This window comes from Notolabrus celidotus, chromosome 4 (genome assembly GCF_009762535.1).
Source record: "Notolabrus celidotus isolate fNotCel1 chromosome 4, fNotCel1.pri, whole genome shotgun sequence".
Taxonomy (NCBI): Eukaryota; Metazoa; Chordata; class Actinopteri; order Labriformes; family Labridae; genus Notolabrus; species Notolabrus celidotus.
Genome location: NC_048275.1, coordinates 12,698,057 through 12,842,235, shown reverse-complemented (window position 1 = coordinate 12,842,235; position 144,179 = coordinate 12,698,057). Strand labels below are relative to the sequence as shown.

The 144,179-nt window shown below is 40.8% G+C and overlaps 7 protein-coding genes across 18 annotated transcripts; 5 read left to right on the top strand and 2 right to left on the bottom strand.

Moving 5' to 3' along the window:
- Positions 1-1,015: 1,015 nt before the first annotated feature.
- trmt2b (tRNA methyltransferase 2 homolog B) lies at positions 1,016-2,990 on the top strand. Its single transcript, XM_034681671.1, has 2 exons — positions 1,016-2,081; positions 2,244-2,990. The coding sequence occupies exons 1-2, from the start codon at positions 1,218-1,220 to the stop codon at positions 2,859-2,861; spliced, it is 1,482 nt and encodes a 493-aa protein (XP_034537562.1). The 5' UTR covers positions 1,016-1,217; the 3' UTR covers positions 2,862-2,990.
- Positions 2,991-7,852: 4,862 nt separating this feature from the next.
- Positions 7,853-21,531, top strand: scdb (stearoyl-CoA desaturase b). Its single transcript, XM_034681842.1, has 5 exons — positions 7,853-8,419; positions 9,250-9,380; positions 14,051-14,256; positions 15,736-15,968; positions 19,806-21,531. Exons 1-5 carry the CDS (start codon positions 8,167-8,169, stop codon positions 20,003-20,005), a joined length of 1,023 nt encoding a protein of 340 aa, XP_034537733.1. The 5' UTR covers positions 7,853-8,166; the 3' UTR covers positions 20,006-21,531.
- A 1,921-nt stretch (positions 21,532-23,452) lies between these two features.
- wnt8b (wingless-type MMTV integration site family, member 8b) lies at positions 23,453-30,531 on the top strand. Its single transcript, XM_034681243.1, is given in 7 exon segments — positions 23,453-24,480; positions 24,482-24,531; positions 25,716-25,749; positions 26,711-26,849; positions 27,797-27,922; positions 28,009-28,151; positions 29,288-30,531. Coding segments are annotated over 7 exon segments (1,083 nt in total). The 5' UTR covers positions 23,453-24,459; the 3' UTR covers positions 29,858-30,531.
- Positions 30,532-37,698: 7,167 nt separating this feature from the next.
- On the top strand, positions 37,699-49,071 carry hif1an (hypoxia inducible factor 1 subunit alpha inhibitor). Its single transcript, XM_034682568.1, has 8 exons — positions 37,699-38,127; positions 44,140-44,390; positions 44,959-45,107; positions 45,199-45,344; positions 45,512-45,618; positions 46,354-46,417; positions 46,522-46,632; positions 46,945-49,071. The coding sequence occupies exons 1-8, from the start codon at positions 37,948-37,950 to the stop codon at positions 46,999-47,001; spliced, it is 1,065 nt and encodes a 354-aa protein (XP_034538459.1). The 5' UTR covers positions 37,699-37,947; the 3' UTR covers positions 47,002-49,071.
- On the bottom strand, positions 44,892-54,288 carry cuedc2 (CUE domain containing 2). 5 transcript variants are annotated; one of them, XM_034682573.1, is made up of 10 exons: positions 54,153-54,285; positions 53,292-53,374; positions 53,044-53,187; positions 52,558-52,619; positions 51,921-52,054; positions 51,619-51,786; positions 51,437-51,501; positions 51,221-51,281; positions 50,976-51,138; positions 44,892-45,116 (listed from the first exon to the last, which is right to left on the bottom strand). In XM_034682573.1, exons 2-9 carry the CDS (start codon positions 53,363-53,365, stop codon positions 50,992-50,994), a joined length of 855 nt encoding a protein of 284 aa, XP_034538464.1. In that variant the 5' UTR covers positions 53,366-53,374; positions 54,153-54,285; the 3' UTR covers positions 44,892-45,116; positions 50,976-50,991. The 5 variants fall into 5 exon arrangements, with proteins under 5 accessions (XP_034538464.1, XP_034538461.1, XP_034538462.1 ...); XM_034682570.1 differs by lacking the exon at positions 44,892-45,116 and adding an exon at positions 49,084-50,684; XM_034682571.1 differs by lacking the exon at positions 44,892-45,116 and adding an exon at positions 49,084-50,681.
- On the top strand, positions 53,551-124,047 carry LOC117812036. Of its 7 annotated transcripts, none has more exons than XR_004631117.1 (6): positions 53,551-53,753; positions 61,285-61,381; positions 62,088-62,151; positions 70,586-70,689; positions 71,125-71,416; positions 75,225-75,536. XR_004631117.1 is itself a non-coding variant. In XM_034682577.1 (6 exons), exons 1-6 carry the CDS (start codon positions 53,578-53,580, stop codon positions 123,392-123,394), a joined length of 537 nt encoding a protein of 178 aa, XP_034538468.1. In that variant the 5' UTR covers positions 53,551-53,577; the 3' UTR covers positions 123,395-124,047. The 7 variants fall into 7 exon arrangements, 3 of the variants coding, with proteins under 3 accessions (XP_034538468.1, XP_034538466.1, XP_034538467.1); XM_034682577.1 differs by lacking the exons at positions 62,088-62,151; positions 70,586-70,689; positions 71,125-71,416; positions 75,225-75,536 and adding exons at positions 93,999-94,117; positions 115,860-115,914; positions 116,043-116,098; positions 123,326-124,047 and having other exon boundaries at positions 61,320-61,381; XM_034682575.1 differs by lacking the exons at positions 62,088-62,151; positions 70,586-70,689; positions 71,125-71,416; positions 75,225-75,536 and adding exons at positions 93,999-94,117; positions 115,860-115,914; positions 116,043-116,098; positions 123,326-124,047.
- pax2a (paired box 2a) lies at positions 112,216-142,334 on the bottom strand. Of its 2 annotated transcripts, none has more exons than XM_034682567.1 (11): positions 141,732-142,334; positions 140,142-140,307; positions 138,887-139,084; positions 135,276-135,361; positions 135,001-135,120; positions 133,988-134,032; positions 127,080-127,255; positions 124,271-124,391; positions 116,934-117,035; positions 114,994-115,080; positions 112,216-114,832 (listed from the first exon to the last, which is right to left on the bottom strand). In XM_034682567.1, the coding sequence occupies exons 1-11, from the start codon at positions 141,772-141,774 to the stop codon at positions 114,756-114,758; spliced, it is 1,221 nt and encodes a 406-aa protein (XP_034538458.1). In that variant the 5' UTR covers positions 141,775-142,334; the 3' UTR covers positions 112,216-114,755. The 2 variants fall into 2 exon arrangements, with proteins under 2 accessions (XP_034538458.1, XP_034538457.1); XM_034682566.1 differs by having other exon boundaries at positions 112,216-114,813.
- Positions 142,335-144,179: the final 1,845 nt, after the last annotated feature.

Here is a 144,179-nt window from a genome sequence, read left to right as displayed (position 1 = left end):
TCGAGCCAGAACCGAACCAAACTCAAGTAAACAGAACCAGAACCAAACTAAGGCAAACAGAACCAGAACCAACTCAAGCAAACAAAACCAGAACCAAACTCAAGCAAAAAGAACCAAAACCAACTCAAGTGAACAGAACCAAACTCAAGCAAACAGAACCAGGACCAAACTCAAGCAAACAGAACCAGAACCAACTCAAGCAAACAGAACCAGAACCGAACCAGAACCAACTCAAGCAAACAGAACCAGAACCGAACCAGAACCGAACAAGTATCGAACCAGAACCGAACAAGAACTGAACCAGAACCGAACCAGAACCGAACAAGTATCGAACCAGAACCGAACCAGACTCAAACCGGGACCGAACCGGGATCGAACCAGAACCGAACTAGAACCAAATAAGAACCAAACTAGAAACTAACCAGAACCAAACCAGAACCGAACAGACCCAGAACCAAACTCAAGCAAACAGAACAAGAACCTACTCAATCAAACAGACCCAGAACCAAACTCAAGCAAACAGAACAAGAACCTACTCAAACAAACAGAACCAGAACCAAACTCAAGCAAACAGAACCAAAACCAACTCAAGTAAACAGAACCAAACTCAAGCAAACAGAACCAGATTTCTCCTCTCAGTGAGTATTTGCCCTGTCTTTGTTAAAACTCTCTCGGAAGGAACAGATGAATCCACTACACACAGCCTCCCCTCCATCACCTGTATCCTATATCCTCACATGTGATTGGCCGCATGGCCGCCATGCTAACCAATCAAAACAAAGTTCTGCTGTGAGCAGAGCTGGGGCTGAGCTCTGTGAGGGCTAAACAGCGAAAGGAAAGAAAAAAAACTGGGAGCCGGCTCTTCTGACCAACTATAAAGCATCGTCTCTGAGAGCCGCAGGTTTTGATCATGACACATCACTACTTCAGAAACAGATGGGTGACGTCACGGATACGACGTCCATAATGTTATAATTCCATGCTCTTGATTCAGGGATGGAATAATAATGGCACCCTTGGCCTTCCATACATGACAGGAGCGGTCGCGTAAATTATACGTCACAGAAGTTGAGGCGAATCTTCAGCATGCACTCAGGACAAATTCGTTTTTGATTTATTCTCGTATTTTATATTCTATACTTTTAGCCTCTCGGACACTTCCCGTCACGTATACAGCAGTGTATAGGAAACTCATACGGCGTCATTGATATTGAGTAATGGCTTTATCAGCTACATGTTGTCGGACAGTCATGTTTGTCAAACGTAGGATTTGTGTTGCTTCAAGGATGAAATGTTTGCCATTTTCAACCAATGAAACCATTTCAGCTGACCAGAGGAAGCAGCCATCGAAGAAGAAGCGGTTGAGAAAAAGTCAGAGGAAACCCACTTGGACTGATAATGTGTCGTGGGAGGACAGGCTGGCTGACGTAGTCACCCCTCTGTGGAGGCTGAGTTATGAAGAGCAACTTGAAGTCAAGCTAAAGCATCAGAGAATGATTCTGTCTCAGCTCTGTGGGTATCTATCTGCTGACTCACAATCCTCAACACCTGTCAAGACTAGACTCAACTTCCCTGTCCTTCCTGTCTTACCATCACCAGTGAGGGACGGCTACCGCAACAAGTCTTCATTTTCTGTGAACAGGGGAGTGGATGGAAACCCCAAAACTGTTGGGTTTTACATTGGCAGAGGCAAAGAGGGAAACATTATCTGTGTCAATGGTGACCACCTGCTCAACATGCCAGAGAAGCACAAACTGGTGGCCAGATGCTACCAGGATTTTGTGCGCCTCTCTTCCTTGGAGCCCTGCCTGCTGTTCCACACGGGGGGCCACTGGAGAGAGGTGACAGTGAGGACCAACGCAGAGGGCCACACCATGGTTATAGTGTATTTCCATCCACAGACGCTTACACCGGAGGATGTGGCGCACCACAAGGCTGAGCTGGTGGATTACTTCACACGGGGGCCTGGATCCGTCTGTCAGCTGGACTCGTTGTTCTTCCAGGAGAGCAAAATGACTCGCTGCACTCATGAGAAGTCTCCCTACCAGCTCCTCTATGGTCAGCCACACATGTATGAGGAGGTAATCAGAACCATGACCGAAAAACTAGGGACTTTACACCAACAGATAAACTTAGTGGTGACCTTTAAGTATTAGATTTAAGATGATAACAGACAGAAAAGAGTGGAGAACTTCTATTATGTGCATTTTAAATTGTTGTATTTGATTTATTGTCATTCACAGGTGTTGGGCTTCAAGTTCCGTATCTCTGCCGACGCCTTCTTCCAGGTGAACCGATCAGCTGCTGAGGTGCTGTATCGCACAGTCAGAGACCTTTGTGTCCCAAACCAGGAGGACTGTGGAGGAACATCTAAAGCTGGTGGGACTCTCCTGGATGTGTGTTGTGGGACCGGTGCTATCGGTATCACTACGTCTCCCAGAGTGGGCAGAATTATCGGTGTGGAGCTTGTGGAGCAGGCAGTGGAAGACGCCAGACACAACGCAGCTCTCAATAATGTCCTGAACTGTGAGTTTATCCCCGGAAAAGCAGAGGTGGTGCTTCCTGGTCTTATGTCTCAGTTGAGCTCTGCAGGTGGAGATCTCTCAGCAGCTGTGGTAAATCCCTCTCGAGCCGGCCTCCACTACAGAGTGGTACGAGCTTTACGAAATCAACCAGGTATCCGCAGGTTGGTCTTTGTCTCATGTAAACCAGATGGAGAGGCGATGAGGAATTTCAGGGAGCTTTGCTGCCCTCCTGAGCAGAAACTCACAGGAAAAGCTTTTACCCCGACTCTGGCAGTGCCCGTGGACATGTTCCCACACACTCCTCATTGTGAACTGGTGCTACTGTTTGAGAGGTAGCAAAAAGACTTTGTTCAGGGGTGGGGTAGAACTCACTGAAAACAACTCTCAGGATTGAATAATGAAGTGCTGGATGATAAATGAAAATGAAATCTATGTAAACACATAAAAAAAGTAATCCTCTTGAAATTGCCCCGTACAGTTCTCTTATTTACTTGACCTTGAGTTTGACCTCATTTCAGTTATGCATGATCAGAATGCAGCAAACATGTATTTTAAATATTACTTATCTCTTCTGTATGATATTTTATTGTCATTTTGTGTGTAAAATACCAGAAAATACAGGCACATGTTATTTATTTTTACTTTTATTTTTCAAGATTTATTTTTTATTGGCAAAATGCAAACTTTACAATACAGGTCCATTATTTCAAACATCTTTTCATGTTTTAAACAGTCATATGAAAGCATATATATACACATACAAAACAAAACAAACAAACAAAAAAAATAAATAAATAAATACATACATAAATTGAAATGATAACTATATATATATCGTTTATACTTACATACATTCACGCATACACAAAAAGATAATATTAAATAGAATAGTTGTATTTATGTACTTCCAACAAGTAAACAGGTAGATAGCTGAATAAAGCAATGTGTTACTTTTTATTCACCAAAAAAACATTGTTATCTTTCAAAATATTAATCTTATATTTTATTTTTATATTTGAAGCCAAAAGAAAAGTGGAAACTCATACTAGTGGAAAGTTTGTCCAATAAAATATTGGTGATTTATTTTGTGCTAATCAGCCAATTGGCAAACCATGTTAGCAATTACATGATTTTCTTGTCGGTCCTCTTCTCTCCAGTTCATGCAGACACCTCGTACCTTCATTTTTCCTCAGAGTGCATGGAGTTTGGTGAACTCACTTATACCCCAAACAGGGTGATAATGATTAACATGAAGGCCTTTCAACTCTTTGGCAGGCTAGTATTAGTTTTGGCATTTAGAAAAGTTATTGCAATACTTTATTGATTTGGTTATGTAGTCATTTTTGTATTATGTAGCCTCTCCATCTGAGTATCACGCTCTGAAGAGATGACAGATTTCTGCCAGACTTGATCCCGGATATGACCAGTACTTTCTTTCCGCCCTGCAGTACCTATACTTGAGCAATAGGTGGTACCGTTGCGATATATAATGGAACTTTTGGACCACTTAACGTACATTTCAGTGTGCTACATGTCATGACATAAGTGTACAGCAAGAGTTGCCAAGTTTTGTTCTTCTGAGGTTACTGCTGTTCATGTGTGGTCAGTCATTGCACCAAGGTGGCCTTGACCTGTCAGATATTATTTTATCTCTGTGACAGTTTACAGAATGTCAGGGAAATTAACTATAATGACCCCAAAACACAGCCTGGATGCTGACGATGAGCAGTCTCAGGTCACATGCCTGTATATTTTTATTTATGGACAACATTTCTAAATATGCAGCATATTTAAACAGGAATAATGTTTCACCATACAGCTCGGTGGTTAATGACTCAAAGCATGTTTGGCAAGGTATAGGCTAAGTATTCTGTTAAATGTAAATATCAAATCTCATCTAGTTTTCAAACTCCTGCATATTTATCACATTTTCAGGAATAATTGGGCATGTGCACTCTATCTTTGAACTCTGACGTCAACATTTTGGGGAAATTATTAATTATTTTTATCAGTCTCTAATAAAGGTTGAGATATTTTGGGTGCAGTTCACAACCAAGTCAGATAACACTTGGTTCAGATTGAGTTTAAAATTGTCGTTGAACTTCACAGTGTCTGCAGTATTTGGAAAAAGTTGGACACGTTAGTGGGGGTTAAGTAGATGACGGATAGTCTGTAGCATTTTAATCCTTTATCTCACTCTGACCCAGTCAGTGCTGCATGATTTCATGATGTCAGTTGAGCTGACGTGACTTTGCTAATTCTTACAGTGTGTTACAAGGTACAGGAACATCTTACATTACGTAGTCATTATGAAAGTTTGGGCAAAGGTCAGTAGATACTTCTTTTGAAAGAGCTCATTTTTTGTTCCAAAAAAAAGGGGATGGCAAACACACAGCCAATGGGATGTCCAAGGCCTGTATTCTCAATTTCAACATCACCAGTTGCTTTAAAATGCCCCTTTGATGAAGCAACAAGGAGACATCTGTTCCACTGAGTCATTGGGACAGTGTTACTCCCATTATTCTTCATCTGAAGTGCATCGGGACCCTCTGCAGCTTTGGTCCCCACCTCTTTAGGGTTGGGAAGCATCACCTGGGTAAGCAGCTGTTCACACGTGTTTTTACAGACAGTGATTATCATATGCAAATTATAATATATTTGCATTGTGGTGAGTGTTGCTGCTGGCAGCAGATGTCCACATTTGCATGGCAATGCTGTTCACAGGCATATGGGCCTACCAGTTTTAAAATATTTTTTGCACAGCTAGCTTCAGTGGCCAAACCATTCAGTGAGTTCAACATGTTTTTAGCTTAGCTCAATGTGGCTCATTCACTGTGCCAATATTGCACAGGAGGGAGTGCTGTTGTACTGAATATTAGCATGGCTGATTCGATCTGATATTCAGTTACACATAGAGATCCCGAGAGTGCTATTTATTTTATACAACAACTCTAAAAGTGAGTAAAAGCAAAAGTTTAGATTTTTTTTGAACTCAACTTACTCCATAACTTGACTGATAGCCACTGTTGCCAGGCAACGCACCCACATTTAATTGCATACCTGCTATTGTATATCTTCAATTTACTACTTCTTTGTATTTTGTACATTAATCAGATATAAAGAGGCATCAGTTTACATAATCTAGGCAAAGACTGTCTGCTTAATGTTGCTAGTGTCCATAACACCTGAGGCAGTGTGGTATATGTCGTGGTGGAAAAAGTACACAGCTTCATTACTTAAGTCAAAGTATAGAAACTCCAGGTCAAGTGTTACTCCAATACAAGTGAAAGTTGCTGTGTCAAGTTATTACTTGAGTTAAAGTGCTGAAGTACTTGCTTTTAAAAATATTTAAGTATTCAAAGAACAAGCACAGAAAACTTTGTTTGAAATGTTAATCTGGAATGAAACAAATGTCAGGTTGGACTATGAATTTTCGTATGTTTGGGCAGAGTGGGAACCAGGGAGACCATTTCAAATGACACGTATCATTCTTCACTTCAAAAACCTCTAACACCGGCTGAAGATATGGACATGGGTGCTCAGTTGGAAATTATAGACATAATTATCACCTCTAAATGAACTGTCTGATCTGAGTGAAATTTGCTCTGTGTTTGCTCCACGTTCAACTGTGGAGACGCACGATATACAGGTACGGCTAAACCACTGAGACAAACAGAACTACACAAACACATTTTACTGTCTGAGGGATCAGATTTCAGGAAAGAGAAGGAAATGAATGAGCTGACTTCAAAACAAAAGTAGTGAGTAACTAGAGCACTGATAGAAATGTAGTGGAGTATAAAGTACAATAATTGTCTTCTGAATGTAGTGGAGTGAAAGTAATAAGTTCCCCTCAAAAATAATACTCAAATAAAGTACAGATACTTAAAAAATGTACATAAGTACAGTACTCAGGTAAATTGACCTTGTTACTCTCAATCACTGTGAGTAACTAGAGCATTAATAGAAATGTAGTGGAGTAAAAGTAATAAGTTCCCCCCCAAATAATACTCAAGTAAAGTACAGATACTCAAAAAATGTACTTAAGTACAGTACTCAAGTAAATTTACTATGTTACTGTCCACCACTGTAAACAGATATTGCTAAACCACTGAGACAAACAGAACTACACAAACATATTTTACTGTCTTGGGATCAGATGTAAAAAAAGAGAAGGAAATTAATGAGCTGACTTCAAAGCAAAAGTAGTGAGTAACTAGAGCACTGATAGAAATGTAGTGGAGTATAAAGTACAATAATTGTCTTCTGAATGTAGTGGAGTAAAAGTAATAAGTTCCCATAAAAAATAATACTCAAGCAAAGCACAGATACTCAAAAATATACTTAAGTACAGTACTCAAGTAAATGTATTGGTTACTGTCCACCACTGTGAGTAACTAGAGCATTGTTAGAAATGTAGTGAAGTAAAAAGTATGATAAATGTCTTCTGAATGTGGTGGAGTAAAAGTAATAAGTTGTCCCCAAAAATAATACTCAAGTAAAGCACAAATACTTAAAAAATGTACTTAAGTAAATTTACTTTGTTACTGTCCACCACTGTGAACTAGAGCATTGTTAGAAATGTAAGGGAGTAAAAAGTACAATAATTGTCTTCTGAATAAGTTCCCCCCCAAAAATAATAAAGTACAGATACTCAAAAAATGTACTTAAGTACAGTCCTCAAGTAAATTTACTTTGTTACTGTCCACCACTGTGAGTAACTAGAGCATTGTTAGAAATGTAGTGGAGTAAAAAGTATTGTCTTCTGAATGTGGTGGAGTAAAAGTAATAAGTTTCACCAAAAAATAATACTCAAGTAAAGTACAGATACTCAAAAAATGAACTTAAGTACAGTACTCAAGTAGATGTATTAGTTACTGTCCAACACTGTGAGTAACTAGAGCATTGTTAGAAATGTAAGGGAGTAAAAAGTACAATAATTGTCTTCTGAATAAGTCCCCCCCCCCCAAAAAAAAATAATACTCAAATAAAGTACAGATACTCAAAAATGTACTTAAGTACAGTCCTCAAGTAAATTTACTTTGTTACTGTCCACCACTGACTACTTCGTTGTATTTTGTACATTAATCAGGTATCACATATCATGCATATTACATCATCTAGGCAAAGACTGTCTGCTTCAATGTTGATAGTGCCCATAACACTTGAGGCAGTGTGGTATATGCAGTGGAAAGTCCCCCGTGCGGTTAAAATGTATAGCATAAATATTGTCCAATCAAAATCCTCAGTCAGAGCTGCAGTTCAACATTCACTGTTTTTTTACCCTCTCTATGGTGAAGGGTAATACCATATAAGAAGTGTGTCAGAACAAGTACTGATATGCCTCTCGTCACAAAAAAAGGCATTACCACCAAGAACGCGCCCATGACGTTGAGAAGAGGGGCACTGGCTTCCAAACGCACCAGTGACATAACTCTCAGATTCTTCCACCAGAACAAGAGAGGCACGCGTTTAAGCATTACGCGATCTCGGCTCTGCCCTGCTGCTTGTTCACAGCCAGCCGCCGTACTTCCCTCTCGTGTTCGTGCATCCCCTGCTGTACGCATTTCACTGAGCAGCAACATTTCTGCCTTTTTTCCCCTTCTCTGCGCACTGCTGTTACAGAACCACTTCAAGCAACATGAGCAAAACGGAAACCTGGACTCAACAACACGCAGCCGGGAACGGCGACGTGAAGCAGCTAAACGGAGGCACCGTGGAAGCAACATCGTCGGTGGAAGATGTTTTTGACGACACCTACAGAGAAAAAGATGGTCCCAAACCGCGCAGGGCTTTGGTGTGGAGAAATATCATACTGATGACCCTCCTACACATCGGTGCGCTTTACGGACTGGTTCTCTTCCCCTCTATATCGCTTTCAACTCTTGCATGGAGTAAGTATATTCAATAGGAGGGCGTTGTTGTGCAAGCCTGTGTTAGTTTTCATCCCTCTCAGCCACATTTAGAAAACAAAATGTGCCGATGTTGTAGGACTACTGCTAACCACTGTACAGGCTGCTTGCAGGGAGGGGGTGGGGGTGTGGGTCATGCCATACAGGAATAATGGAGTATGAGTCACCCTGGGCTTGTCAATTTAATTATCTGTGCTCCTGAATCCATTGCTCTTATCTGTTGGGTATTAAATTGACCGGTGATTTTAAAGTATTTGAGAGAATAGGGTAAAAGTGTCATTCCAGTGATTAAAGTCAGATTGGTTGCTGAATGTTTACAATTTGTGCCCTGTACATCTAGTCTATTGCAGCATGACTTGAATTCCTGAACAGTCCCAACTTTGTTTCCACACTGCATAATTTTCCCCTCTCTTTGCAATGCTGAGCTGCATATTATTCCAACGGAGAAGACAAAGCACAATCAACATTCCCATAGACATCCCATTGTAAGCTGTGTGACACCACAACAGACCGCTCTTTGCCAGCCAGAAGCCCCCGGTTCTCAAATCCTGGGCAGTCTTGTCTGGGCTTCACATAGAAACACATTCAGCAGTTTTAGAACAACAAAGAGTGTGAGGGCAGACCTGTGTGCTCCCACCATCCCATCTCTGCACACAGATAACTTTTTCTCTCAGTAAAGAGGCCTGGCTGAAATGGAAAGGACACAATGTCCCAGTGACTCTGCTCTCATGAGGGCAAAATTAATCTTAGTGCAGTGGTGACAGTGTTCCCCTAAGATTTCTGTCCTTTTAACCTCTCTCCCTCTCTTCCAGCTGTAGTGTGCTACCTCTTCAGCGGGCTCGGTGTGACTGCAGGTGTGCACAGATTATGGAGCCACAGATCCTATAAGGCCTCTTTTCCCCTGCGAGTCTTCCTTGCCCTCGCCAACTCCATGGCATTTCAGGTGAAACTGAGAAATAATGTGCTCCCATTAATCCCATGTCAGCTGCTACTTTGAAATTCTGGTTTCCACCCTCTCTCCGCTCAGGTGTAAGTTTGTGCAGAGTTTGACACAAGGAAGCCGTTTACACATTAATCCTCTGAACAGGGAAGGGTTCTCTAATTACACTTCCATTTACCCTGGGTTTAACAAATGAATGCTCAAGCAGGATGTTGTGACTTAAAAACAAGCAACTGAGATGCAGTTTTCAACTTACACAAGGGAGAGGTGGAAACTTGGAGCCTCTTAAAAAGAAAGAGGGAGAGCTGAGGAGTGACATGTGACATAGATTTGTTGACCAGTGCAGTATTTAATCTTGCTGACTGTAAAACAATTAAATCAAAATCAGAGAAATGTCCTATACCTGTTAGCAAACTGATTGGCCCTGTGAATCATTAGGAAGGGACATAAAACTTGATGAGGTGCGTCATTGGATGCAAAATTGGCGAAGGCCACTATCTTGATGTATTCAAACACTGATAACACTCTAAAATATCACTCTGATTACCTATGAAGTAACTTGTTCGTCACTGTTAGGCAAGACACCTGCATAGAGGTCAGTGCAAGTCAGATGTGATAAAACCAACTCCACGTTTTTCAATATATTCTGTATTCTATCATAAAGTAGAAGGTAGGAGTGTAAATAGTTTAGATGAAATTCAAATCAGAAATTTCACTTTGATTAAGATAATTCAAACAAGACTTCACATTTTAAAGCTCCTGTGAGGAACTTTTGGTTTGTGTTGATTGTGGTGCCCCCCCTGAACAAGGTGGTACCACTACTTCCACTCTATACATGATGAGGTAGTGTTTTTTTCTTATTTGATGCCTTTATTGAGAGGATGGATATTGGATAGAGCAGGAACCAGAGACTATAGAGTGTGGAATGACATGTTAAAGGGCCGCCTTCTTTGAAGGCTACAGCCTCTGTACATGGGGTGCATGATTTAACCACTAGGCCAAACTGGCACCATGGGGTTGTGTTTTCTAAGAAATATGTCATCCTGTTTTATTTTGACAGTCAAATGTATCACTCTTTGTTAACATGTGCTGTGGAAAATGTGAAAATAAGGCTGCTTTTTGGCATGCCAGTCTGACACCTACCTCTTAGCATTGGTGACAGGCGTTAAAAGAATCAGAATCAGCTTTATTCGCCAAGTATGCTTGAACACACAAGGAATTTTACTTTGGTAAACTGTGCTCTCTTTGTACAAGGCATAAGAATAGGAATAAGAATAAGAATAAGAATAAGAACTACAATAAAAAATAAAATAAAAATATAATAACAATAACCTTAGCTATAAATACAAAGAAACAACAAATAGGCTTGACTAATATGTACAGGCTAAAATAATATGATAAAGTGCAGTGGTGAGTTGCAGAGGTAGTTTTACATTATAAAATAGAAGTTAAATAATACAAAAAATAGAAATATGGAATTCTGCTTGAGAATTGTTGCATTGTATATCTACATGTATATTTACAGAGAGTATTTATCTGACAGGTATGACACTGTTATAGTTTAGTGTTCATCAGAGTGACAGCCTGGGGGAAGAAACTGTTCTTATGGCGGGTTGTTTTGGCGCACAGTGATCTGTAGCGCCTGCCGGAGGGGAGGAGTTTGAAGAATTTGTGTCCAGGGTGTGAGGGGTCAGCGGTAATGCTCCCTGCCCGTTTCCTGGCCCGGGACCGGTACAAGTCCTGGATGGGGGGCAGGTCGACACCGATGATTTTCTCTGCAGTCCTTATAGTCCGCTGCAGTCTGTGTTTGTCTAGTTTGGTTGCAGAGCCAAACCAGACAGTGATGGAGGTACACAGAACAGACTGGATGATGGAGGTGTAGAACATGATCAGCAGCTCCTGAGGCAGGTTGAACTTCCTGAGCTGACGCAGGAAGTACATCCTCTGCTGGGCCTTTTTTCTGATTGTGTCTATGTGGGAGGTCCACCTCAGGTCCCGGGAAATAGTGGATCCCAGGAACCTGAAAGAGTCCACAGTAGACACAGTGCTGTTCAGGATGGTGAGGGGGGGGAGTGGGGGGGGGCTTCTCCTGAAGTCCACTGTCATCTCTACCGTCTTGAGCGGGTTCAGCTCCAGATGGTTCTGACTACACCAGAGGGCCAGCTGTTCCACCTCCTGTCTGTAAGCAGACTCGTCTCCGTCCTGGATGAGACCGATGACGGTGGTGTCGTCTGCAAACTTCAGGAGTTTCACCGAGGGGTCTCCTGAGGTGCAGTCATTGGTGTAGAGGGAGAAGAGCAGTGGGGAGAGAACACATCCCTGTGGGGCGCCAGTGCTGATGGTCCGGGTGCTGGATTTGATGCTCCCCAGCCTCACCTGCTGTCTCCTGTCCGTCAGGAAGTTGGTGATCCACTGACAGATGGAGGCCGGCACTGTGAGCTGGGTGAGTTTCTGGTGCAGGATGTCTGGTATGATGGTATTGAACGCAGAGCTGAAGTCCACAAACAGGATCCTAGCGTAGGTCCTGGGGGAGTCCAGGTGATGCAGGATGTAGTTCAGACCCATATTGACTGCATCCTCCACCGACCTGTTTGCCCGATAGGCAAACTGCAGGGGGTCCAGCAGGGGGCCTGTGATGTCTTTCAGGTGGCTCAACACTAGTCTCTCGAAGGACTTCATGACCACAGACGTCAGGGCGACGGGTCTGTAGTCATTGAGTCCTGTGATGGTGGGTTTCTTTGGGACTGGGATGATGGTGGAGCTTTTGAAGCATGAGGGCACTTCACACAGCTCCAGCGATGTGTTGAAGATCTTTGTGAAGATGGGGGCCAGCTGCTCAGCACAGACTCTCAGGCAGGAGGGGGACACGCCGTCTGGTCCTGGAGCCTTCTTGGTCTTTTGTCTCTGGAAGAGCTGGATTACCTCATCTTCACAGATCGTCAGCGCAGGTGGGGGGTCAGAGGGGGGTGGGGAGGGGCTTGTGGGGGGGCCAGGTAAATCAGAGTGTTCGGGTGTGGGGTGTGAAAACCTGCAGTAGAAGCTGTTCAGGTCGTCAGCTAGTCTTTTGTTACCTTCAGGGTGGGGGGAGGGTCTCCTGTAGCTTGTAACTTCACGCAGGCCTCTCCAAACTTCTGAGGGGTCGTTGGCAGAGAAGCTCTGTTTTAACTTCTCAGTGTAGCTCCTCTTAGCTACCTTGATCCCTCTCGTCAGTTTGTTTCTGGCCTGCTTGAACAGGTCCCGGTCCCCACTCCTGTAGGCCTCTTCTTTGGCCTGACGCAGCTTCCTCAGTTGAGGTGTGAACCAGGGCTTATTGTTGTTGTATGTACAGAAGGTCCTGGTCTGCACACACATGTCCTCACAGAAGTTGATGTATGAAGTCACAGTGTCAGTGAGTTCATTGAGGTTTCCTGATGCAGCTTCAAAAACACTCCAATCAGTGCAATCAAAGCAGGCTTGTAACTCCTGCTTTGACTCCTCCGTCCACTTCTTCACAGTCCTAACTACAGGCTTAGCTGTTTTTAACTTCTGCCTGTAGGTCGGGATGAGATGAATCAGACAGTGATCAGATAGTCCTAAAGCTGCACGGGGGACAGAGCGATATGAGTCCTTTATTACTGTGTAGCAGTGGTCCAGAGTGTTAGACTCCCTGGTGGGACACTTAATATGCTGTCTGTATTTAGGTAGTTCGTGGGTTAAATTTGCTCTGTTAAAATCCCCGAGAATGATGAGCAGAGAGTCAGGATGTTTTTTCTCCACGTCTGTAATCTGGTCAGCCAGGTGCTGTAACGCCTCCGTTACGCAGGCCTGAGGTGGGATGTAGACGCCGACCAGAATAAAGGAGGAGAACTCCCGCGGCGAATAGAAGGGTTTGCAGTTTATGAAAAGAGTCTCCAGATTTGGACTGCATGACTTCTTCAACACTGTGGTATCTGTACACCAACCTTCGTTTATGTAGAAACAGATTCCGCCTCCTCTCGCCTTCCCAGAGAGTTCCTTTACGCGGTCCGCTCTGTGGAGCTGAAAGTCCGGTAAGTGCAGCGAGCTGTCTGGGATGTGTTCACTGAGCCAGGTTTCAGTGAAACACAGGGCGGCGGATCTGCAAAAGTCCGTGTTTCTTGAGTTGAGGAGCAGCAGTTCATCCATCTTGTTTGCCAGGGAGCGGACATTCGCCAGGTGAATGGACGGGAGCGCACTGCGTAACCCCCGCTGTCTCAGTCTGACGAGCACGCCTGCTCGCTTGCCCCGGCGCCGGCGTCTCCGGCAAAGACCATAGAGAGCTGCGGCTCCACCAGCAAGAATCTCTGTGTAACTTAAAGGTTCAATGAAAACCGGTGTAAAAAGTTCGGCAGAGGACTGTCCAATGTTAACAAGTTCTTCTCTGGTAAAAGAAACCAGAGAAGCGGAGCATAAAGATACAAGAAAAGAGAAAAACGCAACAAGTACGAGAGAGCGCAGTACCAGGGCGACCGTCCGTGGCGCCATCTTGGATGACCATTAAAAATGACTATATTGAAATAACCAATCTTGTTGCTGATGATATGGTTTGCTTAAAGAGGAGTCTATAAATTTCAGTCTGTTTATTTTGCATCCCAATCTGATGATCTTTCCATACTGCATGCCTTTTGTGTGCCTCACATAATCCTCTCCATCTCTGTCTGGTCTCTCATGATCAGAATGACATATACGAGTGGGCAAGGGATCATCGTGTCCACCACAAGTACTCGGAGACCGACGCAGACCCTCACAATGCCACGCGGGGGTTCTTCTTCGCCCACATCGGTTGGCTGCTGGTTCGTAAACATCCCGACGTCATCGAGAAGGGCAAAAAGCTGGAGCTGTCAGACCTCAAGGCAGATAAAGTGGTTATGTTCCAGAGAAGGTACGAAAAGAATCACCTCGAGTTTGTTTGTTTGGAGGGGATGAAGCGGTTCCTCTTAGCAAATATGTCTGACTTAGATGAGCTCAGAAGATTTGAACAAACCGTGCAGGTTATCAGCTGCTGCCACTGCTGAATATTTACTGCGTTCACAAGGTTGAACTCTTCATTAGTATTCTGCATTAGTCTTCAGTGGAGCTATTCTGGATTAAAGTGTGTTTTTTGGAGGTAAAAGCACTGCCAAGGGGGTTTTGATGTGATATTCTATTTGCACCTACCTCCAAAATATTAGAACCACCTTTTATACACAATACTGCAAAATATTTGATAGAAAACATCAACCTTTTTCATAGATGAAGATCTGAACTTTGATGGTAGGGCTAATTTTCCTTCCTGGTTGGTGACTAGGTTGGAATCTTTGGAACAAAAAAACTCCATAGTCACCTTTCAACAACAAGAATGTGAACACTGACTATCATTCTTGTAAAATGGTGATCAAAGTGACCAAGCCTACTAGATCGACTGACCTCCACCAGGCACCAAATCATGTGGTATCCACTGACTGGTCATTTGTCGACTTCCTTTCCTTTCTGGAAGCAGTCCCAGATTTTGTCCTCCGCTCTAAAGCAAAGGAGATTAGCCATGGAGGCACACAACCAGCGGCCCTATCAAGTGATTACAGTGATTTTATGAGTAAAAGATAGGGACTATCATGTTAATATGTTCAGATATTGAACGGAAATACTTTTATGGCCTTTATTTTAATCATTTTCCCCACATAGATGAAGATGTGCGTGTTATGTTTGCAGACATAAGATCCAAAATAGCTTTTTGCACCAACTAGGAGTACACTGCCATGGCTAAAAAGGTATTTGAAGTCAAAACTACAGTGAAGTACTTATTTTGTCATCCGTTTGCAAAAAGTGGTACCTCATATATCTGCTAAATACATTTTGTGCACATTTAAGTAGAATTTTCTGATGGAAAATATGGTTCTACTTTCTTTTAATTGTCAAAGTTGTCACTGACTTGAATCCATGTTGTGGAAAATGTCATCTGTGGCTGTTTCTGTAGTTTACTGATAATCGCCTCTTCTGACACCTACCCCGCAGCATCTGGTTTGCTTTTGTAGATCATATAGAAGCATCAGTATTGATGTGTTAGTAATGTTTCACAAAAAAATCTCATCCTTCTTTCTTTAACAGTCAAACGTATCACTCATCCTGAGTCTTCCAGGCTGTTTTGACAGCATGCAGTTAGTCACTTCTTCTGACACCCGCCCCCTGCCAGGAGTTTCAGACATGAAACAAATACAACATAGAAGTAACCAAATGAGTGTTCCTGTTTGCTTCTGTAGGTTATAAAAAAGCATTAGTTTTTGTTTCAGTCTGTATCATAACCTCCAGAACTGCTGCATATAAGATGTAAAAAAAACTGTTTTATTTAATTGATCTGTGTAAAATACATATTCTTCCATCTCAGGCACTACAAGCTCTCTGTGGTGCTCCTCTGCTTCGTCGTGCCCACACTGGTGCCCTGGTACTTCTGGGGGGAGTCCCTGGCTGTGGGCTACTTTGTCCCTGGACTGCTGCGGTACGCCGTGGTTCTCAACGCCTCCTGGCTGGTGAACAGTGCTGCACACATATGGGGCAACAGGCCATATGACAAGAGCATTAACCCTAGGGAAAACCCACTGGTCGCTTTCAGTGCCATAGGTAAGGAAACACCATCTTTATTATTCACCTTCACACAACAGTTGGTTCCAATCGAGTCATTTGATTGGACGAGAGCCATTCCATTAATGCTGATAACAGCACTGGGATTTCTAACTACATGCATCACTCTGCTTCAGGTGTTCTGATTACTGTGACTGGTCTGGATTGATCCTTTAGAATCACAGATAAATGGACATGAAACAAAGTTGCAGGTCTGCAGTATGCAGATGTATGAAAAGAAGCAAGTCTTGTAGAAAATGTTGTGCATTGCAGAACTCCAGTTAAGCTGCAGAGTTTACTTTTGATGAATTTTAGAACAAAAAACATCATGTTCTTATTTATTGTTGAGTAATGTTGCTTGTAGAACAGTTGTATGAAATACATCTCTCACTCCGGGTAATGCTGTTTTACAGCCGTGCTGATATTCAATAAATTATCTCAATCAATCTTTATTTATATAGTGCTTATTTACTACAAATGTCATCTGGAGACACTTTACAAACAGAGCAGGTCTAGACTGTACTCTGTTATATTATTAACATAGACCCAATATCAAGGCCTGATAACATCCAGTCCCATCCTACAGGCAGGACTCAGTCTTGTCTAATCTTAATCCACCATGAGCGGAGCACTTTGCAGCATTTAGCAAGTTACAGCGGCAACGACAAACTTCCTTTAACAGGCAGAAACCTCCAGCAGAATCAGAATCATGTAAGACAGCCATCTGCCTCGACCGAGTTGTGGTTGGAAAGAGGTATAGAGGGAGATGACGAGGCAGATAGGTGATGGTGTGATGGATAGTAGTAGATATAGCAGCTGGATTCTGGCTTGCCACAGCAGCAGACCGTCTACCGCAGCGATGCAGAAGAACCTACGAGACAAGGTAGCTCAGAAAGGCCTGTGGTTAGTAACTTTAATGGGACAGGAAGACTTGAAGTAAGAGATATGCAGACAGAGGAGACAGTGGAAAGATAGGATCCCAGTGTATCAGTTCTCCTGGCAGTCTAAGCCCATAGCAGCATAACTAAGAGCTGGTCCAAGCCTGAGCCAGCTCTAACTACAAACCTTCTCTTAAAAGTAGAGAGGGTGTCTGCCTCCAGGACTGGTAGATGATTCCAAAGGAGAGGTGCCTTATAGTTGAAGGCTCGACCTCCCATACTATTTTTAGAGGCTTTAGGTACGATGAGCAGGCTGCATGTTGGGAGCGTAGTGTTCTAGAGCGGTGATAGGGCACTATGAGCTCTGTAAGATACAAAGGTGTCTGACCATTAAGAACTTTGTAGATCAGAAGAAGGATTTTAAAATCTATTCTAGATTGTATGTGGAGCCAGTGTAGAGAAGCTAACATGGCACGCATTAAAACCACTAATGTGGGAGGGCAAAAGCAAGAAGTTTGATTGGACAAGAGGCACCCCATTAGTGGTGATATAAATTACAACAGCACCAAGCTTTTAACAAGATGTTTGACGGCACTGAGTTCTATTTATGAACATCACACTTGCAAAACAAAAATGACAAAGATGTTGTCTTACTTGGTAACAGTCCAGTGAAGTTGTGGAACGACCTGTATTGACACAGCCAGGCAGTACAGCACCACTCCTTCTAGTTTGTTGTACTTCTTTTTACTTTTAGGTATTATTTTTCATCTAGTGTCTTGGTGCACCGCTACAACCAAGTGTACAAATGTTGTCATCACTTATTGAAAGGATTTCCTGACAAGTCAGCCACAGAGGAGGCTCCCTCAGCTGGTGCGGTGTGCTTTTAAACTTTGTGTTTCTCAGCTGTTACTCAACTGTGAATTTAGTCATTTGATGTTATTTTCAGTATCATTGTTTCCTGTGAGTCAAGGCTTTATTGGTGGTGGCTGACACTGTGGGGGCTTGATGCTGCAAACAGAACTGAGTATTGTTGTCTGAAAAACAGCACTAAGTTCACAAGCTAACTGATGATTACGTAACTCTGGGGGGATGTTGTTTGACTATAACTGTATTACAGGCAGTCTTACTTAAACCAACATTTCCCACCTATTTTTCTTACCAAGCTTGGAAGCAGGATCATTGTTCTGTTCTGTACCTTGTGCATGCTGTCTTGCAGCCGTGAGAGCAAATTGCAAGAACTGTGCACAATTTTCACCTTGTTAGTCTCACCTCGGTGCCATCCTAATTAGTAGCAGCAGTTTTTCCATGTACCCTGCTTGTTCCAAAGCACATAGAGAAGCTGCAGAGATTATATCCTTAGTGAGTGGAGTCTTGGAAACATGCTATAGAAGCAATTCTTTACTTATGTGACAGTTTTTAACGGGAAACTAAAAGCTTACCAACCCCAAAAAGTACCTGAAAAGTTGAAGCATACACAAGTGATCACTGAAACACGAGTGAACTAACCATAAGGTACTTGTGCTTTAATGAAAGGAACAAGCGATCAGTGAGGAAGCCCTTAAGACTTATGCCCTAGTGATGAGTTGCATCACATGGCCCGCTGTGGAAACCACCCAAACAGCACTGCATCTTTCAACAGACCTAACCTCTGATGCTACCTACTCTGCCACGGCTCCCCACAACCCAAATATAAAGACGGATGGGCAGCAAGAGCTGGCACATCAACAAGGTTGTCAAGTGGACTGGTGTCGTGTCAAGTCAGACCCACAACACCATGAGGAGGCTCAACAGCTAGCTCCATCGCCCCAGAACCAGCCCCTCCATGCAATAAAACAATCTCAGTTAATCTTACAGGCTGTAAAGAGCTTAATCTGCAATATTACCTTTATGGGTGACAGACTTTGAGCTTGTTGACTGAATGCTTCCTACTAAAGTGCTTAGTGAGATATGGAGTTAAGGTAGCTTGAGGTGAGATTTTGGTTACCTGCAGTCAGCATTTACAAATCTCTCCAACCTATACCTCAGTCCGCCTAGCATCAGATCACAGTATTGGTCTCATGCAGGGGCGTGTCCAGAACTTTTTGACCAGGGTGGCCCAACTGAGGCTCTCACATAGGCAGGGGTGGCCAGTGCATTTACAAATAAATAACATTTACCCATTTTGTCTTCACAACATACTTGTATTAAAGTTTTAAACAGTTGTTATATTCCCTTTGACTTAAAAAAAAACACAACAAAGTGGCATAAATCTTCTAAGCTTCATTCTTTAAGGACTAACAAAAGATGTTTTTTCAAAGTTACATTTGAGGGCAGTGATAAAGAAATCTACTGTCAGTCTTTTAACTCACCCCAAATTATAGATTTTAACAGAAACCCCACCTCACGGGGCGGCTATGGTTCAGTGGGTAGAGTCGGTCGTCTGTCAATCGGAAGGTTGGCGGTTCACTCCCCGCTCCGGCAGTCACATGCCAAAGTGTCCTTGAGCAAGACACTGAACCCCGAATTGCTCCCTCTGTTGTTCAGAGGTGTGTGAATGTGAACGAATTAGATTAGCTAACACTGATGGTCCCTCATTACATAGCAGCCTCTACTATCAGTGAGTGAATGGGTATGAATGGGTGAATATGACAAGTAGTGTAAAAGCGCTTTGAGTGGTCAGAAAGACTAGAAAAGCGCTATATAAGTACAAGTCCATTTACCATTTACCTCTAACAAGGCAAACAGCCAATGATGGTTTAGGATTTTGGGGTGGCCCCTGGGGTGGCCAATTGGATTTCAAGGGGTGCCATACCCTTGGCCACGCCTCTGGACACACCACTGGTCTCATGCTGCTTATAGCTGTTCATCAGCACACCCCAATCCTTAGTCGTGTTGAACACATGCTTACAGAATGACTTCGTCCACCTTGTTGAAATGTTCTAATACATTACATCGTCTTCTTTTTGGTTTGGTTTTCCAGGTGAAGGCTTCCACAACTATCACCACACGTTCCCCTTCGACTACGCCGCCAGTGAGTTTGGCTGCAAGCTCAACATCACCACCGCCTTCATAGACCTCATGTGCTTCCTGGGTTTGGCCACGGAACGCAAGAGGGTGTCGAAGGAGATAGTCCATGCTCGTGTTCAGCGAACAGGTGACAGCAACTACAAAAGTGGCTGAGTGGCACGACCATTAAAAACTCCATTCTAAAACCAACATGTAAAACCAAGACAGTACGTAGCATCAGGCATAGCAGCATTTCAGAGGTTCAGGAGGAGGGAGGGTCATTATCACGCTTTTGATTATAAGTTCAACCTCTTCCTGGGACTAATATTGGCTTTCTATAAATTGTATGGGTCTTGTTTAAGTTTTGAAGTGTCCTCACCAACAGTTAGCCATAGCCCACCTACTTGGCTACACGTGTAAGCACAGCTTTTTTTTTTGCCAAAACCGGTACAAAGAGAATAAAATAGGTTAATTGCGATTTAAGTCCCTCTCTGCAGTAGAACGACAACCATCAAGTCTGTGTGAGAGGTGTGTAAAAGCAGTAAACACAGAATAATCTTCTGTATGTCTAATTTGTCAGCGTGCTACTTATTACGAGTCTTTGGCACTTTAAAGCTTTATTCAAACCTCTAAACGCTGAGGTTGCTCGACAGGCGAGATTTAAGGCCTATGCTCTAACGTCTGTCAGATGTGCTTTGTTTCAACCTGATTTTGTCTGTTTTAAGCTACGGTTCTCCTCATGTTTGGTAAGCTAGTAGACTCACTAAACCATTAGATTGCTGTGTTCAAAGTAAACCACCAAGGCAGCACTCTATATCATTGCCCCAGTTTGAGTACACTTTAGACGCTGTATAGGGTCCTTAGGTTACTCTCACACTCTACCACTGCCTCTGACTGTCCAAGAGGCTCCTCATGAGGATGACATTTTTTGGGTTTATGCTGAGTATACCTCTTGTTGAGTGAAGCAGCTGCATCATACTTATCATAATCCTTCTGGACTGAAACACAGAAACACACTTCTTATTCTCATTCCAAAAAGGAGAGATTTTTTTCATATTATTATCTGCATTTATTTGAAAAATACTCGGATATCAAGGTCTCCCTCTCCCTCAGATAGGGCCTTAGAGGCATGAGCAGGAGGTGTGTTTACCTTTTGTACTGTGCAATATTATGACGTGTCAGGACTTTTGCCTGAATGCCTTATGAAGGTTTTGCGCCTGTTTGAGAGATGAAAAGTGCAAGTTTGGGGGAAAAAAACAAATTAGGGCTTAATTTTATTTCTGTAATTCTAGTTGTGTGGTCACTGTCTCTATTTATCCTGAGCTCATTTATTTAAAATGAAAAAAAAACAGGGACCATTCAACAATTCCTGAAGTAAACTATTGGTTACTGTCATTTACCTTTTTTTGTAACCGAACACCTTGCTCTTTAATATCCAACCTTGCTATGATATCACTAATCAAACTGTTGTAATATGTGTCAAACTCCCTCTTTTACAGAGCAACAATTTTTTACAGTGTTAACTTCTTGAAGTTTGAACGCCTTAAAAAATGGCACATTTTTCGAAAGAATGTTTTTGCCCGCTGTATGTACCGTAAATAAACCAAATTTTTTACTTGTGACAAAGTATGCTTTGTTGGTTTTGTTGGAATTCTGTAATACTCCTTGTTTGTATACTGAATAAAAATATGATCATACTATCTATGCTCAATTCATACTTTAGTAACAACTCAATATTTAATGAACAACTACTCATTTATCACCTCTTCCGGGCTGTATAGCACTTTGCACACTGAAGCATAAAAGGGAAACAAAAGCCATTAAAGAAATCATCACAAATATTGCAGCTGGTTATTAAATGCACCACTTAGGCTTTATTATAACTGCAAATGAACACACAACTTTGCTGAGGAAGTATGTATGATGCACTCTACTTTTAGAAATAACATGAGTAAACACCTCAAAAAACTCCTTTACAGATGAGACATCTCAAAAGCACATGCTTTTACTTGTACACACTGATGCCACGAGTTTGTCCAACAGGTGTTATGAATATTCTGAATGTTTTTATCTTCACCTTTGTACAGACTTAATAGTGCCACAGCAGCTCTGACATTTCTTGTCTCTCCTGCCTTACATGCCAGGACTGATATGAATCTACCTCTGCTGCTCATGTTGTCCTCACTTGTCTCGCCCACATATCACATTGTTTCAAGTTTTGCTGCCCCAATGACATCCGCATACTTATTTGAAAAAAACTGCACATGTGCTTTTGGTCCCCGGCGTCAGATTACAGTAGATATTGAGAGGTATGTTTTGCTGCTTCATGCATCCACTTCTGCATATTTCAATGTTGAATCAGACTCTGAAGCTTAGGTTGCTTTTTTTGTGACAATGATAAGGTCACATTTCTTCAGCTGATTTGTGAGGTGCTAGATGAGTATGAAATTTCCTGTCATCAGGGTTCCCTGCAACATCCTTGTATGTAGGCCTAATTTTGCCCATGGGTGGACCTGCAAAGTTAGACTTCCATGCCTTTTGTTTCAAATATCACAGTTTTTTCTCAGCTACTTTGACCCACTTTTCTTATGACTAGAATATGTCAAATGTCCTCATCACAATCACACTCAATATAAGTTTCTTGTGCATAAGAATCATTTGTTACATTTACAAATGTTTTGCACATTTCCACAGATGCATAGGTACAGTTTACATTTGAACAGTTTATTTGTTGTTGATGCCTTTGAGATAAATATAAACATCACCTTGTGTCTACATCATGCCATGAGGACATTTTGGTGGCAGTTACTCGCTCGTTGACACAATGGTTTCATTCTGACACACACAATAGTGCTGCCATCTGAGTCACCGCTTTCTACAGGTTAGTGTTGCTGCATTTATGGTCTGTTTTAGGGAACCACTTCCTCTATGTAAGGAACTTATGATAAAACATTTACCCTTCAATGTGCAAAGCCAGTTTGACTTCACGTTTAACCTTTTCATGAGTCTGTGCACTTGCTCCCTCTGCTGTTCAATTCCTTTACTGCTATTCAACTAGACATCTAACACAGTACATCTTTCCTGTGCTCTGTGTCAAAGCACTGAATGTAATGTGCATGTCTCAATTGGTGTTTTTCTACCAGGCCGCTGCAGTCTGTTACAGAGTTACAGCCACCACGTCCAGCTCTTTGTAATGTCGCATCTGTAAGTGGCCCCACCACTGCTGATCTCTGCTGCCCAAACAGTGACATCAGCCCTCTGTCCATTGGCTGCTGGCTGTCAGGCCACGGCTCTCCATAGCTTTAACACCTCAGTGTGGCGACGGTCACACTGCCTGTTAGAGCTCAGACAACTCTCTGTGGTCAGCCACAGTTTCAGTTCAGTGCCTTGTTATTTAAATAGTGTTGCTGCCACTATGTAGAAAAATTTGTTATTGTATTATAAGTTATTAAAATTGCTTAAACAGCATGCTGGATCCTGCTGTTCTCTCTTTTAACTTCTCATTCCTCTTTAAATCTTAATCCAAAAACATCCCTTAGAAGCCACCTCATCCTCCCCTCTTCACCCTCCAAATCACTTTTTTCTCTAATCCTAATTTGCACACAAGAAGATTGCAAAAGGGCTGCCTGAGCCTAAGGGAAGGGTCCTTACGGGTCAGACGGGGTTAGTGGGGAATAACCCTTCATCCAGTGTTAGGTAGGGACCGTCTGGATTAGTGATGCAAATGTCCCCAATAGCCAATCTAATCAATGGCGTTCACTCCATCCCGAATCACGTTACATCTTGCTTAGTGGAAATTACTCTCTCTAATCTGTAAATAAATGAGATGGAGATTTCAGGGTGACATGAAATACTCATTTGTTTTTGTTTCAAACCGAATAAAAACAAAGTCAGACATTTTTATATAGAAATAAAAGTGAAAATGTAGTCAAATCAGATCCTACGAATCTAAGTGCGCAAATCTTTGACCATAATAAGTTACGCATCCTCCTCTGTGCGCGTAAAACCTAGTATTCTAGTATGGCTGAGTTCTGAACTCATGACGCGTCTCAGTCACAAATGAAAAAAAGCATTTGACTGTCTTTAATCTCAAAAATACTCCTCGTGTTTCACGTAGTCAAACATTGATTAAATCACACCTTTGTGAATCCACGAATTACTTCCTCAGGAACAAACTTTTTTGTTCCTATCAAGCTAACAATTCGTCATCCAGATGACTATCTTCCCCTAATCTCCCTGCGTTAGATAGCTTAAATAAACTCTTTTTTCTGAGCAGGAATTCAGGGGATCAGTGTTACACTTTTCCTATAGGATTAAACAGATCTTCCTTTGCTGCTGAATGGAGGCAGGGAGCCCACCGTTGGCCGGCCCTGAAGGCCCAGGGTGCCCTTTTGATCATTTCAGTCTCTCCTCGGTGCAAAACTTCTGATTGGCCCAGAGAGTAAGAAGGGGGAAAATCTTTAATTAAGCAGATAATCTCTTGTTGGGGACGAGAGCAGCTCCATTTCAGAGCCCCCTCCTTGAATCCTGGAAGCCTCCTGAAGAAGTTTCATGTGCTGCTACCTCAGTTTCCTCTCCATCGTTGGACCGTCTGCAGGCTCTGGACTGGATCCCCCTCACCTGTCAGGATGTTCATGCATTTGGAGGTTTTTCTATTACATCTTCATTCTGCTGGCTAACATGAGGTGCTACTGCTGCTGGTAAGTTTCATTTATCATATAATATTAGGGTTTTTGCAGGTTCATTTTGTTTGCTAATGATGTGCATCGACAGACAGACCGTTTCTGCAGTGGCAAGTGTCGCCATGTATACAAAAATAAAGTTTTGTGTTCTTTAATAATCCCTTTAATCATTACAGAAACTACTTTTATGACCAATTTTATATAGATCCTGAACATTTTGTGAATGTTATTATGAAATTACTTGAATAGAGGACTCAGTTTAAAGAGTCAATGGTGCATTTAATGTTTGATTTTTAGGCCTACCATTTTTATAATGTTAATGTTTCATTGATATCATGAAGTTATGTTTATAAATTGTTAATTAGTCATCTTTCTTCCACTTAAAACATTAAGGACTTTTTTGGGGGGTTGCCAGATTGTGAAAAGTCGTTTTACCCTGGTTAAAACATCTGACTGTTTATTTCTAGAGAGTATGGACCAAAATCTGTTAATTTACTACTCAAAAACACCAACAATTTGACACCAAAGAGATTTAAACAATTTTTTGCTGAACTTAAAATTCATAACCAAAGATTTCATGTCTTTTGTAAACAAATGCATGAGAATTTTTCAAGGTTTCCAACATTTTTCACCGCATTGAACACCAGCCAGCAGCTTTTGGCAACCCTGCATTAAAATGCTATTTAAGTCTCAATAACAAACACTCTTTAGCCTCTGTAAGTGCATCACTTTTTCCATTTCTAGAAACATAGTTAGCAGTGTTTTTCAGTAAGGTTAGTAGATGTGTCCCCTCTTAAATCAATGTAAAGAAAAATGCAAAAGCTCTCCAGATATGTTGTGAAGCATTTGAAAGAACGACTTTTGGTTGCAAAAGCTCATATGAACATCTGACTGCAAACATAAACAATTACAAGTAGGTTACCAACCTTTATATCTACATTTTCAACTCCATTTAAAGGCATTTTTCACAAACTGGCAACCATACATGTTAAATAATTAAGTCCTGCAACCATTTCCCTCATTGTGCCTCCTGTTTTACATCCCTCAAAATGTTTTAAAACAAATGCAGTTATATTTTCCTTGAGGTTTAGTCTGGTGTCATGGTTTAACATGTTACAAAGCGCACTAATGAGAGATGTTAGTGGAGGAATTTGTGGAGGACACTGAGCTTCCCTGAGTGAATAAGCTTTCTCCTTTTCCAGGTCAGTGAATAATTTCCTGATGACTGGACCCAAGGTAAGCCAACTTTCTTTTGATCTATGTCCCCGTCCTTTTCCCCAAAAGAAAGAGAGAGAGAAAGAGAGTTGGAGTGTGGGGCTACATGTTTTCCTTGTGATATCTTAACTCAAGTGTATTGGCACCTGTCTGTTATATCAGTGATATACTCGGCCCCTTTGTGATCTCCCCCTCCCTCTGCCATACACTTGACCTTATTCAGAGGCTCTGTGTATCTGCAGGGTTGAATGTTTAAGAGGCCGGGGTAGGCATGGCTGTAGTGGGTGGTCATCATTAGTGAGCCGGACCCCTGTGAAAGAGGAGGTACTCCATCTTCCCAAAGGCCACTTGAGACATATTAGTTATATTATCGTTCACACAGTCTGAAGAAGAGCAGAGCGCTGGGTGAGAGCCAAGGACACATAGGACTGGTTAAAGGGAGCCCCAAACCGTATTAAGTCGAGAGAGTATAGTGTTGTTGTGCACAGTTTATATTGGTTCACATGGATTTTCTCAATGTTGCCTACAAATTATATTATATCAGTCTCCAAAATAGACGCAGTTATAGACATGTTATTTACTTATTCTTGAAAAGTGGCAAAGTGACACGACACATTTGAAAACTAGCACACTCTTTCCCTTTGGCCTTGTTGTCCTGGTCAAAAAAATACTTTTCTCAAGGTGAGGAGGAAAAACAGTGACACCAGTGAGAGGTTGAACTCAGACAGAAGGCTCCTGGTTTTCTTTAACATCTAAACATACGCAAATTCTGTTTTCTGGTCTCAAGCTCGTGCCCCTTAAAAAAAATCCCTTTAAATTTCTGCTGATTGGTATGGATGTATGAGGCAGGATGCAGTCGCTCATATTTTCTGCTATCTTGGTATTAAACTGTGCCAAATGCCTCTAAACCTTCTCATCAGTGATGTGTCTTTGTTGCATATATTTTGTGTTTTCTAACATCTCCATCTCTCTCTGTCTGCAGGCGTACCTGATCTACTCCAGCAGTGTAGCAGCAGGAGCTCAGAGCGGCATCGAAGAGTGCAAATACCAGTTTGCATGGGACCGCTGGAACTGCCCCGAGAGAGCTCTGCAGCTGTCCACGCACAGCAGCCTGCGCAGCGGTAAGTCCAGAGTCCCCCTGGGACCCTCAAGACCCTCAACCATATCTCAACTGCAGGGAGAGAAGCTGAGGGAGACGTGCTTTGGAAAAAGGGAAACATGGCTGATAGAATTTCAAAGATTGTTTTGTAACTGTGTGCTTCTGTTTGTTGCAAGATTTTGGGTTAGAGAGGAGAGGAGGGTTTATCTCTCTTTGTGAAAAAGAGATGTTTGCTTATCACCCCCTCCCTTTGGGATACTTACAGTGGGTACGGTTGCTGGAGGCAAAACAAACACACTAATCCGTATCACAACATCCCCCAGAATCACTGCCTCTGTTTGCAGCTTATTAAAGCCTAATGTGTTCGGCACGACAAAATGAACTTCATGTAGGCACAGCTTAGAAGAGCGGATGCTTTTAGACTGCTTTAATAGTGCTGAACAGAATTGGGAAATTTACTTAGTGTATCTTCAGCTGCTCTATTAAAAGTATGACTAAATGTGTAATATGAGAATTGATACAGATCACTGCAATTAGTAACAGAGGGAGATTGTAATATGCCAGATAAAATGTATAACCTATAATGAGTGATTGATTGATTAAAAACACTGCATTGTCTGCAAAGTCTAATGTTTGTCTCTACATTGCCTATAGTTTCAACATAAAATACAAAACATTACAATCAGCGAAGAAATAATTCAAATCCTTAGATGTATTGTTAATCTGGGATTAAAGTCTATAGCTTATTTTAGGGATAGACTGGTGAACAAAGGGTTCTATAATCTGACTTCATTCAAATATGGAATCCTGTATATCTCAGATTTAATGGTTCTACATTTTATTTTGTGTTGAGGGCAGCCATAACGTGCTCTTGGCCTACAAACCTTGATTTTATTCAGTGGATCACTTTAGACTTTAAAGTCGACTCATCTGTGTGATGTGATGATGAATGTTTGTTTGTGTTGACAGCAAATCGTGAGACGGCGTTCGTCCATGCCATCAGCTCCGCCGGAGTCATGTACACTCTAACAAGGAACTGCAGCCTCGGAGACTTCGACAACTGCGGCTGTGACGACAGCAGGAATGGACAAAGAGGTCAGAGGAACACGCAAACCACAACAGAAGTGTTATTGCCTTTAATTGCACAATATCTGTAACTGGGCTCCTTCTTTGTCCGACAGGTGGTCACGGTTGGTTGTGGGGCGGCTGTAGTGACAACGTTGGCTTCGGAGAGGCCATTTCTAAACAGTTTGTGGACGCCCTGGAGACTGGGCAGGACTCACGAGCAGCAATGAATCTCCATAATAACGAAGCTGGTCGTAAGGTAGAGTAGGTGCTCTTAATTCAGTTAAATGTTTATGTCTTTATTTGAAATCTTACTGTATGTAAACTGGGTGGCAGCTCCCATTAAATGTTGAGAATCTCTCCCAGCCCTCCAACTGATTCCACAGTGTGAAGCACCTTTTGAATCATTTTTCCCTGCTCAGAATAACCCTGAGTGTGCCACCCAAGCATCCCTTTCACGTCGCTATAAGTGAGGTGCCACTCGTCCCCAATCATAACAGTGTGTTCGGTGTACCAGAAGGGCCTATTTACCACCGCTGAATGCCCCTTACGACAATACCTCTACTCCAGAATCTGAGGATCGCTGGTGCAAGCTTTAATTAGAGATCCTGCAGAGCCAGACATCGGCCAGCATTCTGTATTATGCTGCTTTTTAAAATAAGTGTTTAGTTTTTATTCTTGCAATAAGGATCCCACATTTATGTTGGTCTTTGTTTGGCCCCAGGGGGGAGTCTGAGGGGACCACAGGCGTGCAGCTGAAGTGCTCTTTGTTTACGGTGCCTTTGCTCCCCCCTGTCGGGCCCGGGGATCCCCACGGCACCTGGAGCATCATTGTAACAGAAAAAAATGGGGATAGAAAGAGAGAAAAACTCCTTTTTTCATTTCTCCCCTCAATAGGACTCTCCATTGGGTCTTCTCGCACTAAAAACATGTTGATAATGAACATGCTAAATAAATACTCCTATTTCTTCTAGAGGGACAATACAGCTCAATGTGAAACTTTGATTCAGCCTCACCTCAAGAGAAAGTTCATACCGTCCTCCAGGAAAGAAAACGTTTTCCTTTTCAAACAGCAGATGTTTTTGTGTTGAGGAAAGTCAGGAAACACTGAGGACAACAAAGACACTCGGCAAAGGCCCTTGAAGCTATCATTTCTCCTTTTCAGTGTATTCATCCCTTTTTTACTGAACTGGAAGACTTACAATCAGTTAATTTGACAACACATCAATCAAGAGACAATAGACATCCTGTCTTTAACACATACAGAAAACATACCACATCCTCAAAACATAAAGAACGTCTTTGTTTTGAAACTTTTTCTTAATATGGAGGTGATATATATGCACACTATAAATACATTTAAATGATGTTAAAATTACCTTTCTGTGTCTGCAGGCTGTAAAAGGAACCATGCAGAGGACGTGTAAGTGTCACGGTGTCTCAGGTAGCTGCACCACTCAGACCTGCTGGCTGCAGCTGCCAGAGTTCAGGGAGGTGGGGATCTATCTGAAGGAGAAGTACCACCGCGCTCTGAAGGTGGACCTCCTCCGAGGAGCGGGCAACAGCGCGGCCAGCCGGGGAGCCATCGCAGAGACTTTCAGCTCCATCTCCCGTAAGGAGCTCGTCCACCTCGAGGACTCCCCTGATTACTGCCTGGAAAACCGCACCCTGGGCTTGCCGGGCACAGAGGGCCGAGAGTGCCTCAAGAAGGGCAAGAACTTGAGCAAGTGGGAGAAGCGGAGCTGCAAGAGGCTGTGCGGGGAGTGTGGGCTGGCTGTGGAGGAGCGCAAAGCCGAGATGGTATCAAGCTGTAATTGTAAATTCCACTGGTGCTGCGCGGTGAAGTGCGAGCAGTGCAGAAAGACAGTGACCAAGTACTTTTGCGTGAAGAAAGGAGGTCAGAGGGGAAGGAATGAGAGCGCAGGGAGCCGCCGGAAGAACCTCAGACTGAGGAAGAAGCACTGAGCATCTTCACTTTCACCTTCTGTTGTCTTTTTTTGTACCATTGCAACTTTATTTTGGACAAAAACTTAGCAAAAATACACGTTCAGAACATCTCCTTTGTCAGTTTTATATCGAAAGTTAAAGACAGTGGGATGTGCAAAGACACAAGATAGAGACGATGAGAAGCAGAGGGTCAAAAACGTTGTAGATTTTTGGTAAATATGTATTTAAGATTTATTTTTATACTTTTTACAACATTTTGAAAAGTCAGTAAAGAGTTTTTCTTCGAAGTCAAAATTCCCCTCAACTGGTTTATTTATTTTTACACAAGAAAACTTTTGACAACTGTTGGTTTTGATGACTGAGCATTATCATATTCAGCTTTTACATTCACAACTGTCAAGAGGATAACTACTACTCTGTCAGCTTAGCAGTAATCCTTGAGCATTTTAAATTTCACTGCCAAGATTTCAATTCATTCAGAATTTTTGGGATTTTTCCTGGACAGTCTGCCCCCCCTGACCCCTGCTGCCCTCTTGTTGTATTTAATTGTATATTAAATGAAGCACTTTGTACTGTACATTGTTAATTTATTTCACAGCATTTGCTAGTTTTCCTTGTCGTTAGTTGCCCTTTGTGGTTTGTCTTCTATTAAAATGTATGAAAAGTAATAAATCCTTCAACCTTACTCATCATTCAGTCTGTAGAAAGTGTTCATCCTTCTTCAGCACTCTCTTTGTGACTTTAATACCTGATGGTTTGCAGTAAACACAACTTTCTCTTCACACGGGGCCAAAGCAACTAGAACAGAAAACTTTCCAGTGTACTCTTCGTTCCATCACGCCTTTCTCAATTTCGCCTCAACAAATACCTCCCGTTCTCCTCCTCATCATGGTAATCCTCAAAGAGCCCCCTCACTCCTTAGCGCTTGGAAGTTTCTTTACTGTTTAATACTAGTTTAATTAACTTTGTCCAGGCGGAGCAGGGCCGTGGGGGTGGAGGGCATGAGGCAAGTTGCCCTCAAAAAATCATCCCGCCTCTAATTTTGTATGCTAATCTCCTTTTTCACGCCGCACCTCCTCAGGAGTGGGGGAAAGAAATGTTGGGAAAACTTTGGGTTGCCTGTGCAAGGCTTCCTGCGGCTGTTTTATTTCTGGGCCCACCTATTTGGGTCCTTTCACTCCTCTAGGGCCTTCCTTTGCTCGATTTAACAATGAATGCAGAGCTAATCAGCTCTCTCGGAAATGCACCACTGTCGAGGAAGGTAATCCCTTCTTCTCTGCTCTCAATGGGCCGTCGCCTTCCAAAGGACTTTGGGAAAAGGCTTTGCACAGATTCACACTGTTCTCTCAAAAGAAGTTAGTTCAAGTATTGTGCCCAAACAAGTGGGTTTTATAAACACATGCTTGCCAGGATACTCACCCCACCTGCGAGTAAGAGGTGCCAGGCCCAGGCAAACTCGCACATGGCAGCTGAGGCTGAAACCCTTCAGACGAGATGGGACATGAAAGAGGAGATTAGTGGGCCCATTGAGAAGGGGGCGTTCATTTCTGCACCTTCCTCCTTTTACTCAATAAGGTGTCAAGGAAACACCTTGTTGACATCTTATTTACCGAATAATGATCATAATCAAAACTCCGCCCTCCTCTGATGACCCCTGTGGGCTGTCTGGATTGCTCTGCCTGGCATGTGTGAAAAAAAACCCTCTCAGGAACAAAAGACCTGGCATACCGAGAACTTTGCCTGCAGCTCTGTGCAAAAGCTGAAACTCACTGTCTGCAGAGTACAGCAGTCAAAATGTTCAGTCACAGTGTTTGAAGGCAAAATGATGTTAAGGATTTACACTTCGGATCAAACTCACCACCACTTAAAAAGGTGAAGTGAATGCTTTGTTTCTTATTTAGATGTACTTGTTGGTGTCCAACATGAGCCATGCTGTCATGCTCTGCTCACTCTGCAGACAGTTCCCTGTGTATCAGGATCAAAACACATAGAGCAGCTGCTGACACAGGGAACTAGGGATTGTGTGGGAAAGTGCAGCAGAAAAACAAGTTTGGCCAATTTAAATTTTAACAGTTTGACACGCCTTGCGACACTTATAGCTCACACAGAGATCAGTTGTAAAGAGGCAGTGTGTGGTTGGAATACTGTGTTTACCCTGCCGATCTGGCAGCAGGTGAGAGAAGCAAAACAACCACAGATTACTACAAAACAGAGTTAGTTAATGCTTTTGTTGCTCAAAATTACCCCTCAGTGCTCATTATTTACCATTATTGCTATTGCTATTTGCTCATTATTTATATCAGAGATCAATACAGATCTAGCTACACTGGATTGACCTGACCTAGAATCAGTCGTATGCTGCAGTTGGGGTTGTTGCGTATTACAAAAGTGTTGGGTTAACATAAGCATTGGGTGACTTTCTACCCATGGATAATGCTGTACTTGGTTGGTGCCACTAGTAATCCAACTGAGAACAATATAGCCTGTTGCACCCCAAACCTGGGGGTCCTCCTCATCCAGGAAACTTTGAACACAGAATGCTGCAAACACTTAATTTCCTGCATTTTGGTGAGTATTTAACATTTTGTAAAGGCAACCCAATGATGAAAAACAAAAACACAACATTATTCAAATTAGAATTTCAGAACGGATGCTTTTTCCTTCACAAATTTTACATTCTTGCAAGATTCAGTCTGTAATTTTCACATGGTCATTTCAAAACTGAGTGGTTGTATTTAACTCTTATACAGATGATAGACTTATTTGTACTTATGTAAGAATTACATTAAATTCAGTCTTCCAAGGTTAATAAATGTACCTCCAAGCCTTACTTAACAACCCAAAAAAAAATTTGTTCCCAATGATTCATCGAGGATGCCACATTTTTTCAAACATGAGGGGATTGGGGGTAGGGGGCTGCTCCTGCCCCCCTCTGAGTACACCACTGGCTTGTTGGAGCAACAGACAATGTTTTAGGTCACCGGTGTAGCCAGGAGATGTGCTAATGAGGGATAACAGAGAGCCTGAGACTTCCTTACACTTGTCAATTTTTATCAAACAGTAGACGGAGCTCATTTGCAGATGTGTGTGTGTGCAGAGATTCATAAAAAGCTCAGTGTTGTCAGTGGGTTCTGCTTGTTTTGCTTTTCACAAAGACTGTTTTCTGCAGATAGCCACAGACCACTGAAATACCAGTGGGGGATACTACTCGAACTGCAAATGGAAACTAGCACCCTTCTGAAACTAAAACTCTGGTACCATCAGGTTATTCATTCAAATGCACAATCTGGTTTTAGTGCTACAGTGATTAAAGTAGAGTCAGCTGTTAACCTTAAGACTCTTTATGCAGTTTGAGATCTAAACCTGAATCAAAGATGGACAAAAGTATTCACCGTGTCTATAAACCATCTTTTCCTCTTGTTTCCTCCGTTGATATGATTTGCTTAACTTAACAACCACAAGAGTGCAAAAAGTAAAGGGAGCCACGCTGAATATAACACACCTTGTAGCAGCGTGTGAAACAGCACATAACATCGATCATGACACAGACTACATAACTTTCCCCCACCCAGAGAGTGACACGACCTCCGACCGAAGGCTCTGAACTTCCGTCTCTCAGGCCGGCCCTGCCACCTTCAATTTGACAAAACACATGAGCCTGAGGTGGTGGAGAGAGAGGCGACACCAGAGAGGAAGAGCGAGGTTTTAGGCAGAGGCCTCAACCTTTGAGTTTTGGTAAGAGGTGTGATGGAGCTTTTCATTCAAATCAAACTTTTGAGACTCTCTAGACAAACCTTGCTGACATCTTGGTTATGTTGAGAGTGAATACTCAAATCCAGCAGCTCTCTCTCAGGTAGCGAGTGATGATGCAATCAATGAAAAGATGGGAAAACGACTTTAATGCTTCACAGAATCCCTGACTAATAGGATTTATGGCTTAAGGGTTCTGGACCTACAACACCTAGAGGGGCGAGGGTCAGAGTGAATGTGAGAGAAAGCCAACACTGATGGGTAGAGAGGGGAGGGACATACAGGAAGTGTTTGAAAAAATCAGTTGTATGTCAATTTGTTAGCAATTATTGTGCTTGCTGAAGCATAGGTGGGGAGAAACAGTAAGTCCAAATACTTTGCTACTGTGCTTCAGTAAGCTTTTAAGAACTTGTACTCTGCTTGTCTGAAAATATTTTACTTTTACCCACAAAATTAAAACACAGATATCACTGCTTTCTACTTTGTAACTCTAACTTTTTTTCATGCATCTTCCTACTGACAAAACTCATTTCAGCCTTCATGGAGGGGACAACACACTTGAATTTATGATTCCTTTGTGTTTCCATCAGTACATTTCACATGCAGAAAACAACATGAAAGGGAATATCAAATGAAATGGACAAGAGAGGAAAACATGATCAGAAGATGAGGCTCCTGGTGAGTGTGATGTCTGACTAACAGAGGAAACTTGTTGCCACATGGATGAAAATAAACCAGCAATCGCTGCGGACAAGAGTTGCATCATGACACTCAACAAAGCAACTGATTTGCAAACTGGTGCAAAGTTCTGCCCTTTTTTTAGACATTACATAAAAAATGAAAATAAAAAATCCAACAACTTGAACACTGTGATTGGCTGTTACATTTTCTTATTTCTTATTTCTTTCTTATTAAGTACTTTTAAAATGTAATTTGAAGATTGAATAATTTATAGGTTAAATAGCCTCACAGATATTACAGGAGGTTCCATGAGGTTTGCACCGAAACAGCCCCTTAGAAATAGGAGGCTACTTTTTACACTAATACAAGTGCGTTTCAGAGCATTTTGCATTATCATGTATTGAGTTTGAGTACATTTAACTAGGACAATGCATATTAATCAACATTTCAGCAGTATGCTTCAATGTAAATATGCCGGAATTAGCTAAATCTGTAGTCCTAAGGCAATCTGTATTTCTACTTAAATAAGATGTCAGTGGTGGTTCTCAGTCATCCAGGTCTTGGTAATTCAAAGCTTGATGCATTATTTTCTTACATGAGTAAATAATGCTTGCACTTTTGTCATCTCTGGCTACAAGCTCAATTAAGCAGTCAGATGTCTGTAGCAGAAATAGGGAAAGGATTTGGTTGTAACAATAGCTCCTCGAGAGAGTCTTTGTTTTGACAGCAGTTGTGGAGAAGACAGCAGTGGTGTATGTGTTTGCTCCTATCAGCAGGATCGAGATACAGGCCTCTGGAGACTCACCGGGGTGGTCGATCTCCTGGCTGAAAGAATGGGCAGAGAAGAGCATCGGAGGGATCAGCTCAGCTCAGCTCACTGATCTGCACAGGAAACAAAGAGCATGGGAACTCACCAGGGAGCCACAGTAGTCCCTGGTGAGGAAATCTGCTGATAAAGCCTGACTCAAGAGAAAACATACAACATGTTTCCATGTTTGGTGGCAAAACTCAGGAAAGGCTTTTGTACTTTCGAGCACAGTCATTAAATGGTTCAAAATAAACAGTGCTAATGATCAAAGTGATTGATAAGATGTACTGCAGCAAGGTTCAATACCACTCTGACATTGACTGAACACAGCTGATCAGTCCACTGAGCAAGGTACAGTGTACACTGCTATCTGATGAGGAGTGATCAGTGTATGATCAATGCAGTGATGCTAACCAATGATAACGTCAGTTAAATATTGGCTCAGGGTTTCAAACATGTTTGCTCAGTCACTCATTACAGCTTTATAAAAAGACAAAGAGCGAGGACAACTTCTCAACCTGCTGATAAATAAGTCATCTTGTGGGTTAGACTGAATTAGTGGTGGCTTCTAACTGTGCTGTGTTCAGGGGTTAGATTTTAGTAGATTATCCAGATTACAGTTTTTTCATTTATGTGAGACAGTATTTGCACAGTAGAAATACTTTATCACAGGCACAAAAAGTAGAGTCAGATGTTAAAAGACTCAAATGCAATGTACACATTTTGCACACCATTTAGTGTTTATATGTCGTTTTTGTTATTGCGATAGTTAAATAATTTTTTTACATACCGCAAAACTACAATACATACATAAAAAAAATAATTTGAATAGAACTGATTTCTGCGGGTCGTCTTTAATTTCTTGTCAGCCATAACAGTGAAATCAAACACTTTTCCTACAGGACCTGATACAATGCTAGATAAAACAACAAAGATCAATGCCTGCAGAGAACAAACTAAGAGTTCACAGACACATGAGCTCAAGGAATTTGGGCCCTGTGAAAAAATTTAACTTTTGGGCCCCACCACTTCACTACTGCAAATGCTCAAATACTTTTTCCGGAACTCTATCAGTCACGGGCGTTAGAATTGTCCCAACCTTTGACCCCCATATGGTGACACTGCTCAGACACAAGACTACAGGATTTGCATTAGTGACGCAGTACAAAAATACCACACAATTAAAAGGACAGAGCAAAAAAGGGAAAAGAAGTAAAAATTGTTGCAATTATTAACATGAGCTTTGCTGAATGAAAACATGCTCATCCCAACAAGCAGTGCAAGACTGTGCAAACATACCAAAGATAGATTGATTTTTAAGTGAAAAACTGTTGTAAATATAAAAATATGCTGCAGTACTGTAAACACAACAGTATTTGAGGGATAACCACTTCCAAGGGGAACAAAGTCGTGCCCGGTGGTGTCCCCTATGAAATATAATGATGAAGTAGAGATATAAACACAAGATGGACACACTCAAGAAAAGTCTGCACACTTGAAAACCGTACTTATGTGCAGCAGTTTTTAAAATACCCCGCCCCTTTTTAAAAAAATAGAATCTTATTGTATTGAGTGCGCAAGGGTCTAAATACATCAGTACATTCTGTGATTCAAATAATTAGTCATCTTAATTCCCCCAAAAATAAAAAAATAAAAACACAACAAATAAGCAAAAAACAGAAACAAAAGAAGAAAATCATATTTCATTTCAAATATCCTGTTTGTGTTCATCATTCACATTACAATCACATTAAATTGATCTCACAGGTAGTTTGTATCCCTCACACCCACTCTGACATTTTTACACTTGTCCACCATACACCTTCACAGACTTATAGACACACACCAACACACACACACACTTGCTTAATACAACAAGTTTGAGGGGGGTTCCTTTGAGTTTATGGTAATCGGGGTGATTTTGTGGCTTCTATCAGTCTACAGAACTTCATAAATCTTGCTCCATAATTGGTCAAATAGTTTTCCTTTGTAGCTGTCCTCCGATATTGTCCTTTAAATATACTCAGATAATATTTCATGAGTGTTTTCCACATTTGAAGCGTAGATGCATCCTTATTTTTCCAATTTTTCAGAATAAGTTTCTTAAAAAATAATGATGAAAACAGAATTTAGATTCCAGGCTGGTGTCTTATTTTGCCACAGTTTTGGAAAGACAAATCACTGGTGAGAACTCAATTTTATAATCACATATTTTAGACATCCATGTTTCAATATCATCATTTATTTATATTTTAATGTATGAGCAGACACTGAAAGTAGGGACACCTGGTGTTGTTTATTTCCTTGTGACAATAAAACAAGTTATCTCCTGGTTAAATGATATAGAATCTCAAAGGTGTAATGTTAATTAAAATTCCCTGCATATATCTGAAATACATATATAAAGGACTGCATTAATGTGTCTCTTAATATGTTATTCAGCCTATGGTCGTTGATGATTTCATAGCTTGTCTTTTATTCTCATTACAAAATAAGTACAACAGCTTCCTCTTGTGGTAGAGTTGGGTTCTTACAATATGAGAAATTACTCACCCAGCCCGCTAGGTGTCGCTGTCTGATATTGTGTAAATAAAATAATGGAAGTGTTTCCTTGAATATCTGCGTCGTTTGTTCTGTGGCTGTCAACACGGTGTGTAAACACCTTCACGGAACAGAACCTGGAGAGGGTTTCAGTAGTTGGCAGTGCACAGGTCTGCCTCTAGTAATTAAATAGCTGTGAATGGGAAAGGTTTTATGATATTCTCCCCGCTGTCCCTGGAGCATTGCAGGGTAGAGCCCGGAAGAAAAGCCAGTCTCTGGTTGTTTCATTGTACGGAGGACGGAGGCGGCTAATCGGCGCTTGACGACCATGGCAGCGGCAACCGTTGTGGAGGCTGACCCGGCAGGGAGCGAAGGAGGTGCCGCCTTCACTGGAGGGGATAACCGGGGCTGGGATGAGTCTCAACTCCGGACATATTCTTTCCCTACCAAGCCCATCCCCAGGCTGTCTCATACGGACCCCAGAGCAGAGATGCTCATAAATAACGAGGTAAACAAGCTGAGTTAGCTTGTTAAAACTTCTTATGACCTATATATCATTACACAGCAATAACCACAAAGGAGGGCTGAGAAGTGCCACTGGTTTTATTAAAAAGTTGACTTATTAAGATTTAAATTTAAAGTTATATTTGATCATTTCACATTTGTGTTCATGTGAAACTGAAAGTGAACTTGTAGTGAACTTGATAGTCTTGGTGTTTTAGAAACCAATGGTTCTATTTGTAATGGTAAGATAACAGATGGGACTGAAAGTTAAGAGATAAATAAAGCTAAAGCCTACATGCATTCGTCTGGAAAAACAGCACATATATTTTTTTTGTATACATTCATTCTTATTCCATACACTACCAGTCAAAAGTTTGGACACAACTTCTCATGCAATGGTTTATAATTATTGTAATTATTTTTGACATTGTAGATTAATACTGAAGACATCAAAACTATGAAATAATATGTTTTTGCCATAATATGGATTACAAGAAGGCAAGTCATTCTACAAATGAACTCTTGACAAGGCTCATGTTAATTCAGAACCATTCCAGGAGACCACTTCATGAAGCAGACTGAGAGAATACCAAGAGTGTGCAAAGCTGTCACGAAGGAAAAAGGGGGCTACTTTACAGAATCTAAAATATAAAACTTTTTCTGGTTTGTTTAACACTTTTGTGTTAATTAAAATAATTCCATATATGTTATTTCATAATTTTGATGTCTTTGGTATTAATCTGCAGTGTTTCAAATAATTAAAATAAATACAAACCTTTGAATGAGACGGTGTTTCCAAACTTTTGACTGGTAGAGTACATGAACAAGACATAAATCTTATGTTACGTACATACATTACCTACAGTATGCACAAGAATGTAGCCCTATAAATGTGCATTACTGATATAAACATGCAGTAAATGCATTGCTTTTGTGGAGTTGGTTCAAGGCCGAGCCAATGTTTAATATCACAGCAGGTAGTTAGTGTCAGTTTAATTGGTGTGTGATGTTAAAAGATGTGTCAGGCTACCTTGTTGTATAAGTGTGTCGTTTGTGGTGAGGAGAGAAATCAGGTTGTAGTTCTCATAATTGCTGTCCCCAGAGGACAATGAGTCTTTACACACCCTGCAAGTTGTTACTTTCATTCACGAGTGACACTCCAGGTTGTGTTTTGATAATATTACCTATTAGCCTAAAGTACTTTGATGTAGATTCTGACTCAATTGAAACAGTTTTATGTTTGTCATACGTAGAATTTGTTCTTCCACTGCTTGTTAATGATAAGTTGTCCTGCTTTCACTTGGTTCAAATTAGTCTGTTGCACACAAACCTATAATTTCAGCTCTTGAGAACAGGTTTACAACAAAAGTCACTCAATAGCTTTGTTCACCAAGCACTTATACTACAACCCCAATTCCAAAAAAGACAACATATCAAATTTTGTTGCAAGAAGAAGAAAATGTTTTATGAAAAAGATATGCTCCTTTTAAGATTTGATGCCAGCAACATGTTTCAATACAGGTGGGAAAATGATGTGCAATGCTAAAAATAATAACCCACGACAAAATATTTGTTATTTGCAATGCATTCAATGAATTAGGTTAAGTTGCAACAGGTTAGTAACATGACTGGGCATTCCACAGAGGCTGAGTCTGTCAGAAGGAGAGGTGGGAGGACCAAGAATTTTCAGTTTAAAAATGAAAAGAATTTTGGATTTCATCACCGACACTTCATGATACATTATGAATAGATTGACAGAATCTGAGAAAATCTCTGTACAAAAGTGACAAAGACAAAGAAACAATATTGGATGGCTATGCTCTTTGGGCCACCAGGCAGCACTGCATTAAAAACGGACATGACTCTGCAGTTCAAATCACTGCATGAGCACAAAATCAAATGTACCAAATGCACATTAAAATGGTACTATGCATAGAGGGAACCGTATATTACCACCATCCTGAAATGCTGGCGACTTCTGTGTGTCCATATAAGATGGAATGAGACAAAGTAGCAAATTGTTCTTTTTGGGAAATCAGGGTCTCTGTGTCCTTCACTCTAGAGAGGAGAGAGACCCCCTAGCTTGTTATCAGTTCACAGTTTAAGAGCCAGTATCCAAGATGGTATGGAAATGCAGAATAATAATAATAATAATAATAATAATAATAAGTGCCCATTGCATGAGTAGCTTACAATGTTTTGATTTGTTATGTTTTGGAGCAACATATGCTGCCATTCAGACAATGCTTTTTCAGGGAAGACCTCACATATTTCAGCAAGACTATTCCAAACCACATGTTGCACGTATTGCAACAGCATGACTTCGTAGTAGAAGAGTCCAGGTGCTAAACTGGCCTGCCTGCAGTCCTGACTTGTCACCTATCCAAAACATTCAGTGCATCATGAAACAAAAAATGCAACAAAGGAGACTGTGCATTTAAAATGGGACGACATGTTGCTTTCAAAACTCCTGAAACTGGACTCTTCGTTCCCCAAACATACACAGACAGTTGTTAAAAGAAGAGGTGATGCAGTGTAACAGCCCCTGTATCAGCTTTTGTTTTTTGATACATGCTGCTGGCATCAAATTTAGAATGTTAAAACAGTGAAACAGTTTCAACATTTGATGTGATCTCTTTGCTCAATTTTCAGTGAAGTGTCTGGTTTAAATAATGAAATTATGTTCTCATTGACAACATCCAAACTTTTCTGGAACTGGAGTTATACATTGTTGTGACATTCAAAAATGACAAATATGACAATTAACATATAAGCGGGCCTGTTCTTTGTGAACCATGTGAAGGAAATAATACCTTTCATGTGGGTTGAAAAAAAAAGTTAAATACAATTATACCCTGAGAAAGTGCTGGCTTCATTGATTTTGTTCTGTCTCCTTAATTTCAATTTCAAAAGGTTAGAGACATGGTTTTGATAAGTGATTCACTTTAAATAGAGTATAGAATTTCAACTCTTCGATGCTTTAAGCCGGCTTTGGTGGGTTTGTTTTTGTGATTGGAATATGCAGACAAATTTTCTTCTGATGGGCTCAAAATCATTGAAAGGCTATAATATTAAATGGGTTTATTGCAGTGTACTGGTGCATGGGTCAAAATGGTAAAATAATAACAATAAATGCTGTACTCAAATAATCATCAGGGTATGATAAAAACTCTTAAAGTTGTGTACAAATCTACTTGAATAACATAACTTTAAATTTGATTATATTTCTTATCTTATATTTGAAAGATTGTAATCGGTGCAGGCAAAGTGGTCTATCAGTCCATTCACTAACATAAGTTGGCTTGCTTTGCACCTCTGTCTATAATTAAAAGCAGGCTTACAGTGAATGGATTATGGTTGCAATTGAATCGATGGATTAATATAATATCTGTGTTTTAACCTTTGGAGTGTGGTGACACTTAAGGAGTGCCCCCCCCCTCTTTCCTCGTTAAACAGTCTTTCTATTTTAGAACACTCAGCAGCCAATCACAAACGCGCTCGTGCAACAGTGCTATAAGAAGAGCGTGGATGTGTACAAAAACGTCATGTTTCATTGTTCACACCGTCAAAACATCTCAATGAAACATCCTTATTAACGTATTGTGTACACGTGTCATGTTCCAGTATGTCCCCTCCAATTCGCATCAAGTGAGATTCTGCGTAAAGAGACCTTATTTTAGTAAATTAAATGTTAAATAAAGCCGAGTTTATGACATGAAACTAGCACGGTAGAAGTTGTTGCCGCTGCGAAGAAACAAAAGTGTTGAAGCGTGAAAACAGACGTCTTATGTTGGCTGTTATAACTCCTCGGGTCCACTGAGACTATCCACGCGCTCTCCTGTGAAAGTGAAACGGAGAGGCGGTGCAGTGAGGCTGGAGGCGAGAGCGCGCACAGCAGTGTACGTTCAGTCAGTCACGTAGCCCTCGCTGCAGTATATGTACTGTCATAAACTGAACTACGCTGTACTGCACGGGTTAATATTAGGACTTCTGTTCGGGTTTGTTTAAGAAGATAACAGACATAGAAATAGATTTGTTTCTGAATGTTTTAGATAAGTCTGTGACACAATCCAGGGGATAAACATGCTGAATCTCTTGTACGTGGACAATCTTTCTGAGCAGCTGAAAGCTTGTAAGACTGGCTGTATGGAGGGGGGGATAGCCTTGTTAATCATCTGATGTATGCTAATGACTCAGTCATCCTGTCCCCTCTATAGTGCTGGCTTACAGCAACTGCTCAGAATATGCATCTAGCTATGGTGTGCAGCATGACATCAAGTTTAACACCATAAAGAGTGGGATAATGATTGTGAAAGCCAAGGATGATCAGAAGCAACACTTTGCATCTTTCTGTATCTCTGAACAAGTGCTTATAGTGTAGTGGACAAAGTCAAATATCTGGGGCACATTACCAGAAATTACTGATGTGATGATGATGATGATCTGCAGCGACAGTGCTGTAAACTTTATGCACAGGCAAATATGCTGGCATGTAAGTTTCCAATGTGCACAGATAATGTTAAAACAGAGCTTTTTAGGGCTTCCTCTTTACACTGCTCATTTGTGGTGCACTTACAGTATAGCTAAAATGAAAAAGCTTCAGGTAGCATATAATGATGCATAGTGAATCTTCCTTAAACTACCAAGATGGACCAGTGCAAGTTTTATGTTTGTATCAAACAATGTCCCTATTCATGCTGTACTGATACATTTGATGCACTCGCACTGTCCTGCTCTACTCTGGGAATCTGTGTTCAGCTCTGGAGTGACCCAGCACTTGGTACTTAGGTAATTATTGTGTTGATGACAAGTTAATTGTTGATGATGATAAAAGAAGGTCTTAAATTGTTTGGTTGCTTCATTGTAGATGTTCCTTATTTAAAAAAATAAAAAAAAATAAAAAAAATAAACCTTATTTACTTTTGTGCATTGTCTTTACACTGCTTGGCAGTGCCTGCACCCAAATGGACTTGAAGCACTTTGTTACTCTTACTGATCTTGTTTCCTCTTGTCTAGATCTTTGCTTGTGTTGTTCTTGTTAAGTAAGTAAGTAAGATTTATTTATAGAGCACTTCTCAAGAACGCTTTGGATAAAAGTGTCTGCTAAATGACATTGTGACATTGTATAAATGTATGTGTTGCTTAGCTGATTCAGAAAATGAAATTTTAAGGGGGCTCACTCAGCCCACATTAAGTGACACAAGGTATTTTTCTTGCTTTTGGAAACATTTGAACAAATGCATTTTTATGTTTTAATCAAAATGAATGTATAAATTGTAGTTCTGTGATCTTTTTATTTCTTGCTGGACATGTATTTTACTTATTTTTAGTCTTTTATATTACTCTTGTGCTGATTTGGACCTATGGGTCTGAAATAAAATCTATCTATCTATCTATCTATCTATCTATCTATCTATCTATCTATCTATCTATCTATCTATCTATCTATCTATCTATCTATCTATCTATCTATCTATCTATCTATCTATCTATCTATCTATCTATCTTATGTGAACAAGTGTTTTACCCACTTATGTTACATGCATCAGAAGTTTAAATAATGTTTCTATTGTTTCATGACCCCTATTAACAGAAATGTAAAAAAAAGGTACATCTATTTGCAGTCACTAGAAATAAAAAACCCAACTTAAATGCAAGAGTAGAGTCATGAGATAACCACTTGTTATAGAAATAACAGATTTTAAAAATGGTATAACATTTTAACATACATTTTTATAATGATATTTGTATTTCTTACAGTCAAAATAAATCATTTGTGCTCAGTTATTATTGTTATTTTTTTACATTTTATGCAAATAAAGGAAATAAAGACCCAAAACGTAATATAAATTATAATGGAATTGGAATTCACAGCACAGCATTTTAGCATTCTTGCAGGGATAACTCTGTGCATTATTCCTTACAGAGAGTGTGCTTGTATGTAAGTAGGCTCATTCACTTGAAACAAACATGTTTTTCATATTACTGTAATGAATCTTCTTTTATCTGTTCTCAGGAACCGGTGGTTTTGACGGACACAAACCTTGTCTATCCAGCTCTCAAATGGGACATTGCATACCTCGAGGAGAACATTGGGAATGGGGACTTCTCTGTTTACACTGCAGAAAAACACAAATTCCTCTACTATGACGAGAAAAAAATGGCTCTTTTTGAGAACTTTGTCCCCAAGTCTCGTCGGACAGAAATGAAATTCTCAGAATTTGTGGAAAAAATGCAAATGGTGGAGGAAATGGGAGGAGAGGAGAGGTAAGACAAGGACATTTTTCTTGGAACAGGATTATGATTAGGCTGTGTTTATATAAACTGAGCCTGGTCTAGTACTCAATCTAGACAAAATTCTGTCTTTAAAGCTGCAGCAGGCAAGTATCTCAAGTGTCGGGAACAAGATGTGACTGTGCTGCAGGTGTGTGACAGTGAAGGGTGTTTTCTCTCATGAAACGTTATACAGCACAGGAAAGTGGAGTAATGACTAAGCATTAACACAGGAGACGCAGGGGAAAAGCCTTTTGCTGTGACCTGACTTGGCCTGGTGGCACACAGATCACTTACATATGAACTTGCCGTTTGAGTTACTCATGCAAAGTTGCAAAGTTGTCCATTTGCATTGATATTGTCCATTTCCATGAATGTCATATTGATGTTTGTGGTTAAATGAGTTGTCTACTGGAATGCAAGTACCTTATGGACAACCTTATGCCCTGCCAACATATTTATAGCACTTATGAAAAGTAACTGCTCTGGGACATGTTTCAAGACTCTGATCGTGGAACAGTGGCTCACTTATTTTACACGTCTTTTTTAATGTGGTTTTAAGGGTTTATCTGCAGCAGACCCTGAATGACACAGTAGGCAAGAAGATAGTTGTTGACTTTCTTGGTTTCAACTGGAACTGGATCAACAAGCAGCAAGCGAAGAGAAATTGGGGACAGCTGACATCCAACCTGCTGCTCATAGGCATGGAGGGTAAGGACTCTGTTGGAGTAAAAAAAAAAAAAGTATTTGTCAGCAATGTTTTCCCACATCACATTCAATTTAAATATTCTGTTAATCACAGGTAATGTGACGCCAGCTCATTACGACGAGCAGCAAAACTTCTTTGCACAGATCAAAGGCCAGAAGAGATGCCTCCTCTTCCCTCCAGACCAGTTTGAGTGTCTTTATCCATACCCTGTGCACCACCCCTGTGACAGACAGAGCCAGGTAAGCTATTGAACAGTCTCCATATGTGGATGACACTGTCAGTAGAAAAAAAGAGCATAGGTTTTATATAATAGTTGTTGGTTTAATATCAGAAATGAAAAAGGAAATCAAATAAAGGCATTTTATGTTATATATCTAATAAATATACCTCTATTTTTTATTTACAGGTCGATTTTGATAACCCTGATTATGAGAGCTTTCCTAATTTTAAAAATGTGGTTGGCTATGAGGCGGTTGTGGGCCCAGGAGATGTGCTCTACATCCCCATGTATTGGTAAGACATGCTAATTTTTGGGCTTTCTGGGTGAATATAGGAGCCAGAAGATATTCTATTGTGCTTTCTGCATTTCAGGATAATATTCTTTAATTGGACATGCTGTAAAAGAAAATCCATCAAAGCTTTTTATTCATTGGAGGTGTATCATGTCTTATTGGCAAGAAGGTACAGGTTGCTCTGTAAAGGATGATTTATGTACAATGCAGCTGTAATAGTAATAGTGATAGTTATTAACAAAAGTGCATGGTTGGGAGCAAGAATCACCAGCAGCTGGATGGCATTAGAGTTATGATATGAATTACTCCTAACTGGTAAGAAAACAAAAGTAGCACCTCTGTGTGCTGATTTGAGCCGTTTACTTTGGTAGCTTCTCCTCTGTTTGCAAGCCTGTACTAGTTTTACTGAAAACAAAGGTCATATTGCTTCTACGACTTAAATGTACAATTGTGCATACACACTGTGACACTGTGAGGGGATGTGTGAACAGTCGTGTTGGGTAAAATTCAGGGGCAGTGCGTGTATGAAAACAGCTTATATTGCTTCTCTCTATAGATGTTAGGTTATTTATACCATGTCCCGCCCTTTTTGTTTCCTTTTGCTTAAACTGAGTGTTCAAACTGATCTCTTCCTCCTGTTTTTGATGCAGATACTTTTTAAATCATGCAGTAGCCAGAATAACTTTACAAAAGAGTAATAAGAATGATGTTGTTCATGTTTTCCTTCTTCCTTCAGGTGGCATCATATTGAGTCTCTGCTAAACGGTGGAGTGACGATCACTGTAAACTTCTGGTACAAAGTACGCATATCTGAGTCTCCTCCACAGTCATTACATTCCTGCTGACTTTGCCACATTATATTTCTTTATGATAACTCACCTGCTTTGTTGACAACTTTGATCAGGGTGCACCAACACCCAAGAGGATAGAATACCCCCTGCGAGCTCATCAGAAGGTGGCCATCATGAGAAATATTGAGAAGATGCTGGGAGAAGCACTTGGAAACCCACATGAGGTAAAATCAAATGCTTTTATAACCCCTTCACAATACAAACCCTTCAAACTTCAAACCCTGCACTGATTGTATAAGTCACTCATAAAGCCACACTGCCAGTTTCTAGAACATGAAATAAGATTCACATTTAGGTCACCTGTTACATGAAATCCCTGCGGCATACTGGCCCTTCTAGCAACCTAATTACTGTGAATATTTATGGCTTACCTGATTTAGTGCAAAGGAAAGATATATGCAGTCTGGGACTGTGAGTTGAGCATGTGATATGACAGACGTTTCTTTTTCTGACCAACAATCTTTGTCTCTCTGTAGGTTGGACCTTTACTGAAAACCATGATCAAGGGGAGATATGATCAGGATCTCAGTTAGAGTCCACTACCCTGGAAGCTTGAGGAACTGTTTGTGTGTGTGCAAGAGAGACTGCTGCGTGTGGTTTCCTCATTCTGACTTTGGAGTTAGGTAACGCTGCATGGCAATAAGCGGCCATCTTGAAACCTGTTCTGCTTCAGTCTTCGAGTGCCATGGTCGTTGCAAATGTGATCACAGAACAAAAATCTTCTCATGGAGATGAGTCCTGCCTGAAGAAGTCTTGTTTTTTTTCTTGTGTTTTTGAAGAAGAAGCTGAATCTGGCTTGAGTCTGAATACATTTGAATGAAAATCTGTGTTCTCCAGCATTATCAGAACTCAAGCTTATGGGTCTTTAGTTGCATTCTCTAACCTGATGTTTGAGTTTTAATATTTGGAACAACCACGATATTTTGACCACTAATGGATGAGTTAAGGGGGAATATGTGTACAGTACATATTGGTTAAAAATGAGGAATTTCTTATTAACACATAGTGCCACAGTTGTGGATGGAAAACACATAGAATGACCAGACTTTGCATCTTTACCACAGTCAGCTTTTCAAGGGATTTCATTCCAACCTTTAAAGATGATGAAAGATGAAAAGATGAAATGTCTCTGTGTAATCTGGATTATCTCTCCTCCCACCTTAAACAGTTAAAGTGAGTGATCAGTGGGAGTTTTTGTTTCTAAGAAAGGTTGGTTAAGTAATAAAACACAGAAGTGCAGTGATTAAAAACTCATGTGATCAGGAACATGATCAAACATATGTGTGGGTGTGGAGAAAGAGAGCTCATATATTCATCTGAAGGAGTATGTGACTGCTTACAGCTAAGTTATTTTAGCTGAGTTATTGCTTTGTGTTTTATTTATGCGTTTGCTTGTTTGAATTCTATTTCAAGGTCTTTCTTGAATGTGCTTCCCTGCCTTTTAGAAGTACTTGAGTTGGTGTGGACAACAAATGCTATAATGCAGTTTCAGTTGCAAATATGGTTACATGAAACATGAAAGGAAAATACTGTAAGTTACTTGTCTTGAGGAAAACTAATCAAAGTATTTACAGGCAATATTTTCTTGGGAGTTTGATGCTTCAATTATGAGTTGTTAAAGTCAACTGCTTTAATGATTTATTTAATATTTACAGACTGATCTAGGATATTCTGCTGTGGTTGCACCTCCATCTTGTGGTCAAGTTTGCAGTTGCATGCTAAGCTTGATGTGTCATTTAGCTGGTCCATGCACAAAACTGCTACAATACAAATCTTCAGTATGTTGTGATAAACTGAGCAGATACAATTAGATAATGCTGCAATGTGTAGGGAAGTCTAGCTCCTCTGCTCCTATGGTTACTGTAGGTTCATGAAAACGCACATATTTTAACCACCATGCAGCCATATTGTAAAGACGTGAAGGTGTTTACACTTTGAAGTGCTCTCTTGAACTGATGGAAAATTGACTTTAAACAAAAGAAGAGGGTAATTTAAGTTTTGCTGTATGTGCCAAATTGGTATATAGTAGGTGTCTCCATTTCATGAAAGCTTTGTTTGCCCATGAAACTAGATGAATCAGTGGATTTAGACTGCACAATAAAAAAGAAAACCAGCTAGCACTTAATGGTTGCTGTTTTTTCAGACTTTTGTTTTGTAGGAATAAGGTTAAACCTCTAAACTGCTGATACAGCATAGATCTAGCCCCACTGGCTGCTCTATATTGGTTATAATATGAGTTATTTGTCATTTGCTTGGTTGATTCCTGTTTACAATTATGTGCCTTGCTTGAGAATAGAATGGCATGTCATATTGCAAGAACTTGATTTTTTGAGGTTTTATTAAATGGTTTAGATGTTTGTTTTCAATCTGGCATTAAAAAAAAAACAGCTTTAAAGTTTGCAAAGACAAGGGTTCATAGACATAGAGGCATGTTTTTAAGTGCTGAATGACTGTTTTTGTTGTGAACATACAGTATGTGCTCTCCTTGTTCCTCTGAGTAAAGTTTGTTTGTCAAGCTCTTAAGACCTGTGGGAACATGTGATTTCTGAAAAAAGGTATGACATTTTCTGCTTTTGAATAAAGTAAGAAGAGTGAATATTCCACAGAAGACGGTAAATGATCTACAAAAATTAGTTTTATTTACTATAAATTGTGCGTCAGCAGTTGTTTGAAGCACATGGTTGATCTCAGTTGACTTAATAGCTTCAGTAAATCCATCCAAGCGTTACATTAACACCATGATAAACTTGTTAAAGACCATTGCTTCTGATGATGACAGGTATCAGTAACAACATATCTTTCAACGCTGGAGTGTGTCACACCTACAGTCAGGAAAAATATACCACCAATCAAATCAAAAACATCTGCTTATAGCTGCTCCAAGTGGATGCAGATTAACACAAACACAGTATATCAGTAAAAAAAATCAAAAGAAACCTGAACATCCTAATACACAACTAACAAGAATCAAAGAGGAATCCAATCAGAATCAAAAGTTCACAACCAACGACCACAAGCGAAGCAAAATTGCACACAACACAAATGAGAAACATGGAGCTGTGACATTGAACCACGTCAGATACATCATGTGAACAGACCCTGAAACCACGCAACAGGCCTCTTCACAATAAATACATGATTTGAGACTTTGCAAAATCTAAACATCTATATCAAAAATAAAGACAATGCTTTTGGAAATAACTTCTCCAGCAGCACATTGCACTCACCTTTAAGGGGTAACTACTATCCTCTGCTTTAGTATGCCAAAAAATTAGAGTGCTGTATTGGTTTGTGATCCTCTTGTGAATTGAATCGGCTGTGCTACAATATTAACTCCAAATGAATCATGATGGTTATACAGTACTAGAGAGTAATTTTATTTACAGTGAGTGAAAATGTATTTCAGGATCTGATTTATCAGGTTGTGTCAGAACAATAAGGACCATGGCCTCCTTTGCATGTAGATGCTAGCATTTTCTGTATCTATTATTATAAAAGAAAAAAATACTTCAATTAAGGAAAACAAAAATATTTTGACATTAACTAAAGTTATGAATAATTTGGCTTCAATCTGGAACATGGACTAAGGACAAAATATGTGTTCATGTAGGTCAAACAGATAACTCGAAAAACAGAAATTGCTTATTGTAGGTAAGATATTTTATAATGATCAATCGGTAGAGTAAATACTATTTTCTTTGTATATTAACAATATTGAGTGTATCATGAGTCCTAAATGTCTGTAGGTGTGGGTTTCCAGTCTAGTGAGGCCAACCATTAAAACCCTACGGCTACACAAACCGGCTTTAAAAATAGTGAGTATGTTGCATGTCAGTTTTTTAATGTGAAAATAACTTTGTAGCACAACAAATTGTCAAAAACACAAGTATACCAAATATTTCAACAGCACTGTTTTTCTTGCATGATGTAAAAATAGATCTTTAAATCAAATTGGCGTCATTGATTTTTTTTGTGTGTTTGTAAAAGAAGCCATTGAGACTTGTACTGAAACAAACCCCAAACTCTACAGCACCACTAGAATATATTCAAGGATTATAATTAAATCGTGTTTTTCAGTAAATGTCATGATAATGATAAATCTATACTGGACCAGTTAAAGCAGGTACAAATAAACAAATAAAAACAAGAAACAGCTGGGATAAATAAAAGGCTAAGATTTTAAAATAATGAGAATGTCAGTGCAACATCAGACCTGCTGAGATGGCAAAAAGTAGAGAGGTTAGGATGTTATACAATCCAGAACACAAGTTACAACATCCACACCAAAGTATCACACAAATCTTCAAAAGCTCTCAGGGGAAATACAAAGAAAAATCAAACACTGAAATTTAAAGTTTCAACCAAGGCATATAACGGTGGGAATTCCTTAAAAATAAGCCACTGACAAATACCATCCTTAACTTGGGTAAACAAATCTCACAAATTCAGGCTAAATAAACACAATAAATTAAATAGTGTAAACAAAAAGGTCAGTAGCTGCTCTTACAGTGTTGTGCTGGTCATCAATGAAATCGGTACTTTCGTGCAGGCTTGAGGTTGACGTACGTCTTCTTCATGTCCTCTGCCTCGTTTGTTTTCACGAGCTGATACCGCTCCCCTTTCGTGGTAACCACCTGGTTACTGTGGTAACGGACTAGCTTCTTTGGAGCCTGTGAAAAAATATACAGTTTAATTTAATGTAAACAATTTACTGAGGCTACAACGGGAGAGTGAGTACAACAGGATGCTTACGTCTTTGGGGGCAACAGGCCGGTGTGTTTTTTTGTCATCCTCCCTGTCCACTAACATGTACCTGTGGAGATGAAACATGAAGGAGCAAGCCCCAAAATGATTATATTATCTCTCAAGATTTCTTAGAAGTATATTTAAGTTAAGATAGTAATAAAACCTTAAACAAAAAAGTAAGGTCAGTTCTGCTCTCCAACCAATTAAAGCTATCTTACTCACTTTTCAAGAATGCTCTCTTTCAGTTTATGGTCTGCCACAACGGAAATATTCTTCCCTTGGTTTACCTGTGGTTATAGGATACCGTCAAATAGATATCCAGCATACAGTAGTATACACATACACATGTAGTTGAAGTAACATGTTAAGTGAAATGAAGTTTTCTAAATGTAGCAGAGACTCACATTGAGAGGAGATGAACTGAGTTGGACATCGCCCTCTATGATAAGGCGCACAGCTTCCTCCATGTCTCCTTTGGCAATAGACAGGGCGCTACGAGCCTCGGAGAGACTACATTTGGGAAACATCTCCAGCAGGTGCTGCTCCTGAGCCTCCCATTCAGACACTTGTGGCTGGAAATGTACACATAAAGATATAACCTCTATTTGATGGATGTAAAAAAAAATAACTGAAGAACATAAAATGTGCATAAGTCAACAACTTGTGTCTGAAATTAAAATGCAGCTGTCAAATGAGAAATGATAACCTTGGCAGCGGCGCCCTCTGTCTGATTTGTAAGGCACTGCGTTTCGCTTTCAGGTGGAGGTTCAGCGGAGATGGTCACGAGTTTAGGTGAAGTCTCTTCGGTCTGCTCTTTAGACACTTCGTTTTGTTCATCAGCTAAAGTTGAAACAAATTAATATCAGCGCATAGGAGTATGAATGATTTGATCCACATTTTGAAGCTCCTGTGAGGAGATTTTTTTTAGCTGGTTATGAAACTGACTGAAATGAAAACTTCAAAAGCAAGAGATCATTGACAGGCAGATTGATTATTTATATACAGTTATTTAAATGCCTATAAATGCTGCAGTGGGGTAGGTGTCAGATGAAGGGATTAACAGCCTGCTGTAGGAACAGACATTTTTCTTTGAGACATGTCTGAGGCAAAGATTCACAGAAAGTGTTTGATTATTAAAAGAAAGCACAACTTGAGCATGTACAGGACAAGATCAGTAAAGAGATTAAAGGCTCCACTTAGTCCTCAGGGATCATGCAAAATAAACATTAAATAAAAGTTCCTCACAAGAGCTTTAAATGAGTGACACAAACAAAATTACTTGTTTTCATGACTCTTAGAGGATAACAACAACAACAACAACAACAACAATAATGAAGTGATACCTGAGGTCCGAGCTGTGGCGAGTTTGGAAGCCAGAATGAACATCATCTCACAGACTTTGACACTGCAACATGGAAAAAATCATGACAAAGTAAGTCCTGGAGGTGCCTGGTACTCAATTCAATTCAATTTTTTTCTTTATTGGCATGAACAAAGGCATGTTATTGCCAAAGCACATACATTCATACACATACATTGCATATATATCCACAAGACACTACACTCACCACATATACATTGATCACACACCATATTCATCACATACATACCAACCACATATTATATTACATATTCTATACGCATAAATGAACGATCACCCATACAGCATATCTCAATGTCCTCACCCGATGCGGCACGCTCACAAAACCCCCACCCAAAATCAAACACCATGGGATGGTGCGTCCCTCAGGCTTTGACAGGCAGACACTACTAGATACTCTTGATATGAAACATTCAAAGTAGAGGAAAGAGCGTAACTGTTTGTTTACCTTTCAATTTCAGCAAAACCAGGTATGTAAGCTTCTAACATCTCTCCAAAGACTTCCACATCAAAGTTCTCTTCAACACTCTGCTGAGAGCCCAGATCCTCCAGGACGCCAGTGATGTAAGACAGAAGAACATCATCCAGTGTGCTGTATTGAAGGTATAAAAAGAAAAAAATTATTATAACACTGTTTGAAGCACACCTTTCAAGACAATGCAAAAAAAAAAAAAAAAAGGAGCAGGGCTGTTTTACCTGAGATCTGCGTCAGGAATATAAGTCTGGATGAATTCATGCATTGCATTGTGGATGATCTTGTGGAGGTCCATTGCGTTCTCCTGCAGAGGACACAGAGTGCTTGAGTTGAGGAACATCAGATATAACGAGAAGACCTTACCAAACACTTTAAATAACCAAGTTGTCATCCGCGCACCAAATATGGCTCCTCCTCAGTTCAGACGGACATGGAAATGTTACAAAAGCATCTCTTATGAAAGCTTGGTTGTGAAAGCAAGCTGGAGCTGCAGCAACTTATGATGTCATGGTGAGATGCCATAGGTGGTCCGTGTGGACTCGTACGCATGACCTGCGTGAACTTCCAAGTAGGTGGACTTTAAGGTTCATTGCAGCAAACACCTCGAGCTCTGTTATCCAGGATGCAGCACTACCTAACATGTTTACCGTCGAGAAAACTCCTCCACGCCTTCGTTTAACACAGTAAGTTATGTGATGTAGAGGGACTTGACTGTCAAATGAATGCAGTTACATCAAGCACCTAAAGTAAGTTCTAGCCCAGTGCTGGACATTACCTAATGCTGGTTTTAAGCTAGCTAATAGTTAATTACAAACGGGGCAACTACATTTTTCATTAGCCAGCCCGTTATAAAGGGTTGTCATGTGTTGTAATTAGTTGAGTTCAAAATTCCTCTGTTTGATTAATAACAAGGTTAGTTTATCATCACTGTCACATCTCCGTAAGTGGGTTGATAGCTAAACAGCGCTAGCTAAGTGGGCTAAATTGCTAACAACAACAACCTCGATGTAACGGTTAACGTTCACAGGCTCACAGACACAGGTTATCTATACCACAGCGACTTTAAGTAGAGTCAAACTTACTGTGACAAATTACAGGAACATGAAGATGCACTTGTTCCCCAAATGTATCAGGGGGATGCTGGTCAGTGCAGTGGTTACAGGATTTCGGTCCCTGCTGCTTGTTAGCCCGCACGATTCAAACATTAAGACGTCACTTCCTGTGATTGTAAACAGTCTGGATATACAGTCTATGGGATGAATCGAATAATAATATTTATACAGTCTATGGGATTAATGCAGATTATAGTGAAAGTCTCATTTGAAGCCCGTCTCTTTCAGAATGATGTGAACTGTGGTGCTTCAATAAGAATTAAAATGTCAGATGCCACCTTTTTTATTCTTTCTTTAAATTATCCTTTGGCCAATTGAATGCAGAATCTCTCTCTCTCTCTCTCTCTCTCTCTCTCTCTCTCTCTCTCTCTCTCTCTCTCTCTCTCTCTCTCTCTCTCTCTCTCTCTCTCTCTCTCTCTATATATATATATATATATGTATACTTTATTTTTCAAACATTTTTTAGGATACAAGATACCAAACAGCTCTGTTGCACTGTATTTTTTACAAGCCATAGAGAGCAAAGAGTAAAAACCCAAAGTAGAATAATAAATAAAATATAAATACATTAAAATGAATGGAAAATAACAACAGTAACAATAATAATAATAATAGTCATTATAATATTAATAAAAATAATAATGATAATGAATTAGAAGGAAGTAGCTACAGTTGTATGTTCTATCTATACAGGTCACAGAGCAACAAAAACAACAGTATTAACAGTAACAGTTTGGAGGGGAGATGCATATGTGACAGAAACTACTGCAATAACAACATTGTTTACATAAAGCAAAGTATATTGAATGTAAGTTAGGTTATCACCTCTTTGTGTCAGATATGTATTCCATTTATCCCAGAAAATGTCATATCTGTCCCCCTGTAGTCTTAGTTTGTAAGTCATATGCTTCATGCTTTGGATGTTTATCACGATGTCTATCCACTGATTAGTTGTGGGTGGATCCCTACAGAGCCATTGCCTTGTTATGGCCTTTTTGCTTGCCAACAATATAAACATTTTCAAGAGGTATCTATCACTTTTAGGTAACTTTAAGAGTATGTTTCCCAAGTAAAAAGTCAGAAAAGAGAAAACAAAATCATAGCTCAGGACTTCTCTGGCTATTCTATGGACACCCTCCCAAAAGGTTTTTATAGCAGGACAACCCCAGAATATGTGTGTGTGGTCTGCCATATCGTCGCCACATTCTCTCAAGCATTTGAGTTGTGCGTTGGGCTGTCTAGATTTTTGTTTCGGAGTAATAAAACATTTGACACAATTTTTCCATGAAAAGTCCCTCCACATCTGTGAAGCTGTGGTAGAGATCTGAGTATTGATTATATTCATCCATTCTTCCGGTGCAATAATAATTCCCAATTCTTTTTCCCAGAATCTTTTTTTTAACTTTATAAGCACAGTTTCAAAACAATAGGCAATTTACGAAATCCACAAAAACAGTTTCACCTTGAGATTGGGCTTCCGACACACAGACAGGTATTAGCTGAGCAGTCCCACACAGGGTGGAACATGCACACATCAGCCATACATTGCCACTCACAACCAAACTCATTTACATATACAGGTACACACAGGTAGACCTACCATTCACATGACACATAATACATACATACCTACATGCATATAGACATACATATACCTGGCTTAACATGCACACATAAAGATTGACCTTAATAAAACCCATCTAGCAAGATTTATAAAGATGAACATCCAAATAATAAATAATAAAAGTCCTAATTAAAATAATCAGTAAATGTTCTCCATCTTCTTGCAGAATCTTTAAATCAGTCATAAGAAAACACAACAATTCAAGACTGATTTTGACACTAAAGCATTACATTGGAAAAAAAGAAAAAAGACAAAACAGTTTAATTTAAAGATCTATTGACAGAACCTGTTTTTTTCATTGTCTTGCACATTTATTGCAGGTTTCCTGAAGACATTCTCATTTTAGTTGCTCTTTAGATATTAAATTTAATAGATGTTTAATAGTTTGAGTCATTGTAAAAGTGAAAATTCACGGAATGTGCTTAGCCCTCCCTTCCCCCAATGTAAGGATCTTTAGTAGGTTATTTGTCGATGTGTCATTGAAAACTGGATCTGTTTGTTTCAAACTGTTGATAAAATATGGCATTAACAATATCTTCTTCTGTGGCGGTAGCTTCAATTTTATAAATCATCATTAATAATTTAATTAAAAACATGACTGCATAGCATATCAGTCAACTATGGAAATAACAGCAAGTTGCTGCCCTTTTACAAAACCTGTATTTCCTCACTTTTTAAAAATTAAGTGAAATAAATTAAGAATTAAGTGAAATAAGTTAACCATCATAATAAACTTATACAACTTATATAATTTCCTGCTACAAGTAAAAGGAGACCATTATTATAAATTGTGGCTGTTTCACAAACAATCTCATAATCACAACATTTTTATTTAGCTATTTGACACATAACCTGTAAGGCATTTTTAAGTGGATACATACATCCAACAGACAGTATTTAAGTGAATCAATATAACTATTTTTTTTTAATTTAAGGTAACAAAACCAGCTTTCATCAAATAATTTTCATGTAAATAATGTCTTTTTTTCTCATGTTTTGGTGCAGATCTAAGCTTTCATATCTACAGGGAACACATTTGTTTAATATTTTCTCCTCAGTAAATGTGAAGCTTTGGAATCTTGGTTCCTGCCTCAGTCTCTGAACACCGGTCTTGCATGCATCAGGCCAGTAAATAGTCTACTCTCACTTGGACATTATCTTATATCTTTTGCCAGATCCATACATAGTTGATGAACAAGGTGTTATCTGAGGCAGCATCGATGATGTCATCAGATCCTGCTCTCAGTTACCTCCGCCTGTGTTGGTATTATAGCAGATATGTACCTGTAAATCATTAATGCCCATTCAATTGTTTCCCTGCTCCCTTGGCAGTATCTCTTGCCGGCTGTAGTATTTCATGGAGAAATATGGTACACGCCGCTGATAAAACAAGCAAGAACAATTCTCAACTTGGCTGAACTCTGTTTCAACTCTGAGCTCATGGCTAGACAGGTGGGGCTGAGGTATCGAGGCAGAGCGTGTACAATGTACTGTACAGGGGAGCATCTCAGTTTTCTGTGTGTGCTAACAGCTGACATTGAGAACATCCTGCTGCAGGAATATAAGACAAACGAATTCACCTGAACGTATTCATTCCCATTTACATACTGTAATTATATGATCACACTTCAACTCAAATTGTCACATCACATGGTCCTAGACTTTTATAAATAGGTCAAACCCTGAACTGCAGGGTCACATGTAGTCCCAAACAAAATAACGTCAAAGCCATTCATTCAAGCCATTAAATAATCAAGTTATTAATTTCAACAAATGATTATTTATAAGTAAATGATACCTCAACCTCTGACTTGTTTCCCCTTCTGTTGTTTTCTTTTGAAAGCAGCCCAACACTAGATGGCAGCATTGAGTTATAAGTGCCAGCAGGATCTCACTCGTGTCTCAGGGAGATGGTTTTGCTCTTCCTCCCTTTAAGCCAAAACGCATCAGAAAAAAGATGAATCACCAACATAAGATTCAGAAGAATGTAAAGCATATTTCTAACATTCAAATGCTTCATTTTCATTTTTGAAATTGTGTTAACTTTCGCAGGAACACAACTTAACCTTAAAACACAAAGGTCAAGAGTTCACTAGTTCATGAGCAACATACTTGTTCTTAACTTTGGTCTATGACAGTAAGTTTAGCTCATGTACTTTAGTACAGAAGATGCTGTTTTTTGTTTTGTCAGTCCTATCAGGGAACACAAACCCAGTTATTGAAGCTCGGTCATTTTCGCTGATTTGCCCTCATGAGTAAGGCCGTCTCAGCTTTACATGCAGTGGTTCAGTAGTCGGCATACGATTCCATGGATTCCATGCTTTTGTGTGAGTGAAAGAAGCGGACATACATGACTGCACCGGCTATCTGAAGCACCCTCGACCATAGACGCACTTACCCAGTTTAAAAATTCCAACTTAGTTTAAATAAGAGCATTATTACATACTTAAAAAAAGACAATATAATCAGATGAAGATTTTCTAATAGATATCTTCCAGGTGAAATTAGCCAAATTCTGAAGATTGTAGCATTAGATGATGAAGTTTATAATATTCTTGTGGGATGTTTGTCTGTCACAGAATGTCTTAACCACAAGAAACAAACATCCTCCTGAGAAACAAACATCATCTAGTTGTTTTACTGATCTATAATCCGTTATAAACACACAAAGAGAAAGCTGAATTAATCTATACATATATTGGATACCTTTAATAATAACAAGGAATATATCACATTCTTAGCCTCAAGCAGCATTGATACTTAATTTCCCAGTAAAGGAGGCTCAAGCCAGAAGAAAGATGAAGTTTAACACTGTGACAACACCAAGTCTTTGTTATTGGGTTGTTCGTGCCTGTGAAGTGAAATAAATATAGATATTCAAATGACAGCGGAAGAACTTTCATGAAGGGAGAATAATTTGGAAAGTGATGCATTTGTTGTCTTTGCTTTAAAGTATGAAAACAAGACTGTTGAAATATCTTACATGTTTTTTTATTCAAACACAAATGAGATCTATAACAACATATAAACTCATGCATTACACATTACTGTAAGAGGAAGCCAAACGTTAATATGTGCTAATGGTATGTTTACTCATTTCTGCTCCTATATGCCAGCGTACAATCAAGCATGTCATGCAACAATGTCGAGGCAGGGCACATAATGTGGATATTGTACTGGTGGCACAGATTTCCATTTTCACACAGACAATGGGGAGTGGGGGGTTGGCTCAGGGGATGTCTGAGCAAAGAGATTTTTTTTTTTTACAATTCTCATCAGAGTCACCAAAACACTGAATGATTTATTGCCAAATTAATTACCCTTTACCCAACTTTAGACAAAAAATGCTCCAAGCTGTCTGTCAGAGCAGCATTATTCTATTAACGTTCGATTTGCAGTTCAGCCAGAGTGACTTCATATTTAGATTTTATTGTATTTTCTAAGTGAATGTGTGGCTTTGCATCCACAATAGAAAGGCAAAGCATTATCAGAGAGTTGAATCACCTGTGCTGCAGAGACGGAGCATTGCGTTAATTGGAGGGACGAATTTGTTAAAAATTTTAAACACTTAACAAATCTGTATCTCTAAAGCATCACAAAAGGTGCATTTATAGAGTGAATTCAAGCACAGAACAGTTTAATTAATAGAAACTTTTTACAATATGAGGCCTGCTTCACAATCATAGGCCATCTTTAATCAAATGTAAGACTTACCAATAGTTTCACCTCTTTCTGCTGGGCTTTAAAGATATTTTCATTCAGAGGGGTTATTGTGTTGGTTTTTGAAAAGTACAGTATTAAAAACACTCGTAGGATCAAATGCTTTTAATTAAATCTCACTCTTTCACTTTTTGTTCTTTATGTATTGTCAAAAGGTGCGAGTTAGGGCCTTAAAGGGGCTTGGAGCGTTAGCAAGAGATAAGCTGGCTGGTTCTTGGAGGGCGTGGCTGACCTGTTCCAGATCCGGGCCACCTGTGTGGGCTATAGCCGGCCCTCCCGTCTGCCTCCTCTACCGATTCCAGGAAGTGGTCAGAAAGACCATTTAGCCCTTTTTCCCACCTTGTAAACTTCCCCAAACAACCAGACAATTACAGATTTACTACGAAGAAGAAATTAGATAAAAATGTGGATGAACTTCCAGAAGATAAATCTCTGAAAACAAACAAAGTCAGATGTTTAATTGCAGACAGAGTAAGGTGTAACTAATCAGTGCAGTTCAACGACAACCACAAGCTTATGTTCAGTGAGTGTTTCTGTGTCCCTTGTCCCCGGTCTGTGTGTCTCTGTTCAGCAGTCGATAGGTTAACCTGCCCGTGGCATCCATCTTGTGTGGCCCCCCTCGCATTACCATTGATCTGAGGGAAATAAAGAGCACACGTGTTATTATATACAGCCCAGAAAAACAGCCTCTCACAGTGATGGAGTGAACAGGCCAAATGTATGAAATATTGCCCCTCCGACATATTCCGTCTTCCTGTCAATAGTGCAGCCTTTGCCCACAAAGCGGATCAATAGGGACTTATCTTTTCATGATAACACATAACGATGTTGTCTGTTGTCTTTTTCTCATATTGAAGTTCTAATTCCACCCCTCTGCCCTTTTAAATCATCCATGCTGATATGTATATTTGGATCTGCCTTTTGTGTTTTCTCTCCCTAAAGGAAGAAATAAATCGGTGCGGGCCTGTTAGTCAGAGACGTGGCAGTTACAAATTTACATGTTGGTTTTCTGGACGTTTCTCTGAAGCTTTTGGGGGTCTCTCATGTGTGAGACTGCTCAGCGGAGAGAAGACACCCCTCTGTAAAAACATCTGTTGTGGAAATGGCTGTCAGACTCCCTTTTGTGGGCTCCGTCTCTTCTTTGCACAGAGATTGTCATTTGTTTTGACCATTTATGAGGGTGAAAGAATAATAATAAAAAATCTGGAGGATGTATCTGTGCAGCAGAGCAGTCTGCAGTGTGGCTTTTGTTTTTCTTTCAATGCAAAGGAACATTTCTCTCTGATTTAGAGACTGTATGGTCTGCACATTGAGGCATGTCATGAAACCATATTATTTAACGTGGGTGTACAATATGATGCACTGAAAGAAATATGACAAAGTTATGTTTTCAGAAATATTCCTATTCTACATGCCCCCGTTACTGAGTGTTTTGGACAAGCTGCGTAAAGATGATAACAAAAACACTCTTTAATTATTCATGATGTGGTGATCTTATCATGTGTGGAAGAAGTCACTGGAAAATAGAAAATTGCCATTGTCTCTTATTGTTCAGAATAATTTCATTGTGGGTTTCTTTTTGGGTTAAAAGTAAAACACCCTTGTGTCGTCTGTCAGCTTTGTATGAAGGAATAAACAGTCTTTAATTCAGCACAAAGCTGCTTCACTAAATGCTCTAAGTAAGTAAAATATCATCCATGGGTTAGGTGAGGCTGCTTGAATCATTAACTGAAGCTTTATTGTTCTGTCTTTTTTCAGCATGGCCCTCAGTGTTTTCTGTTCTCCACCTACAGGATGTGTTTGGAGATCACCTGTCCAGCGACGCCATGGGCCCTTCACCTCCATGTTCTCTCAGGTCAGCTGTCATCTGTCTCAGTCAAGCTTCTCTTTAATCTATTCTTCTCAACTGATCCACGGCTAAACTACAAGTTCCTCTCAAGAGGAACTCCAAAAGAATGAACTTTTGGTATGGAAGTTTAAGGCTAAATTTAATTAAACTTTGAATATCTTCATTCTGATGTTTTATGGAGTAATCAGAGCCTCATAGAGCAAACTTAACACCTCTTTGTTGAATGCTTGGGGCCAGCTAAGGAAAAACTTTAACCTCTGACTACACTGTAGATGTAGGTGTTAATTTTTACCACCTTTTTTCTTTGATAGTTTTGGAAAATTAACAAACTTCCTGTTTGCACATACTGTACACTGTTACGAGCTGGTTCCTCTGATTTTGAGGCAGAGCATCAAGTTGCAACAATGTTAGATTTAAGGTATTTTCTCAGTTCACACACAGGATGAAACCTGAATGTCATGTTGGTTTACAGTGAAATCTATTTTCATTTTTGGGGTATCAAGTTTTATTTGACTTTTAGAGAAATAACAAGACAGATAAAAGAAAAAAAAAAGAAGAATAAAGGAAGCAAAATTTGTTAGCAAAGAAGTTAAACACATCTTACAAAAGAGAAGAAATTCTGCTGTAAAACTCTTCACATTCTGCATGAGACCTTGTGTAAACGGTGTAAGAAAGGTGTAAAACCAGTCTGCATCTCTTTGACTCATAACAGTGAGATTCCCTGTGTGAATTAATGGGCCGCCTGTTTGTGATTCTGTGATTCTCCTGCAGAACAGGTGAGTGTTTGAGCAGAGTGACACCTCATAAACTAGCTGATAACCTGTTCCTGTGTCTTCTTATCTGTCTTCCTGACAATCCCTGGTCCCTGAGCGCGTTGTCGTTTCCCCTCGGGCCCATTATCAGATCCCCTCTGTAGGCTCCCTCAGCAGCTGCAGTTATTGTGGAGGGCTTTACTTTTATAGCACCGTGATGTGTGTGACAACAGTGGCTTTTTATGAGTGAGTGTGTTGTCTTGTTGTCTTTGGCATGATAGTTTCCCTTTTCTGTCTTTTCCCTGAGAGGCCTCCCTTCAGTTCTTTTTCCTTTAATCTCTCCAAATAAAATCTAACCAAAGAGAAGATTCGAGAAATAAATACTCAATTCAATGTTGAGGTTAATTTAAAATATTATCATTAATCATCTTTTTCCAATCGTGTTTCAGCACCTGATCGGCTCCTCGCGCTATCTGTGGGAAACGTGTTATCTCCCTCTGCCATTCATGTACACATTTATTGGATTCCAAGTCTGTGGGATCAATCTTTTGGCCACCAGAGGAGCATAACTAATGGCAACATTAGAATGGCTTTGTGAGAGGGACTGGCCGGATGCGGGTTAACCAAGCAGGAAATAATCTAGGATTTTATATCCTGCATGAATGGCCATAGGATATGCTAAGAATAAATTAATCCCCCCCAAAATTTTTGCAGAGAGGTTATCTTTTGAATGAAACAGTTGCAGTGGGACGGGAGGTTCGTTTGGACAATTTTTCCTTAAAGGGGGGTGTTTGCTCCCAATGTGCACACATGTGGAATTTCTTGGCAGATAATGACCGTCATCTTAATACTCAGCCAGGGTCAGAGTATCCATTCTGTGTCTGACTGCAGGTCTAGACGGCCTTCCTCTGCAAAGCCTTTTTTTCCCTTCCTTTTAAAGCCCCACTTCTATTTTCCTGTTGTGCCCAAACAAGGATTTTATAAAATGGGTGACATCGCCACACAAGCTGTCTGCAGAATCCCCCTTAATTAAAGTGACTTTTAAAGCCTTCCTCAGACACTAATAAACCCCCTCTCCATTAAGATCCTCCTAATTACTGTGTGCAAAGGAAAGGGGGACACACAGAGACAGACAGTGTGGAGGTAAGCCTGCTGGCATTTGGCCCCATAAGCTGAGCGCCACACAAAAGAAAATGTCCCCTGGGTTACCCATCCTACCAGAGAGAGTCCTTTTTTTTTTCATCCATGCTCCCCCTCTCCTGTTTTCTCCTTTATGAATGAAAGTATATGACATGTGGGGCTGACAGTGTCCATTCATGGAGTGGCTGGAATGTGTGAATAAGGGCTTTGAATGAGGCAGGAATCACAGCCACCTGATAAGTCATTAAGCAGTCTTTTGACGCTACCATTGTTTAAATGTGCATGGTGGAAGTGAGAGTGCTGTCATCTCTAAACAGCCGCTCACTCATGTGAGGCTGATTAGAACAGATAGATATTCAGTGTATACAGAGAGATGCAGCGTCCTCTCTGTAAGCGTTATTAAAGCATGTTTCCAGCTGAAACTTTGCTATCAGTGGACCAATTAAAACCATGTAAGAAATTTTAATTTTCCTACAAGGTGACTTTAACCAGCATGGACACGAGAATCTCCAACCCTTCCACGTCACACTGAGCCACAAGCACAGAGAGTGTGGACAGTCACTGCAGCGTCGGTGGCAGAGGCCTGCCCAGAAAGGTTAAACGTGTTTGGTTCATGTCCCGGTCTGCAGATTAATGACATTAACGAAGTTTCCATTAGTCCCTGAACCGAGGGAGACATGGGCGTCCATGCGGAAAGCCACATGACCGAGGCAGAGATAAGAGAAAATGAAATACGTCTTCGCGGAGAAAAGAGGGGCCAGGAAGTGCCACTCCAAATTAGCCGTGGGCCCAGTTTGTTGTTACTTCATTAACCCAACAGCCCCAGGAAAAATAAAAAGCAGGGTCACAACCTTTAGCAACAGGGGAGGCCTGAGGTTTGTAAAGAGAGGCTTCTTCAAACTTTGGCTGGGTGCAACTATTGACACATTACAGACAAGTGTGTATCATTGAAGGAGAAGTCTATTCAGCCTCTGCATTTTAACCTTTCAGTGCTTATACTTTGGAGGTGGGAAATAATGAAGTGCAAACTTAATAGGGGAGTGGAGTTTTTAGGTTCCTGCACTTTTCTTGTGTATTTATTGTTCTCATAACCTTTACTTCAACCTCTGACATTCAGACACATTTTTGCACTCTCTACTTTCCATGTTTTTAAATCAGACCTGCTGATCAGCTTTCAAGCATCTGAGGAGTATTATCCGGAACTTTCTTTTGCATATTTCCCATCGCCTTTTCAACCCTCAAGCTAGAATTTAGCACATTCGAGCAGACTTAATGTTTATCATTTTCAGTATGTTCTGTTTAAATTTTCACTTTATTTAAATTTACATCAATTTAAGTTTAATGGCCAGGAGTTTGAAGTGGTTCTGCTGGCCTTGCTTATACACAGCTGCTGGAATTGTCTTTGTGAGAGCTAATATCTACTTTTATACTCTGAGTACATTAAAAGTTTTCCAGATGTACTCCAGTAAAAAAATGAAACCAGTTAGTTTACTTTAAAAACAAAGTAAACTAACTGGTTGTACTTATGTAAATAATGTGTGTGTGTGTGTTCTTTTACGACCTCTATTTACCTCCAATATGTCTTTTTGCTAACCTCAGATTAATTCCCAAACTGACCACTTTAAAAGCAACACCATCAAATTTGACTTTTATATGTATACTTTTCTTTGTTACGTGTGCTTAGAGTTAATGATACATTTACATTTTGTACTTGATGTATGTTTTATTCAATTTAACAGTTTCTTCTTTTCCTGTAGCCTTGTCTTGTAGTATAGTGATCCTCTTCTTTACATTGCCCCAGCAGGCTGTTCCTTAAGAGATGAACCAATTGACCAGTCGGTCTCTCAAAGTCTGATCTTTCATATTTCAATTTTAATGTTCAAGATAATAATGTGAACTATTCAAAGAAGTGTTATCTACTCATATAGTTTATCTACCCCTCAACTAGGCTAACCAATCTGTCTGTGAAATATTGTATAAAATATATTGTCATAAAACACACAACATTAAAGTTCCTAGGGAGGAAGGAGAAACTTTTTCGCAGTGCTACAAAAAAAATATACTGGACAGTAACATGAATAATGGAGATTCATTATCAGCTGTTCCACAAATAAGAATACTACTTTATCATCAGTATTATAGAGTATGTATAGTAAATACACATCGTGCCCTGTTAGTTCCTGTCCAACATTTGGCTGTGTACTTCAAAACAGAGCTGAGTTGTATAATGCCGTCCTTGTTGTTGTAACGCGAGCTGCACAGTGGCTCTTTATTTGCAGGCAGTGACTTTATTAGAGTCTATGGTTACAGACCCTTGGAAGGAGGGCTATTGTATTCTCACCCCTTCTCTGGCAAACACACCTCTGCTGCTCTTTTCCTTTGCACACTCTTCATAACAAACAGGCCTGATGGACTCTGCAGAGGGTTTTTAGGAAGTTCATTTATAAACACTTTAATTCTTTAAATTCATCCTCACAAAACTGATATATGTGTTTTCTTGGATGCAGAATCTTAGTTTGTTTCTTAAAACAAACAGCAGAATTATCCCAACTTTGTCTCTAGTTTCTCAGACCGAAACACACACACACGTTCTCATATACCTACTCAGCAACATGGATCGGCAGCAGCTGACTTGGCTAGAAACTCTGTGGCACAGGTAGACAGAAGCAGGGTCCAGCGAGTGTCTACTGAGGCTGCAGACACATCTGCCTGCTTGATTTCACCTGGTAACTGAGCATGTAGTATTTACTTCTCGGCTGAAATGCAATCAGGGGCTGCTAGCTGGCAAGGAAGCAATGAGCCAGCGATTAGGGGCTGTTTTTTTTCTCCTTTCCGTCTTTGAAGAAGTAAGGAAGAGTTTGAATTTGAAAAACTGGGAGGAAAAAGTTGTAATAACTAAGATTCTTATTTCAAATATGTCAACTTTTTTTTTTACATATGTAAGGTCAAAAAGAGTTGCATAGATACTTTTCATGGTTTTGAACCAATTTTCTCTAACATTTAATACCTGCACAATGATAGTGGTAGCATTTTGGAGCTGAGTTGATATTTAAGTCATGACCTGCAAAGAGTCAGCAGATGATAATTTGCTTTAAATTAACTCTAGTCAGATTCATACATATTGCTGTGCATGTAACCTTTTCTATTTTCTGTTTTTTCAAAGTGATATTTTCTGGGATTTCATTTATTTGGAGAGGACAGGATAGTGGATTGAGCAGGAAACCGGCGGGGAGAGTAGGGAATGACATGCTGCAAAGGTGCCGCAGGTTGGAATCCAACCTGGGCCGCCTGTTTGAGGGCTGTAGTCTCTGTATATAGGGCGTGCGACTTAATCACAAGGCCAAGCCAGCAACCTTTTCAAATACAAAAAAAAACCGTAAGTACATTTTAAGGTGTCACATTTAATTAATACAAGATAAAAACCCTATGCATTATGATTAAATGTAGATTATGTATTATAATGAGCTGTTTCATTGCATATGACCAGAGCCTCATGAATTCCTCATGATAATCGTAATAGTGACACTGCTGAGGTTTCTACGGTAGAGTGCTCCTCTGTGTGTGCGTATAAACATTTACATCCTCGAGACAAGAGTCACCTCTCTAATCTGGTTGAAGAAGTGTGTGGAGAGGCCCTTTATCCCTCCCTGCTTTAACCGGTTGCTCACAGAAGAGGCATTTACCTCTGCTAATGGGGAGTGAGTCTTTCACCGGGGCCTGTTTGCCTCTCAGTCGTCTGAAAGAAACCTCGCCAGAGAGGAGACATTAAGAAAACCAGTTAATCTGGAGCAGTCTGTGTGTGTCTGCCCAGGGAGTGGACCCAGCTCCTTGGTGCCTTCTCAAGAGGTTTCTGTTCACAGCAGCTGTAGAAGTGTCAGATCAGCACTTTTCTGAGTCCCCCCGATGAAGACACAGTGGTTTAACAGATGAGTGGGCAGCCTCTCTGGTCATTTTGTGACTTTGTAGACTTTAAAAATGTAATTTTACACAGATTGCACATTTTGTAAGTACTGCATTGTTTGTGAATTACTCAAGACCCCTGACCTGACCAGGCCTTTTTATAAACCCCTCCAAGTGTTGTATTTACAAGCTTGATAAATCAGATGATCCCACCATGAGTGGTGCATCACTTTCAAACCATTACTTGACCAGTCACAAGCTCACAAATAATATTGTGTTATTTTATTGCAAAGCAGAAACATCTGATACATTTTGCATCTGAGTGCAATTGCTCTTCTTTGATTTCCTGATTCAACATTCATCATAAATGTACAAAACAGTTTAAAAAAGTTGTTTTTTCTTTGCCTGGCAGCAATCTTGTATGCTAACACACCCATATTAGCAATGCTAACATGTTAATATTATGCAGTGCTGCAGGGCTGAAATTTTAGAGAAAATCTGCTGTGTGTGTTCATATTGTTCAACATTATGTCGGGGATAAGAAGTGATATAAATAAACAAGTATTAAAGTGTGTATGCTAGCTTAAATGCTATACCTTTCTACTGTTAAGGAAGGCTTATACTTGTGTTTATGATACAATCTCTTTAAAGTATTCATTCTTTCAAGTTAGTGAAAAATCACATTGATTGTGAAGATCTTTGTTCTATGTTCTCCATTTTCCTTTCTCTCTTAGCATGATAACATTTTCTATGTTCTATTTATGGTTATAAAGTTTATCAAAAATCATCTGGAGATAACCATCATATTGTATTAATGTTCCAAATGTATTAAACTTCATGGTAATATGCCCGATAGATGTCAAGATATTCTTCTTAAAGCCGGTAATGTCAACCTGCTGGTGGTAGAATAAAAAAGACAGAAAGGTTTATCCTGTGTGGGCCATCACTGCATGAACAAATTCAGTTACAATCCATCCAATAGTAGTTGAAGTATTTAAGTCTGTGCTTTGTCATCAAATACAGCCCTTGACATTTATTTGGGACAAAAATATTAAAGAACAGACCAAAACAGTTACATTAAAGTGGCATAAATAGTGCAAAAGTACTCAAGGAATAAAATAGATTCCTTCTTTCTCATTTGTGTTTTGTCCAGTTCCTGCTGAAGACTTTACAGAGGAGACTAATTATTATTATTTCTCTCTAAATCAAGCAAAATCAGGCCTTACTTTCTCCTTAAAATAACCAAAAGAAACAGTCATACAAGAAGCAACAGAAACCCGACTACAGCCTCACCCTAGCCAACATAGTAGACCTTTGTTTGGGACAGTTAAGGCTTAACTCTTACACACTCCAGTCTTCGCTCACTGTTTATGGAGCAATCAGACTGTGGCAGGAGTGTTGGTCCAGGGTCATCAGTGGCTGTAACCAGAGGGACTTGTTGTTTGAGATGGGACAAATAAACACAGGGGGAAATCTGGAGAATGGGGCTTATCAGTTAGAGAGCCACTAAAGCAGGTGGATGTCAGGAGAGCAAAAAGTGTGAGGGTGGAGTAGGAGGTTGGGAAGGGTTTGGGAAGATTATTGTTAGGAAATTCTGAAGAGGAAGATTAAGTTGGCAGAATCAGGCATGTAAAATAAAACACACACACACACACACACACACACACACACACACACACACACACACACACACACACACACACACACACACACACACACACACACTCATGCACAATCACTCACATTAGTGTTGCCCTCAGGGACATGTATACCCACCCATGCACCCACGCACACAAACGTGCAGGCTTGTGTTTCAGTGTGTATGACAGATGCCGTATGGACTGTTGTATTCTCAGCAGTAAAGGAGGGCCCTGAGGGTCTCCGCTGTCTGACAGTACACCAGGGATCAGCTGTGACACAGTGACACCGATCCCCTCATGTCATACACACAATGCTGCCCTAACACCACTCGCTGTGTGTGAGTGTGTATCTATGTGTGTGTTGTGGGATTTCATTATGTCAAACATACTACAGCGAATTCATTCATGTCTTTATGGTGTGTCAGTGCTTTGACGGCATTGTTGCACCTTTTAAGTGAAACACATCCACCAACCTAATATCCCACATTTTTTAAACTCCTTAAAATAAAAGCATCAAAAGTATTATTTATTTGTATAATTTACAGGCTTTCATTCAGTCATGTCAGTGAGTGTATGATCAGAGGAGAAGCTGAGTGGGGATGTTTGTTGCACTGCTCATGTTTGGCCAGCTGAGGCCATGCTTTCCTCAGGGTGAGCAGAGTCTGACTCCAGTCTCAGCATACACTCTCGCTCCATCCCACTTTCTCCTCACTGTGTATGTGGGTCATGCAAAGGGAATCGTTTGTACAACATCTCTTGATCTGTACTCTATACAGCTATTGTATAGAGTTTTAAAGATTGACCTCTTTGTCATTATATCATTATTAATATCTTCATTTGGTCTTTTGGTTACATTTATTCAATTTTACCACTCATGTTAATCAAGTTTTGTTTTAGGTCAGAAAGACTATTGTTCAGGGCAGTCAAAACAATGGCATTGTTGTAAAAGAAAAGGTGTAAAGGAAGTCTCTCCTGAAAACGTATTTGTGTACCAAGAGTCATTTCCCCATTTCCTCTCAGTCTTAACAAATCTGAGTTTAATTCACTGACAAATACTCAACAAAAATGCAACCCATCTCCTCTTCAAACCCCAGCATGTTACTCTCTCAGCTGAATGTTTCCAAAGTATGTTTTTTTATATAAAACATTTTGGTATTTATGTTTACTACATGAAATCATTAGAAAAAAAATTACAACAAAAACTAAAGTCATAAACATTCTCCCTCATTTTTTAAAATCATGATTAATCACTGAATTTCAATAGTTAATTGCAATGATTGAAATTTTACTTGCATGTTTAGAATTCCATTATTTTGCAGTTATGATGTCCTCATTAATGACAGCAATTCCCACCAGTGACTTGGTTTGGGAATCAAATGAGTAGGAGCTTTCCAAAATGTTGACTGGCCCGCAGTCAGTTGCACCCATGTAGCAAGCGCTTCAGTTTAGTTTCATCCACAGATCTGTGATGATTCACACACTCCAAAATCGTGCTTTGCTGGCTTTTGTGTTGCTGTTGCCCGCTGACATCAGTCCGATTAGCTGCACCTGTATGCTTAGCTTGTAGGTGGTAGCTCAAACTCAAAGTACTTTGATGATATGTTAATTCTGAATGACACAAAGTGCATATTAGTTCTGACTTGTCAACTGAGCCGTCAGAGAGATTTTTTTAAAGTGAAATATTTCTCAGCCTGTAGACTTTTAAAACATTTTTTTTTTAGCCTTGTTGAATTTGTGCACAGGTTCCTCCTCTGACATCTCTTTGAAATTTCCTCCAGGCGCACCCAAGAGTCAACTTTTGATGCCCTGAGTGGGCACAGTTCCACAGCACCCTGACCCTTGACCCCTTTAAAAAAAACCGATGCCATTCAAAAGCTCAGAGGTAATTTTTCATCAGCAGAAAGCAGGAAGACACTGTGGTGGCTTGACTATGGTGTGCCAAAAGGGACAAAATAGCATGTGATTCAAATCCATGAGGGGGTTGATTCTGGACCTTAATTGTATCCCTGTTATCTAGAAAGTGTCTTTTTTACATTTTACTGGACAATGTTTGTGGTAACAAGCTGTTTTTTTTCTCTAAATCAAATATGGTCTCAACCCACTGTGATTTAGTTTTAAGCATAGATCTAAAAAAAACTGCAAACACATGTTCTTAAACATCTGCAATGTTGAATTTCTAAACCAAATCATGTTGGAGGATTGACTTTAAATGAATAGTTTGCATTAGATAAGAGCGCATATTTACTTTAAAGCTCCATAACACTACCTCTGTGTCTGAGATTAGTACTGATTCTGGTGTCTGCTTCTCCCCTGGCAGCAGAGGTCCATTTGCTCTGCTGGTCAGCGTCTCTCCAGGTGCAGACCTTCTCCCCTGAAAACCCACCATGAGCCTGTCAAATAAGTAAATCCAGGGAGATGTGTGGCCTGTGAAAGGGATATGCTTCCCCTGCTAGTGGGCGCAGAGACGCTCCTTTGTTTCCTGGCATGTCTCACATACTTTCAGAGGCCAGATAAGCCCCCTGCACCATGAAACACTGCTTTATGTTTGGCCCCGGTAACGTCCCAGAGAGGGCAGAGTGGACTCAGAGGAGAGACCAGTCAGTGAGCAGGTAATATGTCCCCTGTGTCACACCTTGTTAAAGGGCCAGATGCACATTAGAGCTTTGGTTATGTATTCCTGAGGTATTTAAGCATATGCTGAAAATACCCCAATAACCAAACTCCTTCTTAAAATATTCCTCCCTCTGGCTCCTTCACTGTCACTCTGTTTTCTTTTATTTCCTCCACTCTCTGAGGAGAAGGGGCAAGCTTGGATGGGGACAGGCGAAGGAGGGGTTAGGGGGTAGGGAGGTGGGGGCTTGGCTGTTTCCTGAAATCGGATTAGCAGCTACTCTACACTTACATTGCAGGGACTGGGGCTTTAGTTTAGCCCGGCTCAAGACCACCCAAAAGGTAAACAGGTACATTACTGTGGGGCAAAAAGGAAAGTGAATGGTGAGGGGATAGAGGGAAAAAACTGATGAGAGATGGATACAGATTGAGTGAAATAAATACGTGACTAGTTGGCAGCCTGGTGCAAGAGGATTACTTGGTGCGGTTAATCTGAAATTAATTCCAAAAAACTGCCTCATAAAGTGGTGTGAATTTACAAATTTTGTGCTATGACACAAACAAAAAAGTAAAAACAGGAAAAAAAAATGCTAAACCCAACTTACTTCTTTAAATTTATTCTGAACTCCCAATTTGTGAACTTCCTCTCCTTGAACCAACTCTCTGGACCTTCACAAAAGACCTACATATCTCACCCCCAGCCCTCCCCGCTCACCAAGATATCTAAACCTCACACTGTCATGCTGCTGCCACTGCATCCCACAGAAAACCTCCTGAAAATTAGTTTTTGGCAAGCTGTTCGCAAACACACTCTCCTGTCTGCTGCAAGCCACCAAGGCTTTGTTAGGCAGGCCCGCTCTGAGCCCAGAGCCTTCAAGACCCCCATTATGCAGCAGGACTCAGCGGGGCAGAAAGAGCAGGAGTGTTTTCGCCAGTCATGTGGGCACACAGGCATTATACACTCTTCAGTGGCACTGTAGCTATTTTGTGAGTCTTACAAACAGAGAGGAGGCCTGCACAGGCTGCAAGAAGTTTTGATAATTGGGAGTTATATAAGTTCCAAGATCCTCACAGGAGGATTGTAAGTTTTTTACCCTCCTCTTCCCCCATTGTGTGTTTTTGAAAAGCCCTGTGTGAAGGCCCCACTGCGAAGGTGACAAATCCTTTGACATAAATCATTGTGTAAAGGTTAAAGGAATACAGTCAAGTGCTCAGGAAGAAGAGCCTCTAATTGCCTGCTTTGCTCCAGCTTTGCTGAGCTGTGTTTTACAAATTAAACAACAGCTCCTGCACACGGCAGAGCATTTGTCAGAGAGCGCACGCATCTCAGGCATGCCTGTTTGTGTGTCTTTGTTTACATCAGCCCTTGTGTTAGTCCACTTACATCTTATTGTAAAAATAAGCTTGTTCAGAGCTCGTGTCAAGATCCACCGGCGTGCATATCGGCTGCAGCTGGGCAGGAATCGAGCTGGAGTTTTTACTAATCAGTGATGGACAAACTCAGGGCTCCCTGCATCTCAAACATCACTGCTTCTGTCAGGGGCCCTGAGTGCGAAGCAGGCGGGCTGAGCAGCTCTGATCAGCACTGTTGTGTTATTTTTTTTCTCCCACTGAATCACACTGGGGAACACGTGTGTGTGTTTGAGATGCAGGGATGCATGGTGCTAACCCTCCCCTGAGTGGTAATGCATGAACTGTTAGCAAAACATTGTTGCTACTGCTGTTGCCTTCTATGTTAATAAGACGTGGATTGAGGTGGGGGGGTTGGGGGTGCACAGATGTAATTCAAGGTTGACATCACAACATTCATAACACACCTATAGTGAGGAGGATCTTGCATTGAGCAGACCTGAGGTGAACTTTTAAAGTCAATACAAAAGAGACAGGGAGATGATGATTTCACAAGAGGCAGCGTAGATAAATGATGACAAATTGATTTTAAATTACATATTTAAACTTAATTTACAAAGATGGTGTTTAGAAAATCAAAACCTTGTCTTGAAATAAATGTATTCTGTAACATTTTGACACAGAAAGCCCTGCAAGCTCATTACAGGCCAGCTGTATTTGTAGTCGCTGCACCTTTTATGCAGCATCTCAAGCTGTCAAGCTGCCTGCGTCCATGTCACTCAGTTATGTGTTGTAGAGAGAAGAGTTCAGGCTGTGTAAATGTATTTATGAATGCATGATTTTGTGAAAGTGTGTACTTGGCTCTCCTCTTGCTGTCTAATAACTGGTAACCCCAGCTGTGAGTGTGTGTGTGTGTGTGTTTGTCTGCCTGTGTAAAGCTGAGGCTCGCCGGGGCACTGAGGCGAAACTTGGCCCCAGTCAGGCCAGTGCGCAAAGGGCAGAGACCAAAAAGCCTCCAGCCGTGATTTCTCTCTCTCCCTCTTTCTCTTTCAATCTCCCTCTTTTCCACTGGGATTTGGAAATAGGTAGCCCGGAAGATGTAACATGTATTTATTTTGTACACAACACTCAGGGATTCTTTGGCCTTGTGTAAATGCACATGCAGTACATTTTTACTGATGGTGCAGTGACAGAAGAAAAAACTGTTTTGTGGATTATATATCAGGTTCTCTAATTTCACAGCACACAATTAGGCTTCCAGCTTTAGTGTTTATGTGCCCCTAGTATTTTAGTTAAAAGAGAAAATACATCTTTTTGATCTGGTTGCATTTCAGCGAGGTTGGTCAGTGCCTTCCATAACACTGACAAATGAACAAACACAGATGAAAAAACATGGTTACACATTTGAAGCTCAGGTTTGGTGTTTTGATACAAAAGCAACTTGGTTAGAATAATGTAGGGGGTTAAATCACTTTGTTCACTTTAAGGGACCTTTGTTGTCATTGTTACAGATATTATTATTATTATTTTTCTATATATATTCTTGTTGAAATTCTTGTACTGTACACCTTCTTGTTTGCTGCTGTAACTCCATGAATTTCCCCATTGTGGGACGAATAAAGGAGTATCTTATCTTATTACATCCCCACTAAGATCAAGTGGTGATTGTAATCCGGAGTACAAGGGAATCATGTTGAATATCTTAAGGAAACAATAACGTAAATTTGTGACCTCAAGTTAACAAATCACAGCTTAGAAAATTGTGTTACCCAGTTAAAATTCAGGTTTGCTTATGTTTGGTTATAAGATGACAAACAGGAGTGAGAGGCATCATGATTTGTCAATTGGACTTTTGAATTTGTGCCCTTAGGCAAGAGATACAGATTACCACAGACAAAGTCCGACAGGATAAGTTCATCTTTTGAAACTTGGGCCTCCAAACTTTTAAATTGAAATAATGACTCAGTAGATAAGGCCTTTTCCTGGTCACCTCTGATGACTGATAATGGTATTAATCACAAATTTAACTTACACAGTGTCTCGTTGTCACTTCCTGTATTCCTGTATTCTTGTATCTTTATGATTTTGGCAACTGAATCGTTGTGTCTGGTTTTTTTTTTTTGTATGATTTTCATTCTTACCTGGCTGCAAATCAAATTCAGGGACAGGGAACTTCCTTAGGGACAACAAGGCTGAAGTTGAGGTTGAACAATTGAAACAGTTAAAATCCTGCTAAGGTCAAAAAATACTTGCAGTCATTGCACAAAGAAAGCAAAAGTGCAAATTAGAAAGAAACAAAGAAAAGTTGATGTGATCCCCTCCCTGTCTACATTTGACAATTATTTCTTTGCTTCTGTAAACAGTAAAAGTTCCTACAACAACTACAGGGAATTACTTGTGTTGAGCATTTCTAACTTGACGAATGTGTCCATTTCTTCTTTTCATGCTTCTTCACAGTGTGCAGTTATCTGTATACCCTCGGTCTGTGTTCCCTTTCCCTCTCCATCCTCCCTCACTGTGGCTCAAAGAGGGAATACCAGCATGAAGCCAGCACCACTGGTTAAGTATTTTCATGCTGGATTTGAAATCAGATTATATACGGGCCTTCTCAATTGACTTAATGGATTTGAAGCGACTGGATCCTATTAATAAAGGAATAAAAGAGATGGAGGGAAGGAGAAAAGGGGTGACTTTGCCCCTGAGGCTGTGGCCCCACCAGTGGGATTTAGAGGCTAATCTGCCATGCAAATTAAATCCTGCCTCTATGTGCTGGCCCCTCTAATGTCCCCCATTACACACCTTTTATTTGTTGTGATCTGCAAACAGATATTGTTCCAGCGACAGACAGGGACATTACACTGGTATGGGAGTGATTACTGGGGAAGATGGGGTTTGCTTCTTCTCTCTTTCAGGCAGCTCTTTGCCTCAGAGGGATCAGCACTGGGAATATTCCAGGATGGTTCTCAGATTGGGGCTGACACTCATCTGGTATCCTCTCTGGATGTTTTTCTACTCCTCAGGAATCCGCCTTCACAAGTTCCGGGCAGGATTATGATGCAGTTGAGACTGAGAGGTTTAATCAGTGTGAGTGGCAGTATTTGGGCCGTAACAGGGCTTACCTCACCGTTTTCTCTTTTGTCTTAATGAGGTTGTACTTTGCTTCATTCCTTGGAAGTCTACCTCTCACACTCTGTTCCTGTCGGGCTGTCAAAAGTAGCTGTATAAACACACATATGTCACATATGCTAATCCGATTTGCTCTTAATCATGACAGGGATTATACTGTACATACAGTATAAAGCTGTGAAACTTCCAGTGAATATTCTGTGTTTTCATGCAGGAAAGTTCACTCCCTGTGGTCTGGCACAAGTTTACAGGGCAGACAATTTCCCTGATTAGGACTTTAGACAATTAATCAAGCCAAGTATAAAATACTGAGAACTTTTACATAAGTAGCTTTTAAGGTTTCCTGTTAAGGCTTTGTATTTGAATAATCTCTGCAAATGAGTGGATGTTTTACTGGCTCAATTGTTTGTTTGCTTGTGTATTGGCCAGTTGGTGGGAAAGTTTGCCTTCTTAGCTCCAAACAGTGTGATTAGAAACAATTAATTTCTTCTGGGTCAACAACATCATTAATCCTGTAAATAAGAGCAACTGTGAGCTCACAAATCCATGCCTGCATTAAGTAAGGGGTAATGCTCAAGGTTCGGTCAAAGTTGTGGAGGCCAGGAGGCATGCTAATTACGAGAAGTCCAAAAATCCTGGTATGGACACCTCAAAGGACTTTATCCCGCTCTACGTTAACTTGTAAAAGAAGAAACAAGGTTATTACTTTGTGTTTCATGCAATTTGCACTTAAAACCCTACGTTTTTTACAAGCCATAAATTCTCATGTTTTCCTGGCAATGCCTCAAAGGTATGACTAACACCTAAAAATGATCAACATCCCATTAATGACACTATATGAATTGATATGATGTTATACAATACGACAACACAACATGATACGGTAGGCAAGGACATAGGAGATCTGGTACGATATGGTTTGATACAAGATGATATAATTCCATTCAAAACATTTCGTTACACTTATTGGTCTCCATAAAGAAATGTGTCATGGACTTAAATGATGCACACATTTAGTTGGCACATATTGATCACAGTCCTGAATTACTACGGTGGCCCTGAAGGACTAAACAAATTTCCGAAAGATGAAACACTTTTACAATGTTGGAGACAAATTCACATTTCAGAAAACATTTTTACATTTTATAAAACAAAATTACATTAGCAAAACACTTTTACCAAGGCCAAAACAAATTTACATTTCAGGAAAAAAAATTACAAAAGATTTAACACTTTTACAAAGTTGGAGACAATTTTACAAACGACGGAACACTTTTACCGTTGAGTCTGAGGCTATGTGGTCTGAGGCCGATTCGTCTGAATTCTGACACATGATGAAGGTTTTGCGGAGATATGACGGAGCTTTTCCGGAGACATGATGCTTTTTCATCTGAGGTCTGACACCTCTCTCTGAGACCCGATGATGTCCTAATTTGTAAACCATGTCCATCTCCCTTCCGTTTCTCTCCATCAAAACAAACTAAATGACCCCTCACTCGATCACTTCCGGATCAATTCTGGCATTTGGTACATTCCCTTTCCGTAAAAATGAAATGTTAATTTGGTTCAGAAATGGTAAAAGTGTTCCGTCGTTTGTAGAATTGTCTCCAACTTTGTAAAAGTGTTTCATCTTTTGTAAATTTGTTTTCTTAAATGTAAATTTGTTTTGGCCTTGGTAAAAGTGTTTAAATTTTGTAATTTTGCTTTATAAAATGTAAAAATGTTTTCCAAAATGTGAATTTGTCTCCAACTTTGTGGAAGTGTTTCATCTTTTGTAAATTTGTTTTGTCCTTCAGGGCCGATGTAAACAGTTGAATCATGCTAATGCTAAGCACAGTTTCTAGCTAGGACTTGGCACTCGGGGTGCTTTGACTCAGCCATGAGCCAGAAAGCTAACAGTGTGCTTGTAAGATTGACTGTTTTTATATTGCATGTTTGATATTAAGTGAATACACTTTGAAAGTACATCAAACAACAAAACTAGCTAGCTAACTCGCCATGGCATTGTCCTCAAATCAACGTCAAGATTGGTACTTCAAGTGATCAGCCATATTTGCTGTTGGTCGCAGCTCACATGCCAAAACGTCCCTGGGCAAGACACTGAACCCAAAATGGCTTCTGGTTGCATAGCCAGTGGTGTGTGAATCTGTGTAAATGGGATTAGTTCACACTGATGGGCACTTCACATAGCATCCTCTGCTATCAGTGTGTGATGGGTGAATGTGATATGTGGTGTAAAAGCACTTTGAGAGGTCAGAGGACTAGAACAGTGCTATATGAGTGCAGTCCATTTTATCATATACATACTAGCGACTTTGAAGTAAATGAAATGTGATATAATTGTTGACATGATTTAAAGTATAACTTACTGTAGAGCAGGGGTTCCCAAAGTGTGGGTCGGGACCCTCTGAGGGGTTGCGATACACTATTGGGGGGGTCATGGGACGTCTTCCAGAATTTTTATATGTTTTTTAATTATCTCAAATGTCATATTTAAACCATTACTGTAAAAAATATTGACAAAAATAGTAGTTCAATTTGAAATAAACTTTGAGATAAAAATGCTTCATTAGGTTTTTTTTGTTCCTTGTCGACACAGAACTCCTGAGGTTAGGGTTAAGTTCATTAATTTTCTGCAGACCAGCTAAATGAAATATGAAGCAATGTTTAATCACTTTGAGGAACAGTGGGGGTCGCATGTCTTTGGCACCTATATTTTGGGTGTCGCAGGCTGAAAAGTTTGAACTTTTAATTTCCAGCGAAGATGAATTAGATGTTAAGTTTTCTCCAAGTTGCATAACATGTTGATAAAGGCTTTGATTGAGGCACAGGTGGATAACAGTGCAGTGACAGTTTCACCAGAGCAACTTAAAAGGCACTCATTGCCAGAAGTTAAGCGACACCTTGCAGTCAATAAGAACTGAGGGTCCCCCAGACGATGGAAAAGCCAAAAATATGTCTTCCATTTGTGCAAAGTGATCATAATTTTAGGATCATAAAACTGTTGTGTTCGTTACTAAACAGAAGAGATCTTCCTCTCACTCTTCTTTCTTCATTATAGAGGTAAACAGAACATTTGACTTTCACTTAAACTCTGTTACACAAAAAGAGAATTTGGAGCTGCTGTTTTCCATGACATGATAAATACAATGCTGGCTTCTTTCTATTGCCTCCTTTCTCAGTGTAGGAGGAGCATTATTTCTGCCCAATCACAACTGAGAAAAACACTCGAGCTCTGGTGTTCTCCAGGCTATTATCAGTGTTTGACTGTTTGACCAATCACTGCAAGAGAAACTGCTTCTGCAGGATAAACATAAACTAAATATAGAATATATCCTGTGTCTGTGATATCAACATCCTGCCAAATAAAAATGAATATCCACCTTTCAAACAAAGGTATGCCTGGGAGTGTGGACCTCATTTCAAGCACAATTAACTTGAAATGGAGTGCTGCAAGATCAATAGTCCCCAGTTGATCCAGAGGGAGCTGTCAGTCTATGGAAATGGCACACATATGGTAATATCCCCAGCTTAACAACAACTTAGAGGATTTACTGTTGCTGTTTTCAGACCCACATGAATAACAAACAGTGGGCCACCCCCTGGGAACCATTTTGTTTTATCCCAGCTTCAATTAATCTTTAAGGGGGAGGATACCATTCTGGAGAAATGGCAGGGGGGATATGAAGAGGGCGTTTGTAGATGTGAGAGGTATACTGCTAATTATGAAAATCACAAATAGACGATTGACTCATGCAAATTCAATGATGTGTGTTCCAGTTTTTACCTAACCCGCTTTTCATCATCTAATTTTCTCTCCCTCCGTCATCACACAGACAGATAAAGTGTGTTTGCACTTTCCTTTTCTAATTAGGACACTTTTGTCTCAGTGAGAGCTGCTATTGACAGGCACGCAGACATTAGCAGGATTATATGAGTTCTTACACTGATGAGTGTGATGAGATCTCCGGAGATGTGTATGGATTTTACCTCCTGCTGACTGCACTTCTCTCGTCTTAGCCTCGGGGCCAGAAACCTGTGGCATAAAAAGACTCACAGAGAAGAGATGAGAGCAAGGATTTAGCTGGCAAGCACGTTACTGACACGCTCCAGTGTGATGTCATTAAGTCAGATTCGTTTAGCAGAGTCAGGTGTGGACGTGCAGCACGTATAGACAATGCAGTGTCACCTGAGAGAGCGCTGGGACTCGGGTCAATTCAAAATTGATTTACCTCAACTCTGCGATTGATGAAGTCCGTTCAGGTTAAACTGCAGAGTTCTCGATTGGACATGCACTTTGAAGAGCTGCTATTGGAATTGACTTCTGTGTGTGTCGCCCTCAGCTCAAGCCAGGTGGGAAATTGAGTTACAAAAGCACGGCATGAGAGGGATAGATGACCTCTGTGACAGTTATACAGTGTGCGACTGCTGTTCATAACTCCAGCTGGAGAAAGTGAGATGATTGAACTGGAGAAAACTCAGTAAAAATCCATAATACTCTCTTCATACTCTTGTTATCTTGAAGCAAGTTGAGTCCTCTTCAAAATAAAAGGACTGGAGAAACTAAGGCATTTTTAGCACGAGAACTGCCCCATTAAAAAGAGGGTTAGGTTTGTAAAAATGGGTCCCAGTTTTCAGAGTGTCAGCATATCGCTCGTTTACACATGACAGAAGGGGTTGTGTTTTTCAAAAAATTCTATTCTGGAAGAAGTTTGTGTTATTTGCAAGCGGCAACCTCTGATATTCAAATATGAAGCCCATGCAGAAGTGTTATAAACTGCAATTCATTGAGAATCTACTTGAGGCTGCAGAAACACCGGAAACCACATAGACACCAATTCAAAAAAGACGATCTTTGCAGCATTAATAAACATGTTTACAGCCTGGTTCAAAAAACGGCTTGGCTCTACGTAGCTAATTTCTCTATTGGCACACACTGTACAAGGGTGAATTTTTTTCTAACACAACGGTTCAGAAGATATTAAGATTACGAGTTTTTGCCCAAATAGGGACATGACTGACTTGACTCCTGGACGGGAACACATAGCTGTTGGCTAGGAGGCTCAAACTCCCCTTCTTACGCCACACTGTGCCTGGTTGAGTTCCGCATTTCCGATATGGCTGCCGCCGACAGTTGGCTTCAAAACAGCGCTCAGGAACAGATCGGTGACATCACTGATACTACGTCCATATTTCATACAGTCTATGGTTATTTGTCACTCCAAACGGTTCCAAGTAAATGAACGGCCATAACACAACCCTAGTTTTGAAATGTTTCTAAGACGTGATTGTAGAAGCCCTCTTGAGGGCAAATCACAGGATGATGGGGCACTAGATGTATGTAAAACACCCTCCATCCCTCTGATTCAGGAAGGAGGAACACGTGACAGGCACAGGCAATTCCCTGTCCTGTTTCCAGGGAGTGTGTTGGACCAAATCTAAATTGCTACTATCATTTTGTCACGCAAAGAAGAAGTGATGTTGGTAAAGAAATGAATACATGGTGGGGAAAAAAAAATACACCACAGCCCCGGCGCCTGTGGCTCTGCCTGACTCCAGCTTTTATCATGTAAATAAGGCGAATGGGACTGGGTTAGGGGGACAATTCCCCAGCCGCCACTTGGGCCAAATACAACTTTCCTGTGCTTTAGGCCCACAATGAGGAATGTATTTGGAGGCCTCAGTTTTAATTTAACTAGAGTGGCAGCTGAGAGGGCACCAGGGACCTCATCTCATGACTGCTACGATCGCTCGGGTGGAAGGAGGGGAAGCCTCAACCTGGTGCCGTACATTTCAATGTGCAATATCCCTTCTTCCACAGCTCCTTCACTGCTCACGTGTGTGTATGTGTTTGTGTTTCCGCGTGTTTGGCTGTTGCTCTCGCTCTGTAACACCTCTCTGCTTTTCCAGGGAGGAAACACGCTTCTTGCTCCGCTGTAACATTTGATTCATTAGGATCAGAAACAGCACATCAGCCTCGCTTATTATGTCTTAAAAAATCCTCCCAGCGTCCCAAAGAGCAAGGGGGAAAAATCCACCAAAGAGGCGCTGCCTTGAAATTGACAGCTGTTATTGTGCTGTGCCATCTGGTGCATTTGCCAGGGAACAGAAAAGGGTTAATATTCTATGATGTGTGGTAGCAGTGGCACAGCTTCCTCTGCACAGCCAGAGTGAAATAGCGTGTGCCAGGAGTCTGTGCACCCGATGGAGAGAAACCCTCAACATTAGCATGGCACCATATCAACCAATGTGGCTAATTTAATGGGTCAAATACGGTTGGGCGGATGCCAAAACAACAGCCGTACCAGCAGAATTTCTAACAGGGCGGAGAATCACAAAGGAAAGTTGCAGCTCTGTTTGGTGTCGCAGCTTTTTATAATAATTCTCTGCACATGAAGCCTTCTAGCTAATTTTATTTTCCTTTTTTATTAACCCTACAATCGGAAAATCTGTGTTTAGCTTGTGTCTGCACATGGCCTGATACATTTGTGTGCAAGTATGTGTTTTGCCGTGTTGGAGCTGTCATTATTCATTGACCACAGATGTAAATGGATCCAAACAATGGGACGCGCGTGCTGCGGGTAGCGATCGCCCCTGGAGAGGACAGGCCCTGCTGAAATTAATAGGCCTCCCGTGGCTAAATAAGCAATGGCGAAATAAGCCTAAATGTCCCCCGATCGCATGACAGACAGGGCCCAAGAATCCGAACAGCAGGTAGTTATTATATGAAGTGCTGGAGAGGGACATATTGCAGACCCAACATGCCACATCAAAACCATCACACTGCACTGGATTTGAATCATTATGTGGGAGGAGGAAAGCTCATTTGCCGTGCAATGTTTTCTGTGATTTTTGTGTAGCAGTGTATTTGAATATATCTACTTCTTTCTTTGAAGCTTTACTTTGAAATCCTAAACGCTTCCTTCCATTTCAATTTTTTTGTCAAACTTCTTTAGAAAGAAAGAAAAGAGGCAAATTATTAGAAAATTCAACTTATGACTTTTTATCAGAAAATACCACATATGGGCAATCATATGCCCGAAGCCCTAATAGAAAAAAAACCCAAAGAAGAATATGGGTATAAATATGCTTCTTAGCTGGAAGACTCTCTTCTTTGGGCCACTGGCTCATTTCTTATTCTGTGTGCTGGTTCACAAAATGGTCCAACATTTAAAGCAACTGGCAGGGGGTAAATTAGTGCTCCGAGATGAATTATCATACAATTAAGGACCCTAGAATGTGCCAAAAGACAAAACACACAATATGGAGGAAAGACCTACTTTTCTCCCTGAATTCATCAGAGAGACCAGTGTCGCATCCTCTTTTAAAGGAGCAGGTTTTGTAGCTCATTTACACTCATACTTTCTTCGACACTGGTCCACACTGTCAATACATTTCTGTTCATAATGTGCTGCAGTTCATTTTTAAATGTCAGACTGATTGTTCTGCTTGTTCCCCACCACTCAGGTATTGACATTAACTCTGGAAAGCCATTACATTTGATTATAACACAGGTTATTTTAATTTCTCAAACAGAAAAACTCACATGCAAATAACACTGATGCTTGTATTCACAGTATTAAATGACATTCGTCTTAAGGTGCTCGTTCCCTTGTCTTTCTTTCTGCTTCTCTGTGGCTTTAGAAATGGTAGTGCTGGTGGATTTTAGCTGTGTGGAGTGATGGGACCGCTGAGGTGGTCAATAATCTATTACGGCACGTAGAGTGACAAATGTCTGTCAGAGAAATGGGTCCAGAGAGGTCAAAGCTGGGCTCCTGACCTCAGCCCTCTTCAGCCAGAGCACGCAGATTGAGCGGACTGATGCAGGCTACAGTGAAATTCTCACTTTGAAGGCAGGTGTCTGTTTCTCTGTCTGTCCTTTTAAAGACAAATAGACTTTCAAACATGCATTTACTTTTGCAATGAGTAGTATAAACCTCCAGCTGTAGTCTTTTATTTTGAGGAAAATTGCAGAACAATCCCAAGGATGCAACTTTAAGAGAATCAATATAGTAGAAAGGTAACATGAGGCATCATGCATTTTTCATCCACAATGAAGTGGTGAACATTCAACATTTTTATGACAGCAAAGATTTGGCAATGACCTCAGTATGAGTGATGTCAGGATTTTTCCGTTTGGATAGAAAGAACATTTTGGACCTTGACATTCCAGTGTTGATCAGGCATTTTGAAGTATTACAGCACATTGTTGTGGGTGTAAAGGTCATCTTCTAGTTTGTAAAACAGTGTAAGAGCCACAGTTTCAAGTATATACAGGAGTACTATAATCAGAATTTGTGACTACGTAAAAAAGAAAAAAACTGGACTGACCAGAACACCGACTTAAGAGTTAAAACTGGGGTACCATTGTTCAGCCTACATGAACTTATAGCCCATATGAGGACGTTTTAGGTTGTTATGAAGGAGACTGAAATCAACAGTGATGTCTTTTTATAACCAACAAAAGCAAACTACACCATCAGCAACAACACTGACATTCTCTATAGTGCAATTTCTTATGCCGGTAACCGCTGCAAGGGGGTAGATGTCAGATCAGATGACCAACAGCACACTGAATAAAAAGCATTTATATAGCAGATATTCACAGTAAGTGATGCATTTGACAGTTCAAAGATATCAGGATGAGATTATTTGTAGGAAAACACTACATACGCATGTACAGGACAAGTTTTACAAAGACATATGGGGTATTACTTTAACCACAGGGGGCGCTTAAAGCGGCACAAACTGAAAGTTCCTCACAGGAGCTGTGGAATAAAACAAAACATCTTAAAGATAGTGTTTGGAAAGAAGAGATAATATTGCATCCAGTGTAGAATTGTAATACATATGTATGTGTTTAAAATGCTTTTAGTTAGAAATAGATATGTTTGAAAAAAGATAATCAGATAAAGAAAGAATCCTCCTGAAAGTACAGATGTATTGGTTCCTTGGTTTTAGGCCTGTGTTTACGTTCTATAGACATCAGTTCTTCACATTTCTGCAAAGTGGATTTAAGGATGTGTTTGCTTTTGTTGAAGTCAGAATGACGATTATTTGAAGAATTAAGCTGCATATTTTACCAGGCAAAGTGAGATCCTCAGACTTCATCTGACTGTATTAAAAAATCTCCCTCACAGCAGTTTGGAGTCACCCTGAGAGGAGTCACTGCTCTTTGTGTATTGACAGCCCTGCTTCCATGTTATCATGATGGGACTGGACGTAGACCATTTAAGTATCAAATCAATAGCAAATTAAATTTTTTAGCAGTGCAAGCTACACTCAGAATCACCTGTAATTATCCCTGACAGACTCTGGCTACTCTGCTCTCATGTCACTTTGCAGCTGCTGCTGCTGCGACACAATGCTTCGATCTCCATAGATGCATTTTCTCATCATTAAAATAGGGGAATGTATATGACTCTTTATGGATGTGTGATCATCTGTATATTCATTTTGACTATCAGTGATTCCAGTTTGATCTATCCTGGAACTCTACATGTACTCAAAACACTTCTCAAAGTAGGTTAAACAGAAACACATGCATCCCGCCTGCTGGTGTGGTTTTATAAAACGGTCTGGGACCTGATTTAGATAAAAACACATTGACCCACAGGCACTTTTATAATAAATAGTGTGTCCTCAGAGCCTTTGGTTTTCCTCCAGCTTCCTACATTTGTCATCTTCATATGAATAAACAGGCCTATTTAATCTCTCTGTCCTTCCCTGGGATTTGGCTGCACATATACACAAACAGCAGTCTATGTGTAGCCTACAAACATGCTTGTTTTCTCCTCTTTCCACTGAATGGTTATCAACAGAATCTCCATTGCAAATGAACTGCAGAGAGTGCTGTACCAATCCGTCATTCTCTGAATTTATGTGCAAACTTTGACAGTGTTTGGAATGAGATCAGACCTGAACACGTGTTGGATGTTTTTGCGACATAAACCTCAGTAAGAGCTGTAGCTTAAGTGAGGTCTTAAAGGTTCACCTGAGGCTGTGAGGAGAAGGAGTGAGATGGTAGATGTTCTGATGCTGACCTGTCAGTCTCTCAGCGCTCACCTCAGCAACACATCTACTGTTGATCAAGTGGAAATTAACTTTGCCTGAATGACAAGCCATAGTGGTGAATCTGCACATCGGCTCTGCCTTAATAGACTTACACCTCATTTGGCCTCTAAAGCCTGTGAAGCCTCCCAGGGGAAGGCCTGAGGCGAAGACCCACACACACACTCACACACACAAAATGCATGCACATACAGAAAGCTAGAGGGAGAAGTGTGAACACCAGAGGGATAGTCTGGATATGGAGAAAGAAAAACAAGGAATTTTTAAATTGTAAAGAGAGAAAAAGAAAGATTGCTTGCAGGAGAAGATGTGAGTGAGGTTTGGGATGAGAGAGAGAGAGAGAGAGACAGAAACGATGGAGACAAGGACAGACAAAGAGACAATGGTACATAAAAGGGAAGACACAGAATGAGCTTGTGCTGTCCATGTCGGGCAGCAGCGACAAAGCCTGATTAGGCCGTCGCTGTTCAGTCAGAGAGGGCTGAACAATGCACACCGCTTCCCCTTCATAACAACAGACCTTCCTGTCTGACCCCCTGACCTCTGTCACCGGCAATACGTGTCACAGCCGGGAAGACACCCTGTCAAACTCAGCCCTCCCTCCCTCTCTCCTCTTTCTCTCTCTTGCTCCTTCTCTCCATCACCCGCCTACTTTCCTCCCACCCTAAGTCTGTCAGTCCAACCTTGTCAGATGGTGAACCCCAAATTATTCACTTTACCAACAGCAGGTGTGATAGAGGGGGATCCTACAGTCTTTTTGAAAACTGGAATGGACTACACTGCCATGTTGCTACAAAATCCTCCAACATAAAGAGGTAAAGGGGTTTAGTTTTAGTTCAGCCTTCTAAAGCCCAGAAGAGTTCCAAGCATTGTTTGTTAAACGTTTGCATGTAGTTTTGGAAAGAAACATTTTTTTTCAAGCCTTGGACTTTGTGTCTGACCACACATTTAAAGAAATACTGTATAATGGATACAAGAAAGACAGGAGTAGAACAATATGAATAGGCCCTTTTGTACCCTCGGATTAAAGCTCTTCAAATGTGAACATATTCTGCTTTTACACATTGTAACATGTATCGTTATGTTATAGTAGATTAAAGATACCTTGTGCTCTTAGACTTTTGGACACTTAGAGTTATTTGGACAAATCACCTTGGGTAAACGGAATTCTGATTCACTCCCGTCTTGATATTTCGGGGCTGATTCATCAATAATGAAAACAATCAGATTACTCAACTTTATTTATAAAGCCCCTTTCATACATACAGGCATGCAGTCCAAAGATCTTCACAAAAGAACAGGGAGACAGAAAACATAAATTGTAAAATAATAAAAGACAACCATAGATAAAACACTACAAAATTACAAAAAATCAATGCAGTAAAATTAATAAAATAAGTAAGAGTAGAAACCACCATTAAAAATCAGTTAAAGTTATAAATATCAGATTAATATAAGAAATAAATAGATAAATAAATGTTGTTAAAACAATGATTATAATATAATGTTACTGGATACAAATGTTGAACTTATTTCCTGAATCTGATGTTCCTCATTCCCCAATTGACAAGAAAAATGGTGTTATGACCCCAAACCTGAGCATGAAAGGAGTTTGCATTTTATAACATTGGAACAGCTGTATGCTGTTTCTTTAATGTTGCATGAAAGCTGTTATTGCAAAACAAGCCCTGAATGTGCTTCCTTATATGATGTGTCATTATAGTTGGATGACACTGAGTGTAGTTAGTTAGTAGGTGAAGTTTAATTTGGTATAGCACCTGTCACAGCATCCTTGGTGCTGCCATGATACTGGGTTCGTAGTTGTTCACACTGTACAAAATAAAATGAGACAAAGAAGAGAAAACAGGACAGACAGAGAATCTCATGTTGGTGTGACGTTCAGTTTGTATCCTGCTGTGAAGTGAAGTGTACAAACCCTGCCTCTCAGTTACTGGAAACCATCACCTCAGACAGATTTACTGTCACACATCAGTAAAGTTCAGACATATTTAAGATAATCTCTGAGTTTGACTATTAGAGACAATAATTGTGTGATGATAATCATAATAAGCTTTATTAATAAGGCACTTTTCAAAGGCTAAGTTTCAAAGTGCCTCGTAAGGGTAACAAAATAAAACAACAGGTCATACAATCATAAAGCAAGGTGGAAAACATACAGTATAAAACATTTTTTTCTACTGACAACATACTGCAGCTTGTTGGGTTTATTTTGTACTCATTCTGGGGTTGTTTGCTGTAACTCTGGCAGATGGTTACACTTGAGTCTGCTTCCTCAGAAGTTAAACACTAACTGTAGCAATTCTCTCGATTCCTCAGTTAAACCAGATCTAATAATCTCTTTCACTATTTCCCCTCTCCTATACCCCTAAACAATCCATCTGCTGAAACTGAACTCCACCGCCAGCACCCGCTCTCCGTCTCTCTCTTTCTCGCTCTGTCTTTTTTAGAAGTCATCTTTTGTGAAGTGAGGAGGGGGTGTTGGTGTGTGTGTGGGGGGTTATTGTCTACATATTAAGTGTGGGTCTGTAAGGGTTTCAGCAGCATCTTGACTCCCCTAAGCTGAGGAGCAGCTGAGGTTAAGTGGTCTCCTCGCTCATGGCACCCATCGTCTTCTTCACCGTGACAGCTGGGGACCAGACCGTTACCATAGATACACACTCCTCCCCCAGCTGACTGCTCATTTGAAGCAAACACACACACATAGCACACACACATATGTATAGATTCTGTTTACAGTATCAGCTCTGATCTTTTTGTGGCCTTTGACCTTTATTCACACTTCTCAGCGTATCTTTCCCTTCAGCAGCTTTTAAATAGGAAAATGAGAATACTGAGTATAAAAACAGAAAACTCTTTCCTTCATGCACTCTAAGGTTTAATTTTTATCTATTAGAACTGATTATGAAAAATGGAAAGTCAGTTTTTGGAACAGTAAAAATACATTTCTGTCCCTGTAGATGACTGCCTTTCTGTTTGTTTTGCTCAAATTGCAGAACTTTTCACTGAAGATGGAAGAATTCCAAGAGATAAACCAGTGATCAGGAAAATAATTTCAAATATTATTTTCCAATAACACACTCCACAGGGCAACTTCTTGTGTGCCAGGGTACAAAAGATACAGGTCTCGTTCACTGATTGAATGGACTGGGATTGGATTTGTATGCAGGAACTGCTCCGAGTGATAAATTCCAAGTTTCAAAATGTATAAATGCTAAAGGATCATTTATTTCCGAAGTCACTGCGATCTATGTTTGTCTTTGACTGTATCAAACATATTCAAATACTCTTTATTATGAAACATGTGAACCATCAAACACTTTAAGTGTTAAAGGAGCTAAAGGGAAACATGAGACATGTCACACAGTGAAAAAACAATCTGTTTATCCTTAAAAAATATCAAGATATGAACTGTCGGTTAAAAACGGTCCAGGCCAGCAAGTATCTTAGTCTGCTTTAGGAACTATAAACTATAGTCTATATATGTGTCCTTTCATTTCTTGCAGTGGCTTACAATTTTCACAAACACTAAGGCTGTAAAAAAATGTAAATTTGAATGTATGAATGGAGTGAAGCTTATTTCTTTCTTTTACAAATAAGGACCAAAGATCTTAAAGGTCACAGTGGCCATAATGGGTATTTATTTTTATACAAGAAAAACATGCTTGCTGCTTGGCAGATATTTTAGTCATTACAAGCAAACATTTTTTTATTTTTGACTTGTAATATCTTGAAAAAAAAGATACACTTGCTAAGAATTGACTTTTTGTATGTGACCACTTCAAAAAACTAAATCACAACCAAAATCTAAAGGAAATATTCTCAAAATTCTTATTGTCATACTGTGAGAATCTAAATGAGATGAGAATGATGATGAATGGTGGGTTATTCAGCACAGCTCATGGGCCGCATCTTGTTCAGAACAGGCCAGTCAGTTAATCTATGACGGGGTTGGCCAAACCCCTTGAAACATAGGTAATCAGCTGCCACTGCCACTGAAGGCTCAAATTGGCAATCACATAGGTTTTGAGTTCACAAAAAGGTTGGTATTAGTAACTTAATCATGTCATGCTGAACATCTATATTCAATGTACAAATAAAGGCTTATAATTTGGTGCTGGAACTAGCTACCTAGACTAGATATTAGCATACCACTACAACTCTTTTTTTTTAAGTTATATTTTTGGGGCTTTTGTGCCTTTATGATAGGACAGCTGAAGAGAGACAGGAAATGTGGGGAGTAGAGTGTGGGGGAAGACATGCAGGGCATGGTCGTGGCTGGGAGTCGAACCAGCGATCTCTGCGATGAGAACTATAGCCTCTGAATGTGGGGCGCTTGGACCGCTAGGCCACCAGCGCCCCATACTGCTACAACTCTGAGTGGTATTGTTCAGAGAAGTTTGTTTTGGCTCGTAGAAAACGTCTCTTGGGATTGAGAAATAAAAAATTACCTGAGAAGCTTCAGCCTGATATCATTTTGTGAAAACATCTGGCAATGAAAGGCTATGAATACATGAGTGTCGATTTAATCATATTTCTTATTATTTTCATCATATTTCAGTGTTTGATGAACCTCCCAGACATTTCACTGAAGAGTTAGGGCCCAATCCCCCGTAATTGAGTCAGTATTTTGTATAAAAGAACATTAGAATAAACCAAGGACGTTATTGTGAAGTAGCAACCTGAATCTTTTTTGTAAAGAAATGACTCCATTTAACACCTGCTGTGACATCTCTGTGGATGTGTCCTGTTCAGTCTTGTGTAATCACCACCCAGAATCAGACTTCATGATCAAAAAGTGTTTGTATGGGACAACCATGGCGGCCCCCACCCAGGACCCTAGACCAGCAGGCTGAGATTAGAGGACATTTGTTCCACAATATTGCTGCCTCCTGGTTTCCTAAGGCTGCTGCGTTTGCACAGAAGGTGCAGGCAGATATTTGGGCAGCGGCCAAAGCCTTTCCTCGCTAGCGGGCCACCTCGCTGGAGCTGCAGGTGCTGAGAAGGACTCCCCACTGCTTCTTAGTGTGGTGTGCGACCCTACAGGCTGATGGAACAAATGCTGGTATTGGGAAAATAAACTTATCTCATTTGGATGACAACATGTAGCCTCGGGTCTCGGGCTGTGTTGCACCAGTTTTGAGAAACAAGTCTGATGGGGTCATCAGCTCCTCTTATGTTGAGAAGCTATGTGAGTAAATCTAGCCACCAGGAATTATTGAAAAACCCTGGAAAATTGTGTAATAATTTGTAATTTAATAACAAGAAACTAAATTGTATTTAATCTATTTCCAACCCCAAACTGAAATGTTGTCATTTACACTAATATACATACATACAGACTGTCTGATACTGGGTTTTAATTGGGCATTGTTTTTCTTGGGTTTTTATTATGACTGTTTGAAACTATTTACAGGAATCATCACAGGAAAGAGTCACATGGTATCAATTTGGCTGTTAACACCTAGCATTAGCTTCCTCCTTGGGACAAGAAGTAACAGTTGCTGTGTTCATTTGTGATTCATTCATGATCTATTTTCAATGGGAGGAGTATAGCAGGTGGTTGGAGTTCAGCCCAGTAGTAACACAGCTTGAGCTAACGCCGAAGATCTAATATTAAGCATTAGAAGCATCACAGCTAAGGTTGCTTGTGCGCAAGCGGCAACCTCTGGTCTCAAAGTAAGACCAAATCAAAAAAAGACAATCTTTGCAGCAAATAAACATGTTTACAGCCAGGTTAAAAAAACAGCTTGGCCCTACGTAGCTAAATTCTCTATTGGCACACACTGTACGGGGGGTGAATTTTTTTCTAACGCGACGGTTCAGAAGATATTAAGATTATGAGTTTTTGCCCAAATAAGGTCATGACTGACTTGACTCCCGGCCAGGAACACATAGCTGTTGGCTCGGAGGCTCAAACTCCGCCTCTTTACGTCACACTCTGCCTGGTTGAGTTCCGCATTTCCAATATGGCTGCCGCCGTTGATTGGCTTCAAAACAGCGCTCAGGAACAGATGGGTGACGTCACGGAAACTAAGTCCATTATTTATACAGTCTGTGGTAGTAACACAGCTTGAGCTAACGCTGGAGATCTGATATTTAGCATTAGAAGCATCACAGCTAAGGTTGCTTGTGTGTGCAAACTGCTAACATGGCTAAAGCAGCATTTCGTAACCCACTATTCAGAGTCAGATATCACAGCTTCTGCCTCCTCCTCTGTCTTTCAATGAGATGATTCATACCTATAGCTAGCTGCAGCTACACTGCCTGGACCACTGTTGTTGTGTGCAGTGCAAGGGAGATATCAATCTAAATGTGATTGTCCACACCTACACGCTCTGAAGAAATAAGCAGTCTAACCAGCAACATTAGCTCCTTTTTGAGCCAGGTTTTTGAATTGTCATGACTGTTTGCTTCACCTCAGGTTTTTGTTGATGCTTCTTGAGACTCTAGATGTCACATCATGTTTGATTTGGACTAAATGGAGCCACACATCAGGGGAGCTTTAAGGTTATATTCTGTCTCAGGGTCTAGTCATACTTGTCCTCTGAAAATATTTTGTCACAGATTGCATTTCAAATAGGTAAGAGTAAAGATTTCCCTTCCCTTCCTTTTGCTGACTTACTGGGAGTGTTGGGGGTATTCTCCACTGAGGGGCTCTTCTCCTGCTGACCTGGCCCTGACCCCTGAGCTGAACCCCATCACGCAGAGGTGTTAGCGTGCCACCCAGCATGATGGATCACCCCTCAGGTCTCTGTGATCTAACAATCATGGCCAATCACGGGGACTCTCTCTCTGTTACTATAATGATCTGCAATGATTCGGGCCGGGAGTATTCAGATGATGGATGGAGGCTCAGGCCGGGTCCTGAGAGAGGGTGGTGAGTTGTGCTGGATAGAGCTGGGACTCGATGTCTATTGACAGCGTCGGTAGGTTGGGTAGTTGTTAACATCTTTATCATAATGAAGTGGAGATACTTAACCCTGGAGAACGCGGGGGTCTCTTAGTGCCTTAACACTGATGTTTAAGGTGCCCCCCCTCGGGGAGACGCCCACACATTGGCTAACCATTTTGCCAGATGATATGCAAATTTTTGTGACCTTAGATTGAGCTGGGTTACTCCCACGTCTGAAAAAAAAGAAGATGATGAAGTCAGCATGAATATAAAAGATTTCGATTTTCGGTTGCTTCTTTAACAGGAATTTTGTGTTTATTTTATGATCTGTGCACATGTAGGTAAATGCTGCAATGCAACTGATACACACCCTTAGACATCTTACCTCAATTCTTTTTAATATGAGATCCAATCAAAACAAATACTGCATACTGGCTCCATTTGTATCATAAAGAATTCTGCAGCAGTGAAATGTTGCACTATACTGTATGTCTATATAATACATGCAGCGACGGTGTCTGGCCTTGGATTTGGGTAAAGTCTGTCACAAGCTCACATGAGTGCATGCATCACGGAGCAGGGCTACTCATCCAAACCCCACCCAAAAACCCACTCCCCTGGTGAGGGGGAATTACTGGGCCTCTCCCAGCTCCTGGTAACCCCTTCATTATCCACACACCAATGGGTCCGGATCAGATTCAGCCTTTTTCTGCAGGGGGGAAAGAAATGGAAATTTGGGAGGCAGGCAGGGGCTGCAGTCCATGCATCTGAACAATGCCTCAATGTTTAAGAAAATGGCCTCATGGATGGGAAGTGATCAGGCTCAGTTGTGCTGGAGGCTGGAGCTGGCTTCGTTGTTTTCATTTTGTGAGAATCTGCTTTATTGGTTCCTCTGGATGTGCGGTTATTTAATTATAGCCTCTTTAATTAGCAGCACTGAAAAATAAACATTTGATGCAGCATTTTGCTTTCACAATAAACTGTGTGGTCTGATCTCAACCCTCTCTCTTTCACCACCTCTTTTTCTCTCTCTGTGTCCTCTGTTCATTTTTAAATTAACCTCCTAATGGACCTCATCTGTCCTGAGAGAGCCTATTAACTAAAGCCCGACTCTCATCCAGGGTCCTTGCCAGAGAGAGGCCGCAGACCCCACCCACATGATCCCGTCCCTCGCTGCCCATCAAACCATCAGCCTTGCACATCAAGAAGAAACAAAATCAAACCCACAGAAAACCAAGAGGTAACAAAAGGACTTCATTGTACACAGTTAATTACCTGGTGGGCCTTTTCCAAACTGAAGAATTAAAGGGATTTAATTGCTCTATCACCTGGGCTGCGTGAGCGCAGAAACTCAGCAATCAGCCTGATTTGTTTTAAATGAGCTGCCATGGGAAGCCTGATTCTCAGTATCCATCCTCCAGCACCTGAAGGTAAAGTGGTGGACTGAAGGACTGCAGAGTGAGGTGCCTGCACAGTAAATTAAATGTCTGAAAATGAATGGAAATCAGCAGAGTTGATCCCAAAAGCACCCTCACATTTTACAGAACGCTCTTCAAGAAACAGAACATTCAAAGCGCTTTTATTTATTTGAACTGAGGTTTCAAAACCCCAACACGCCGTCTCCCTCAGGATGTGGCGGTGCAGCCTTTGGGATTTGAACACCAGTGTTACTGAAGCAATTAGCATATTCCTGTATTAAAGGAGGGAAGCGTGACAGTGTTTTCCAGGATGTCAGTATGTATCATTAAAAGGCATATTTTAATTAGGGACATGTTAGTTCGTTACACCAAATGGATTAACATTGCTTGTCAAGGGTAGAGATATGTTTTACATTTAAGTCCACTGGGGAACAAGGTCTCAATTTAACAAGACATCTTAAGTTGAGATGGGTCTTGTTAGTGGGGATTCAGAAATGGCACTTAGACAGTTTAATATTTTGAAAATGGGTGAAGATGCCGTGTCGCTGGGCTGCTGTTTGTGTGTAACTGAGTGTAAGAAGTCAATTATCATATTGCAATTGTCTGCTGGCTGTGATCTGGAAACAAGAGCAGACAGTTTGCTATCATTTGCAAACCATATTATTAACAAAAGACAAACTTCAGCTCAAATTGGTGAAGTTCTACATTATTAGCTGTGGAAAAAAAAACGTGTCTATCTCAGTGGATATCTGTCCCCGAAGTGCATGAGGGGAGATTTAAAAGCTTGGGGCTCGACAGTGCACTTTCTGACGATGCAGCGAGTATAGGTTCTGCATGACCGTTTGGATCAAAGAGTGGTTATCTCTCCTATTGAGCTGTTCTCACCTCTGTCTTTTCTCATTATCGTGCGGACAACGAGAATTTCCCTGCTTTAATCAGAACCCAATCCCCGGGTCAGACATCACAGAACTACTAACAAGCCAAAATGCAAAAAAAGTGTGAGTGTGGGAGTAAAAAAAAAAAAGTAATAATAAAAAAAAAAAAAAACAAGACAAGCATCTCCTGAATGTCATAGATGCTTGAGGATTGATTTCTTTCCCTGTTAGTTGGAGAAAACGGGTGCGAAACTACTGCTTAGCCAGAGGTTCTACTAAATTAGATTCACTTTGTGTGTGCAGTCAGCAGTCAGTCAGCAAAGGCAACTTGAACTGGTTGTGAAGTAAGCACATATTCATATAAATTGCCTTTTTTTTTTTTGCTGTGAATGAAATAATCCCCGACGTGACCACAGTGGGAAGCTCTACATACATTTAGACAAGTTGTTTCCATCCATACATGAATAATAGCTTGTGTTAGAGAATGTATTTTCTTTAAAGAACGTGTCAGAGGATTTTGAGACTATCAGCATGGTTATTGCGATGTGAACCCTGCAGCTGTGTTTTTACATTTCTCACACACCTGCTGTGCTAACAACACCCCTGCAAGGATTAGAGCCGAGAGGATTTGCAACCTGAAAAAGTGTCTGAATTCTTAACAGGAGCTGCACATGAAGTCCACACTAAAAAGATGAGATTATTTTAGAGTCATACAGATCTGTACTTCATACTTGATCAACTCTAGTTAATTATTACATACAATTTATTAATTCGAAAGGCTTTGCTCACTTTTGATCCTACAGGAACACATGGAAGACATCCCATGCAGGCAGACTCCAGTGAATCTCTCAGCAGCTTCAAAACCAAACTGAAAAGTCTGCTAAAGGACACTCAACACTGCAACCACTGATTTGATACTTTTAACTTGATATACATACTGTTTGTTTGTTTGTTTGTTTGTTTGTTTGTTTGATTGTGTGTGTGTGTGTGTGTGTGTGTGTGTGTGTGTGTGTGTGTGTGTGTGTGTGTGTGTGTGTGTGTGTGTGTGTGTGTGTGTGTGTGTGTGTGTGTGTGCGTGTGTGCGCGTGCGCTTGTGTGTGTGCAAGCAAGTGTTTTTACAATGTGATGTTTTAATTGTGTCCTGCCAAGGGACTGCAGATGTAAATTAGCTTTAAGCTAACTCTGGTACAATGCATCAGATGGTGACATTTATGTTAAATATTGTACATGGTCCCTTTACAAATAAATTGAATAAAAAAAAAAAAAAAAAGGCTTGTTCATCACAATTTAAAAATATGTCAACAGAGTAACGATTTATATAGAAAACACAGATACAGCTGTCATGCACAAAACTCCCAAACACTTTGAAACAACAACTTCCTCCTGCCAGCATCCTAAGCTGATTTCAAACAGTGACTCTGGAAAATTTCTAGAAATATTCAGGAGTTCTGCCCCAGAAATGTACATTAACTTAGTGCTCACACTTGTGCTAACTGAAGTCTTCCACGTTGGTTGTTGGGGTCTCAAGAGGCTGGGCATGAAGTCATAAAGACTGCGGTAGTCACGATGTAATGTTTCACAATCATACCCAAGATGAATCTCAATAGATAATCCTTTAATTTTAATCTTTTTTTTGTCCCCCTCTAAACTTCTGGCATATGTGTCTTTAGTACGTTAGTATTCTGCAGCTGTGGAGCATTTGTTATCTTTCACTTATTATTTCCAAATTTACCTCAGAGATGCACACCGGGATATGTTGGTTTATTTGCATTGGTCCTCAGTAAATAAAACTTAGGACACAAAGGGAATTCTGAACCCAAACGACAAAATACTTCTTAAAATTGGAGTCCAAAGAGGTCCGACCAAAGTCTATTGTGTGCACCGTAGGAAAGTTTCTGCCCCAGTTTAACATTTTCAACACAAATCATCCTTCAACAGCTTCCATATGTGGAGTGTAGATGATATGTGAAGGGCATCTATGCAGGATCTTACTCTGTGTAATGTTTCCCTTTGCCCTTTTCACATATTCACCACATTCATTTGCATGTTTTCTGCAGTAGTTTCGTACAGCTTGGATGGTATTGTTATCTGACACAATCAACCTCTTCATTCAGATGAGTTCTGGTGAAAATTAAGCCCTAAATAACCAGATGAATAACAAAGTACATGATTCAAGAACTTATGAATGTTTCAAAGCTGTGCAGATTTTTATAAGTGAAAGATAATCTTCAATAGAGTATCATCACTCCTCTCTGTCACTTAGCCCCGTCTCAATGTAATGTCCTGCCCTACTTTGCCAGTTCTTGATTAAAATGTTGACTTTTTGCTGGGTAATAACCTGATTAATGTAATTGAATGTAAAAGGGCGTAGCTCAGCAGCACTGCTGATCACTGGAGATGGATTAGGAGAGAAGGCTTTCAAATTGAATACAGTTCTCCCTCCTCAGCTTGTTAATTGTGCCGTTTACCACTACCTGAGTCAGTGACCACTGCTATTTAGTCTCTCTAATGATGATGCACAGTCCGACCCAACCACAGATAATTAAAAAAGCCTTCCCCACTCCCACCCCCCGTCTCCCTCTGTCTTGAGTTTGGTGTTGCATTGACAAGCTGCACTAAGGCTGGATATTGAGCTGTCCGCTTCGCAGAGTCTTGGCTGCAGGACCACGTAAAGCCTGCTAAATGCTGCTGGCTTGTGTGTTTTCAACAAAGAAAGTTATGTGTAGATCTTTTGTGTTTGGCTAGATTGGCTCAAGGAAAAAAAAATCAGTTTTCATCATTTTCTTGAGTGGTTCTCTTGTTCTGTCTCAGATTTCTGTTATCATCACCAAAAGACATAATGGCATAATGATCCTTTTACCAAGCTACAGATATCCGCTTAACTTCCATGAGAGCTTCATTAGTATCAAAGCGTGCCATTTTTTGTAACCTGACCTGAATGAAAAGTGAAAATAAAATCAGCTGATTTATTTTAGAGTAACAGGGACATGTTAACAGGCCCACATGACACTGTGTCTAATAGTCACTGTGTAGTTTTCTTGTGCAGTGCAGCACAGAAGCTCACACACTTTATAAACCTGACAGTAAGTTGTGTTGGAGGCATTACAAGCAGCACACTGACATGGATTTCTAGTTGGTGGGGACAAGTGACATTTTTATTCCTGGCCCTGTGCAAAGAAGTACTTAACCTCATTGTCAAGACCAGGCGGTAAGAGCGAGTACAAGCTCCTTTCATCTCTGGACGTTGTGGGATTTTTTTGCTCTTTTTTTGAATATTCTCTCCTCTGAGGACAGACAATGCTTGATATAAGATGATCCTAGTGAGAGCAGGAAGGAGAGTGTTAGCACCAACATTTGTGAATATTATATGATTAAAATAATAATAATAATCAAATTTTGATTGTTTTTATTTATCATTTTTATTTTGTTTTTAATTATTTACAGAAGAAAACATATTGTGAGCTATTCTTTCTGTTGATATTTGGATTTCATTTCAATTTTATAACAACAGCAGTTTTTGGTTTACTGGCTACAGTTTTTTTATATAATCATCTGTTGACTGCTCAAAAACAAAACACAAACACCATTTATCATAATCATGTCTCGTTATCATTTTGTCTTTAAAATCTCAAAAATTTGAAAATTCCAGGCCTGCATCCAGTAGGTGACCAGGGGTGGCATGCCCCCCTAAAAAACTGACTGGCTGCCCCAAAAACCTTAACTATGATTGGCTGTTTGTCTTGTCAGAGATAACACTTGTGTTAAAATAAGTTATTTATTTCCAGCTGGCTGCCAGTAGCTTTCTTTGCTTTTGAATGCAACATTTCTCTTGGTTCATCTCTTAGAAGATGTAAATGTCACTCTGTTGCAAACCTTTTTTTCAGTTGAAATAATATACACAGGATCATAACATCTTCATTTGCACACACGCCACCCCTGCATAAGTCAGAAGACTGAAGTACTTTTCTTCACCTACATTAGCAAACATAGAAATGATGCTACATTAACATGCAAAGAAAACAACAAGCAGTCAGTTACAATACATCCTGAATAAATGGTTTCTACATGACGCCCGCCTCTGGCAGGGGAAAATAGTTGATCATACTTTATGATTCTGGGTCAGGTCTCAAGGAGGGCACATGCCACCCCTGGCTGACCCTTGAACAGCCCCGTGCTTATTGCTTCATCAGTCTTAAAGAAAAGTTCAACAAGGAGATTTGATTTAAAGAGACAAAATGAACCGAAGTAGATTTATGGCTTGTTTCCTTGAAAAATGTTTCATTGATTATTAAAACGATGCTTATAAAAATTCTGTTCTTTGACTAATCGTTCAAGCTTTACATCAGTATTTACAGAGTTATCTTCCAAATACACATAAGAAAAACAGAATTTAGTATTGTTTTCTATGAACAGTACTTTAATCAAAATGAAACGTTCTTTCAGACAAATCAAAAGTGAATTTCACAGGGGTTAAGGTAATCTAAACCAGATAAGAACATAAATGTCTGCAGAGTTATGATGGCATAAGTTGTTATTTTCTGAAACCATGTTCAAATCATTGATGTGTGTCTTGTCCACATTAGTTTTGAAGAAAACTTTAAGAGAAAGTCACTAACATATCCTAACAGTACGTGCAAGATGTTGACTATTTCCAATAAGTTTCTACCATAGTGAATTAAAATTCCTCCTTTCGACTGTCCCCTGCTGAAGAGGCATTTAAAGAGGTCTGAGAGGAGGAAAAAGCTGTCCCTGAATTTAAACCACTTTAGACTTCTTGTGCAATTGCTGAAATAATTAGGGGAGAGAAATCTTTGGCTGGTGAAAACTTCCTTCCACCATTGCAGAACAAAATAATAAAGAGAATGTGTGTGAGACAAAGGCAAGAGACCCCCACGGTGCCTGGGTCTCTGCTTCCTGTCAGGAGTATTCCTGCGGGGTTTCACATGACAAAATGCAGAAACTTGTTTTGTCCCCGTGCCTGTCACGATACACCCTCATAACCGCAGCTGTGTGTGTTTGTGTGCATATGTGTGCGTATGTGTGTGTGTCTGTGGTTGTGCTTTTTCTTTTTTGCACTGGCATGTTGTCTCGCTGTCTTCCCTGTCAGCTCCGAGCCTGGCACCTGCTCTCATGTTCCTAATTAGTCTCATTTAATTAATTATATTCTACAGCACATCTCCTCTCTGTGCATATGTAGTTTCCCGCTCACTCCTATCCTACATTTCTTATTCCTTACAATTTTATATGCAGATGATATAAGAGTACCTCTTTGAGCTTAATTGGAGTAGAGTTGGAATTTGTTGAAAGGTTGTGTAAAAGGAGAAGTTGTTATCCTCTTGGAATGCTTGTGAATTTCTTACAAACTAACCCCTTTGTTTGCTAAGTTACTGCCAGGAATGTTCTGAAGTGACTAACTTTTTTGTTGTTTGTGCTAAAATAAATTCAAGAAAACACTCTGACAAAGTCAAGATTGAGAACAATTTATCTAACACGATTAAATAAATGATGTAAAACTAGTTAACCAGTGTGGCTAATGTTAGCATGCCTGTGCTGGTTATGCATTGCTATCTCAAAGTATCTATATATTGTTATCTCATTGATTGTAATCTCATTGATTGTAAGACACCTGGGATCACTACAGGTGAAAAAAGTCCACCCTCTATTAATCAGAATGTTAACAAACCAAACATCTTGATCTGGATTGGTTGGGTCACATAAGAGGCTAACTCTAGCTAGCAGCTTGTTAACAGTAACATTATCAACAGTCCAGGTAACATGAGCATCTCAATAACTTTTCTGGGTGCATTCATCCTGGACAGATGTCTGTTTCAGCTTGTTCCTGCATCTCTTTCAGATTTCCTTTTTTTTTTATACTTTATTTTCTGCTTTTCATATTTTAAACAGACATGACGTACAAACAACCACAAAACAAATACGAATACACGTAAACCCCCCACCCCCTCCCTGAGGCTCAAAAAGAAAGAAAAAATAAAATAAAAAAATTAATGAAACAACAACAACAACAACAACAACAACTACAACAAACAAACAAACAAACAAACAAAAAAGTCACAAAACTAGACAGGGTCTTCCTACTACCATTCTGTGTCTACTTTTAAATGTGATAAGACTGTACACACAGATCTATGGAAACAGAAGAATAACAAAAGAGGAAATACTGCTATATGAGCAGGGCACTTAATGTAAGGGGGGTCTTTAAGAGTTTCTTTACATATTGCACATGTTGCACTACTCTTTCTTGCTTTTACTATACAATCTTTGAAAGCAAAACACACAATTGGTGTCACCTCTTTCAGCATCCTGGCAGAAACTGTTGCTAAGCATGACAGGAAATGAACATGCATGCAGGTGAACACACATACTAGCCCTTGCTCGAAACTGAGTCCATTATTTCTGCCTTATGCAAAAAATAACAAGTCAAAGTCCAAGTAGGAGTAATCTGTGCTTGAGTCCAAGTCAATTTTCAGGATGAAAATCCATACTCAAGTCAGACTTGAGTCAAAGTCCAGGACTTGAGTACTACAGCACTGGTAAGAGATCACAACCGTCAAAAAGCTCTCTTCCCTTAACTAAGATGTTTTAGTTAAACATATTAATTTGCTAAAAACTCACCCTTTAGTCTGATGTGTTATAACCCTCTCAAAATCTAAGCTTAGGAACATCGCCCATGTCAAGTTTGTTGTTAAAAAGCGTTTTCTGCTTACGAATGCCGCTGACAGCCAGCTGACTCACAGACAGAATCTCTTCAGTAAGCTGCAGGAAAACAAGTCAAGTTTTCGAGCTCGGTGAGTAAACAGAAATCAGGGAAGCACTTTACCTGTGACAGTCGGCCTAAGCACCTCTTTCTTCTCTGTTAGCGTTTCTGTTCCATTTGTCAGGTTCACTTGGCTTGTGTGCCAGTGTTGTCTATTAGGTGTGTTTTCACTGTGCTGAGCACTACAGTAAAGGTCTGAATTGAGAGGAATGAGACACAGAGAGGGGAGAAGAAATGAGTTTATTAGCCCCTGGAGTCACTGGAGTAATTACTCATCATTTGGCTGAGAGAAAAGTGAAGAATTTGTGTAGTTTTGATGATTTTTAAGATGTAAATACACTGCATGTAGCTCCAAAGACACAAACACCCATCCCAAAATCACCTTTATGTTGCCCAAGGTGTGATAATTCCTCAAGTGACACTAAGACGGGGGCATCCAAGGTACACGAGCCCATCAATGAGCGACAGTGGAAACAGCGTTGAATTTCACTTCCTGATGTCAGAGAAGAGGGGGAGCCAGTCGCAGGCAGCCTCCCAGCTGCCCCTCATCCCGTGTTTTCCACCAGAGGATCCTGGGCTCAAAGAAAAGATGCGCTCAATAATTCAGAGCCTTGAATGAACACTACCCAACACCACCACAAAAGGCAAGATCAAACTTTTGGCAAAGCCAGAGCAGCAGAGGGGCCGATAGTGTTTCCCCAGCGCAGGCTCGCTGTACATTGACCATATGGACATCATAATCACCCGCGGGATGATTCAGCAGATTCTTGATCTCAAGCCCAAAATCACACGACACCTTAATTAGCTGGTGTTGATATCGCCCTTCAAAGCGCTAATTTGTCACCGCCAACAAAACAGCTCCTGGCATGCATGGTTCTGTTGGACTTAAGAGCATTTAAGGTGACAAATATTTTACAAAAATCCCTCCTGACAGGACGCTGTACTGGGAAGCGTTTCTCAACAAAGATTTCACACTGTATCATGTTACTTATAGACAGTCAATTATCAGGAAGTAAACACAAGTTTGCCCTTTTCCAGGGTAATATATGCAGCCATCATCAAATTATTTGGGACTATGTTTATTCCCCATAAGGTATAAATAATTGCCGCCCTCCTCAGGAGGCGTAGCCCCCATGAAGCAAAGAGTTGAAAAGGTCAGATGTGTTCTGCATGCCAGCTCTAAAGTGGCATCCCAGCAACATATTCAGGAGATCGTCAGAGACATAATTACCTGGATAAGATACAGATGAATACTGTATTTTGGGGAGAAGGCAAGGTTGGTTGGATATTGGCTTTGTCTCCATTAACCTGGAGCACGGTGTTAAAGGATCTGTTTGTGGAGAGAAAATGACAGCAAGCCGGGCTGACGGGGCCGGACTGAGACAGTTAAAGGCCCCTCGCTGCATAGGATAATTAATAAATAAAATACCAGGGGAGCCCCTGCCATGCCTCCGTCTATGACAGGGGCTGTCTCCAGTGCGCTAAAGCATTAAATGACCAATTTCTGTCAGACTAACTTCCACCACGCTCTCCCTCTCTCTTCCTCTTGCTCTCTCTTTTGCTTGCCCTCTCGTCTTCACTCCTCTCACCCCTCTCTCTCTCTCTCTCTCCCTCGTTCCCTTCCTCCCCTCGCTTCCTCGTTTTTCTGAAGTGGGGCTACTTTGCTCTCTTTGCACTGAGTTTTTCAGCGACTGATGGCTCTAGTTCATTTCTGCTGAATTAATTGGTCCCTGAATGAATTCTGTTGACAGGGCAATTCATCATGTGTTTGGCCTGACAGTGACTGGGTGTTGGGTAGAGGAGGGGGGAGTGCGGTGTTGGGGAGTGTGTGGATGTGTGTGTGTGTGTGTGTGTTGGGGGGGATGGAGTGGTGCGGGGAGGCAGTCAGAGGTGGTGGGGGTTGGTGATTGTGGCCTCCCACTTTTCTTTCTCCCCTCTTTGGATCGTCTCTTCTTCTTCTGCGGAAAGCTGGATGCTCTTGTTGCACTGTGTTACCAAAACTCAAACACCCCCCCCCCCTTCAGGCTGGAGACGAGAGCCTCTCTCAGCTTGAAGGGGGCATGCAGGTCAGTGCTACCCCTTTTACATATTTTGACCTTTTGTTACACACTTCCTCCTTTACCTCAAATCCCTCCCTCACACTTGATGTGCAAACACAAACAGAAACACCAACCCTCTGCTCCTCAGCTCCTATTGGAGGGTGGCATAATCAGGTAGTGAGGCATATTTAGTGCTTAATTACACAATGTGTCGCACAATGGCCATTCAAAACGATAATTTAGCTCCTGAAGGGAAACCGCTCTGCACTACTGACTGATCTAACTGGGATGGGAATGGTGTAATAGCAGATAGTTGGCAGATGAGGCCTGGGTTGAGAAACGCAGCACTCCTGCAGACAGCACTCCGACTGCTCATTATTCTAATTGCAGACTATCTACAGTACAGAGTGCACACAGAGCCCGAGCCGCTTTGAGCTTGAACATGGGGGAAAAAACCTCTTTAGGCAGTGTTGAGTCAATCAATGCTCACTCATTACAAACATCACAAAGTCATGTCCCTGTCGCCTGGATGGTCTCACCCGCCGACAGTGAAAATAACCTCATAATCATCGTTCTGTCAGGATCAGGATCATCAGAGAGCAGGCCTGAACTCTCAGACTTTCACACAGACATAATCTTACAATGAAATCAGAATGAATTTTAAGGTATTTTTTTTACAAACTCTGATCTGAATTTCCTCCTAGTAAAAGCTGTTGCTTCTTGAACCACACTGTAATATCAGTTTATGACATAAAGACTCAGAAAACATAAGAAATAACCCATAAAGTAGCTCCCCATCTTACCTCTCTGCTGCTGTAGAGCTTCCTCTTCTAAACTCAAACCCCCCATTTGGGATTAACAGAGTTAACGAAGGCGCCGTTGTGAACAATACTGCGCCCGTGCAGCCACTAATTAAAGCTGCTTCTAATGAGGGCTCGTTGATTGACACAGCGGGGTTGGCCTCTCCCCTCGCCAGCATCAACTCTGACAGCCACATGATGAGGCTGATGACAGGCTCCCATGCAGGCAGATGACAGGACGTCACTGCTGGACCACCACCGCACCTCATCTATGAACAATACAGCACCCGTGTCAGATCAGAGATTCATCCAGACCTGCTCTCTGTGCTCACTCAGGGTTTACTCTCTGTAAAAAAAAATACACCCTGCCAACCTTCAGTGCCTAAACATTAACTTAAAAAAGTTAAAGTACGTAGTAAGTAGTCAGGTTCAACTGTAAAACAGTGGCACATTACCAGCAATAGTCCTGCTTTCAAAGTCCTTATTAGGGAAAATAACACCAATATGTATTTGAGGATCAAAAGTAAAAGCTTTTAGAGCTAACATTACTGGATTGTATAGCTGTAGCTGGATCAGAAGTGTCTACTTTTACATGAAATACTCTTTAGATTTGGTGGTTTAGTCCATTGTTGTCCAGGATTAGACTGAAAGAAGGTGGAAAAAGAGAGAGATCAAAGTTGAGCTCCACAAAAATTGTTTGCCCTTAGTTAGATTTTCCTCTGGACTTAACTTTTGGTGACATATTGATGTATACCTGTTGGCCCTCTTATGGGCTATGAACAGCGTCATAATGAAGCCATCCAAAGAGTTATCTCTGTTAGGACTGCAAGCAATTCATAGACATCCAAAACATGTTTCACAGTGAGGGATTTATTACTGTATCTTCTTAAATAATCATATGTATTTGTGGAAAATCTTTAATCCTCTTAAAATGTGACTCTTGAGATAGTAAAACACATTCGATAAAAGAGTGAAATATGTCACTCTTAGTCTCTGAAGAATGTCTGATCATGATCTCTCCCTGGCTCCAGACACAACAAAGACTTCTGTGGTATTCATGGAACCAGACACTTTGCTGTCTGAGAACAAAGTAGTCAACAGGTCACTTAATGTGGAGTTTAGAAACATTTCACTATCCTAATGTTGGTTAGCAGTAAGCAAACAAATGTCACGTAGGCTAAAATAGCCCTAACCTGTTATTATCAAAGCTATGAATGCAATGCTACATGTTAACCTAGCGTGAACTAGCACAATTCCATAATAGTAAAACTCCCTTTCAAAGCCAAACAACTGTCTCTGAAAAATTGATCATCAGTGGAAAATAGAAATAGGTAGACTTCCAATATTGGCGTAGGAAGCTAATACCAGATGCTAATAGCCAAATATTTGAAAGCTTGATTGACTGTAGGCCTGCCACAAACGATTATTTTGATAAATGACTAGTCACCGATTATTTTTGTGATGAGTCGACTAATCTGCTCATATGTAAATTGCAGCTTGTCGCACCAGCATGCAGCTGCTCTTATATAACCATCATTCGTTTCCAGCTTGAGGTGTTCAAGGTATGTGCTAACTAAAAATAAAGACAATTAAGATGATAGTTCATTCAACTTTTAATGAACTTTGCATCTTGTAGCAGCATTTCTGACATTTTTTAAGGTGATAGTGCAAAATAAAATGAAGGCACAACTCTGGCCTTAAACATTTTTAGCTGTAAATGTTAAGTGCATTGTAAAATGGGACCAAAAAATATGCAACTATGTATAGTTGCACTTTAAATACTAAGTAAATCGCTCACTGTTGCCGTTAATGTTAGCAGCTTACTAGCCAATTAGCTTACCGAGACGACTGTCCCTCTTCGTCAGAAATTGAATCAGCCACGAGGTGCTTCCTTTTCAGATGCTCGTGCATCGCCGTCGTACTGCCATGGAAGGCAAGTTCTGCCTTGCAGATTTTGCATTGCACATTCTGCTCTTTTATCTTGGAAAACTGCTCCCAAACTATCAAGCTTCTTTGCCGGCTAGCCATGATACTGTTTTGGCATAACTTTTCGGTGACATCATAGCTGACCCCGATTACCACTACTGCGCATGTGTGTCAAGGACAGAAAGGCAGACAAGACAGCGGAAGGTACAGCGGCAGTTTCGAGAGAAAAACAAAGCTTCAAAAAGTAAACAATGACATTGATTATTAAATAAGTCGCCAGCGATTTTGATTGTCGACGTCATCGTGACTAGTCGGCTAATCTTGGCAGCCCTAATTGACTGACATGAGAATTTCTAAAATTCAGGGCGGAAACCAGTTACTTTTACATTTTAGACACTAACTTTTATGAACTTCTTCTTCAACATGGTGTAAGCTTTAATAGGAAAGACAGTTTGGAATTTGAGTTAAGGTTCAAATATGTTTATATTATTTATATGGTAACTATTTACATACAAGTTTATCTAAGTTATTATTGTATGTACGTTGTTATAATTATTTCTATAGCGTCATCTAGTTGGGACCAAAACATGCTGAATGTGCTTCTGTGGTTTTAATTACCTGGAGCTCGGTTATCCTAGCCTCTCATTGGTTGGTTCTGTGATTGAGTGACAAGGAAGTGCTGTTATGCTGATCCAGTGTGGCTAAAGTAAAGTGCTCTTGAGAAAGTTATCCGTCTCCATCTTGCTGTTTCTTATTAATAGAGTGATCCAACTACCACACATCGAACCCTCACTTTACAATGGTATCAAAGTTAGAAGGCTGTTGTGAATCTGTGTTTCTGGTGGCTTGAATGAAGAATAGCAAGTTACGACAACTCTCAGATAAATGTTCTGATGTTAAGGTACAAAGCGGCATGATAGAAAAATCATCAAGTATGTCAACTTTGTAAATAGTACTACTTGTTCGTGTCGCACTACTTAAGTCTCGGATTAGTTTGATTCATTTGGTGGCCAACAGGTGCGATCACGGTTCAACAGCCCAAATGATTTCCATTTGGAGGAACAGGCGATACATTTAGACACAATGAAAATTCAAAAACAAAAGCAAAAGTCTAAAATAGATGTGCTGCAAATGAAAACACCTACTTTAGATAGTTTCTTGTATATTTAGCCCATTTGTTGTTAATGCAGTTTCAGATTTTTGCAGCATGTTCTTTGATTTGCAGCGTGTTGCTAAAGTGTGTTTGAGGATGTTTAATTAAAATTTTAAAAAGTTAGAAGCACATGTGGTACAACTTGATGCAATATGTTTTTGTCTGCATAAAACTTAAAGTTTGCAAGGGATTGCTTCATACTGCTCCCATCTCCCAGCTCTTAAAATGGGCTTATTTCACTGTATATATTATCAGTGACAGACATGAATCATAGAGAGGCCTAGCTGCAGGGCATCACCGAGCCAAGTTGACAATGAGGGTGAAGTGTTTGAGTAAATCTTTGCGCGAGGCCTGTTGGCCCCCGTGGCAGGGCCTCTCTGCGCGGCGTTTGAGAAGCCCCGAGGATGACAGGTGCTTTTCGTAATGCCTAACTGATGAGAGCCAATCAGTGCGCCCCGTTCTGCTGGTGTGTGTGTGTGTCTATTCTCCTGTTGTTGTCATCTGGCCCGCTAAAGTAAAGATGAGCTTGACTGACAGATGCATCCGGGGTTCACAGTTTATTGGTTTCTACGAGAGAGCCAGATATGCCAATTTAGACAGGGTAGTGACAAAAAAGTTCCCGTCTAAATGGAATAATTTTACCACTGGGAATTCTCAGCTGGGAGAGGGAACGAGGAGTGTGAGTGTGTATGTGTGTGTGTTTTTTTTATCTTTTAACAAGGCCTGAATGACAAACACATAGGACAGTTAGGGGGCTGACAGAAACAGCAGCTTTTGATGCTTCACAGGGGATCCATGAAATAAACAATAGGCAGAGGAAGCAGGGAAATTGAATATCATCCGAGTGGGTTTGTGTGTTTCAGAGTGGAGAGTGTGGAGAGGAGGTGAGGCAGCAGCAGTGTGGTGGAGCAGGATGAAACCGATGCATCATTAAATATACTCCAGTCAGAAGCTGGAGCATCACTTTCCTTACTACCCAACTGTCCTGCCTCTTTGTTTCACCCTTTTCTCTGTTCCTTTTTAAAACCTCCCTCCCAGATTAACACAAGTGTTTATTTATTTTAATTTTATACCACTGTATACATGAATCAATCATCAATTTATATTTGTATGGCATCTAATCAGAACAAAAGTTGTGCCATTCTTTCTTTCTTTATAAAGACCCCGATTAGCTCAATCATGAGCATTGGTTACTCTTAATAACTCTTCAGATAAAGATAAAGTCTAGACCTTATATTAAAGCTCCTGTGTGTCATTTTTAATTGGTTATGAAACAGACTGAAATGAATACTGATGGCTTTTCATGACCCAAAAAAGCTAATGAGTCCATCATGAGTAAGATCCATTATTTCTAGATAGTTATTTTCAATGCATTCAACCGCTGCCGCAGGGTAGGTGTCAGACGAGATGGTTAACCGCAAGCTAAAGAGACAACTATTCTTTTTTTCTTTCTTTCTTTTTTTTTGCATTTTTCACCGCAAATATTCTCAATGAGTGATACATGTTTGAGACTTTTTAAAGAAAGCATGACTTTTTGTCACCAAACAATACTTACACGTGGACAGGAAAAGATCAGCAAAGAGATGTGATGTTCAATCTGTCCACAGGACCTTTAAAGACAGTTAAAAAATAATGAGAAATGATCAATGCAGAAATCAAACAGAGAAAAACAGGGATAAACAGAGATGAAAGTATGATGAACAATGAGAAGAGGAAGATTTAAAAAAGGGAAGTTGTTTGTTCAATTGACTTAAAGCTGGGGTTGGTAGTCAGATTTAGATACACTTTTTGTCATACTGGTTAAAATGATCTTTATATAAATGATCCCATTTATGAAACCAATCAAATCCCATCCTGCAGTTCTGCCCGCCTCCTGCGTACATTTCATGTTTGTTTGTGTTTTTAACTTTCTCTATGATAATGTTTTGGTGTTTTCTTACCGCTGAGTGAGACATGAGTTGATGTAGTGCAAAACACAAACAATGTGCTGAGGACCGGTTTTGAATCAGTCGTGGTCATGAATCAGCCGCGCTCGTGCATGTGAGCGGGGGCGACGTTTTGGAGGAGCTCCGATGGGAGGGAGGGGAGGGGTTAGACGGAGTCCTGAGGAAATGCTACATTCAAATTCATGCTAGTTTTTTGTGACTACCAACCCTAGCTTTAAGAAGGTAGGGAGTGAAATGAGTGGGTGTCTATTAGTTTGTCTGTGTCCTTGTTGTGGCGTGAAACATAGACCAACCTTGCTTTTTTGTTATTCAGAAAGAGCCAGCATTATTCGACCAATGAGCTAGCAATAAAATTCTGTGTTAGAGAAAAGCTTGGAGCACAGCCAGACTTATTGGTGAGCAGTCGTCAGTCTCAACTGGAAGCACTGAGAAGAGCTAATACAGATTCATAAAAACAAACTAGGGATGCACGACAGGGGATTTTTTAAGTACCCATAATAACCTAATCTTGATGGCCAAGACATTAGATTACTGATTTCACTTTTATATTTTAAAATGTGTATTTAATGCACACCTGGGGTACTAAAGTTTTAGACTCAGTGAGTGCACATATATTACTTTTCCATACTTCCAGCTGAAGTCACTTTTGTAAATACACAAAACAAAGAACATGTTTTTTTCCTGTGAATTTGTGCCCTCCTGTGCATGCATAATATCTTTTACACGTTTACATGACTAACAGAAGAAGTCTACATGTCCATGATAAAACTTGTCACTGATGTTGTTGATACCTCAGAAAAAGGTGGCTCATCAAGTGCTTCAAATTCATTCATTTTGTCATTACTTTAGCTTTTAGGTTTTCTCTGGTAAACTTTCTGCTGTTCTCATACGCCTGTTGAACCATCACTACATTGTTAATGCCAGCTGTGGCTACTGCTGAGCAGAGGTGTCAAAAGTATTCCCATTCATTACTCAAGTAGAAGTATAGATACTAGGGTTTAAAAAGACTTCTGTAGAAGTTGAAGTATCAACTCAAGCATTTTACTCAAGAAAAATTGTAAAAGCACTGGTTTCAAAACTACTTAAAAAAATAAAAGTAATGTAAGGGGAAAAAAATGCAATTAAGGACAAAAGCTTAGGCTGCGCCACAGGGGCCTAGTGCACTACCCCACCTCCCAAAAAAACATTTTTCTAAAGGCCATAATGACTATAATGTTATATTAATATGTTAAGGTTGAAAAATTAGGATTTCACCTGTTTCAGCCACATTTATGCCTATTGAAAATGAATGCATTTTCGTACAATGCAAGAACTATATATGTGTACTACTGAGCATTAACAAGTTTCATGAAGTGGAAGATATGATGACTAGTTGCCTACAAGTATTGTACTGGTGCAAAAAGTCAAACTTCACAGGTATGTTATCAACAGCCTTTATTGGAAAGCCAATGTACATCCTAGCATCAAGCACCCACACACATTCAAGACCCTGAACAGCTGGCGTTGACCAAAAGGGTCTTACTATTGGTCAATAGGAGTGACAAGGCTATTTTTTTAAATGTAAGGAGTAGAAAGTACAGATAATTGTGTGAAAATGTAAGGAGTAAAAGTAAAAAGTCGACTGAAAAAGAATTACTCCAGTAAAGTATAGATAGCCTACCCAAGATTTTTCTTAAGTAAGGTAACAAAGTATTTGTACTTCGTTACTTGACACCTCTGCTGCTGAGTCAAATTTCTTCAATACGTATTTGATGCTATGACGACTTCTTGGTGACGTAGAAGATTTGTTGTTTTAAAGCTCAGACTACTTATGACGCGTTTTGCAAATGACATTCATGTTATCCTCTAAAACAGTAGTAATCATCCACACGGGTGACGTCACTTTTACCCTCTCATCAGTTAGAACAGCTGTGCTTGTTCTTCTTCTCTATATGTAATGTCGCATCACATGTCATCACCTTCTGTGTCAGAGTGTAGGCTTGTTAATAAGCCAATGAGAGCAACAATCTATCTGTTGTTTTTATCAGATAAACGTTTTATTGGAATAATAAATTCTAACAAAAATTCCCTTACAGCCGGTAATTTATCAGACCGATGTATATTGTGCATCCCTCTAAGAAACCCAATATACTAGAAATGAGATAAACATTAGTAACAACAAAATTGTATGTATGTATGGCTGATAATAAAAATCTGATATTAATAATAATATAAATGATCTCTGCTGATATCCACATACTCACAGCATGCTCTGCAGCTTTCATGTACTTACTACCCGCAAGAGCAGCTTCTGTTCATAAAACCAAACATCAATACACCTGCAGCAGAAGGTACGCTCCCCGGGAACCTTGAACCCTGAATCATTTTCTTATGGGGTTAATAATGAGGGGACACAGAGTCAAAGACTGACATATAAAAGAATTTATTTCTCATGTGCACAAAAAGAATTGGAACAGAACTGAAACAGAACAATGATTGAGGCCACGAGGCTTTCCGTATAGATTTTCATCAGAAATCCTTTTTTTTTTATGTCCATGACACGTCTCCTGTATCATCTTTACAACAGCAGAAGACCTGTTCCTTCAGAGGTGGTTCGCACTCTGCACCGGTGTTTCATTTTCAGATATGTTGAGCTATATGTGGACAGAAAAAAGGCAAATCCCAAGTGCAATATGTGGAGGATAGCTTCTCCTGAAGAGCAGGACTGCAGTCTATTTCTCTGTTATCTGTTGCCCCTTAACAATGACAGTTAACCCTGGTATCAGATGATGTATCTGCCTGTGTAGTGTTAGAGTAAACTCCATCTTGGATGCCATAAGAGTGGAGGGAAGGAGGAGTGATGGGCGACTGGGATGGTTTTCTATACATGGAGGCACAGATGACTGTAATTTGGATTACCACAATGATCACGACATCTACTAACAGCAAACAGGACGATATCTTTGATTGTTGCCAAGGACTTCAGTTTGATCTTCATTTTGGACGTTGTAGCTTTTTATGCTGTTCTCCGCGGGGGTTACTTACTCTTAGCCCAACAACAAAAGATGATACAGAAAGCCATTTAACTCATTGCATAGTGACATAAAACATCATCATGACATTATCATGAAAAACAAAAGAAAATGACAAAGACAAGCTACGTGATGTTAGCATCTGAAACCTGTTACCACAGTACGTGTAGCGGCAGGTTGTACAGTAGTTGTGCCTTTTCCTTTTAAGCACAACATTACATTAAGACACAATGTAATGCATGTTTTTTTTGTCTGTATATCTACAAAGGGAGCCAGTACATTTGTATGATACTGCAACGGTGTGTGTGTGATATTATTTACAGAGAAGAATTGTCTTCACATTATTCACAAATCATTCTACAAAGCAGCATTTTGTTGCAACCGATGGAGTCACTGAATTTCACCTTTTTCATTACTATGTTGTTTGACATACAGGTTCAGTGTTGACTACGTTTTTCCAAGATAATACTGCTTTATTTATGCATACATATACTGTAAATAAAATATTAAATATCAAACTAAGTCTTTGGCAAATGTGGTTAAAAGTACATTCACAAAATGTTTTCCAAAAAGCAAACTGAGCCAGTGTTTCCTTTCAGTCCCAACAGAGAGAAAAATGTAAATCAAGGAGGCGGGTGAGTGTGTGTTCGTAAAGGCAATTAATTTCATTAAACAGGCATGAATTTAGGTTGAAAAAACAGGTTTGTAAGGCATTGTTGAAGCTCATTAACAGTTGGATCGCTCCACTGTGTACAGCTTTCTAAACTGTGTAGGCATCTAGTGGTGTGACTAAGTAGCTGAATGGAGTGTAACCCAGGAGAGTTGGTTCATGTAGCCATAGGGCCATGGCTTCAAACTCCTCAGGTCCTTGAATGCATCACTTTTACTCAGACAAAGATGTTCACACATAAAATGTTTGTCTGTATGTCTACTTTGAGTTCCTTATAAATATTTCCAGGTATGTGTACAATTGGTAAGTTAATTAAATGTCATCATTAGTGAATGTACCAAATAAATTAAATTAGCTGAGGTTATAGTGCAAAACAAGAGCAAAGACGATCATGCATGGACATGGAAAATGAGGGAATGTGACATCTACTTTGAAGAAATCTTTGATTTTTACATTAAAAAATAGAGACAGAAAACAAAATGATTTAAAGTATTTAAAATTCTGGTGACACAAATTTAAAGTCGCCATGTTTTTAAAATACTTTAGACAATGATTTACATTTTTACATCTGATTGTTTGCCACAGGGAGTGTGATGTTGCCATTGGTCTGTATAGGGTCAGTTGTAGGACATGCTGTGTTGATCTGATGATCAGGTGTTTGGAGGAATGAGAGCAGAAGACGTAGTCAAAGCACCAGAGTGAAGGCTGTCCTACAGCGTGTAACCAGGGTCTTATTTAACGTCCCCACCACACAGGTTCAAGCTGCTGCAACCATCATGCTATGGGACCTTTGTCATCTCCCCTGGACTGTTCTCTTCAGAGCAGAAGAATACTGCAGTTCATCACATGAAAGGAATGTGAAGATCCATGAATAAAATAACAACAACAACAACAGCAACAAAGAAACAAAAATAAAAACCCACAACATTGTTTTCCACATGGTATTCTTCACACGGTGTTTCTTCAGTTTATATTTTATAATATATATATTTATATAATCTCTTAAAGTCATTCTGGAAATATTCAGGCCTGTGAGAGATTCAGGATGAGTTCTGGACGCCCACAGGAGACCGTCTGACCCCACAGTGTGTAACGCTGAAGCTCAGGTTAAGGTTGACTGGCATCAACCACGCAGATCTTTCCTCCACATCACAGGTTTCCTCCAGGGTTCCTCCTCGCTTCCCTTTGACCTCAGAGTTTCTCAGACGGGGACAATATGGAGGCCGAAGCCCTGGCCCTGCAGTTTGAACTGGTCTCCATAGTAACTAGTGGCGGTCATAGGCAGTGGCAGCAGTGGGAGGGGCGGAGCCACGGGATGCGGCACTATAATAATAAGGGGAACCTGAAAGTTAACAGAAGAACGAGTCGTTGGAAACCACGAGGTCAAACATAATGTGAGACACGTGTGTAAAACCATCAGTGATGATGGTATAAAAACATGTACAGATAAAGATAAACCTCATTCATGTCAGTTAGATATACTTTTTCATGTAAAAGACTTACTTAGTAATGCTGGATTGCTGAACCGCCATGCTTCATTGTAAGTGGTGTACTGTGGATGAGAGTAAGGGTTTCCAGAAAAGTCCCCTCCTACAAAACAAATCAAAACACACTCATGTTAGGAAGGAGATTTTAAAAAACTGACACTAAGTAATATTTGAGTAATCAGACAATGTGTGACACAATCTGTCAGTCAACTTCTAAGTATTGGGGAAATGAACTAGATTTAATTAAATAGTGGTTAAACTGCACTCTGCGGTAACTTACAAGAAGTTTGGATTTTGGCATATCTGTTAAACAACTTTCTAATTTTCTTTTTCATTTTTTGAACTCCTTCAGGCTTTTTAAAATGAAAATTTTGTTGTTGTTGTTATTAATAGAACTGTACCGTTGCATCTCTGCTGTAATTTAACCCATATTCAAACAGCCCTGCAATTTATTGACTAAATGTAGTTTTGCAAAATGTTTTAGAAGGAAAAATATGTGGCTTTCTTTGCAGTTTAGTATCACATCATCTCTCTGGTATCTTTGACATTTTATCTTGACCTACTTTTTTAGTAGCTTTCCTTCACCAATCGAGTAGTTTTGTTGTACTTCATCTTCCTCCAGTATAACTGAATGAAAGCTTATAAGGCCATACTTCTAAACCAGCTTCCCCTACTCTGGACATTTTTGTCCTGGCTGCTTGTCTCAACCCAGAGTAAATAGATTGTTCTATTAATCCTCTGTTAGTCTTCAGGATTCCTCCAGTCTGTCCTTAAGTGAGAATTTCAGCACTCTTTCCCCGCTTTTAAGCGATGATGCTCCGCTTCAAAACTCCCTAATAGCTTCTCAGAGAGTCTCATTCACTCTTTGTCCTCCCTGCTCAGGTCGTGGAGGAAAGGACGAGGAGAGGAGGCTGCAGGGACGTTGGAGAGCGATGCTGTGGGTCCACAGGTTTCTTTCTTTTTACGAGACTATAAAGGCTGAGTTTTATATGAAGCTGCTGAAGAATGGCCTTTGCTTTAACAGTGTTTGGAGCCGGTCACTAAATCTTAGTCGTTCACACTCAGGTGCAAAGAAAAACTACGACCTCTGGATTAAAAAGGGAGCTGTGCTTGTGTGCTTGGTGAGTACATCCAGAAGCACTCTCCAGTGTCTTATAATCAAATGAAGCAGAGTCATTTCACTTGAAGTATCAGCGTTTACCTCCATGTACATCTGAAAATGTTACCCACATGCACACTTGTAAATACTGCACGCCTGCTTTGATTATGGGTCAGCGTGAAAGGAACAAGTCTCAGAGCAATAAAGGGAATTGTGTTTTCAGTTGTTTGTGGAGAGATCTACACACGCTGGCAGCTATAGCATCCTCACCGCTGGTCTTGTAACTCGAGCTCATCCCTGAGAGAGATAGTGATTTAAATATTTACAGGCCCTCCACGCCTCTGTGTTTTGACCCTTAACTGTTTGCTGTGAACCTGAACTGCAGGTTAAGTAGAGGGGAAAGAGATACGCTCGGCAGCCCTGGGTGTCCGGGGAGGCGAAAAGCAGTGTTTATCGACGGGGCCGGGGAGAGCGCGCTGTGTGGACACGGCGAGGGTAATGAGCGCTGGGAGCTGGAGTGTAACTGAGAGGAACTGTCCTATCTCACGGCCACTGATTGTGGTGATCGCCTATCGAGTTCATCTAATGTCCTCGTACGCAGACGCTAACCGCACGCTAACCGCAGTCTAACAAAGCTCTAACAAGCCTGCTTCAATCCTGTGAGTCAGGAGGAGTGCTTTAAGGTTTCCTCTGCCTCTCTGTGTTACATGTATGCTCTTGAAGACAACACAGAAGCATTTACACTTGCTTTATCTTAAGTTCTTTAAACAAGATCAACTGAAGGGGACTGTGTCGCCAAAAGAAAGCATGTAAAAGTAGAATTAATGGCATCGTAAAAACGGAGCAGTGTCACCTACCAGGAACCATTCCAGCAAGTGTGGAGGTGGGGTAGCTGCCTTGTCCTGTGGGGGGGACGTGAGGCGGGTAGCCAGGTAAGGTGGTGCTGGCCATGTCTCGACCTGCAGGAACAGAAGAGGATGATGGTTAATATATATATATGTTCAGTCTTTACTTAAGCTGGTAAACAGTACTCTGTCTCCACTGAATAAAAAAGTGTGGTAGAAAGAGATTGCATGTAAAAGTTGGTTTGGTTTTTGTTGATAGGATATGTTTTGAAGCAAGAGAGGTGCTACAATTTTCATGCACAGTGAAGGAGTTCGTCAAAGGTTTGCATCCACAGCTCAAAGGTTGGTTGTGTTTAGGCAGCAACAGCTCTGTGGTCAAAGTTCAGGATCTATTGTGGTAACAGATAGATGACATACAGGCAACACCTCCCTCACTGTCTTGAAGTCACTGCAGACATTTCTACCCATGCTGCACATCTTAACTAAGCTCTGTAAGCGTCCAAACACTGTCATAATCAAAGTGGTAGGAGCACATTGCACTGACAGGTATCATTATTTATATATATCATTTTGTAACTTGCCAGCTTTGCTAACAATGTTGCCTCACTATGTTGTTATAGACATAATAAGGCTGGCATTACATTTCCTATTACTATTTTACATTTCGTTTAGTACATAATTCAGTGTAGGAGAAGAAGAATAAGAAAGTAAAATTCAATTTTGACATTGTGTTCTGAAATATACACATAGGCTAGAAACACACACAAACAAACAGGCCCAAACAGGATCCTATGAACACACACTAATGGAGAGATGTCAGAGTCAGACGGCTGCTCAGCTGGTAGCTCAGTGCCTTCCTCAAGGGTACCTGCAGTGCCCAGGAGGTGATCTCGCACCTCTCCAGCAGCTTGCCCAGTTTGCTTACACTGGTCCACACTGGGAGTTCACTTCCCAAGCCAAGTCCCTACAGACTGAGCTATTGCTGCCCTAGTGTTGATCATTCAGATAGGGTTGTTCATTCATCAAACTGTGATCCGTTTGAGTAAATATATGACTTTATGGAGTTTTTCTTGAACTGAAGGTAAATCACCGTCATCTACTTTTTACTGTATTTAAATTTCTCCTCTCCTCTCCATTAGAGAAACATGGACACACTAAAATCATTTTAGTGAAAATAAGAAGTAATGCCACTGCTACGATGCAGCAAAACTACACAACTACAGCTCGGTCATCAAGAAATAAATCCTTCTATGCAGCTTAAACTGAAGAGGAGCATCGGGTACTTTGTCTGCTGCACATTCAGTCCTGTAATTAACATGGACAGCTCTGGATGAAGGGTCACACAGGACGAAGAGACTCAGGTCCAAATCAGGCCCCAGCATCAGCTCTACATCTCTGCCTCTGTACCCTCCCCTACCCTCCCTCCCTTCCCTGATTTGGCCTCCTCTGGCCCCTGAGACCTCGGGTCTGTCACGAGGCTAGAAGGACCTGGAGGCCTTTTGTTAACTTGGGAGATGAGTAAGGGGTCAGCGCTGGAGTGAAGCCTGGTGGAGAGGGGGAGAGGACTGGGCGCTGTTAATGAGGGGCAAACAGTCAGTTTTGCTCTTGTGTACACCACAGTGGAGCAACTAAATGTGCAACACTTTAATTTGGTGTTTGCAAATGAGAAATTAAAAAGTGAGCAGTGGGGTGAGCATTATGATCTGGTTTACAGGGCCTTATGGGTAAATTTGTGCCTGCTTTAAATGGCTGGCTGGCATACTGGGTAGGGTGGGTTAGGGTTAGAAGCATCTACTGAGGGTCTGGACTGGTGGGGCGAGATGTCAGAGTCCCCAGATAGCAGAGTCCCCAACAGAGGAGGGGGTGAAGGGGGCAAAGGAAGCCTCATAGGGCTCCTGCTCCTGGGTAGGAGTCTGCCAAGATTATTAAAAAAAACCTGATATGATGTATCCTTTTTCAATCAGACAGTCCTATTAGCAGAACAGTTTCAGTTTTGCTCTATCTTACATCGCCAAAGCTTAGTTTAGGTCCACACATGACTTGTTTAGGTGTATGGAAAGGCCCAAAGAATGTGAAACGTTACAAGAAGTGTGATGACTACAAAAACTCAAAAATACTTTGCAAACTCTAGACCTGACGTTTTATATGAACCCTGAATAGATAAGCAGTCTTCAGCAGTCGATTTGTTCATTTACATAGCTTATAATAATAATTTCCAATGCACCCTGCAGTAATTCATTCAGCTAAGTGGGGAACATACACCAGTGAAATGTTGCAACAACACATCGCGCCTGATCAATCAAGCTCAAATGCGTAAAAAATTTCCCAAAGGTTTTGGGAAAACAAACAACATAATCTCACGGCTGCTTTCTCACAACAAAATCACTCCCACAAATATCCAAACAATCGGCCTGCAGACAGTTCAGAACTCCACACTTTGATCTAATTTGGCTGATGAGTCTTGGCATCTTTCATTTCACCGGCTCTGCCTCTTGAACCCGTGCAATCAATGTGAGCTCTGTCTCCGTCTCCGGCCTCGCCGCGTCTGCCGCAGAGCCCGCTCTGTTCGCTGGGGCCTGCGGGGAGAGATGGCTCTTTCCCGACACCATGATAGCCTCATTAGCTGCTTCCCCCGTCATTGTTATTTTACAACAGGACTGTGTGTTGCGATTCCTCATTAAGATAAGGGCTGTTCTATGGAAAGGGGGGATGCAACCCTGTCAGCCCTATGAACCTTATGCCAGGAAATCAGGCAACGTAACTGACTGTTTTTCCCATAGAAGTCCACAGCAGGTTCTCCCACTCTCTTTAGGTCTATGGCAGCTGTAAAAGTGGATTCAGACAGAGGAAGTGCAATTACACTAAATACTCTCATCTCATAGAGACAAATGCCAGATAAGGTTTAACAATATACGTTTTTAACATATCATCAAATCATTAAAAAGAATGGTTGACACGAATCTCTGACGTGTACAGAAATATTCTAATGAGTGGACTTTACATTTAATTGGACAGACCTAAAGTTTGTCTCATGCACAATAAAAAAGTGTGACATAAATCTCCTGAAATCTACTGGAATGAGTGTAAATGCTCAGTTTCTCAGTTCATTATATCGAACACTGGTCTGTGTAAGTCTCTGAATTTAAAACAGTTTACATAAGTTACCCTGAGGTTGTTTTAGGTGCAAACCAACTCTCAACCACCCCAAAATATAAATCCTTAAACTTTACAAGTCCTGGACTTTAATTACAATTCTGTTTTTGTCAAATTAGATGCACTTCAAATTAACTTTGCTTCTGTAGTGCACTTACTTTGTTAAAAGGAGGAGTAACCCTTACTTCAGGACAAATCTAACCTTAAAGACCATACTGAGGGCACCAACCCTAAGACAAGGCAAAGCCTGTTTACACTGTATATCCCAGACCTCCTGTGTACAGCCGTTGGCTTCTGTTTCCTCAGCCCCTCAGTAACCGTTGTCAAACAGACAACAGGTTACGACGCAACAACAACTGCTACAAACGCTGCGTTCAAGACCACTGAACTCTGAAACTAATCAGACATGGTGTTGCTTATTGTCCTGGAGACGAGGCAGAGCCCGGGTAAAGGGAGCCTGTCAAATCACAGGCTCTGATGATGGAGATGGAAGATAAACTCGGGGTCCTTGGGGACTCTTCTCCCCACCAAACACATCTCTGAGCGAGTGGAGACGCTATAGAGTTCTCCAACATCTGTCTCTACTACGTCCACAGACCCCATCAACCATAGAAATGAACTGTTCAGAACCTCCAACAGCCTTAAGAGTGATGCGTCCAGATATAGCTGCAACAGCCTTCTCTCAAGTGGGCATTTCATTTTTAAACGTACACTGAGGAACTGAGCGCAAACATTTACCGACAGAACTCTTGTTTTCAAAAGCTGACATTCAATCTGCAGAGAACTTTTTCATCCCTTCAGTATGTGCACAATCTTACAAACAATCAAACATTTACCTTCTCTTTCTTGCATTGTGGAGGTGTTCTTTTATAAAGCAGAATCCAACAGAAACAAAAAAGTAAATCGCTGTGTTCAGTGGTGATTAAGAAAGAAGTGTGAATCCTCCCTCCATGGTTTTAGTCATTCATTATCGGATGTGTGCTTAAAGGTTAGTGTGTTGTTGTGGGAGCTGATATAAACATTAATTTCCAAGCTGGAGGCTGTGAGCTCAGACACGCCGTTTGTCACTAGGCCACACACCGGGCGCTGCAGGTTAGGTGGCTGCTTGTTGTTCCCCACCCAGCAGAGAGAAGCTGGCACCGCCAAGTCTCACAGAGGACTCATTTTAGATTAAATTAATCTGGAATAAAGCCTCTTCTCACCTGAGCTATTTCATCTCTACAGTCGGGGAGAGAGAAATTCATAGACATGAAGATAGGACATACCTATGCAGAGATGGAAAAGCAGTGGGTCTTCACATCTGCTAGAGGGGTTCCCGTTAACACCCAGCCTCCCAGCAGACGCCAGTGAGAGTGATTATTGAGCACAGTCTGCACCAAGGCTTCAGTGCTCTCATTTAACCCTATTAAACTACATAGGCTACAATATTATACAAGTATATGTTCTTAATGCATTCAAAAAGGCTTGTTTTCAGGATGTGAAGAGCTTAACTCAAGATGCACTGGATGTTGAGTGTTATTATTCGTCTCTCTAAACAGATTTCTTTTCTAATTTGACTCATGGTGTCACCACTTTCTGACTCCTTGCTGTTACTCTTACAACTATAATCCTACACTTTACCTTTAAGGGGCATTTTATCAGTTCATCATTTGAAGGTACCCATTTGAAGCTGTACAGGAAACAGACAACTGTGCAGACAGATGGAGTAGAGCCAGAGACCAGGGGTCATTAGTGGTATGTTGTTCTGTCAATTCTCTCTGAACAGATCATCTGACTCTCTGGACACAAACTGGTTCTCTGTCTCTGTACCCAGTAAGAAATCCACAATACTGCCACAAATACAATAATAATGAAACATATGAAGCCATTTTGATTACGTTGTTGTCTTTTCACACACTGAAAACCTAAACCCACTCTTTGAAGAAAGATGACTGTTGCTTCTTTTCTAACTACCAGCGGAGCATTTCAGCGCTCTTAATCTCTCTCTAATTTTTTTCCTTCCTCCCTCCTCCCTAGGTAACTGTCTCTTTCACACATTAGAGTTTACAGAGGACACAAAAATGGCCGACATTGCCGGCGCTTTGGCGCCCTTGGAATGCAAAACTGAGCACTTCATTAATCATTCATCTTTAATAGATTATGCAAATTCCAGGACATAAAAATCAACAAGATCAATAACTGTATGAATTTTAATTGGGAGCTGAAAACATTTAAAGAATGAATATAATCTCATAGCTCCATCCAATATGAGAGCATAATTTATTGATAATTGGATCCCAGCCTAAGTGAGGAAGGTAATTTAGCATTTTTCAGCCTTGGCATACATTCTTATTTACAAGGTTTGCTAATGGCAGAAAAAATAATCTTATGCAGCTACATTCTACATCCAATCAAATGCCTCATGCATTACTTTGCAGAGTCGTTAAAATTAAGTAATAAAAGTTTACTGGGAATTACTTCCTAGTTTAATTTGGTGCTCAGAATAGATAAATATTTTCTAATGCAAGAGCTAAAGCATGTTGTCAAACTTCACTTTAAGAAAACTTTTGCAAGCCCGCCTCCTCATTATGCAATCTGTCGCCCTCACATGTATCGCTTTAGGAGGCCCTGGGCCCCCAGGTGGCTTGAAGGCCACCTGCTATGAGTGTGCTCCCTGGAGCAAGACCGCTTTCATAGGAGGAGCCCAGCATAAAAGACAAAAACACACCTTTCTTCTCCTGAGGCCCAACTTTCTGGGGCAGATCTACCTCCCACATATTCAGGAATGAAAAAGGGGTCTTTCTTTTCCTGTAGCTGAGCACTGGGGTCCGGGGCCAGACTATAGGGATCATTTGAGAAGGAGCACGGCAGTTTTCAATCATGCTGTCCTCCTCCTCTCTACCTTCACCCTGTCTCTGTCTCTCTCTCTCTCCACTGCATAATTATGGGCATTTTATTAAAAGGCTGGTATATCATTCTCAAGTCAGTAAACCTAACCTCTCCTGGGAAAGAGCCTCAGCAGCAACAATATTTCAATTAACCAGGCGGACATCAAGCTGGACAGCAGAGCAAAAGAAGCCATAGTGCAATTCAGGCTGGGTTATATGATACAGATAGTTAATGCTACGAGATATTTAATACACTGCACCTGCCATTACATGCTGGCTCATGGTGGGACTTACTATTAAAATCAAGAGCCAGTTTACAGGTTAGAAAAAAAACTTTAATTTCAGTTATTCTGTATCTGTCTGTGTCTCTCTGCTTCTCCTCAGCATGAGGCAGCCAGCCAGCCACACTGCCACTCCAGCCGCTGTCAATCAACAGGCTATCATAGCCTTTGATGACAACGTCGTGTCGCGGCGAGAACAGCAGCTGTCTCTCATGAGAAGTGCTCCCAGTCAATCTGTTAGCGGGCCAATCCGGGCTAACACAATAGCCAGTTAGGAGCAGCGTGTGAAAGGCCTGTAGGATTTAATGGGTTCAGATGATATATCACCTCACTCTGACTCGCGGAAAATAAACACACAGAGTGCCGCCAAAAGTGGCTGGAGAGAGTTTTTTTTCCTCCATTTGCTGGTGAGAATTTTATATTGCTGGAAAATGTGTGTGCCACAAGGAAGTGATGAGTCAATGATGGTGCAGCGTCATGATGTTTTTTTCTTTCAGTACTTTGTCAAAAGTGACCACATTTTGGTAAGTGAAGCCAAAAACAGCTCCCTGATTCTATAAGCAATGCTTAGTGGAGTCATTTTTGATGAAGTGTGAAATTAAGAGTGTCTTCAGTAAGTTCAGGTACCATGTAGGCCACATAATATGTTTTGTAGTCAGCTGCTGCCATCTTTTCTAGATGCAATAGTGTGGATCTGATTTGCTAGGTTTTTAAATATCAGGAGTACGAGGAGTTTGTAAATCTGAAAAAACTGTTCCAACATGAACTTGGCCTCACTTTTGAAGGGTAACCAAGGATTTGTAAAAAGAATAAAACACCAAGCTGAAAAAATATTTGTTGGTTTTTCTTTTTGTCTAAACCTCGAGCACATCAAGTCGGTGAAACACCATGGAACAATATGTAAAGTCTCAACAGCAGAAGCAGCGCAAAATACACCTCAACATCTGTGTCAAGTTCTGAACTCGGCCACCTTGGCACAGTTGTCCTCGACCTGCTGCAGCTGTGTTTTATTCTTTTAGGGATCAATCTAGCGTGAGTCAGACTGTACCTGTCACAACAGAGTAGCTCTGGGAGACACTGGAGGCGAGCTCGGAGCTGGCGCTGCTGGAAAGGCTCGGCTTTACATCTTCCAGGCCAGCGTTCAGGGAGGGGAGCGAGTACTCGTTGGCCTGTGGACAAGCACACAACAAATGCAAGACTGTGTCAGCAGAGGGAAGCATATGTAAGTAGCAGGAAATCAAAAACAGCAACTTTGAACATAAATAATGTCACATTCCAGCTGATTGTGCCATGATCTTGTTCATTTCACATATGCATTGCCTAGAAGCTCACTTTGGGTGCCAGATTTAGAGCAGATTTACCAGTTTGAGCACAATATCTGAAATATGCCTGATGGAAACCCCTGGTGTATCTTAGGAAGCTGCCAGTGATCCTCACACTGCGTTTCCTTCTGAATATTTCCTGTGAATTCTGTGAACAATCCCCCCCCACCAACCCGTCCTATCCCCACTCCCCATGCTTTACCAAGCCCTATGATGTATGCATGCATTAGGGCTTGTCTGAGGAGAAGGCAGGAAGGGAGAGAGGGATGAGAGAGGGATTGGGAGAGGAGTGAAAGGACGGGGTGTCAGCTGGCTCTTTGTGCTCCACTGCAGTCATCCCTGTGACCAGTCAAGGGAGGAGACATTCAGGGCTTTGTTACAGGAGAGACATGTGGTGTGCTTTTTTTAAAGGGGAGTACAACCTCAAAATCAGCCTTTGTGCTTTGTTTCAGGGATGAACACAAAAATCATGGTAAATAAAACTATTCAATAAAGTGTGTATTGTTTTACACATTTTCTTTTACTTAACTAGTAATTTATGTTTACTCTCTTATGTTCATGTTATTTTCAAATGTGAAAAAATATGCAGGTGTAGCCATCTTTCAAGTGTCACTGCTTCAAATTCAGGTAAATTAAGATCTTGCTGTAATACAATATGATAAGAATTCAATGCAATACCATACGATACGATATGATACACTTAAGTGATCTTATAGGGGAACTTGTTTTGGATTGGCATTGATATGTTATGATACGATACGTTACGATACGATACAATACGTTACGATACGATAAGGTAAGATACGATACGATACGATACGAGACGAGACGATGATACACTTAAATTATCTTATAGGGGAATTTGTTTGGACTGGTATGCAGTAAAAACAAAGATTTATCCACATAAGTATCGACAGAAAAAAACAATTTTAAACTAAAAACAATTATTTACACACAGTTGTGCAAACCAGACATTATCACTTTAAATGCTACAATGTGATTGGATAAGATGACATACTAGGATAAGATACTGCATTATACAACATTATACCATATGAATCGATACGATATGGTGCAATGCTAAAAAATAAGATAAGACATGAAACCATACCATACAATTAATGTTCTGGAGGGGAAATGTGTCTTAGATTTGAATGCTGAGCACATATCTCTTCTAAAAACAAACAAACAATAAAAACAAGCAACAATAAACATGCCTCTACCACCTACAACATCTAATGACTCAAACTGCACATCAGCTACTAGTACCAGATCTGCTCTTGCAAACCTAACTAAGGCTCAGACTCGTCCCTTTCATGTTTCTTCTCTTTAATCTGAGGTTAGGACTTTCCTAGCAGCTGTGATAAATCCTGTTTGTTAATGAGATGACACTTCCTGACCCGACTCTTCTTCCTCTTCTTTGAAAGGATAAGTGTGTGTGCACACATTTGTGTCTGCGAGTGTTTGTATCAGTGTGCATCTGTTTGTCTCAATGGGCCGGGGGTCCCACAGGGGCGAGTTGGTGACCCCGGTCTTGTCTGCTTCTATCCCAGATAAACTCTAATTGTCTGCTTACAACTGTTCCCTGGCACTGGGCTGGATGTTCTTCTCTATTCCGCAGGGCCTCAGCAGCACAAGAGCCATTTTGTCATGCAGATGGGCTGTGGGCAGGGCTGGGCAGGGCTGGGCGGAGGGCGAGTGGCGAGCACAGAGGGGCCTGAATGACCCGACCACATGGCTGCCAGAAGTGTGGGAGGGATGAGGCCTATTCAGCCCGGCCTCTTCAAAATGGCTTTTTAATGCCCTGACGCAGACACCAGACAAGCCCCTAATAGCCTAATATCCCACCTTTTCACCAGTTTAAGAAAAGGAGGGGGTGTTGGAAACAGGGAGAAAAGAGGAGGCGCGCAGAACGAGTGGAAAGCAGCCTGATTAATATTACATTAAATTAAAACTGATTTTTCTGGACTATTCTGACGCCGTTTTTCTCCCCCCTCCTCCACTTTCTCCTTGCCTTTTTAATACCTTCTCCTCCAGTCTTTGTGATTGCAAGTCATTTCCAATTCGTTTTGGTATTGATCTTGCCGTAGAAATCACTTTGGTAATTAGCTGCATTAGGGGCTGTATAGCAGGCTGAGGGGCTGTCCCTCTGATTTATCGCCGCTGTAATTCCCCGCGATCGCACAGAGATGAAAATGAACTCAATTAGGGCACTGCTAAGGCTGCATGGGCACCCACATAGAGTTCCAATGGAAAAATTAATAGTCCTCTTGTTGTTTAACAGTCTAATGAATGTAAATAAAGGTTATCCACTGTAATAGGCTGTAGGCTTGTAGGTTGCTTCAAGTAAGAAGTTGCAGAGAGCTGTTTGTCACCTGTGCCTGCATGTGTAGCAGATAATTCACCAAGAATTCAGTGCAGATTATTTCATTTTTGGTACCAGAGTTAAAGGACATATAGGGAGCAAAGAAACAAGGATGTTGGTGCAAATACAGTGGATGTAAGGGGTGTTAAGAAGAAATCAGTCAGCTCTACCTGTTCAGGTTTGATGTGTTCTGAAGTGGGGAAGACATCAGGGTAAGAAGGACGTTCAAACACGCGGTCCAAGGCCTCCAGCTGCTGCTGGGTGAAGGCGTCTGCCCGCAGGTGCTTCCTTAAACTCTCCACGCTGCCCTGAGAGTCGCTGCCAGGGCCCGAGCCATCAGAGCCGTCTGGAAAAAGAAGGAAAGGAAGAAGGGAAGAAGAGGGGGAAGAAGGCAATGACACCTGCATCAGGGCATATAGCTACAGTCTCTTTTACTTTATTTTCTTCTAGCAACGAGAGATAAGCATGAGGAGAAATTTGTTTTGAGCTCAACGATGGCGAATGAGGAGCAGGAGTAAATTCAGGGAGACCCACCAGCACGACTGCCTTTTATCTTGTCTGTCTTCCTCTCACACACATATACACTCGCTCAAGCAGCTTCCCCCCTCCCCTCCTCACGGCCACCATCAGCACGGTCATCATGTGATAGGTCTATGGTAATTGATGGATTACCTTCAGTGCAAATATATACTTGTAAGGGAGAGCGTGTGTTTCAGGAGGAGAAACTGGGGCTGCCGATTACATACAGAGCCTCTCATTCTGCCGGTGGGAAATGGAGAGCCATTATTTAACTGCACTATTTCCTCCTGAACATATTACCCTCCCCTCTCTCCGTCTCTCTCTGTTCTCTCTCTCCATCCCCCCTGCATATTGCCTGTCTTCTGGAAAACAGAATGGAGTGGGGACGGCACTCAGGGCCGAATGAGGCTGGGGCGTCGAGGGCAAGCGTATGCATTTCCTCACTTGGTCACACTATAAACAAATGAGCCTGTGCTTCCCTCATTCTCCTGATCTCTGACCCTATCAACCCGGCCACTACGGCTGCAGCAGCTCTCCCTGTGCTCTCTCATCAAGTCCTGAACACCGAACGAAAAAACCATTCTGCTGCTAAAACCTCCAGCCAGCATCCCAGGAACCCTCCACTCTACTTCCCTGCCTCCTACCGCCCTCCCTTCCTCCCTTTTACCCGGCCGCCAACAGCGAATGAGGGCTTTAGCTCCCATACAAATCTGTCATTCTAAATTTGCAGCAGATTATGTTCTCTCCTGGGCGAGCCGGTGGTGATATATGATATGCAAGGCCGCTATTGATTGCCTGATCCGCCGGCAGAGGAGGGGAGGCGAAATGAACTTGGAATGAACATCATGCCTCAACTCATTGTGCGTATAATACTCTACTTAATCCCACATTTTTCTGTGCTATGGAATTCAATTGATCAATCATGTTCCACTGATGGTACCATTTCAGGGGCGTTATTGCCATTCTGCTCGGCTGCTTGACCTTTTTTCAATGGCTGAGGCCAGAGGATGAACCCGACTCGCACCAAGAAATAGATCCATGGAGAGAATGGAATAGAGGACTGCAATTGGGTATGAGTGTGTGTGTAGATGACAGTGTGTGAGTATGTTTCACAGCTAAATTATATTGACTGTAGCTTTGTCTAACATTTATGAAGAAATCAAGATTTCTCTTGCTACTTTTTTCTTTTTTTCTTTTAGCATAGCATAGCATTTTCTCTTATTTTTGAAACAGCTCCCTTGGGTGGAGCGCCAGCAGTAGTGTTGCTGTATGAAACTCAATCGTTGTCTGTGGTACAGAAGAAAATGGAGTCATTAATTACCTCGTATCAGCTGGTCTGAGAAAAGAGGCAAGCCGGATCAATAGCAACTGTTTGTCATTCACTGTGGAGGAGCGTGCTTACACTCAGCTCAACCTCACATTTAGTAAGGCCTACTGAACTAGCTAAAGAAGGACAGCATTGGTGCAATTTTTGTTGTGAAAATATAAACATAAAAACAAACAATAAAATGAAATGTAAAGGAGAAGAGCCTGAAGACTGATTGGACATGATTTAAACAAAAAAAAAATCTGGATTGGCGCTCTGAGGCTGGTAAATGTTTGTGTGAAGCTGTAATGAGGAGGGAAACAGGCCTTATTTTTTTACTAAGGTTCAGTTTGGACTGCACAGTTTTTATATCTCTAACCTCTCTGTTCTATAAGTGAATATATTTCAATTTTATGGGCTCCAAAAATTACTGATTTGGCCTTTAAATGGTAAAAGTAGTAAATCATTTATTTCCAGAATTCACCATTAGAGCTTCATGTTTGACATATATCATAAGATAGCTGCAATAAATCAGATTCATCCTTTGACAGTCAGCGTGTCAAGTGGGGTGTGAAGCCCGACTGTCAGATTGTGTGTGTGTGTGTGTGTGTGTGTGTGTGTGTGTGTGTGTGTCTCATTGACTGCCTTGTTTCATTTTCGCTGTGTTTCTTCAACCCCTCTGGGTGTCTCAGCAGGTATTCTCTTATCTCTCCCACAGCACCAGCTGACTGCGTCTCTTCGTTTTAACACCAAAGTGTGAGGAGACAAAGCGAGATAAAAACAAGACTCTCCAACAGTGACACTCACACATCAACACCAAAGCGGCTTACTTTCTGCTTGATACTTTCTTTGATCAGCCTTAACAGACGGACTCTGTTTGGCCTGTTTGAGGACATACTGCTCAAAGAAATTAGAGAAGCTAGTCGCTACAAAGACAATCCTGGTCCACCATAGAAGTTAGAGTTTGTGAAGTTTGATGGTATTTGCTGTATGGGGAGTTAAAACTGGAAGTATTATAACAAATACAGCCTTGCATTTTGTTATTCTGACGACTTTAACAACTTTAAACTTATTTGTGTTCCTTAAGTTTTTTGGGGTAGCGTGGTTTATCATGATGTTTTCATTTTAAGCCACATGTGCAGATTTGTATCAATCTGAACAAAATTACAGCTGCTCTCTTTCGCGAAACAATATGATAAGAAGCCAACTAGCTCAACCTCACGCACCTTCAGCCATTTGTACACACTTACATATCTAACCAATGACAGGAGCTACTCTGACACAGACCACAATGGTATCAAAAGCTTGTTCTGTTTTGCTTTGTCTCTAAGGGGGATGTTAACGTCCTGCGGTGGCACGGTGGTACTTTATGTCCTTCTTTCATCTCCCCTGTTCCTGTGATAAGATAACTCAGAGGAGAGGAGTGGAGAGGAGAGGTGGAGGGGTGGAGGAGGGGGTGCTTGTTTGAAAGGCAAATGAATTCCTCCACACTGCCTGGCGCTCTCCGTAAATCAATGGCGCGGGGTTTCCCAGATCAGAGGCTGCGAGTGCTCCGCTGATAGGTGAAATGATGCCATCGCAAATTGTGGATCATTTGTTGATGTTTTTAAAAATGCAGTTATGCTTGAGGAAAAAAGAGAGGGAGCGACAGAGAGAGAGGGAGGGAGAGAGAGAGAGAGAGAGAGCGCAAACAAACTGGTATACCCAGAGGGTGAACACTCCTCCCCTGTAAGCTAGCTATATTTATGAAAGCTCTGAAGCGGAAAGGAGAGAGGTGGTGGGTGGGAGAGAGAGGGAGAGAGGGGGAGAGAAGCAGCAGCACTGCCATGGCTGTTAAGATCCTGTTATGTTGTGGCGTGTTTAAGAGCTTTATTAATTCGATTTAGCACCACCAACCAGTGTACTGACTGTCAGCAGGCAGAGAGATGCTTATGTGATGTTTGCACTCACTGCCAGCACTGAGAGTGAGCTGATGGTATTTTGAAGCACTCTGCTGATTTTATTTACTTTGATTTTAAAGCTCAGATTCAGCCTGACACAGAAAGACAAAATAAAAGTACAATTTGGAAACCTTTTGAGAGTCTGCAATAAATATATGAGGGAGGCTGCTGATTGGGTGGTATATTGAGTTAACTGTAAGGTAGAAGGTTTGATCCCTGATCAAGGCCTCGGGAAAATGTTTTTTTGTTTGAAATTAGTCGCAAAAATCTAAATTTTTGAACCAAAATATTCAAGTTTGATAAAACGGTCGCTGAAAAAAGATTGCTGCCCTGCAAAAAATCCCAAAGTACCTCCACTTTGCACTGGGTTACAATGTTTTTCCACTCTTTCAAATTGAAGATCTGATTCAGTTTTAGGCTTAAATGAGCTGATGAGAAGGATAGTTTTACAGTGCATCGTCTCCCTCTTTAGTGTTACTCCATTCCCATCTCTTTGTCCTCCTCTGCTTTCATCCCTCCCTCCTCTGGACCAGTCTGTCGTTTAGCGTTGCCACCCTGTGCTGCAAGTATTTGTGGAAAATGCAATTAACGTATCCCCTCTTTTCTCTCGCCTTTTCTCCCTCCTCAAGCTGAGTAATGCATCGCTCCATTAATTCTCGGCATCACTGCCCGTAATTGACTTTTCTCTGACATGATTCCTCTCCATTGAATGAATTCTCTCTCCTTACATTTTTGTGACGGGTCTCATTGTGTGTTGTTTACAACTGTACGTGGGTTCTCTCTACAGCCATGTTTATAAAAGTGAATGGTGAACCCACAAGACGCAGGAAGAAGAGGGATGGACGATAAGAGGAGAAATTAAATGTTGAAGAGGACGAGGAGGAGGAGGAGGGGGGAATGCAATGTGGACCTCTTTGTGTGCTCCTCTACTGTCGGGGCCCTAACAGCTTCTTGTCTCTGTGTTACGCTCTGTGGCCCCTCTCAAACCTGAGCCTTTCCCCCGCACACACACCCCATCAGGGCCATCATGGTGCTCATGATTCCATTTATTTCTGCCTCGCTCTGGATGCATTTATTTTCTAAAGTGATCCTCTATTGACTCATTGTCATGGACTGGCTTGACTAGCCAACCAGTGTAGGCCCAGGTTCAAATCCATACACTAACTGATTTGAACTCCACAAATGGGTCGTATGTGTTAAAAGATACGCAACGAACGAGCTTGAAAAGAGGCCAAATATCAAATTCGAACAAATCAAAACAGCCACTGTATTCATTTTTTTCCTGCACCTTTTGGACAAGGTTGATATGACTCTCTCTTTTTATGTCATGAATGAACAACCTGCTGGGCCATATTTTTTTCCCCTCTCCCTGCTTACACACTCATAAGCTCCTTCTACACTCATCCCACACCCACGCTACAATCACAAGTTATGACCTTTGCTTTCTCAATCTGATTTATCACCGCAGCTCCCTGCTGCCTGTCCTCCCTGGAGCTCCACTGGGCTCCATCCCGGGGCCCCGATGAGAGAAACATACAGTGAGGTCACATCAACCTGAGTGCATACAGCAGCAGGGTCAGGAGTGAGCTGTCACTGTGTGCAAGACAAGGAAAGCTCTGAATTTACATAAACATACACTCCTTTATAGAATTAGCACTTCTGATGGAATTTGATCTTGTGATAATTCGATGGAAACTTTACTCAAAAGATAACTGGAGGCTTGAACTTTTCTAAGGAGTACATGGACCTCCTGAGCTATAATACACATTTGACAGTCTCCCTGCAGTTGTCACCCAATCCTCTCTCTCTTTTCTTGGCTTCCACTTCCACCATAGGTTTAAATGACTGAGCGAGAGCATGCTGTACAACAGGCTAATTTCCCCACTCCACTATTAATGCATTTGGCAGGAACAACATTCCATTTCCTGTAATGAGATACACAAATAAATCTGGCTATGGATAGACTCAGGGTGGTGGTGGTGGTGGTGGGAGAAGGAGGAGAAGGGTGGAGGGGGGCGTTATGGGGGGGGGGGTGCATTGAGACGCATTCTCCCAGCACTGGCATAATTGGTATCGCTGCTTGCAGACATGCAAACCAATCTCTGCACAGATAGGGCTGAGACTCTCTCTTTTCCCCCCTTAAGGCTATTTCTTTTGTCTTTGCGATAGCTTGCACATCCAAGATAGAAGGAGGGGAAGAGGGGGGAGATGTTAATTTGTGAATTAATAGCTTTTCTCTGCAGAATTGCAAATTCTTTTAAATGTCACTATGTTCACTGTGCGAGGAGCATCTGAAGTTGCAAACAGACACACTTTGCACACACATTTCCCTGCATCAGGTGTGTGTACGTGCATGCACGAATCCTAAAACTAATCCTTTCTCGACTCCTCACTCCTTTCCCTCCTCCCACTCCTCCTCCCTGTGCTCCTCTTCCTCCTCCCATCTTCACTCTCGAAGCTGTCCAGTGTAACATGCTACTTTTAATTTGCAATAACACATGACAAGGACAGATTAATGGCTCTTATGGCACCCATGTCCCTGAAGCTCGTCTTACGGGGGACCTGGTGTACATAACGCGTGTCACACTACATTATCTCTACAGCCCTCCAGTAATGGGGACCTTTTTCTTCCTCAAAGGGCAACCGTTGACTTCAGCCACACCGAGATCACACAGTACCACTATCACAATGCTGTGCAATGCTTTTTTCATAGTCAAATCACTGCACTGTGGACACAGAAACACAAGACATGCAAATAGAATCTCATTTTTTCACTTACTTATTTATCCTTTTTACCTCTTCGTGTATGTACTAAGTTGTCTGACAAGGTTACATGTTAATATTTTAACATTATAGCAGGCCCTCTTTAACTGTCACATAAACACAGCTAACTCTGGAAGCTCAGACCTTTCTTATAGCTTCATTTTGTTAAAGAAGAACAATACTGAAATTATTTTTTACTTGTTAGAGATTAAAAATGGCAAGGATTAACCAAGCCTGTTAAAAAGGAGACATTTTACTTTACAATAAACTCTTTCTATTTATTTTTTCCTGAAAAACAGTTTTAAATTAGCTACATTTTGATCACTGTATATTAAATGTGAAGCCATTACATGGAAAATAGGATTTTCCACAGTCACTTTGGCTTCATTTTCTCTCATTTCTTGTGAGATTATTTATTGGAAAAATAAATCCTTCCAGCCTCATCCTCATAAGCTCATAACACTGAAAAAGCAGAAACAGTAAATAGAGAGGAAAGTGTGGTGGTCTGGTTGACCAAAGCAAAAGAGAAGGTTGTCTAACTTGAACTTACAATGTCCTATTTTCCTTCCATCCAAGTGGTTGCCACTCCAGAGAACTAAAGAGACAGAAACATAAAAGAAGGAAGTGGCCTGTTGTGGTGAGTGCTCTTTGAGATCATTTTCAACCATATCATCCCATCAACCCCCTCAAAGCAGCACACACACACACACACACACAAAAAACACACACATTATAACACACACAAAATGCACACACACAGGCAGCCCCCTCCCTGCCTGCCTGCCTGCACCGGTCTGTTCCTACACCTGTTCAGGCCTCCACCAGGGACATGTTAATTCATAGGCATTAAAAAAGCCAATTGTTTGCAAAACCGATAATCTATTAGCCCTCAGGCCGTGTGTGTCCACTCTCGTGCCTTGGAATGAGAAATTCTGGCTTGGACCGGGTAAGCTTCCACTTAATCTTTGAGCATATCTAGGTCTGTTTTCATGCCAGTCCCCTGGTAGTGTATATAGTCTAGAATACAAGCTTAAAATACTTCAAATTCGATGTTTTAATGCTCTCAAGCATCATAGAGTTCAATTAAATCTTTGAAAATAGAAAATAAAATAACTGTCTGACAGTATCATTTCAAAGCTTCTTTTTCTGTCTACTTTTTACATCATAGAAACAAAAGTAAGAAGCAGCAGCAGGGATGCCTTACCAAGGGAGGGATTACAGTTGTATGACAGCTATATGGGATATCTACAGTACATCTAAACATGGCATAAAATAGAGATGCAGCTCTGAGGGCGTATGGTAAAACATAGGGCATCAAAAAAAAAAAGCTGATTGAATCGCAACACTCTCTCTTAACACTCGCCCCAGCCTGATATACAACATAACAAGTCACTGGAGACAGCACACAGAAACACACTTGGCTGCAGCGCTGTCATAAATGCCATCTTCTTCCTCTTCACACACACAGGGAAAAAATGTAGGAGACGGGTGATGGAGAGAATTAAAGGGATGGAACAAAAATAAAATAAAAGAAGAGGGATATTGTGTGTTGACTTTTCTTACCTTCGTCGCGTTTCCTCTTCTCACCGTTGGAGCGGGGAATACCCAGAATGCCATTGATGGAGTAGGATCCTACAGGGTCATTGGAGGCGCTGGACACAGGGGGCGAGGTTGTGCTGGGCACTGATGGAGAAAGCAGAGTCGATGTGTTTTTTATTTGGGTTTATATTCAGGTACATGTGTACAAAATAACTAAAAAAGTGTGTTCACATGAGCGTTTTTCTTATTGGCTCTTTTTCGTGTGCTGTAATTTGTGTGCTGCCTCCCTTTTCGCTCACCTATAGTGTGTCCGGGCGTGGAGAGTGGCGTGACAGATCCATCAGGGGACGGGTGGAATTGCTGCTGGACTTTGGTGCGGATAATCCTGGCAAAGTGAACAACAGACACGGATCAATCAATACGGCTTCCAGAGCATGGAGATTTCACACCAAAACCCGGGCGCCCCGGCCGGGACACTTAAACACGCCACATCAGGTCCACTTACACTCGTGCATGTACAAGTGCTCCACCGTTTGGGGGCCGCTTGTACCCTCAAATTCAGGCCCCCCTCTTCTGTCACAAATAGCCAATCTCAGGGCTTTAGGGCCAATCTCTGTGCTCCTGTGTGAGGCTGAATGGGTTCTGCCCCCTGAGATTGTGGATTCAATCTAGCTGGATTCTGAGGTTAGAAATATGATAAAGTCCCCACAGCAGTAAGATGTGATGTGGCGGGAAAGTCTTCATTGCACTTTGGTCTGAATGATCTTGCAAACAAAGCATGAAATCACATCAATTCACCTCAATGATCAGCTTCACTGGCTCTACCTGGCCAACTCTAATAATCTCCCTCTCCTGCTCCCCTCTCCCTCTTTTCTCTTCACTTGCTCTCTTTATCTCTCCATCGCTCAAAGCTGATCTTTTGCTCCTCTCTCTCTCCAAACCTCATCCCCTTTTTTCTCATTTCTTCTCTTTGTACTGTACTTCACAATTTCTGTCTTCCAAACCCCTCATCTCTGTCTCTCCTCTGATTCCTCGCTGTATTCCCTGCCTCCTCTCCCCTGTCTGCTGTAGTTTTTTTGGTCTTTTTGTTGCTCAGTGTTGCACACAGGAGTCCTCCAGGCTCACTGAGGACCACAGCTTATATTGATCGGGACTCCAGGATAGAAAAGTTGACGACAAATGGCAGTGAGGAATCCGCAAATGCAAATGTTGATCTATAAATTCCATGTGACAGGAAAGCAATAAGGTCTTATTGGGCCAACCTGAGACCTACTGCCACATCCAGTGTGCTGTAATGACATAAATATGTAATAAATAAAAGAGGTGTCAGATGATTTAAAATTAGAGGCCTTAGAGATAATGTCACATCTGTAAATTTGAGGTTTGGTGTAACTCTTTCAAGGTAGAGTGGGATTTAGTGTAGCCAGCTTTAGCTCTTACGGGACGTGATCGCATTACATTAAACCATGACTGTGGTAATCTTCTGATTGACAGATGAACGTGAGATCATTGACTAACAGGCAGCGTTGTGTACCGACAGAAAATCCCACATGGACGCCCCTCTCACAGGAGAGGTGTGACAAAAACAGACTTTTACAGACTGCAGATGAGGAGAACGAGGTTTCATGCATGCAGCAGTGAGCCATCAGCTCTGACTCAGGCAGCTATGGGGTTAAGTTCCTCAGGGGGCAAAAATGTACATCACACTCTTTTCATTCCCCTCACTATCTCATGTGTCCTCCATACTCTCTCCTCCAGGCAGGGCAACAAAGGCTCCTCCAGAAAACACACATCAATATTTTATTTGAATTTCTAACATCTCACCACAACAGTTATCTGACCTCATGACTCGAGGGAGCCTCATAAATTCAAGGACTTTGTTTCAAGTCTATGTTGTTGCTATTGAATAAGCAATCTGGATGGCTGAATTAACGACTTCTGCGTTTGGGTGTTGTAAAGAAAAAAAACATCTCCAAAGAAAGATTAAAATGTGGATCAATACGATTGAAAGCCGCTTAGGAGCTTCTGTGTACGCCTCCGTCTCCAGCGGGTGGAAACTCCTCTCTGCGGCAGCACAACAAAGTGCAACCCAGTCTCTGTGTAATCTTTAATAATTCATGCAGGAAAAATGTGTTTAAAGCCAGGACATCCTCTTTAGTCAACAGAGCAGAGGTCAGACCTCTGTAACCACAGAGACCACCAGGGGTCCACTGTGTCTGTCTCTCTCTCTCCCTCTGACTGCCTGTTTGACTTCTCTTCCTCACACTCTTCCTCCTCCACATGTCTCCCAATCCTCCCTTCAAGAGCAACAGCACGAAACTGCATTAAAACAGTCTGTAATGTGAAAGCTAAGGATAATTATTACTGGAGTTAAGGTTTAAAGACATTATTAAACATTCCTGTGCATATTTTGTTTGTTAAAGAATTTTCAATTAACATTTTTTTAATGCATATAAATATTTAAGAGTACAATTCAAAAATAAAAGCAGCTTAAAGTTATGTAGTAATTGGTTAAAATTTTGAATGCTGTTTTATTTCTCTTAAAACCTGAGAGTTAAACCTGAAGATTTCTGCCTTTGTGAATTTCATTGTTGCTTTTTTCTGAAGTGCTTCATAAATATAGGTTATTATTAGAATTAAAAATGCTGTTTTATCCATTGTTACATGGTCTTATTATGATTATTAAGCTGCCAAAATATTTTTTTAAAGGACACAATTTCTCCTGAAATTTTGTTTCATTATCAAAAATGTTCTAGGAGTAAAACATTAAAAACTGCTCTCAAACACCATTGAATACATTTCCCAGGTTTTATAAACAACAGGTGAAACAGAGGAAGGCGCCAAATAACCTGTTGAAAGCAGAATTTCCACTGCAGTAATAATCTCAGTAATATTTCTATCATTTTTTTGTGAAGATTCATCCATCTCCTGCATTTAGCTGCCTGTGTTATGAGACTCTCTTCAGCTCATTAAAATGTAATGCGGATGACCAGCTCTCTGGAACAGTGCCTCCTAACCAAAGTTCATCACTCGCAGCCACTATGGAGCTTTTTTTCACTTTGCACACACATGCACACATGAGGGCTTTTCACCGGTGTCCTCTGTCTAAAGACACTTTGTCCACTGCTGTCCCGCTTCACGAGGAAAGGTGAGGGTGTAGGGTGTCTGCTGCTTTGGAACAGAAACTCTTTTATAGTCCTTTTACGCATAAATCAACACTGTTGTAGCTCGGAGGTAGTCTTTAATTTCTAGATTTATTGCATTAGTTAAAACAAAAAACAACATAAACAACGAGGATGATACTAATGATAATTGTGTTTTGATTTGCACAGGAATCATTTGGAATTGTTCAGCCACACCATGAGCGTAAATGTGTGGTGTTTTGTCGCTCCACATTCCCCTCCGTGTTGGGAAACAGAGCAATCGGTTGGCAATAAAGAGGCTGCTGCCGTTCCTGTCGCAGTGTGGTCCGCGTATTGAACGACTTTGTTGGGTATTTCCCTCCGCCTCTGGATCTGGTTACGCGGTATTGATCGGTTTTTATCGAGACAGATGTGATTCTTCGTGGCCCCAGCCTCAGCCCCCGTGCTGGCTGTGTTGTGGAGGGCCGCGAAGGGGATTGAATTGCACATGTGAGACCACCCCGGATAGGGGACAGTCTCGTGCTGGGACTATCTCCAGCTCAGTATGTGAAGATAAAACACATATGTGCTTATTTTAGAGCTGATTTATTCCCATTGCGCGTAGAGAATTATTTTCCCTGCGAGGTCTCATCTGTTTTTCCACTCAAATTTAACCCACCCAAGCATTTACGCACACATTTACCAACACTATGTTTCAAAAGAGGAGTTACGCTTCTTGGAACAATTTGGCATAACTAAATTAAATTAAAACAATGATTTCCACCTACCTGTTGATGGATGAAACGCTAGGAACAGTGTCGTTGTCGCATACGCCCTCTGCCAGAAGTCGGTCCCTTATCTCCCAAGCGAACATGGTTGGATTCTGGCGCTTGTAATCAGCTATTTTATCCACCACTTTCGGAGTTGCAACCTTTGGTTTGGAGCCACCAATGACTCCGGGTTTAATACTGCCGGTTTCATAGTACCTGCATGGGGACAGAGGGGTTTGTTCCTGAATGGATCCTTCTTTTAAATTAACAATCATGTCTAATTGATGGGAAAGTGTTTCAAAAATCGTCTGTGTGGAAACAAATCTCGGCCGAATTTATTGCCAAAAAAAATAAAAATACCTACAAATATGATGGCGGATTTAACCTATATATTTGCCTGAATATGTGCTGTATAATGGGGCTAACTGGGTGCCAGCTGGTAGGTGAACAGAGCAGATTTTTCCACGAAAAGCAGTGTCATTAAAATCACACAATATAAGCAGTGAGACGAACAAAACAAAGGACAGTTTGGAGCTCATTTTTCAGTCTCCATGAGCTTACAGCAGCATGCACGACATGCCACCATGACCTGTCTGTAAATGTTGGTGACAAACATTCAGTGTGTGTGAAATGAAATACCTCTGAAATGCCTTCTGATAGCTGAAAAAAATATATTTCAAAATATTATCTCACAGGATCTGTGCTCTGAAGTTATAAAATTATATGGTAGAGCTAAATTCTCAGATTAAAAGAAGACTGATGGAAAATAAAAGTGTGGTGTTTTTCTTATGGATTATGACAGTCAAAGGTAAGATTGTAGTGGCCTTTAAATGTAGTGTTTTTCACTTATTCCAGATACATTCCTAAATATTTTCATTGCCTGAAAATTTAGTTTTCAAATGAATTCTTTTTTTTTAAATACCGTATACAGTCTCCCATCAAATTAAAACAGCCTCATAATCCTCAGCGATATTTTGTGCGTAATTTTTTATTTTAGGCCTCCAAAAATTTATTTCATGATTATGATGCTTTCTCTTGCAAAGGCTGCAGGTGATGGATAGAAAATCTCGGACGCAGAACTGCTGTGTTCAAGCAAAAAAAGGGCAAAGAAAAAAAAAATGACCTGCCTATATAACCGATGACTGAGGCTGAAATAGAGCTGGGTGCGCACATACGAGCTCTATAGAAGATTGATGTTTGACACACATTAAAGGGCTCTGGTGGTGGTGGAGGTGGAGGTGGTGTTTAGTGGTGTTGGATCCCCTCTTTTTACCTGCCGAGGATTTTGCTGACACAGCCGTGACTGACCCGTAGCTGTCTGGAGATGTCGCAGGGCCGGACACCCTGGTGGGCCAGCTCCACGATCCGCTGCCGGACCACGTCCGGGAGGGGTCTGCCGTTGACAAACACCCCGCCGAGCTGGTTCACACCGCCGTGCCCTGCGTGGGACACAACAGCAGCAGAGGGGAGCATAACATTACATACCTGCAGAGATACTGGGGGCTACGGAGCCAGTTTGGTATATTTTTATTGTATCCTATACGTGTTTTATTTACATTATAACAGGTTAGATAACATTATATTGATACACACGTAAGTACAGTGGGCCAACATGCAGAGCCAAACACATTTTTATGTTGGCTTTGTTTGAGTGATTTCTGAGAGATTTGATGATGATGATAATGATGATGATAATAATAATAATAATAATAATAATAATAATAATAATAATAATAATAATATACTGATAATAATAATAATATACTGATAATATGTGATACAGTTACTCTGCCTGCCATTCAAAATAAAAGGAAATATCAAAATAAAATAAAAGCCTCATAAAACAAACATCATTAAATTTTAAAATAAACGCACTTCATTGGCTGGTTTGATTCCCACAAATAGGAGTTAAACTCCTTCTCCATTCTAAATAACTCTGGACTGCTTGCCTGATATTTTCCAGCAGCCTCTCCTCCTCTGCAGCCTAACACATGTCGCACATATTACGTTTCAGCCTGTTTAATTTTCCTCGCACAATTATTGTAAATAATTCAAAGTAGCTTTGATAACTCATATTACAAACGTGGACGGTGCGATTGAAGAGGAATGAATTATTTAGGCTCAGTCCGGCTCTCCTTTACTCATATCGTGAGGAGGAAAACATAAACAGCTCAGCTTTATTTTTCTCCTTTATTTTGAAATGTTAAGAGAGAGGGAGAGGAGAATAAAGAGAGACTTTTATATCAATTTACACACAGTAGGCTGGTGTGTCTCTAACTGTCATTTCACAGGTCATAAAAGCTTTGTATTTAAATTTGAGGAGTTTGTCACTGAGGGGTAAATGCTGCTTTAAGTCGGACAGTAGACGTTTTTATTTTAATTAAAACCTAAGTCAATAAAGCTTCACAGCAAAAATATATCTATATATTAAAAACAAACTATTTTAAGTCATCCTAGTAGCATTCAAAATATTAATAAAGTTCCAGATTTTTCTAAAACACCAATAACTATTTTTGTATTCATTTTAGTTTCAGCAAAAATCAACGTTAATACGTCTGTTTTTTAAAGACTTTCCAGGACAAACTTTGACATGTTTTCAAGGATCAAAATATTCAATTGGGCGATTTTCTTTAACGTGTTAAAATTTTGAAAGTTGCCTCTACTTCCATTAGGCACAAGGAATCAAACCTATAACAATCCTTAATGGACTTCAATTAACAAATAAAATCTGTAAGCGCGCAACCTAGGCACGTTTTCTTTGTAAATTAGACCTGGAACCTTGTAGAGATATCTGATCTATTTTTTTCCACGGGTGAAATGATAAAAACAGAAGAGTTTCAGTGTGTAAACTTCAGATACTCACGGTGCATCGCCGAGAACGGGTCTGCTTTGCAGTGAATATCCATGGGATAGCAAAGGAAAGAAAGGTAATCGACTGAGGTCGCCGTTTCGCCTCGATGGTGCAGCTTTATAGGGGTAAAAAAAAGAAACCAGGACCTGGAGTAAAACAGTCCGTGTGGGCAGAGTCCGCGGGCTGCAGCGATCGACAACTTCTAGGGGAGTTTTCCTCTTCTTCAAACTCTTCGTGTGCAGAGAGGATGTCAGGTGCAGAGCATGACCCGCGCGTGTGCAGAGCGCACCGGCCGCAGCAACATGGACTCAAAGCGGCTCACAGTTTGTCTTTCAGGGACATGATGAGGAAAACAAAAGCAGGGAACGCTGAAGGTCCACGGGTCCGCAGCGGCCGAAAACAATCCCTCTCCTCTGACGGTGGAGCGGCAGGCTCGCGCTCTAATCAGATCTGGGCGGAGATGACAACAACATGGACACGGAGCAGCACGGAGCACTGTGTGTGTATGTGTGTGTGTGTGTCCCCCTCTCCTCCGGAATGGGCTGTGCCTGAGCGGAGCTTTGGGCTGAGAATGAAACCCCTCTGCTTGTGTGTCTGTTTCTAAAAGCTGCAGTCCCACAGATCACCCCCCTCCTCCCCTCCACCCCCTCCTCCTGCTGCTGCTGCCTCCATCCCACAGATCCCTCGCATAGAGATGGATGACTTGTCAGACAAAGGCAATAGATTCCAACACTTTGTGATTCGCCCACGTAAAAACCTGCAGCTCAAATGAGGAGGTCCCTGCATCCGACAGCCAGGAAGGGGAGGGAGACGAAATGGGAAATGATGAGACTTTGGGGTGAGGAATCAAGGAAATTAAAGGCAGGGGGGAAGAGGAGAGGTACAGCGCTGTCAGGCTGCTGTGTGTTGTTTAAAGAGACGAGTCTCAAATGTTTTCTTATGATGGGGTCCCAATAAAAACACAGAGTGGGACTTTGACTCAGGGGCAGACTTTCTGCTGTTGGTTCAACATTTTAAAGTGATGCTGAAAAGCCAAAGGCCAAAGATAAAACAATCATATTTCTAATTCTGTTTGTAAATGAAACACTTGAATTACATTCCTCATTTCTCTAAACACCAGGAGTGGATCTGCAATCCACTTTGTCAGCCTCTTTTTCTAACATTTAAGTATCATACTTACTTTGGGCAGAAATGTAACTGCAAATTTTGCAAAGAAGCTCCTTTATTTTTGATATGTGTATGCGGTTTATGACATCTAACCCAAAGCTGTTTGGTGCATTATTTTTCCAGCCTCGCTCTAAACTTAATCAGAAAAATGCTCTTCAAGTTGCACACATTTTCTGTGCAAAAACATTCAAAGTCACTAAAAACATTACGTGATTTATGCCCTGGCTCTGTTTCGATGGAGGATGCGCACAAAGTATGCAGGAGACAAACCTGCAGACTGAGAGTCAGTCAGTAGGCCATCATCATCATCAACCCCATCCTCCTCCTCGTGCACTCACCGCCTGTGTGCAGCATCGCTCTGTAGATGGCGCTCACACAGAGGGTTACACGGCCTGCTGTGCTCGTGCAGCATGCAGGCGGGCAGGCAGGCAGGTAGGCAGGCAGGCAGGCTGGGGCTGCAGGGGCAGGCGGGGTCAAAGGTTGCTGGTAAGCCTACTGTAGCAGAATCATGCCCTCTTAATCTCTTCCGGTGAAACTTAATCCGAGAAGAAACAAAGAGAAAAACACTCAATCAAAGAAGATGATTCAAAGATTTTAAAACAGCTCACTCATTTGGTCTGTAGCACAAGATTAACATTAATCTGTGACACAAAGTAGCTGCAAATTTACTAGAATCAGTTTCTTCAAATTATTTGTATGTGAGGATGATACGGACAGTGTTTGTGCATGTTAAGAGCTGCTTTATTTTGGAGTTATCCTATATTAAAACTACCTAAAAATAACTTGAATTTATGTTTGTTTCAGAAAGATATGCTTATAATAATTTAAATAATAATAACAATAAAATATAATAATAATTTATTAATAATAATAATAATAATAATAATAATAATAATAATAATAATAATAATGTTTTATTTTGGAGGGGTTGTGGACGCGTCCGGCTGCCCTCTGGACAAGTTTGAGGACGATTCCTCTTTTTGTTTCTGCTGTGTTTTTGGGGAGGGAGCTCTTCTGGTACAATATGTAGCACCATGGGCTGTAATTTCACACGTCAGTGCACTTTTGCCCTAAAGCTGCTGCTATTTCCCCCACAACAGCCCGATCTGCCCCCCGTGCACCTCCCTGCACCGCCACGGTGACGTCCCGGTGTCACAGCACTACAACACAACCAAGTGCGTGATAATTAAGAAAGTGTTAGTCCTGACTTCACCTCTTTACACAGCCCAGACACCCAGGACCTCATGCTGCTATTGTTTTCGATTTTTTATGTCTGCATTTTACAAGAAGGAG

Coding starts and splice junctions, on each gene's coding strand:
- trmt2b (XM_034681671.1), top strand. CDS start 1,218: ATGGCTTTATCAGCTACATGTTGTCGGACAGTCATGTTTGTCAAACGT. Junction 2,082..2,243: donor AGCCACACATGTATGAGGAG/GTAATCAGAACC, acceptor TGTCATTCACAG/GTGTTGGGCTTCAAGTTCCG.
- scdb (XM_034681842.1), top strand. CDS start 8,167: ATGAGCAAAACGGAAACCTGGACTCAACAACACGCAGCCGGGAACGGC. Junction 9,381..14,050: donor CCAACTCCATGGCATTTCAG/GTGAAACTGAGA, acceptor TCTCATGATCAG/AATGACATATACGAGTGGGC. Junction 15,969..19,805: donor GGTCGCTTTCAGTGCCATAG/GTAAGGAAACAC, acceptor TTGGTTTTCCAG/GTGAAGGCTTCCACAACTAT.
- hif1an (XM_034682568.1), top strand. CDS start 37,948: ATGGCAGCGGCAACCGTTGTGGAGGCTGACCCGGCAGGGAGCGAAGGA. Junction 44,391..44,958: donor GAAATGGGAGGAGAGGAGAG/GTAAGACAAGGA, acceptor TGTGGTTTTAAG/GGTTTATCTGCAGCAGACCC. Junction 45,345..45,511: donor CCTGTGACAGACAGAGCCAG/GTAAGCTATTGA, acceptor TTTTATTTACAG/GTCGATTTTGATAACCCTGA.
- cuedc2 (XM_034682569.1), bottom strand. CDS start 53,365: ATGGACCTCCACAAGATCATCCACAATGCAATGCATGAATTCATCCAG. Junction 52,620..53,043: donor GGTTTTGCTGAAATTGAAAG/GTAAACAAACAG, acceptor TCCATGTTGCAG/TGTCAAAGTCTGTGAGATGA. Junction 51,787..51,920: donor CAGAGGGCGCCGCTGCCAAG/GTTATCATTTCT, acceptor GTACATTTCCAG/CCACAAGTGTCTGAATGGGA.
- LOC117812036 (XM_034682575.1), top strand. CDS start 53,578: ATGGTGAGATGCCATAGGTGGTCCGTGTGGACTCGTACGCATGACCTG. Junction 53,754..61,284: donor CCACGCCTTCGTTTAACACA/GTAAGTTATGTG, acceptor GTCTTTTTTCAG/CATGGCCCTCAGTGTTTTCT. Junction 94,118..115,859: donor AACCCACAGAAAACCAAGAG/GTAACAAAAGGA, acceptor CTCCCTGCTCAG/GTCGTGGAGGAAAGGACGAG.
- pax2a (XM_034682566.1), bottom strand. CDS start 141,774: ATGGATATTCACTGCAAAGCAGACCCGTTCTCGGCGATGCACC. Junction 127,256..133,987: donor TGGAAGGAAAATAGGACATT/GTAAGTTCAAGT, acceptor TTCTTTTTCCAG/ACGGCTCTGATGGCTCGGGC. Junction 114,814..114,993: donor CAGCAATCCAGCATTACTAA/GTAAGTCTTTTA, acceptor TTATTATTATAG/TGCCGCATCCCGTGGCTCCG.